The sequence below is a fragment of the Panthera onca genome, chromosome D2 (assembly GCF_046562875.1).
Source record: "Panthera onca isolate mPanOnc1 chromosome D2, mPanOnc1 haplotype 2, whole genome shotgun sequence".
Classification (NCBI taxonomy): domain Eukaryota; kingdom Metazoa; phylum Chordata; class Mammalia; order Carnivora; family Felidae; genus Panthera; species Panthera onca.
The window spans coordinates 74,757,035-74,859,687 of record NC_138349.1 but is presented as its reverse complement, the minus strand read 5'-3'; the positions used below and the strand labels follow the sequence as shown (position 1 = coordinate 74,859,687).

Below are 102,653 nucleotides of genomic sequence, written 5' to 3'. Positions count from 1 at the left end.
GAAATTCGGGCACAGGCTACCACCTGGATAAACCTTGAGGATCTTATACTGAAAGAAATAAGCCAGTCACAGAAGGACAAATACTGTACGATTTCACTGACGTTAGGTTCCGCGAGGAGTCAAATTCATAGAGACAGAAAGGAAAATGGAGGCTGCCAGGGGCTGGGGAGGGGACGGGGAGTTATTGTTTCATGGGTACAGAGTTTCCGTTTTGCAAGATGGAAAGAGTTCTGGCAGTAGTTGTTGCATAACAACAGAATATGCCAATGCCAGTGAAATACACCCTGAAAAAATGGTGAATTTCATGTTTCTGTCTTTTGCCACAATTAAAACAAAAAAAGGACACAGTCTTTGAATGTTAAATGCTGAATCAGGGAGCTGGTGAGTGATTTCTGCCGCAACTGTGCAGTCCTCAACACAAGCACACTTTTGAAACCTGCAAATCGCTTCATCCAACATTCCCCCCTTCCCCCAAAACCCCTACGGTGGCTTCCCACCTAGAGCTGAGTCTGAAATTCTCAGCTCATCTCACACACACACGCGTCCTTCATTTTTTTTGTCTTTTCTTCTGCTCTCTCCTGTCTCAGGGTGTCCACGTAGTTTCCCCCAGGGGGGAAGCGTCCACCAGGACTTATCTGACTAATTCCCTTCATTCTTTCCCTATCGGCTAACACACACCCTTTATCAGGGAAGCCAGTCCTACCACACAGACCAGTTGGGGCCTCTGGTTGTGGGCTCTCTGCATGCTCTTTGCCTGTCTTGCAGAGTATGTACTGTACCGGTTATTAACTATTCACAAAATCATTCAGACAAGAAGCATCAGGAGGACAGAGATGCTGACTGCCCCCAACACGGTACCTGGCATGTTGCAGGCACTCGGACATTGGCCAGAGGAACAAGCCTGAAGTCACATTGTCCCTTTGTGATGTGGACTCTTTCTGCCAGCCCCATCGTCAGGGCTATGACCCATGCTAAGACCCCAGGCAAAGTAAATTCACTTCACGTGTAGCCATCGGTCATCCCCTAATGCAAACAAGGTCAAAGTGGCAGCAATAACGAGTTCTGCCATCATTCTTAACCAAGGGGAATCAATATTCACAGAGAACTGTGGTCAGGTGCTCAACTCATGGTCCTGCTTATTCACACGGACGTTAATATTCTTCACGATGTCAGCTCTAGTTATAGAAGAAATCGCGCAAATACTAGCTTTGATACTAGGTTACCGATAGCTAGATTTTCAAATTGAATGCCAACAAGATGAAAAACTGTTTCTTTCACCTCCTGTATGGGCACCCCCAGCATCCCGCTCCTCTTTGCAAAAGGAATTGGATATTGGTGATGGGGTGGTACGTCCGATGACAACTTACTTTTGTTTTTCTCTCACTGTTTCTTTGTTCTTTTTAACACTTTTGCTTCCTCCTCTCCTTCCCCGCCCCCCCCCCCCCAAAGCTCCACCTGCTCCCAAAGTCTTCTTGCTCTGGGATCAGGCCTCCTAAAGTCAGGACATTCAGTCTTTTTCTGTTCTCACCACCTGCTGCTGGACAAGGGGTGGAATGCTGTGTGTGTGTGTGTAGGGTAGGGTGGTCTTCAATTGTTTACTTATTTTGATTTATTTAAAAAAATGTTTCATGTTTATTTTTGAGAGAGAGAGTGTGTGTGAGTAGGGTTGGGGCAGAAAGAGGGAGACATAGAATCCTAAGCAGGCTCCAGGCTCTGAACTGCACAGAGCCCAGCACGGGGCTCGAACCCACGAAACCGTGAAATCATGACCTGAGCCAAAACCGAGTCTGATGCTTAACTGACTGAGCCACCCAGGCACTCCCACGCACTGGCTTTTATAAACCATTTAGGTAGTATATGGTGGATGGATGCTAAATGAATTTATCTCAATTGGTTGGTTGATTGAGAGAAGTTAAATAGTTAAATAGCACCTGTTTCTTACAAACTCAGAAACACTGTAGTATTTATTAGCCAATGAGAGCAATGCTGAACTTAACAATTAAAACTGCCTATCATTAGAAACATAAGAGATTAGCAACTTAAAAGCACGATAGTCTGTAAAATGAACTTCTAACATTCAGCAAAAATTTTTTTTTTTTTTTTTTTTTTTTTTTTTTTTTTTTTTTTTTTTTTACTTAGCATTGCATTTAGTAAACAATGTTTTCAGAAGTAGTTAAGCATTTGGGAGCTTTTGTGTATGAGCCAGGGTTCTCCAGAGAAACAGAAGCCATAGGATATATGTATGATATATATACACGTATATATATATATATATATATATACACGTGTATATATATATATATATATACATATATATATATACAGAGAAAGAGATTTATTGTAAGTTCATTCACATGATTATGGAAGCCGGCCACTCCCAAGTTTACAGTGTAGTTCAGGAGGTGGGAGACCCAAGAGAGCCGGTAGTGCAGATGTATTCTGAAGGCCATCTGCTGCCATGTTTCCTCGTGCTCGGGGAGGCCGGTTTTTCTTGTTCTGTTCAGGCCGTCAACTCATTGGATGAGGCCCACCACAATCTGCTTTGCTTCAAAGTTCACCCACGTAATATTAATCTCAAGCAAAAGCACTCTCCGAATGGACACGTGAAATTAGCCATCATAAGTTGTTTGTGCACGCTGACAAAGAAACACCCAGGAGAGGACATATTTCCGTGAGGAAAAACACAGGGGCCACACTGCACGAGAACTAGAACCGAGCCTTGCAGAGGGGAGTGTCACCCATGGCACCCGCTTCGTGGGGTGGAAACCACGTCCGCCCTCACTACACAGGAAAAAGAGTGAGCCACACGATAGCTTTGTGTGAAATCTTGAAAACTGTCTCAAGAGCTCACCTTAAAAGCCTTGTCACCCCACCCCCCCCAAAGCGAGGAATCAGCAATATCGACTTAATGCCCTCTGGCTCTGAGCTCAGACACAAAAATGTAAATCCATACTTATCTATCAGGGGAGGAAAATTCCCAGTATTTCAGGAAAACCTACTTGGGGAGCAGCTATTATTGGCGAGAGTTTGATGGGCCTGGTACGTCCAAGTCTGGCTGGACAGTTGGTAATGGATTTCACCTCCTTCTCTGTCGCAAATGCCGCCATTAAAGGCTCCTCTAGCGCTCTCACACTGGCCGTGGGCAAGGACTCCCTCGGCTTCACATTCTCCCTGCAGTGACTCGCGGCCTTCCCTGGTGTCACAATTCATCATTCAACAGTAATCCTTGTGTGACTGTGCACTGCCATCCTCTCCCCGGGGGCGGAAACAGCAGAGGGAGAGACACTGACAGTCACAGCAAAGCTCGAGAATTCGGATTTTGCTTCAGAAACAGGATGGTTTGCTTCAGAAGCGGGATTAAGCCTGCTCTCTCTTGCTGCCAAACTCCTAGGGATCCGGGCCCAGGGATTAGAGCAGCCTCAGCGGGTCGTCCTGCCCTCACCAGAATGGAGAGGCACGGTGATGCAGAACCCCCTTCTGTCTGCAGAAAACCAGAAAAGGATAGGAAAGGACCTAGCAGTAGGAGCAAGGACAATTTTTTGTTTGTTTGTTTTAAAAGCTCTTAGATTGTGTTTGAGAGATGAACTGATCGAAAATTTCACAACCCCCACAGCATCGTTTCATTGCACTCTCAGGGGAGACAACACTGCGAATGGACGTGTCCCCCTGTGAGCATGGTCACACCTCCTTCCCTCCCCTTAGTTAGGCCAGTGACTCGCTGGGCTCTTCACGCTTTTCTTTCTAAGCATCTTCCGATGAGCAAGGCAGTCCCGGACAGAAGTGGGAGTATCTGTCTCTAATAGACTGATTGGCTGACTGTCGAAAGGATGGCTTGTCCCCAAATATTTAACTTTTCTTTTTCTCCCTTCCTCCCCCAATTTGCTGTGAATGTCTACCATGAGGGTGGAAAGTGCATGACAGAAGCCAACAGGTTTCACCCAGCTTGTGGAGCTCTCCAAAAAAAAAAAAAAAAAAAAAAAAAAAAAAATATATATATATATATATATATATATATATATATATATATATATGGATGCTTGTACCCCGTGCTCTGAGTTTCTGGTTTAATTGGTCCAGAGTGAGGCCAGGTGCTCTCTATGAGCAGAGCTGTTCCGGGGATGAAGGATCCCTGGTGATTCTAATCGGCACCCAGGTGAAAACCAACACGATTCTGGCTTCGACCAACACAAGCGAAGATCTTACGTACTAGAAAGGCAGAACTCGAAGGTACGTATTCATCGGAGGCCAATGACTGTCTCTCCCAAACTTCCCCTTGATCAGCTACTTGAGTACAAGTTGAGAAACAGAGACGGAAGGAATGGATGCCCAGCCGGGATGCATCGTGTTGCCTCCTTTTGTATTGGGCTACAAGTCGCAAGGCTTAGCAACGGTGAATGTGAGGTTCAAGGCAGGAATGATGGTGGCAACTGGTCAGAAAGAGGCCCCTCAGCCCGGAAAGAGGGAGATGTCAGAGCTAAGTGAGCCAATAATTCTAAATAATGTGAGGCTGGGCAGGAGTCCTGTATCCGATAGGAATACTTGATGATAAGTATGAAATATTCAACAAGAGACGCTCCAGCAAACAAGGGGCTTATTTTTCTCATATAACAGTAAGTCCCGAAATGGATACTTTCTAGCCCTGGCCGGGCAGCTCCAAGGAGGCCAGACTGTTCCCGTGGTTTCTTCCCTTTAATGCAGAGTTCTCTGATGGGCTTGTGATGGCTGCCGTTGGTCCAGGGAGGACTCTGTGTTCAGATAAGAAGGAGGAGAGGTGGGCTGGGGCAGTGTCGGTCTCATTCCTTCTATCAGAAAGCAAAAGCTTTCCCAGCCATATCCCTAACAGAGTTCAGCTCAAGTCTCTTTGTCAAAGACGGGACACACAGCCAGCCCCTGTGCCCTAACTCTCAGGAAAGGAGAGTAGGGGACACGGTTGTCCTGCTGGCTGCCTAAGGGTGAGCCATTGCCCTGGGAAGAGGGGGAGGGTGTGTAACATACTGCCACCTGGAACAAAATCAGGGTTCTGTGAGCAATGGAGGAGGGAGGTAAGATACTGGGTTAACAACTAATGGTGTCTGCCCCAGTCACCCTTAACATGAACCTACGCCTCGTACCGCTGCAGCAATTTTCTGCACGGAGATTCTCTCGGGGCATGGGAGACATCACAAGGCACAAGTCGCAGACGGAACCTCTCAGACAGCTCTCTCTCCTTCTTAGACCCTCAGAGGTAAACAGCCGAAGACTCCAGCTAAAATCTGGCTAGTAATTGCTATGCTTTCTTTCTCTACGTGACCTCCACTTTGCAACTGTGAACACAGAGGATGGAAAAGTGCACTACATTGACAACAGCACCGTCTCCTATCCCGGGAAGTGTCAGCTTCTAACCAGATCCGTCTTTTTTTTTTTTTTTAAGTTTATTTATTTTTGAGAAAGAGAGCGCTAGCGGGGGAGGGGCAGAGAGGGAGAAGGAGAGGGAGACCCAGAATCCGAAGCAGGCTCCAGGCTCTGAGCTGTCGGCGCAGAGCCCGACGCACTCACCAGCCGTGAGATCATGACCTGAGCCGAAGTCGGACGCTTAACCAACCGAGCCACCCAGGTGCCCCTAACCAGATCCGTTTTGGTGACATACCTGTGCATTCATTCCAGAGCCCGTGTGCATGCAACCAAGATTCAGGCATTTAAAAAGGACTTTTTCAGTGGGTTTTGAGCCCTGGATACCTATTTCTGGATGGATGTTCATCATGCACTATTTTCTATGGATATCTATTATCCACAGCATCATGAAAGATCCGGGTAAGTACCAGCAAGGTGCCTCAGCAGCAGCAAACGGAATTCACGCAAACAGTCCTATAAGACCCATCTGAGAAAATGTTTACCTGGATGGCTTTCCCTAACTTACCCTTCTTCTTCCCCATTCACTACTCTCCATTACCCTTGCTAAGAAGGAAGCAGTATTCATTTTAAGTTGGAAACATGAGAAGAGCTGGGATCAAAAGTCAGAGGCACTGCCCAACAATCGTATTTCTTTTATTTTATTTTTTTAACTTGAAGACAAGTATATCGAATTTTTTAAAAGTGTTTATTTAGTTTTGAAAGAGAGACAGAGCATGAACAGGGGAGGAGCAGACAGAGGGGGAGACACAGAATCCGAAGCAGGCTCCAGGCTCCGGGGTGTCAGCACAGAGCCCGACGCGGGGCTCGAACTCACAAACCGCGAGATCGCGACCCGGGCCGAAGTCGGACACCACACCGACTGAGCCACTCAGGTGCCCCGAAGACAAGTATATTAGATTTTGTTTATTTTTCCTTTACATTTTGCAGCCACTTTCTTTTCATTTATTTTTTAGTTTACATCCACGTTGGTTAGCATATAGTACAATAATGATTTCAGTAGATTCCAGTAATTCATCCCCTACCTATAATGCCCAGTGCTCATCCCAACCAGTGTCCTCCTTAATGCCCCTTGCCCACTTAGCCCACCCCTCCCCCCCCCCACAACCCCTCCGGTGACCCTCAGTTTGTTCTCTATATTTAAGAGTCTCTTATGTTTTGCTCCCCTCTCTGTTTTCATATTATTTTTGCTTCCCTTCCCTTATCAATCACATTTCCAAGTGCACTATTTCAGCCTCGAAGGGAATCCAGGATACCCATCTTTAGAGATCTCATGGGAAGATTTAGAATATACGGTGCAGGCAACGAATGCCCAAAAATTTGAATTATTTGCATGTTGCAACTTGCGTGGTGAGAGCCCACACACGGCGATCATTCAGCCGTGAGAGCCAGAGGTGGAGCAGAGGGGGTCACATCCTAGGGAGTAGCTCCTTAGGGGACCACTGCCAGATATTTGCACGCACCAGACGGGCAGGGTTTCTTTCTCAGAAGCATACACATTTGTTGTTGGAGGAAACAGCACGTGGCAGGCTTTGGGTGTAAGGGAAGCAAGAGAGAATGTTGAATACATGAATACTTGAGCTAAAGTAGCTAAACAGAAGGCAGGGGAGACCAACGCTCGTCTCTCCTGGCACCTGTTTTTGCCGTTAAAATAACCGCCATAAACTCTTACTCATTTGTGGGTGACGCAGGACAATTGCAAGGATCGGGGGCAGCAAACCTCTCTCCACACCACTCTATCACTGGCAGTTGCAAGGGTGAGGAGGGGTGGCTGGAGGGTCTGAGTCTCCTCTATCAAAGCAACACGTTTATTACATGTTGGTCCAGGCGACAAGGATTTCAGCTTTCAGATGCTCGTGTTTCAAGAGGAATTGTGTCACTGCAAATTTTCTGGCTGATGAATTTATCACACCTACCACTACAAAATACTGAATTCTTTTTTTTTTTTTTAATGTCTGTTAATTTTGAGACAGAGAGAAAGAGAGAGAGCGTGAGTGGAGGAGGGGCAGTGAGAGAGGGAGAGAGAGAAAGAATCCCAAGCAGGCTCCGTGCTGACAGCGCAGAGCCTGATGAGGGGCTCAGTCTCACGAACCGTGAGATCATGACCGGGGCCAAGGTCAAGAGTCCGCCGCTTAACCGACTGAGCCACCCGGGGGCCCGTGAATTCTTGTTTATCCAGTTTCAAACATTTACCGGAGAGCTACCATACTTCTGGTACTGTGTTTGCCGTGTAGGGTACAAAATGAATTGAAGCAAAATCCTAATTCTTAAGGGGCTCGTAAACTGTGGTGGAAACATACATATTCATCCATTCGTATGACAGTAAATTTACCCAGTGGCTACTCTCTGCTAGACACGGGGAGTGCAGAGATTATGAGGCAGTAAACCTCACATACTAATCGTAGACTTTTCTTTCTTGATGTTTTAGAGGTAACGTAGCAGCGGGCACGGGTTCGAGTCCCCTCTGCTGCTTTTTTGTTGCGTGACATTGGGCAAGTCACTTAACCTCGCCCATTCTTGGTTTACTTTTCTGTAAAGTGAGAAAAATAATAGCGCCTCATTTATGAGTTGTTTTGAGAGTTAAATGCAACAACACATACATAAAAATGTTACTATGTGTTCTTCATCGTAAGGATAATGGACAAATTATTATTACGAAATGGAAGATTTGGATAGTACAGAACTGGGCATTGGGAACAGCTTTCCGGAGATGCCTTGGAATTTGGGTCCTCGTGGAGGAGTTGGAGATGGCTAGTCAGTCAGTGAGCATTTCTGGAGCGCATTACAGCGAGAGATGCAAGGAGCCAGATTAATGTGATTAAAGACATAACTCCATTCCTCCTCCCCACCAATTGCTCATGGTGGGGAAGTGGGCAGAAAAGTGAGCCTGCGATGATATCACTGCATGACAAATGCTGTGGATGTGCCAGGGTGTTTTGGGAATTTGGAAGAGGGTCACCTACTTAGGTGGGGTGGGTGTTGTTGGTGGGAGTGAGGTATTAAGAAATGACTTTCTGGAGAGATGACATTTGAACTGTATCTCAAAAGGGCTATAGGCACCCGATGGTTTGATTTTAGGAAGATCATCATGGTAGCAACATGGAGTATGTACTGGAGTGGAGGGTGATGCGGGTAGGAGGTTGTCGCTGTTATCTTAGTAAGAAATGACATCAGTCAAAAACTCAGGTTATTAGTCGGGGACAGAGAGGCGGGGACACTAGAGATTTAGAAAGATCCACGGATAGATTTGAGCAGTGATCATACGTGGCAGTCAAGGAAAGGAGTGAGAAGTCTACAGGGTCCCAGGGTTTTTGACTTGGGCAGCTGACTGAAAATGGCCATTCCCCTAGATGGGAAATACCTGGTGAGAAGTAAGGATGCTGGGGAATGAGGATAATAGGCTGAAGTCTGAAAAAGTGGAAACTGAGACTGATGCCCTGGTGGTAAGCCAAAGGAGATGTCTGGTAGGCAGTGGATAGACAGGTTTGGAGCTCAGGAGAGAGATCTGGGTGGGAGATATAGATTTTCCTCCCCGCATTGTTAGCATGTAAATGGGAGCTCACTTTAGTTTTAGTGACGTTATTCAGGGAAAACTTATAAAGTGAGAAGAACAGAGGCCTGAAGATGTAACCCTGGAAACAGGCCAGGAAGAGAAAGAGGAGTCTTCCTCCAAAGAGGTGGAGACGAAACAGCTGGAAAAGTCGAGAAAAGCAAAGAGGAGGAAGAAGTTAGGTCATGAGAACCAGAGAAAAACAGTGTTTCAGGAAAAGGAAGTCCTCAACCGTGAAGTACCACAAGGACAGAAGAGGTGGCTTTTGTGGTGAGGAGACCCCTGCCCTCCTTGATGAGCCAGGGAAGCGGTGACTGGGGGAGATAATTCGGGCAGAGAGAATAAGTAGTACAAACATGTGGCAACAGAGGAGTTCCATGTGTCTGGAACCATGGGCAGAGTAGGGAAAATTAGGTTATGAGGCTGGTTGGCTTTCACTGGATGCCCAAGAAGCCACCAGTGTGCTCTAAAGTTGGGCGTTATTCTGTAGGTAATAGGGAATGAATACATAGGCCAACTTATGAGTGTATTTTTAATAAGTCATTTTTTTAAAGGTTGTTTTTAAAATTTATTTATTTTGAGAGAGAGAGAGAGAGAGCACGCTCAAGTGGGAAAGGGGCAGAGAGAAAAGAGAGAGACAGAATCCCAAGCAAGCTCCATGCTGTCACTGCTAAGCCAGAATGGGGGCTCGATCTCATGACCCACAAACTGTGAGATCATGACCTGAGCCGAAACCAAGAGTCTGTTGCTTAACCGACTGAGGCACCCAGGCGCCCCAGTAAGTCATTTTTAAAAACTGAGGTAGGGGTACCTGGGTGGCTCAGTCGGTTAAGCGACCGACTCTTGATCTCGGCTCAGGTCATGATCTCACGGTTTGTGAGTTCGAGCCCCTACACAGGGCTCTGACAGCACAGAGCCTGCTTGGAATTCTCTCTCATCCCCTCTCTCTCTCTCTGTCTCTCCCCTGCTCTCGCGTGTGCTCTCTCTCAAAATAACTAAATAAACTCTCAAAATAAATAAACTTAAAAAAAAAACCTGAGGTAAAACTTACATGCAGTGAAATGCATAGATCTTGGGGATTCAATTCAAGGAGCTTTGACAAGTGTGAAACCTGGTGTAACCAGCACCCTAATCAAGATAAAATACTTCCACCACCTTAGAAAGTTCCCTTGTGTCCTGTTTTAATCTCCACTCCCTACAGGTAACTACCATTCTCATTTCTACCCAAAAGATTACTTTTGTCTGTTCTTGAATTTCATATACCTGGAATCAGACTGTATGTAAACTTTATTCTCTGGCTTCTTTTGTTCAGCATGAGAGTTTTGAGATTTAGCCATGTTGTTGCACGGATTCGTAATTCATTCTGTATTGCTGAATAGCATTGTTATAGGAGTAGGTCACAGTTTGCTCATCTGTTCTTCCATCGATGGACATTTAGGTTGTAATAAACTTTTGGTAACGACTAAGGTTGGCAAAAACGTTCATGCACAAGCATTTTTGTTGGGGTATGTTTTCATTTACTTCAGGCAAATATCTAGGGGTGCAATGGCCGAGTCATCAAGGAGGTACATTTTAACTTCATTAGAAACAGCTTTCCAAAGTGATTGTCCCATTTACACGCCCACCAGTAATGTATGGGAGTTCCAATTGTTCCACGTCCTTGGCTCTTTTCCGCCTTTAAAATTTAGCCATCCTGATGGGTATGAAGTGGTATCTCTTTGATGGTCTAATTTGAATTTCTTTAGCAGCCAATATTGAAGACCTTTCCAGAGGTCTACATTTGCGGTTAAGTGTCTGCTCAAGAGTTTTGCTCATTTTTGTTTGCTAGGTATATGAAAAATGTAGATTGAGGGAAATTGATATTTACTGGCATGTGATATGTCGAAGGCAATTGATATTGCCACATTTGTCGAAGGCAATTGATACTGACACATTCTTAGTGGGTTTACAACAGAACCATGTATGCATTCTATTAACGGAAAACTGAATGAGTCTGAAATACAGAAAAAATCTTGCATATAGGATGTCCGGTAACTTCAAATTATGGAAAATCAGAAATGTAAAAATAACTCAAAATTATATACAAAAAACCTAACTTCAAATAACTTTCTACCTTATCAATTATGTTTAATACACGTCAAGCTCTTTGAAGATGGGCTTGTGTCCTCCCCCACTGACTGCCAGAGAGATCTTTATGGTTAGAAGGCAAAGAAAACCCATGTGATAGATCGTTTGCCTAGGATTAAGCCAGGAACCAAACCAGTAAGGTACATGCTAAGGTGCGGTTTTCTGTTTTTGCGGGTAGCTCTAGATGCACAGAAAATACACAGATGGGCAATTTTTGAGATCGCTCGTTGGAGCACAAGCACTATGTGGAAACATCTGCATGTTACATCAGCTTGGGCATTTCCCGCAAAGGCTGGCGTTGGCATCGTTTTCTGCCCTGTCCCTAACACATAGCTGTAGTACTTTTCAGGGCCTCTGAATCATTCTCAGTTTTCATTTTATGGCTTTTTGGTTTGGTTTGGTTTTTTGCAGGTGTCCGGAACCCATTTCAGACCCACTGCGCCAGTCTCTTTGTGAGCGGTGTCAACCTGCGCCTTTTTTGCAAACGAGCTTCTAGGAGACTGAAGTACACCGAGGTGTGCTTCTGGCCCACGGTCGCAGGCACGCCTGCTTGATTTAGGGCCCTGGGGCAGGCCCATCTCCAATTAGGAATTGATGGAGCTGATGCCCTGACGACAGTGACGTTTAAAGAGGGCTTTCTTTCACTACAAAATAGTAAGGGAGGGGCGAGAGGGATCGGGTTGCAGGCGGTGCTGCTGGGGGGAGCCCCAGAGCGCGCAGGGCCGGACCTGGGCGGGCTGAGAGCCCCCTCCGGGCAGGCGTGAGCCCGGGCCAGCCGCGCACGCGCACGCACTCGCGCACGCCGGCCCCTCATTTGGGCGCCGGGTGTCGGCGGCGCGCGCGGGGGCAAATGGAGTGGGTGCTCGCGGAAGCGTTGCTGTCGCAGAGCCGGGACCCCCGGGTCCTGCTCGGAGCGCTGTGCCGCGGGGAGGCGTCCGCGGAGCGCGTGGAGACGCTGTGCTTTCTGCTGCAGCGACTCGAAGACGAGGAGGCGCGCGGCGGCGGCGGCAGGGGCGCGGGCGCGCTCCCGGAGGCGGCGCGCGAGGTCGCCGCGGGGTACCTGGTGCCGCTGCTGCGGGGCCTGCGCGGGCGCCCCGCGGGCGGCTCGGACCCCGGCCCGCCGGCCCGCCACCGCCGGCGCGTGCTGAGGGCGGCGGGCGCCGCCTTGCGTTCGTGCGCCCGCCTCGCCGGGGGCTCGCAGCTGGCGGCCGCCCTGGCCGAGGAGGCGCTGCGCGACCTGCTCGCCGGGGGGCCCGCGCCCGGCGCCGAGGCGGCCGTGGAGGTGCTGGCGGCCGTCGGGCCCTGCCTGCGGCCCCGCGAGGACGGGCCGCTGCTGGAGCGGGTGGCGCAGGCGGCCCTCGCCCTGGCGCTGGCCGCCGACGGGGACGGGGGCGAGGCCGGGCCCGCGGAGGACGCGGCGGCGCTGGCGGCCGGGCGGCTGCTGCCGGCGCTGGGCCAGTGCGGCGGGGCGGCGCTGCGGGCCGTGTGGGACGGGCTGGGCGCGGCCGGGGCGCCCCCGGGGCCGGGCCGCGTCGGGCCGCGGCTGCTGGTGCTGAGCGTCCTGGCCGAGAGGCTGCTGCCGGAGCCCGGCGCCGACCGCGACCCGCGCACGCGCGAGGAGGGCCCGGACGCGCGGCGCTGCTGGCGCTTCTGGAGGACGGTGCAGGCGGGGCTGGCCCAGGCCCAGGACGCCCTGACGCGCAAGCGAGCGCGCTACCTGCTGCAGAGGGCGGTGGAGGTGTCGGCGGAGCTGGGGGCCCGCTGCGCCTGCGGCCCCCAGGAAGGAAACGGTACTTGCCTCTTTGCCCCCGGCCCCACCCCGCTTGGCTTTCCGCTGGGGGGAGGCCCCCCCCGCTTCGGAAACCCAGCTCTCCGCCCTCCGTGCCCGATGTGCCTTCCCTTGACCTTAAAGCCCGGACACCTTGGGAGGGAGCCTCACCTCGAGAGGATGTGCTCCAAGTGTGTCACCAATCACTGCAGCTGACAACAGTCAGCGTTTCTTAACCTTTCTGACCCAGAGCGGGGCGGAGCCCTGCGTCCGTGGAATAACTAGGAACAGGACTGAGCCCCTTCAGGATTTTACAGACCACGTTTGCGCGATCTCGTGGTAGGTCCATCCTAACAGCAAGGAAGGGTTCGCTGCCATCAGACTGAAAGAAAAATTATTTCCCTGCCCTGACCAGTGCATTGAGGTTTGAGTGTTAGAACTCTGAAGCCGAAATCGTCACACTCTTTGAAAGTTTCTCTTGGCGATTCTCTGTCCGGGAGTTACTGAAGTTGGTTAAATGTGTAGTCCTTAAGTCGACCTTTTGAGGGTATTTTTGCTGTTGATTTTAAGTAATTTTTTTTTTTTTTAAACCTTTTGAGCCTGGGCTTCCTACAAGAGTAGTTGAAATAACCAGGACTCCCTTCCATTTGGTACTTACTGTTAATTGGTTTGTTCACTGAAATGGGTGGACATGCCCTTCGGTCATCTTTTTGAGCTCTCCAAGACCGGAAATAGATTGATTCAACATTGTCTCAGTAGACAGAAAATTTCTACTTTGTCAGCTATAGCTGCCTATTACTGGTAAAGGATTTTTGTTCGGTTGAAGTTGCGAGTAGATTTTCCTGTTTGTCTAAAACATTAGATGGTAAATATTTTGACAGGCCACGAATTGGTGATCATCTGATTAGAGTTTTCACTGGAGCGGACTTTTTTTTAAAAAATATTTTATTTGTTTTTGAGAGAGAGCTCAAGGAGGGGCTGGGCAGAGAGAGAGAGAGGGAGACAGGAGCTGAAGCAGGATCCGAAGCAGGCTCTGCGCTGACAGCGAGCTCAATGTGGGGCTCAGAGTCACAAATGGTGAGATCGTAACCTGAGCTAAGTCAGATGCTCAACCAACTGAGCCACTCAGATGCCCCTGGAGAAGACTTTAAAAATACCAAAATTAAAGCCATTTATTTTAAAGAATCATTCTGCAGAGTTTTAAAGATAAGCAATAGTTTTTCTCTGCTCTCCCGCTTCTAGTTTCCATTTCAGAAAACAACGTCTTGTACCCTTTTAATGGATTATTTTGGTACTTACCTCTGTGTCTTCCAATGATCTGGGTAAAGCAGCATCCATTGTCATAGTTACCCTTTGGTTAAATGTGAATTCAACATTATAAAGGTATGACTGAAATTACTGTTCACAGGTGATCTATGTAGTAAGCTACGATTTTTTTTTCCTTCTTGCAAGTTTTTCCTGGAATTATGTCATTTAAAAATCTGGTTCTCTCTGTATCACTAATTCAGCCTCAGATTTTGAGCTAGTTGTCTCAGTTTTTCTTGTACAAAATTTTCCTGGTTTTTCTCTTAGATTTCTTTGACACTTTTTTTTTTTTGTTTTTTGTTTTTTTAATGTTTATTAATTTTTGAGAGAGACAGAGACAGCGTGAGCAGGGCAGGGGTAGAGAGTGAGAGAGGGAGACAGCAACCAAAGCAGGCTCCAGGCTCTGAGCCATCAGCACAGAGCCCGATACTAGGCTTGAAGCAACGAACTGCAAGACCACGCTTAACTGACTGAGCCCCCCAGGCGCCCCTTGGATTTCTTGATCATTTCTTGATCATTTCTGTTAGATGCCTGTAGAAGTTCAGCCTGGTGCCCAGCTTGCCATTCTTAGATCTGCCTTCACCTGAGTCCTGTCTTGGAACTCTTGTTTCCTGGGGTTCTTACCTTCCCCCTTTTTGATTTACTCACTTGTTTTGATGTACAGCATTTTCCAGAGATCGAAATTTTTTTTTAATTTTTTTAACATTTATTTTTGAGACAGAGAGAGACAGAGCATGAACGGGGGAGGGTCAGAGAGAGAGGGAGACACAGAATCTGAAACAGGCTCCAGGCTCTGAGCTGTCAGCACAGAGCCCGATGCGGGGCTTGAACTCACAAACCGTGAGATCATGACCTGAGCTGAAGTCGGACGCTTACCCGACTGAGCCACCCAGGGGCCCCCCGGAGATCGAAATTTTTAAGAGCATATCTGATGAATCCATCAAAGAATCCGTTGTGTCTGATATGTTTTTATTTCCATCATTCCTATCTGACACTTCCGTTCACTGGGAATCCCCATCTGTTCATACATGCTTGCTGCCTTCTCCACTAGGTCCTTTAACATCTTCAACTTACTCGTCCTAGTCATGTGTGTATGCATGGGCCATTTCTAAGTTTGGTTTGGGTTTTTGTTTTATTTCTTGGCGGTGGGGTCACTCTCTTCAGTAGAGACTGAAGTAAATATTTATGCATAGAGAAGGCCGCTCCTCTGTTAGGCCATTAGTGCTGGGGGTTGAGTCACACTAGTGTGTATTTGGATCTTGTTGTTGCTGTGGTTGTGGATTATTGCTGGCTTACGTTCAGTGGGAAGTCGGGAGTACCCAGGGGTTTGGTCAGTGTACTTGTTTTTCTGAGGCCCTTGATGCTAACACCACAGCTGGGGTCCTTCCCTCAGGGGTAGACCGCTGATGTTTGTCCCTCGGTGCAAGGCTGGAGGTGGAGGGTGAAGAGGGGTGGGACTTTTCATATCTTCTGCGCCAGCCTCTTCTCAGGCCCCATGTGCCTGAACCTCAGGGTTCCAGCTTTCTATGCCATCTCTGCCCCCACCCCCGTGGCCAATAACCTCTGTCTCCTACCCTTTTTAGTCTGTGTGCTGCCGAAACTAGCACACCTCTGCCTCCCACTTAGTGGAGGGTTTAGAGTTCCCTTACCCTGTCCTTGGGTGGCTTCGTTCTGCTTGTATCTGCTGTCTTGGCTGCTGGTTTCCTGCCCTCTCCCAGCAGCAGACCTGCTACCAGTCCCAGTGCAGGACTCTGGGCATGAGACGGTCTCCTCCTGTCGGTGCAGGTTTCTGTCCATCCTTCAGGGCGGCCAGCTTTTGCCTGGTATCAGGACTGCGGCAGGCATGGGGACGTGCGAGGCTTTCCCCCAGGGGCAGACAGGTGTGGCCTCTGGTGTGAGGGGGGGGTCCAGGGCGCAGACAGGCTTAAGCAGCTGACCACCGTCTTGTACCCTTGGAGGGCTAGGATGGGCTTCTCCAGTTAGTCTTGCTGCCCCTTCAAACCTGGGTGGGGCCCGCATGCTTGTGCTGCAAAGTCTCTTCTTGCCTTTCCCACAGTCTTTCTCAGAACAGCTGGAGGAGGCCTAAGGGAACTGAGCTGGTGAATGGTTGTGGATTCCCTTTGCGGTTCTCCAGGTGCTAGGCTGTTAAACTAGCCCACACCTGGCCTTGAGAAACTCCCCAAACGTTCGTTGTTTCTTTGCCTCTCTATTTTTCAAGTTCCTTTATTTATTTTGAGAGAGAGAGAGAGAGAGAGAGAGAGAGAATCCCAAGCAGGCTCCGTGATGTCAGCGCAGAGTGGACGTGGGGCTTGATCCCACGAGCAGCGAGATCATGACCTGACCCGAACTCAAGAGTTGGATCCTTAACTGACTGAGCCACTCAGGTGCCCCTCGTTGTTTTTTTTAAACTACTTTTTGGTGACCACCTCTTCCTGCACTTGGCCAGAGGTAGGTCAGTTTGCGTGTCCTGTCTGTTCTTGGAGAGACTTTCTGCTCTTTGGAGTTCAGATCACCGGGTTGCTCGACAGCCTTAGGTTTCAGGAGTTCAAGATTCTGTGTGTTGTCCAGCTTTTTCCCTTTGTCAGTATGGCAGGAATGTTCTGTGGCTTTCTATATCCTAAGTGAAAGCTAAGACCAAGCATGTCTAAATGCCTTTGTTTTCCCATCACATTTGGTTTATGGTTTGACCGGGGGTAGGATTCTAGCCTGGAAAACGTTTCCATTCAAAATTTTGAAGGCATTGATCTATTGTCTTCGAAGCTAGAGCTTTCGTTGTTGCTCTTGCGCAGTCTGAAACCATTCTGAATCATGTTTATTTATATGTGCTGGGTTTCTTCTCCGTGGAAGTAGGGACTGTGCCTCCATCATTCTGAAATTTCACAGTTTTGGCTTGGGTCAGTTTTCATCCCTGTGCTGGCCACTGGTGGACCTAGTCAATCTGGAAATCATGTTCTTCAGTTCTGCGAACTTCTCCTGAATTACTTTATTTCCTTCCTTCCTTCCTTCCTTCCTTTCTTATTTCTGTTCTCATGTTGGATATTGAAGCTCCTGGACTGGTTAGCAAAGCATCTTCTCTCCTGTTTCCTATGATTTTGTCTCTTTGTTCTATTTCTTGGGTGACTCTCTCAGCATGATGTCTGGTCCTTTCTCTGTGCTTCTTGTTTTTTGCTATCAAATTTTTATTCTCACGTGATCTTTCTTGTTCTTACAATGCGCTTACAATGTTCTTACAGTGGCAGGATTTTATTAATCGTATCCTTTTCTCACGGCAGCCTGAGGTTTATCTTGTTCCCCCTAGTTGTGTTTTCTCCAAATCTCCTCTGTTTGGTCTTGATCTTTAATGTGCACGTTCCCACAGACATCTGGTGATCCTTAGATACCTGTTTCTATTTAAGAATAAGGAGCCAAAAACCAAGTTTAAGTCTCTAAGCACATGAGCAGAGCCTGCATGAACTTCACTGCAAGGTGATCTCCCATGACAGGTCTTTCCTCTTGGGCTGGCCAGATTCCACGGAGACCTTCTAGTCTGCTGCTGCATAGTGAAGTCCTGGTCAGCACTCTGGGACCTGAGGGGCTCATGTGGTAGAAGGGGCAGGTAGAGGGGGATCTCAGCACCCGGGTCCTTCCATGGTCACTTAATTCCCGGCCTCATAGGGCACTCATTCCTGACCTCAGCAGAGTCCAATGCCTCTCCCTCCAGAGACCCACAGTTTTACCTTCTCCGGAGAATCACTTCCAGGCTTTTTCTGGCTCAGAGCACAGGAAGGGGCACCAAGCTCTGTTACTTAAACACACTGAACACATCCTCTTTTAGTTTATCCTCGGTTTTTGCTTCTACTTACAGAGTTAGCTTTTGCCGGCAATTCCTTAGGTCTGGGGAAATTTTTAAAGTAGAAATCAATTTTTTTCTTGGCTTTCCCCGTGGGTACTTAATAGTCAACTTTTCTTGAGTCTGCTTAGTTTTTCTCTAATTTTTCAAACTAAGCTTCACTGCTGTTGTCTGCTTCCCTGTTTTCTCCACACTTCTGGGCTTTTGCCTCTGAAAAATCTTTGGCTGCTACAGCGAGGTTCTCAGGGAGAGAAAGCAGGGTTTATGACTCTTACCCAGAACTCCAAAACAGTAATCTTATTTAAAAGCAAAGGAAAGAAAAAAAAACAAAAAACAAAAAACACAACTCCTTTTGAGATTCTTGTTAGCCCGAGCTTCCTCTCTGGGCTTTGATACAGTGGTACCCTGCATTATTAGAGGATACAGTGTCTGGTAACAGTGGCAGGATTTTAAAAATGACTGTCATTAAGAAACCTAAGAAATACGCAAAAGGAGGAACTAATTTTCCTTTTTAAACCACATCAGGCCCGAGTCTGTTTTGGTGGTCCGAGAAGAAAAAGGATGAACTTCTCAAGTTTTGGGAAAACTATATTTTAATTATGGAAACTCTAGAAGGAAATCAGGTGGGTGTTTTCATATTTTAACAAATCCTATGTAGATGCAGTTTTAATTTTTTTTTCCAAATGTTTTGTAAAAGTGCAGAAAAGACGAATTTGGATAAAGCATAATGGGATACAAGTGCCCTTTGTTCTCTGGCATAAATGCAACTTAAAACTGTTAACTCAGGAAATTAAAGCGTATTTTTAATCGACTTAAATTGTGACTCAGAGACTTTTAGCCTTGTTTATTCTTCCCTTGACATTTCCTTCTAAAGTGTTAGTTTTTACTTTCTCAGTGTTCTGAATAATCTCCAAAGAAATACACACTGAGGAAAATGTTACTTAAGGTGATTCTGAGATGAATTGTTGTTAAACAAATAATTGCCCTTTAATTTTGTAGGCCGGTCTCCCTTTCTTCCTTCCTTCCTTCCTTCCTTCCTTCCTTCCTTCCTTCCTTCCTTCTTTCTTGTTTTAGTTCTTATATCTGTGTGTACCTAGTCATGCAAGTGGAAACTTGAAAAGTCATTTTCAGTTAACTTTGAGTTAGTTTTTGTAGAATCATGGAATTTTTAAGGTGAGAGGAATCTCTCAGAGAGGGAGAGATTGTGCATGTGTGTGGGAGGGGCAGAGAGAGAGAGAGAGAGAGAAAATCCCAAGCTGGCTCCGGGCTATCGGCATGGAGCCCCAAGGGCCAATCTTGAACTGTGAGATCATGACCTGAGCCAAGATCAAGAGTTGGATACTTAACTGACTAAGCCACCCAGGCACCACTAAATTTCTAAATTCGGGGCATCTGGGTGGATCAGTTGTTTGAGCATCCAATTTCGGCTCAGGTCATGATCTCCTGGTTTGTGAGTTCGAGCCCCGCCTCAGGCTCGCTGCTCTTCATGTGGAGGCTGCTTTGATTCAGATCCTCTGTCTCCCCCTCTCTCTGCTCCTCTCACATTTGCTCGCACTTTCTCTCCCTCTCAAAAAAGAAATAACCGTTAAAAAAAAGCATTTCCAAATTCAAATCAACTTTTATGGTTTTCCTTAATCAGTATATACATAAGATCCCCATAATTTGTTTAGAAACTCTGATTTACCTACCGTAGTCTAAGTAGTTGAACACTGAACTCTGAACTGGCCCTACTTCTAAATGTATGGCCTTGAACAACTTGAGCGACTAGAGAGAATATTTTTTCCCTTTTTTGTAATCTGTTGGTATTACCAGCTCTGCCTGTTTCCCAGCACAGCTGAGGATTACATGACGTGGTTTATGATTCTCACTGTACAAATGTGACGGTCCCGTTACTCTCTCCTAGGCTGTGATCATTAGCCTTGCCGTACTCGGTCTCATACACCAGAATTCATATGATTTAACAACTGGAAGAATCTGGCACCTTCTGCATAGTTTTTCTACGGGGAAAAAAACCAGAAGGGCTACTGTTCTATAAACGGATGAAAAGCAGATTCATTTTCTTTTTTCAAGTTCACCTCGAAGTTTTCAAAGGTGAATTTTTATTTCATATGGTGTTGTGTTTTTGTTTTCAGATCCATGTTATAAAGCCAGTTTTACCAAAGCTCAACAGTCTGTTTGAATATGCGGTGTCCGAGGAAAATGGTAATGATTACTTTTATTTTGATTCTTGTGACATTTAGAGTTTCTTTTTTCCTCCTCGTTTGTATGCCTGCCTCTTACTCATTACAGAGAGTTGGGAAAAACTTTAAAAGTGTAAGGAGGATGATGTGAATCTGCTGCCACCAAGAGAACGGCTATTAACGTTCCAGACCCACGCCTCTGGATTGATTGATCATAACGTTTGTCTCACTTAGGCTTGTGTCCAGACGCGTTTACCTATATCCGTAAATAGTTTTTGAGAACATAATTTTAAATGACTGCAGAGTTTTCTGTGAGTCGGAGGTATGGTTAACTCTGTAAACTTTTGGTGACGGCACACTTCAACCCTCACAGAAGGAGGAGAATAGCGTGTAAGATGAACCCCCTCTCCCAGCTTCGGACAGTGATCAACACGTGGCCAACCGGTGCCTTGTATCCTCTCTCAACCTGTCCTGCTGCTTCCCCACCGGGGACTGCGAAGCCACCCCAAGACAGCGTATCATGTTGTCTATAATTATTTCAGCGTATAGGCTTAAAAGATAAGGGCTCTTCAGTAATGTTTTGATGTCGGTGTGGTCTACGTTTTTAATAATAGCTCCTTGGTGTTATCTATTTTAACTGCTCTCCATTCTTATTCTCCAGATCCGTTTCATTGTTTGTTGGTTACTTTTTGGGGGGGTTCAATTACTACTCTGTCACTTGGACTTCTTAGGAAGATTCCAAGACAGAATTTGGAAAACGGTTTTTTAAGCCCTTCCCTAGTACTGTATTTTGAGAGCCTTTTAGGAGACACAGAAGGAAGCGGAGCTTCCTGAAATTATTTTATGAAATGAAGTTTGAGTCAACAAAACCGCTAAATGCAGGCTGACAGTGGTTAGTATGCATATGAATGATAAACTGTTACATTATCGTGTTTACCCGTGAGAATTAACCTAGGTAAATGGGTTTTAGTGCCTTCTCTAGATAATTACAACTTTGATAGTTTGACCCCTTAGGAGTTGAGCTTTTATTCAGCCAAGCGCTGTAGTTGTTTTTGGATACACTGGGATTTTTCACGGAGCGAAAGAATCTGTAGTCACCTGGGGCTAGAATTTAATTGAATCCCGTTGTGATTTCACTTATGCATTTACTATTAAAATGATTCTCTTATTACCATGTTTTGCCCACAGCTCTTGGCAAGCCAAATCAAATAGCAGTGACAGATTTTGAAAAATTACCATTGCCAAAGCATTGAACAAGCGTCTTGGCGTAAATTACAAATAATGGACTAATTTATTTCTAGAATGCCAGGAGTTAAAAATGCTGAATAATTTTTTTCCTAGAAGCATTAAAGAATATTTCAAAAGAGTTTAAAAAAAAAATCTCTAAGGTACATATTTATTCCATTTTTTTGTGTGTTTTTGCCCTCACTCATTTATATATTTAACAGAAATTCCTTAGTGTCCAGTATATGCTAAGTGCTAGGAAAAAAGCGGTGAGACAGATGTACTATTTTTGATTTAACTTTTGTCTCTTTTCCGTGAAAAAAAAGTCTCATGATAAGTTCTGTAAAGGTACCAAACAAAGGACTGAAATGGAGTATATAGTGAGCGGGGCAGGGAAGGCCTACCTGAGAAAGGACGTCCAACTTCAGAGTTGAGGCGACACTGTGTACAGAAGCCCTGAGATGGGAACAGGAGAGAGCAGCAGAGAGAGAGAGAGAGAGAGAGAGAGAGAGAGAGAGAGTCCTAAGCAGGCTGCACACTCAGCGCAGAGCCCGACACGGGCCTCGATCTCACGAACCGAGAGATAATGACCTGAGCCAAAATCAAGAGTCGACTGAGTCACCCAGGTGCCCCGTTAAGATTTTATTCCACGTATGAGAAGCCACTCAAGGGTTTTAAGTGGAGGAGGGACAGTTTCAGGTTTCTGTGTGAAAAATGGGCTGAAGTAGGGTGACAGGGATTGTTTGAAATGGCCCCAAATCTAAAGTCCCAACCCTGTGCACCGTAGAGGTGGTAAAGTTGCCTGTGGTCTCTCTAAGTGAAACTATCTGATCACGGAACACTGAAGACTGAAGTCCTTTTGGTCACTCGGTGAGCACCCTTGGATATGATTTAAAAACTCATTGCTGTAGTGTCCTAATGAAGTTAACGTATCTGTGTGTAAACGTGTTTATTTATGAGTCTATAGTCTATGTGGCACGACATAATGTGAGAATCAGCTGTCAACAACATCAGGTGTTTATTTCCACAGGAAATTGGCTCTTTCACCCATCCTGGCATATGTGTATTTATAAAAGAATGTTTGAAAGCGAAAATAAAATCCTGACCAAAGAAGGTGTTCTCCATTTTTTGGAGCTATATGAGACAAAGGTTCTTCCGTTTTCGCCAGAATTTTCTGAGGTACTGACAGCTTCTCCCCACCACCCCGCCACCCCCCCCCCCGCCCCCGCTCCCTTTGTCAAGAGATGAGAGGAAAAGGCATTTGTTGCATCATAAGTGATCTTCAAAAAATCTGTATATTGGGGCTCTCACATAGCGAGTAACACTTTATAGATTTGCATAACGATGCTGCTTCCACAGTTCTGAATCCCTGAATTAGTGTTAGCTATTGTATTAAGCAGAGATCGCCTTTTGAGCTGTATTTATTAGCATCTATACGTCCATTGATCAGAAATCACACAAAGCGGAGACTGAGAATTATAGCCGTGATTTAAGTCTTACGGTGCCGGTGAGTCACGTGATCACTGGGTGCACAGTGATTTACCCCTTATTTAGAGACACCCTAGTAAACTTTCCTAATTGAGGACCTGCTGTCATGTTTTGAGATGTCTCATTTTCCACATTCTCCTGTCCTCCCTGCGCTTCCTAGACTCTTGCTTTTTTGGCCCTATGTCAGGTAATATTTTTGAAAATATAATTTTCCCCCCATTTTATTTTCCAGGCATAGGAGCCTACATTTTCTCTTGAGTATCTTTTTTGTTTTTTTCCTCTGTAACTGTGCTTATTTTCCATCGTGTATTTCTTCTTGGGGTTTGTTTCTTCCTTCCTGGCCCTATATGAACGCTCTTCCTAAGTTTTTATCAGGTGGGAAAATTCTGTATTTGTTGTGGCAATGGACTTAAGGGACCCTCCGAGGTTAGCATGGAATTAGCCTGCAGGGTAAGAGATCAGCTTTGCATAGACCAGCTCGTCTGCATCTGCTACTGGGATATGCAGTTAGGGCAAAGCTGACTTTTCAAAGTTGCAGCTGTAGCTTAACATTGATTACTTTTTTTCTTTTTTCTTTTTTTTTTAGTTTATTATTGGACCATTAATGGATGCACTTTCAGAGAGCTCTCTATACAGCAGGTAAACAGGCAGTATGTAACCTAGCAGCAATGTAGGAATATGTACTTGATGTATAAATTTAACGTGTTTGTGAAATAGGACCAGGCAGTTTAATGCATTTGGTACATCTTACGTGTTGCTGAAGAGACATGAAACGTTTTCTTGTTACAACGTCCCTCTGTGTTTGTGGTTCTTCTTGTTCTCTTTCTATTAGCGTATCAAGTGTTCCTTCTTTTTCTCTTATTTCTTACCTTGAACCCTTCCACTCTTGGGCTTCTGGAAAGTATAGGTCACAGAGTTTATTTACTTTCTTCCCCTTGCTCTGTTTTCTGCCCTTTTGCAAATTATAGTGACTTTGGCTAACCAGCAGCTCTGTCTGCTGGGCGGACTTACCCATCTGTGTCCTTTTCAGGGTCGGTCTGTCAGTCTGTCTGTCCATTTGCCTCTCCATCCACGTGAAAAGCCAGGAGTTCACAGCAGCACCTCCGATGCCAATCTGATACCACAGGGCTCACTAACCTTGCCGTTTCCAAATCGGACAGCGGCTGCCATTGTCCAGAATATATCACTTCCTGCCCCCTCTCCACTTTGAAAAGTCAGACAGCGAAAAGTTTGTCATTGTGCGATGGCCTCAGTTTTTCAGCATTATCTGTACTCTTGAATTATACCTTCAGAATTTCCCCTTGCTTTTGAACTTACGTTGTCTTTCCAACATCGATGAAGTAAATTTATACTTGCAGGTCTTCTGTTCGGTGTACCTCTAAACAGAAAAACACCCACTGCCAGTCTCTTTGAGATGTTTAAGTTAGTTTGTGCTGCTGTTAATATTTAATCCCATTTAATAAATATCAAAAGAACATAGCAATGCTTGATTTGCCAATTAGTTTTCAGATAACTCATTACTGTTGAATAGTTCTGTGAAGCAATTAGACAGCTGGAGAGCAGTAAAACCTACTTGGTGCCTCTAAAGGAGCCGGCAGACACATTTATTACGAAATGCCTTCAGTTTTTGCCCACCCTAATGTGTTCAATTAACAGATAATGTCCCTGACGGAAGCATATAGCAGAAAAAAACCACGACTTTAGTAGACGCGAATAGTTAAATGCTCTTGCAGAAGTAATTAATTACCCATATATGTTTTTCTGGGAATGTTATTTCTTTTATTTAATACTTAAAGATTTGAAATCATTGGATTATATGTTGGAAACAATGAAGTATAATTGAAAATGATCATTTTTAGACTTTTTAAAAACTGACGCTGTTTAGCAAGATTCATATATGCGTGTCAGGGAAATTATTGCAAAAAGGAAATTCGCGGCTACTTAGTATGTTACGTTATTAACCCATGTCCGTTTTCCTAGAAGACCCTGATGTTTCTGTAATCAGAAGGAGCTTCAAAATTTCACTGAAAAATAAAATGCAGGTTCAGAAAAAGATGTTTGTTGTTGAAAGACTTTTGAGCCATGGTTCATCTAGTTTCAGTATCCTTATTTGTAAATTTTAAATATTTGTTTCTTTCCCTCATTTGTCTATAGGTCCCCAGGCCAGCTGATAGGAAGTGGTTCTCCATTGGGACTGAAATTACAGAAGTTTTTAGTCACTTATATTTCTCTTCTTCCAGAAGAAATAAAGAGTATGTGTTGGCAAAGAGTTTTTTAATTTATTAGCTTTAAGGCTTAAAAAATTTTTTTAGTATATTGGTGATAAGCACTATCCTATGACTATTATAATCAATATTATCAAAGTAATTTCCTTGTTTCGGAATTTACCTATTTTGTCAGAATTATACAGGTGTTTATTGTAATTGAGTGCACACTTTTGCCTTTATATATAATACGTAATTACTAGCGTTGGCATGAGTAAAGTGGAAGTAATTAAAAAAATTTTTTTGTTTATATTTGAGAGAGCGAGAGAGCAAGCACGAGTGGGGGAGGGGCAGACAGAGGGGGAAACAATCCGAAGCAGGCTCCAGGCTGTCAGCACAGAACTCGACACAGGGCCCAAACCTATGAACCGTGAGATCATGACCTGAGCCAAAGTTGGACGCTTAACCAACTGAGCCACCCCAGGCGCCCCAACATAGAAGTAATTTTAGAATGGGTGCTGCAGTTGGCTGTCTTTTCTAGTTTTCTCTATTCGTTTTCTAAAAATCAGTAAAATTGTTTGAAGAAAGAGAAGCCTGGGTTTAGGAAAAAGTTGTAAACAGAATATCCATTGTGGCAAAACTGCCCATCTATAGATAGGAACTTAAAAGGTCACAGAAACATACAGTTGTTTTATGTAAGACCTTATATCTTAGAAATACCCGTTCACATTGGGGTTTTATTTTCCTTTCTGAGGAGTTAAGTTGATAAGCAAAGATCAAAACCAGTGTTCTTTTGTTTGCTGAGCAGAAAGACTTAACTCTACTTCCTGGGTCCTTTTCACTCGTGGCTTTGTGGCTTGTAAAGTGAACCTGGGTATGAAATATATGCACGTTTCCTTTTGTATTTCATCTGCAAGTATAGTGAAACAAATGACCAATGGTAATATCTACTTAAAAGTCAGGAGAAAAGGGAAAAGATGATCTGTATATCTCAACTTCAGATTTATGGAAAATTGATTAGTTTGATTGCTTTTGTAAAAAATCCGCTCCTGGAGAAGGTAGCTCTCAGACGCTCTGTTGTTTGCCCGAAGTCAGCCATACGGAGATTACTGTGCTGACCACATTGGCACATCCCAGATCAGCGCCGAGCGAGGGAGGGCGTGGGGGTCAGCGCCCCCGGGGTTTCAGTGCCTGCTGTCTGTGGCCATAGCCAGCATGCAGAGGATACCTGTAAGCATGTCGAATGAATGTGAAATGGAAGCGTGGCCATCGCCATCTTCTGTGCTGTGAGTGAGGTGTTAGGCAAAAGGGGGAACTTAATTAGTCCCACAAGAGGGCAGGTAAAGTGTTTGTTTACTCAGGTTTTACTTGGTAGTTTTTTAGTCAACAATTTCCAGTGAGTATCTTAAATGTATCTAGTTTTGTGCTAGATACTTTGGAAGAAACAAAGTGCATGATATTTTATAAATAAGTAGTATAAAGTATTATTTTATAAGTAAAACATGAAACACAAGTTCCTTTCAGCAGCTTCCAAGGATTTCTTCAGTCATTCTGTAGGGATGATCAGAGGAAACAGACATTTACGCTAATTGCATGACTTAAGGGTCCTTTAAGAAATCACATATTAGCAGAGAAGGCAGGACAGAGCACCTGATGTTTGTATCTCAAAATAGAAAAATAAATAGTGATTAGATCCATTATTTTTTTTTTTTGAAAGCTATGAAATGTCTTTTTTTTTTTTTTAATTTTTTTCTAATGTTTATTTATTTTTAAGAGACAGACTGTGAGCAGAGGAGGGGCAGAGAGAGAGGGAGACACAGAATCCAAACAGGCTCCAGACCCTGAGCTGTCAACACAGAGCCTGATGTGGGGCTTGAACCCACAAACTGGGATGATGACCTGAGCCGAAGTCAGATGCTTAACCGACTGAGCCACCCAGGCGCCCTGATTAGACCCATTCTTACCCTGTTTTTCTTTAATATCTCCAACAGAAGAATGGCTTTTAACAGTAAAAAGTTGATCTTTTACCATAAGCTTTTTTTTTTTTTTTTTTTTTTTTTTTACTATAGCTGCATGGTTATCAGAATCTTTACAATAGAGTAGAATACTTATAGGAATGCAATTTTAAATAACATTGATTTTTTTCCAACAGGTTTGTTGAGCTAAAATTCACATACCATAAAACCCTTTTAAAGTGTTCAATTCGTTTATTTTTTAGTACATTCACAAAGTTGTACAACCATTACTTCTAATTCCAGAATATTTTCATCACCCCCAGAAAGAAACTCTATGCCCATCATCAATCAGTTTCCACTAATCTCCTTTCAGTTCCTGTCAGCCACTAATCTCCTTTCTCTACAGGTTTGCCGATTCTAGACATTTCATATAAATGGAATCATACAGTATGTGGCCTTTTATTTTATGTCTGGTTTCTTTCATTTAGCATAATGTTTTTAGATTAATCCATGATAGGTCATCCAATAATGACCCATGTGTCAATATTTCATTCTTTTTTGTGCCTGAATAATACTGTACTGTATAGATATCTCACATTTTATTTATCCTTTTATCAGTTGGTAGACATCTGGATTGGTTCCACTTTTGTTTTTTAAGTTTACTTATTTATTTTTGAGAAGGCGAGTGAGCACAAGCAGGGCAGGGGCACAGAGAGAGGGAGAAAGAGAATCCCAGGCAGGCTCCACGCTGTCAGCACAGAGGCCCCACTCAGTATCGAACTCATGAACCCTGAGATCATGACCTGAGCCGAGATCGAGAGTCAGATGCTTAACGAACTAAGCCACCCGGGTGCCCTGGTTCCACTTTTGAATATTATGAATAACTCTCCTGTGCATATTCACATACACATTCTTGTATGAACGTATGCCTCCAGTTCTTTTGAGTATATGCCCAGGAGAGGAATTGTTGGCTCCTATGGTAATTCTCCGTCTAACTCATGGAAGAGCTACCCAGCTTTTCCATACTGGCTGCACCGTTGTGCACTCCCACCAGCAGCGTGGGAGGGTTCCAATTTCTCTGTGTCTGTGTCAGCACTTGTTACTGTTTATCCTTTTGATTGTAGCCCTCCTCGTGGGTGTGAAGTTCTGTCTCATGGTTTTTGATGTGCATTTTCATACCTAATGACTGCTGACGTTGAGAAGCTTTCCAGGTGCTTATTGGCAGCGGTGATGTTTTACAACTTTTTCTTTCAGGCAGTTTCCTATTAAAGTGTATTCAGAAGATGTCAAGTAGACATTGGTGTGCCATTCCCATTTTGTTTCTGTCAAAGGCTTTGGCAAATGTCCCACGATGTAAGGCCCTGGGTATCGAAGCTCTTCTTGCTCTCAGGTAATTTACTTTCTGCTCACGTACGTTTGTGTGTTCACATATGGTTATCTGCCATAACTTTCCGTCAGTAAATTTTGTTTTCCCCCCTGCTTTCATCTATCGTGAGTGGTTTTGGTTAATACTGACTGGCCTTGGGACTTCTGAGCCCTTAATTTTTATATTAAGTAGTAAAAAAAAAACCTGTGTATATGGTTGAGCTTGCTTTGTTTTTATGAATTACTGATGTAAGTTTGTGCCATGATACATGCTGTTGGATTTTGATGATTTTGAAACAAGGCCAGTAAGGTTCTCTTCAATTACATTGATAATGTAGGAAACTAGGACTAAAATATCAGACGGTAATATTGATTGTAAAGTATTTCAAAAACCGTAAACTTCTTATTTGAAAAGTGTCATTTATAGTCTTTGAAAGAGGCGTGTTTCATAGTAAATTGAGTTCTAGTAGAGACCTCATGGAAAATAATAGCCTTGAAGTTGCACTGACAGTGACTTTCTGCAGTGGGAATCATAGATACTAGAAATCAGCTCTTCAATATTTACGCGTTATCAGAATTGTCTTTGAGAACATGGAAACGCATTGTTTTTGTTTTTTGACGTCAGGGATGTTCTTCAGTGTACTATGATCACCCATCAGATTCTCTTGAGAGGGGCGGCTCAGTGCTACCTTCTTCAGACAGCCATGAATTTGGTAGACGTGGTAAGTTTGTCTTCTTTACTCATGATACTTCAATTTACAAGTCTTTCTCCATGAGCAGGTGTGCAGAAAAGTGTCAACATAGCAGGCCTGTGGTGCTGTCATTAGAAAGCCCTGCTCATAAGGTCAGCCCGGCCCTCGCTCGTGGCTGGGAACTTGGATTTCAGGAGGTTTCCCCCATCCTCACTGGTAAGAGCGATGTACTGTGCCTCAGGTGTTTACACACACAGTCGTCTATACTGAACACCTCCTCCTTCTCGGAGTCTGGGGTTTCGGTAGGTGCTCTGGAGAGATGGCTGTGTGATCAGCTCCCAGTAAAAACCCGGGGCCATAAGTCTCTTCCCTGGTAGACAACATTTCGCATGTTGTTACAGCTTGTTGCTGGAGTAATGGATTAAACCTGTTTCGGGTGATTTCACTGGGGGGAGAGGGGTTTCCTCTTCACATCTTCCTGTAAATCCACCTTCAAGGAATGTAGGGTATCTTTGTTTTTTACAGAGCCACACCACTACGATTGCTAAAAATAGGGGTTAGCAAACTTTTCCCGTGAAGGGCCAGAAAAAGTCCCATTTTTTAAGGTTCTGTATGTATCTGTTACAACTTAAAAGCAGCCATACACAGTTTATAAATAAAGGGACTCTGTACCACTAAAACTTTATTTACAAAACAGCTGCGAGTGGTTTTGCTGACTCCTGGCCTAGAGCAAGGTATCTTAATTCAAGATGTACAGTCTTAAGAGAATGAAAAGACTTAGGTGGTTTTCATAAGGCAGGGTGTCGTTTCATAAAGCAGGGCTTAGAAAAGGAAGCATCACTTTTCGACTTAAGTAATTTCTTATAGAATGTTTTTGTTTTGCTTTTAGACTGTGACCATCTTGTCTTTAAGGTAGTAGCCTTGACTGTAAGGAAAATAGATGTATAAAATAATCATTGACTTTATATAATGATGTAACGTTTGTAGTCAGTATCTTCATTTCTAAGGTTGAGTATTTTCTTTTTAAAAAGATAGCTTTCTTTTGATTTAGCTAGTAGTATTCTACTTTAAATAGTATGCTTTGCTTTTACAGTGATTTCATTTTATTTGATTAAAAATTTTTAAATGAGTGATTTTTTTTTTTTAACTGCCCTGACACCTTCTCCCTGACTCCCCCCTCCCCGCCATCTTATAGGAGAAGGTGTCACTCTCTGATATTTCAACTTTTCTCATGTGTCTGAGACAAGAGGAGTCCTTAGGACGAGGAACCTCATTGTGGACAGAGGTGAGATTGAAAATAATTTAATGATAAGGTCTTTGAAATGTTATAAAAATTTTGTTCTAATTCACTACTAGTTTCTTACGTAACATACAGTGATGGCTTTGTTATCTACCAATAGAGGTTTCCTTTTTCTTTTTTTTTTAATGTTTTTTTTTTGAGAGAGATAGAGTCCGAGTGGGGCAGGGTAGAGAGAGAGGGAGACACAGAATCTGAAGCAGGTTCCAGGCTCTGAGCTATCAGCCCAGAGCCTGACGCGGGGCTCGAACTCACGGACCGTGAGATCATGACCTGAGCGGAAGTCGGTTGCTTAATTGACTGAGCCACCCAGGCGCCCCTACCAACAGAGCTTTTAAAAGATTGTATATTTGCTTTGAATGGACCTAACAGTGCAGCTAGGATTCTTATGGGGAGACAGGAGAATGTTGGGGATAGAGACAGACTTACTTAGAAGAGAAGGTAGGGCTCGTGGGCAGATCTCGAGTCTGGATGAGATGTATTAGGAGTCACGATAACTCAAAAACAGGAACACAGACCTCCTCTTTTGGTTTTTGTTCTGTTCGTTAATGGCAGTTCCATCTACCCATTTGCCCAAGTCTCACGTTTTGGTAATTCCTGATTCTTCCTGACTTTATGCATCGAACCCACCATGAAATCCTCAATGCCTTTCCTTTTCTGCCACCCTTGCTCTTGTGGAGACCCTTAACTTGTACTGCCTCACCCGCGACAGCCTTGGCAGCCTCGGGGTGCCACTGTGGCCTCACGGTGCTCCTTTTGTCCGTGCGGTCTTCATTGGTCTGCTTCCTCCTCTTTGCTTTGTCTGAAACCATGGGACTCCATCCACACTACTCACGTCAGCTCATATGATGGGTCTAGCTGGTTGAATTCTAATCTTATACAGTTCTGCAGTTTTTTTTTTTTAATTTTTTTTTTTAACGTTTATTTATTTTTGAGACAGAGAGAGACAGAGCATGAACAGAGGAGGAGCAGAGAGAGAGGGAGACACAGAATCTGAAACAGGCTCCAGGCTCTGAGCTGTCAGCACAGAGCCTGACGCGGGGCTCGAACTCACGGACCGTGAGATCATGACCTGAGCCGAAGTCGGACGCTTAACCGACGAGCCACCCAGATGCCCCACAGTTCTGCAGTTTTTGAGGACAGGTAGCTTTTTAAAAAAAGAATTATATTTCTCCCAATTACTGAGATTACCGAGGGCAGGGATGTGATTAATTTATTTTAGAAAGCAAGTTTGTCTATGTATGCTCAGAAACAAGAGAAATCAACTTGAACCATGTTAAAATAATTTAGGTGTGAAATCACGAGGGCATAGAGTAGGGTAATGGAATGAAGAAGGAGGAGAAAATCGGGGCCTTTAAAAATTAGAATTTCATCGTATTTTCTTGATCACACTGCATCTAATTAGGTGGAATCTGAAAAATACAGAAGCATATAAAGAAAAAAAAAATAACCTGTAATGCCTGCAACCAAATTAAATCCATAATTTTTGCCTTAATTATTAATGTTTTCAGTATATGTATTCTCAGTCTTGCTTTCTCACCTCATATACATATAATAACATAGTAGGGGGGCCTGGGTGGTTCAGTCGGTTAAGCGTCCGACTTGATCTCAGTTCAGGTCTTGCTCCCAGTGTTGTGAGTTCAAGCCCTTGTGCTGGGTCCCATGCTGGGCATGGAGCCTACTTAAAAATAAAATAAGATAAAATAAAATAAGATAAAATAAATATTAATATGTGTGATTTTCTAAACAAAGTTACAATTATGCTGTTCCGAATTTTATTTTTCATCTTCACGTACATTTGAGCATTTTAATATGTTGCTAAATAATCTTCCACCATGTGATATTTAAAATTTCAGGTGATTAAATCTTTTAGAATTTATTTAATCAGTTCTTTTTGTTGGACTTCTGTGTCAGATCTTATCATTTCCTCTAGAAGTATGTGCTGCTAAAAGGTAAAGACTTTAAAAGGGGCTAAATAGGGGCACCTCGATGGCTCAGTCGGTTAAGCGTCCGACTTTGGCTCAGGTCATGATGTCGTGGTTCATGGGTTCGAGCCCCGTGTCAAGGCTCTGTGCTGACAGCTCAGAACCTGGATCCTGCTTTGGATTCTGTGTTTCCCTCTCTCTCTGTCCCTACTTGACTCACACCCTGTTTCTCTCTCTCTCTCTCTCTCTCTCAAAAAATGAATAAATCATTAAAAAAATTTTTTTTAAAAAGGGCTGAAATAGGCTCTTATCATACCTAAAAATGTTCATGATAATTTCTTGATTTCAAATATTCGGTGTTTAAATTTCTCCAGATGCCCAGTAAGTGTGTCTGTACTTTGCTTTTTGTTTGTTCAAATATTCAGCTTTGTTCAGATATTCAAATGAGGTCACTTCATGGCATTGATGTGTACAGTTTGTAAATTGTGGTGGATCCATCTGAAATTTACCTTGGGACACGGAATGAATGGTAAGGTTTCAGTGAGAAAATGCGTGTGAAAATGTTTCAGACTATGCTTGATCCACACTAAGTCTGACACACTCTACCATTTTTGTCCTTTCCCCTCTGACCGGCCGGATGCTTGTTTTATTTGTCAGCGAGGAGCCCCCCTTAGATTTCTTAATTAGTTCCACTTATTTTCTCCGTTCTCTGAGTCATTCCTATGTCTTCATCTTTTTCCTTCTTTTTAACTTTCTTTTGGTCTGTTTGCTTATCCCTTAATGTCTTGGTTTACTGAAGACTCTCGTGTGCACACTTTGCACACACTGGACTCCGTGCTAAGTTTTGGGAATTCGTGGTCAGCAAGATACACATGGCCGCTGTCCTCACAAAGCTTACAGGCTGGTGGTTTATCTGAACCCGAACTTTAATTCTTTCTGTTTAAAAATAGAAGCAAATATGTATATATGTACCTTAGCTTAGTTCTGGCTATAGTGCACATGGGGTAGTGTCCTCATTGCAGTAGCAATCTCTATTATGTTGAATCACGTAAAATCATTGATATTCAGTCAGTTTTAACCTGTGGAAATGGCATTTCCCTATAGCTCAACCTAAGTAATTTTTAAAATTCAAGGGCAGTATTAGGTTCACAGAGAAACTGAACAGAAGGTGCAGAGAGGTCCCTACACCTCCTCACCAGTCCCCTCCTCCTCCCTCTCTGTTATTAACATCTTGCGTTAATGGGATATATTTGTTATGATTGATGAGCCGGTATTGATACATGATTATTAACTAATGTCCATAGTTTACATTGGGGTTCATTCTTTGTTTTGTATATTTCATGGACTTTGGTAAGTGTGTAATGACACGAATACCATTACCGTTATCACACCGATGAGTCTCACTGCCCTAAAAATCCCCTGTGCTCCACCTACTCGTCCCTTTCTTCTCTCCCCCCAGCCCCAAACCCTGGGCAACCACTGATACTTTCTCTGCATCCATCGTTCTGCCTTTTCCGGAATGGCCTCTAACTGGAATCCTGTGCTGTGAAGCCTTTTCCGATTAGCGTCTTTCACTAAGAAATATGCATGTCTTTTCATGGCTTGATAGCTTGCATCTTCCTATCACTGAATAACATTCCGTTGTCTGATATACCACTGCTCATTCATTCATTCACCTCCCGAAAGACACCTTGGTTGTTTTTAAATTCTGGCAATTACGAATAAAGCTGCTCTAAACATTAACATACAGGTTTTTATATGGACATAACGTTTTAACTCATTTGAGTGCATACCAAAAGGCACAGTTGCTGTGGATTATGTTAAGAGAATGTTCAGTTTTTTAAGGAGAGCCCAAATTGTCTTCCGAAGTGGGTGTACCATTTTGCATTCCCACGAGCGGCGAGGGAGACTTCTGTTGCCCCACATCCTTATCAGCGTTTGGTGTTGTCAGTGGTTTGAACGTTAGCCATTCTGTGAGGCGTGTGGTGGTATCTTGTTTTTTAATTTGCAGTTCTCTAGTGATGTGATGCTGAACGTCTTTTCATATGCTGTTTGCTCTTTGTGTATCTTCTTTGATGAGGCGTTTGTTCAGATCTCTGCCTGTTTGTAAAAATCGGGTTATTTGTTTTCGTAACGGTAAGTTCTTTGTCTATTTTGGATACCAATCCTTTACCAGAAATGTGTCTCTTGCAAATAGTTTCCTCCCAGTCTGTGGCATCTTCTCGTTTCCTTGACAGTATCCAAATAAACGTTTGAGACTTGTATTTTAATGGGAAATCAAGGGAACCTGTCTCCCAGAGACTGCTAGGTAGATGCCATTTTAAATCATAATTCTGACATGAAAACTCTTTGAAGAAGACAACATTCTGAGTCTTGTGACATTTGATGGGAGGAAGAAGCAGATATGAATTTGAGTTTACTTGTCTGTCGGTTATTTTGTCATAGTAGGATGCCGCTTGTGGGAAATGCAAGATTTGGAAAACCTCACACGTTTTACAGCAGTAATTAAGAAACGTAGCCTGACCAGTGTGAGAGGAATATAAAGAAAAAGTATATTCTGTTGAGAGATCAGTATCCTCGCTGGCCTCCCTGTGAGAGGATTTTACAGTTCTCTGACTTGATAATAAAGACCTACACATTGGTGTTTCTGAACTGCTCATTCATTGGCACCTATGGGATGTTGGTTTTAGTCTTGACTGATTCATTCATTCATGAAGTTTGTCTTTGGTCAGGTGATGCATCACGGTCTCCTTGCATGTAATTTTGGATGACCTCAATAAGGAGAAAATTCTAAGAAAATTCTTATTTTTTAGAAAGACTTATTTCATAATGATTGACTTCGTATTTAAATTCGTATGTTGTGGGGCACCTGGTTGGTTCAGTCGGTTAAGTGTCCGACTTCGGCTCAGGTCACGATCTCACGGTCCGTGAGTTCGAGCCCCGCGTCGGGCTCTGTGCTGACAGCTCAGAGCCTGGAGCCCGTTTCAGATTCTGTGTCTCCCTCTCTCTCTGCCCCTCCCCTGTTCATGCTCTGTCTCTCTCTGTCTCAAAAATAAATAAACGTTAAAAAAAAAATTAAAAAAAAATTCGTATGTTGAATGTGTACAGTAAGAGATGTGCTGTAAAAGGAAAACCTAGAACATAATTAGATTTCAAAACAGAATTCACAATTATGCGTGATCAAAGTTGAATTCTGTGACTTGTAGTTTTGTACATCTTCCAAAAGATGTAATGGGAAAGGACTAGTATTTCTCTTTTTAATTCATACATTTCAAAAGGTACGTATGATAGAAAGTAGCCTTGTCAGGAAGGTGGGAACTTTAATTACAACTTAATACATTCTGCATTCTCTCAAACATATCTTTATTTTTGTATGTGAAGTTGGAATGAATTTTAAGGTTGTAATTTGTTTTACGTAATGTGTCACTTTTCACAGAGATGTTCTTTAGAAGACCCTATCAAAATGTGTACTATATATTAGGTACTTAAAAAAATTTTTTTTTAAGTTTGTTTTGGGAGAGAGAGAGTGTGGGCGTGCCTGTTGGCCTGTGAGCGTGGGAGGGGCAGAGAGAGAGAGAGAGAGAGAGAGAGAGAGAGAGAGAAAATGAGAATGAATCCCAATTGGCTCCATGGTGTCAGTGTAGAGCCCTATGCGAGGCTCAATCTTACAAGCCGTGAGATCATGCCCGAGCCAAGATCAAGAGTTGCACGCTTAATGCACCGAGCCGCCCAGGTGCCGCCGTTCTTTAAAAATTCTTGCCTGTTAATGAAGTTTACGCACTCTCTGAGGGAGGTTGAAACACCCACATGTGTATATACACAGATACCTATATATATATATACACATTTTTTTTTCTGTCTGCACTATTATCTGTAGAACTCCATCATGACTAAATATTTTATTACTTTGTTGTGTTCAGTTATTTAAATTCAGTTTATTGTGGAAGAAAGAAAATTGGCTTAGGGCAATTAGAAACCCTTTGTTCAGGTAGGTTTTTAAAATAAAATAATAACTATTTTTTCTTCCTAGCTCTGTGATTGGTTGCGTGTTAATGAAAACTGTTTTAGGAGAGCCTCAGATTGTAGTTGCGTTGGACTTCCTGAGACGTCCTCTCTAAATGCTTACGTGAAGAACCTAGTTCAAGAGTATATGAAGTCACCTGCTTTGGAAAGTAAGTCTGAAATCATTTATATGGATTGGTATCACCAAATTGTCTTCAAAGGACTTTTAACTAGTTTTTCAGATCAAGATACACGCTTAACGAAGAAATGCGTGATTTACTGGTATCCAACTCCTATTTTCAGCCAGATGTGAATAATGGAAAGTAAAAATACGTTTCCTACTTGTACTTTATCTGTTCTAGGACTTGAGGTTTTCAGACTATTTTTGTATGTTTTAAGAAACTAGTAGGTTGCCAAAGTAGGAATTGGACACAAATTTATTCTATAATTACTGAATCTTCACAGGCTCCATACCGCCTATGTGTTTTTAGAGCCTCTGTAAGTGGAAATATTTGTAGATAAATATGGGTAGCTTTTATGTGTTTGTTTTCAAGACATCACATGTAATATGAACTGATTTTGAAAAGTAGTTTTAGAGAAAAGTTATGTTTGAAAGGGTGGTTTTGTTAGTTTTTTTTCTTTTTACCAGATACTTAGCCGATATCAATTTTCCAACTTCTTTGGGGAAACGTGTAAGACTACATAAGGGAAGAACTATTAGCAGATTCATTAATTAGGATTCTTCTTACATTTCTAATGCTTCTTCATTAAAGTCGTTAGGGATAATTTGGGTAAATTACATCTTTGAATTGAACGTGTCTTAAATTTCCTAGCGTTGTCTCAGACTAAGTTGCGTTCATGTACTGATTTCTCTGATCATGGAATAGGTTTTAAACGATCAGATAATTATCCTTCCAAAATATGTGAGTTCATCTCTTCTTCCTTCGTAGAATATTTCTCTTTTGTATTTTATTCTACGTCTAATAATTCTGTGCGGTTACTTGGAGGATTCTTTTGTTAGGCCTACAAAAGTAAATACATTTTAGTTCCTACTGCAGGAAACACACGTTAAGCTCCCTGAAATATCTATAGAACTTGTTTTATAATTTAGAGTATATAACAGTGTCAGATCTGATTAGATACTCAAAATCGGATGAAACCATATTTTTAGAATTTCTTTAATATTTCTAGAACTTAAAATATACCATTTAATATATATAACATGCTATTTTAAGTTTTTTAAAAAATTAAAACTCGATTTCAAGCGCAAAGGAAGCATTTGTGTTTGTTTTAATATTTTTGTTTGTTTGATTTTTAATGCCCTTGGCTAAGTGCCTTTATGAAGTTTAATTGACAGCTACTGGGCAATTCTGAGACCAAATGAATAAATTCCAAAGCAAACGATATTTATCTTGAGTTTCTGAACGTAAGATACATATAATATTCACATTCATTTTTATATAAAGACTCATTGGCCAAAACACTATTTTCAGTCAGGTTCTACATCTAAAGTAGCTTTTTCTTTGGCTTTTGGTATACAGTTAGTACAGGTAGCTTTCATACTATTGATTCAGCAAGCACTTATCACGTGTTTTCTAAGTGCCAGGCATCCGAATTACAGAGATAAAAGCTGTATCCCTTGCCCTCAGAAGGAGCATCATCTAGCAAGGAAGTTGATAAGTAAGCAGATAATCCTAGCACAGTGCCTTGAAAGCCATAAGCACTGGGATGGGGAGCCTGTACGAGCAGTTGTCTGTTTAGAACAGGTAGACCAGCAGAGGTAGCGGGACGTCACCAGGTGGGTGACGTCTGACGTGTGAATAGAAATTAAGGTGAAAAGAGGGAAGGAGCATCCCACAAGGCTTGGATGAACTTGCGTCCGGGGAGCAGAAAGTAGGCAGGCAACTATCCATCTGTGTATTTGTATATCTGTGTATCTTTCATCTGTGTATTTATGACATGGAGCTCAAGAAAGAATGGGAAGAGGTAAGGATGGATATGAGGTACACACACACACACACACACACACACACGCACTGTTGTTCACACGATACCTAAGACAATAGGACAAAGCAACAACAAAAACTACACAGAACCAGCATCACCTACAAACAAACAAAAATGTTAAAGATCAGAAATTACAGAAAGTGCAACAGTTTGGAAATAGCACCAAAGGCTTGTCAGAACTTGGATGTGCTAAGATTAACCAGAATGTGAAATACATTTGAAGAAATTTATACTGAAATCAAGCGGTCCTCAGAAAGGATATTTGATAGGTGAAGATTTTGAGGTTAACGTGCCTACTTGAAATGTAACTAAGAAATGTAGAACTATGGAATAACCCCAAAGTAGTATATTGCAGTTGTACAACAAATGATAAAAACAGCTTTGAGTTATAATTGATGTATGTTAAACTGCTCATACGTAAGCTGTATGGTGTGATGGGTTTTGACCTATGTATATATGAAACCACCAGCATAGCAAGGTGTGACGAACATAACTGTCAGGCTCAAAAGTGTTTTCGCACCCCTTTATAATTCTTACCTCCTGCTTCTGCCTTTTTCTCCTCCAAGTACAGACGAGCCCTGATGTGCTCTCAAGACATTGGATTAATTTGCATTTTCTAGAATTGCACTCCGTTTTTAAAATGCACGGTGGCAAGGTTTGACTGGTGATTCAGGGCTAACTTGCATCAAGGTGATTAATAATAGCCAGCGATTCTTTTGTTTCCTTAAAACCACTGTTGCCTCCACTTTTCTAGCTCCAGGGAGAGAAAACAGAGCATAAATAGGAATTCTCTGCCAGTTGTTTGCAGAGTATGGTTTCCAGACCAGCCATGCCAACATCACCTGGAAACTGTTTCGAAATACAAATTCTCCAGCTCTATCCCAAACCTGTTGAATCCAACTCTGGGTAGGAGCTGACCCTCTGTATTAATAAAGTCTCCAGTTATTTTGAAGTTTGAGACCCACTGCACTGAAGCATGGATCTGCTTAGTATGGTGACAAAGTACTCAGGAAGCAACCTGCCGCAAAATTCCCTGCAAAGGTGTGCCTTCCTCTGGAGGAGTAAGGCGCCCAGTTATTACTGGCCTCGTACTGTGGCGTTCCTTGACAGCAGAAGGCATTAAATATCCACTAAACTTCTCATTTATAACCTTCCCTTTTGGTATCCAAGGTGAAAAATTGCTCAAGAATTCAGACAGGATCTGTGCTTCTAGAACTGTGCTCTTGGTATTTTGCCGGAGGAAGTGAGAACGGTCAGGGTAGCCACTTTGAGGACCCAGCATGTGCTGTTCATACCAAAACGTGTAGTATTTACATACAAAGGCTTCCTGCTCACATGCTGTGTAAGTGGAGAAGACGCTTAAGGGCCACTGTGATTTGGAAAGGTTTCCTTCTTAAATAGCACCCCCACCCCCTCCACCTCCTGTGAGGTCAAGGGTATCTGATTATATAAATGCTCTTCAAAATAGAGGGAACTTAAAAAAAAAAAAAGCATAGAGGGAACTGAAGAGCATATTGGCATTTGATTTCATTTTAGTCTGTATTTATAAATGAATTTTCAGTGTAAATGTGGGATGTAAAGCATTAATGAGAAAAAGTGTTGCAGAGAATAAGTTTGAATAACTCATCTTTACACTGATAAATGTGGCTTACTTAATTTTTCTAGATAGCACCAACATTGGGATTTTTTTTAATAAATATGACCATATTTTTTATTGACAGCAACTAAGTGCCATTTATAAGATTTTTTAAAATATCTAACAAAGTTTTTCCTTTTGTTGTATTTTTTAACTGAGTTCTCCTACATGCAAGCATGTTTTTACTGTTGTCCATCTTCTGTACTATTCCAATAAATTTGTATCAAAATAAATTATCCCCAAAATATATTAGAGTGTTTAAGAAAATGGTTTAAGTATTTAAACTCCTGGGCTGGAAAACTAGATCTCTTGCCAAAAATTTTCTTGGAAATTGAGGTGAAAAGTGTGACCTCACTATAGTAATATACCACGAATAAAGAAGAAATCTTCTCTTCATGCCTTATTTTAATTTAACTGGCTTTCAGAGATGGGAAATACTCATTTTATCTGTTAACCATGTTCTCTCTTCCAAAACTTATTCTAAAAACTTTTCATGTATTTTTATAATAAACCCAAAGAAAGTCTTATTTGTTAGCTTGATTTCATAGAAGGTGACCTAAACTTTTTTTTTTTTTTTTAAAGTGTAGTTGACACACAGTGTTAGGTTAGTTTCAGCATAGACCTAAGTTTTCTGAGAGGATAAGCAGTTAGTTATTCCAGGGTCCCACAGCTAACGAGCACAGTACTCGGGTTCAGACGCACGTCTGAAGCTCCAGAGCCTTTGTGTCCATACCTATTCCATCCTCCTCCTGGTTACATTTTAGGGAATTTTCTTCTCTCAACTGAAATACTAGAATTGTCTCTTAACCCATCCACTTGAATCTCCTCTTGCTTCCCCTACAGTCTGTCTCCCACATTGTGCCTGGAGAAATCTGTTCAAACTACTAATTTGGATCTACAGATGTTTCCTCCCTTTGTTTTATATGCCTTCACTTTAACCTCCAGTGGCTTCCCTTGCCTTTAGGGTCAAGACAGGAATTCTTTGCATGGCCAGCTCAGTCTTCTGGTCTCTTCCCTGGCTGTTTCTGCAACCTCATCTTTGGCACTCCTCGCACTTGTGAGTCCCTGCTGCATGGGTGCCCCTCTATCTCCTGGAGCACGGCTTGCTTCAGAGGACGCTTGATGTGCTCTTCCTAACTTGGGAAGGCCTTGCATCCCTTCAACTACTGTACTCTTTCCCAGCCTTTGTGCTCAGCCTACTCGTTCTTCAGGGGACTTTCTCTTTACTGCCCAGAGAGAGGAGGGCATAGCCTCCTAGTGTGCACTTCCCTCGTGACATTTTATACCAGTCACTACAGTTGTCATTTTACATTTCATTGTTCTTTGACGAATGTTTTTCTCCTCTAAGGCAACGTAGATTCCGTTAGCACAGGAGCCATTGTGTCTTCAGCACCTAGGTCAGCTCCTTTATCTGTGTGCTGCAGAAGGCATTGGTTTTGTTTTATTTATTTTTTAATGTTTATTTTTGAGAGAGAGAGAGAGAGAGAGCGTGAGCAGGAGAGGGGCAGAGAGAGAGAGAGGGAGACACAGAATTTGAAGCAGGCTCCAGGCTCTAAGCTGTCAGCACAGAGCCCGATGCAGGGCTCGAACACACGAACTGTGAGATCATGACCTGAGCTGAAGTGGGATGCTTAGCTCACTGAGCCACTCAGGTGCCCCTGTTTGTTTGTATTTAAACACGTATAATGATGAGCTATACTGTAAGGTGTTGTCCTGCATTTCATCTCAGCTCTTATAATCTGATATTGATAAGACATAATCATTTGGCTGTTTTGTTTTGAAACCTCATCTTTGAAGGATTTTGTTAACACTTTGCAAACCTTGACTATTATTATTCAAGCAGGAGAAAACTGCTTTATGCCTGACTGGTTTGAAGCCAAGCTTGTTGCAATGATGGTCTTGTTGGCTGTAGATGTGGAAGGAATGAAGTCTCAATACAGGTAAGTGTTTCCAAGCTAAAAAAAAAAAAAAAAGGCTAATCAAATTTATGGTACCTGTTCAGACTTTTCCATGATTATTTGTATGGAGTTGATCACAGGGTATTAAAAGAAGAAACTAGAGCATTGTCAGTACACTAAAGAAATGCCTAAAATTAACAATAAATTAATATGAATAGGGCCTTATTAGGCTTTTAGGTTAGTAAGTTCAGCTGTTCGAGAAGGTCAGAAACACTATATACAGTAATCACTGGTTTTATATAAGAATATTAGAACAGATTTTAAGATTCTCGCATATGATTGGGTAAAGAAATTTACTGGGTTGGTCAAACCCAACACATTTGTAAAACGTGTACTTTTTATTAATGTAATAAAGATAAAGCAGTCTCATTTATATTTTGAAAATGTGTGCAGATCGGTTCTCACCAGATTATGATTGTTGCAGAAAGCAACTTCCAGTTGCTAGTGTGTTTGCATGATATGCAGTTAATTCGATTCACATCAAATCTCTTTTCTAGACAAAGCTTTAGTACTAAAGTTGGTTATGATGTTTTTTTTTTTATAAATCCTTAATTCTTTGTATTTTTTGTTAACATCTCATTTCCTTGGCTAGCATATGTTTGTTTTGTTTTGTTTTTAAATTATTGTAGCAGGGTCTCAGCATGTTAATTTCCGAATGAATTGGATGTAGGATTCCCTTTATACTTGTGCTTAAAGTTGAGTGTGGAACGTTCTTCCCTGTGCTTTCTTTGTGAGTGCAATGCTGTACTCCCTGAGAAAGCACAGACTGGAGAGGTCAGCGAAGAGGCCGGAGGGAGAGGTCAGTCCTAACAGGTGCTACGTGTCTGCATCATCTATAAGACTAATTCTGTCTAACTGAATCCATTAGTTATATAACCAGTTCCACAAGTTATAGATGGAAACGAATTTCTTCATGGTTTTGAAATGCTTGATTTGGGCATGTCTTTTAATATCTAGTGAAAAGCGGAGAACACAGAATGTATTAAGGATATTCTTAGATCCTCTTCTGGAATCCCTTATGAAGTTGGGCACAAATGCCTACATGCCCTTGCTGAAAACTGACAGATGCCTGCAGTTGCTGGTGAAGTTATTGCACACTTGCATGTTGAAAGGTTCCAGTACCCAAGATGGTGAGGACAAATAGTTTCTGTTGGTGTCTTGCTTGGTATATTGTTGGTGTTTGGAATGAGAGGACATTCCTGCCTTTTTGAAATAAGAGGATTACTTTATGCATTCAGCAGATATCGACTATTTCCCGGTGGTACTGGGGATCCAGCAGTGAAGGTACAAGCCCCCTGCCCTCATGGAGCTGAAACATAGCCTTTACATATGTGCCAGTTACTGTTGATTTTACAACCTGATCTTCTTTGCTTGTCTTTTTTTTTTTTCCCATTTATGCTCAGTCATTGATTTCCAGACCATGAAAATGATCCCTATTTCATATATGTTACAGCAAGATCCCTTTCTCATGGCCACTATGATAGATGTTGCAGAAATTAAGCTAAAGCGTGAGAATGGTAGTTATTTTATAAAGAGTTGTTTTCAAATACATTGGTCTTGACAGTACCTTTTTTTTTTTTTTAATCTTTATTTTTCAGAGAGAGAGAGAGAGAGCACGAGCAGGGACAGGGGGCAGAGAGAGAGGGAGACACAGAATCTGAAGCAGGCTCCAGGCTCTGAGCTGTCAGCACAGAGCCAAATGCAGGGCTTGAACCCATGAACCATGAAATCATGACCTGAGCCGAAGTCAGATGCTGAACTGACTGAGCCACCCAGGTGCCCCTCTAAGTACCTTTTTTTTTTTTAAATTTTTTTTTTTTAACATTTATTTTTGAGACAGAGACAGAGCATGAATGGGGGAGGCTCAGAGAGAGGGAGACACAGAATCCGAAGAGGCTCCAGGCTCTGAGCTGTCAGCACAGAGCTCGACGCGGGGCTCGAACTCACGGATGGCGAGATCATGACCTGAGCCGAAGTCGGCCGCTTAACCGACTGAGGCACGCAGGCGCCCCTCTAAGTACCTTTTAAGTAGAAAATAATTCATACAGAAAGTGTGGTGGTAATGGAAACGTTGAGTTCGTCTCTCCTTAAACAAAGATATATGCAGAACAGTAGCTGGAAACCACAGACACTAGAGACAAGAATATTCATGGATGAGCCTTGATTCCCAATCCGTTCTCACCATTTAGAAATTTTAGAAATTTGCTGTGTGAAAATCCTAGAGAAGCGCTGCTGTGAGGCTAAGCCTGAGGAAAACACTAATGGGATTATATTTTAACGTGTGCCTGTGAACTTTTAAAGCCAGTTTCCAAATTCTGATATTTTTGATACTGGCAGGAGAATCAGGTGCTGGACGCATGTAATGGTAACTTTTTATAAGCTTTTCAACTCGCTAAGGCCATAAATTTGGGTTCCTTTGACATGTGTTGACTGTTTGTACTAAGGTCAGTGCTTTCAAGTGCAGGACTGGGTCATAGGCACCATTTGGAAAACTGTGGTATTTGACACACACACGAGTGTGTGATGTTATATGTAAGTTACGATGCCCGATAATCAAACACCTGTGAACTTACTACCCAAGCTAAGAACGATGTTACCTGTTACCCCCCAGTCCCCTCTGTTTGCCTCCTAATTTTGACTTTTGTCTTTATCACTTCCGTGCACTTTAAAAAATGGGTTTATTTCATCTGTAGATATTCCTCAACAACGTACTGTCCAGTTTTCCTGCTTTTGAGCTTTACAGAAATGTCACTTCACCGTAGGAAGTCTTCTGTAACTTTGGCCACTTCACGTGTTTCTAAGCTTCCTCCACATCCTTTGTTAGACTTCGTCACTTTCCCCGTTGTGTAATCTTTCGTATGATGGCACCACTATTTATGCGCTTTCCTAGTGCTGGACGTTGGAGTGTAGCTATGACTGTCACATGTGTGCTGCCACCAACAGGTGTCTGCATGTCTTGTGGGCCTGTGTGTGTCTCTCTCCAGCGTTGTGTACTGGTTCCTAGGGTACGTGCACATTCAGCTTTATAAGGTCGTGAAAAGTGTCTTTCTTTCCAGCTTCGCGTCCCTAAATGTGTACACGCTTTATATTCTTTCCCGCAGAATGTCAGTGTTCCTGTTGTACCTCAGGCATATCTCTCTTTACGTCACCAAGGAAGAGCCAGGGAAATACTGTCTGATTTTGATAGCCGTTGGCTTCCATTTGACTGGTAAACCATATCAAGCTTCGTTAACTGTAACTAGACCTTAATCCTGAAAGATTTCTTTTATGAAGGAAGAGGAAAATAGAAAAGAGTTATTTCCATTTTATAAATGAGGAACCAGTCTGGGAATTAATTACCAGTACCAGGGGCAGTGAAGAAATAAGGGTAAAGTCAGAAATACCCAGGTAGACTTACTGTGAGCTGCTGGGATTGAGGCTTGGCAGTATGCTCTTTGGGGCAACTTTGACTGAATTGTGTTTTAAATCATTTATTTAAAGTTTGTTTATTTGTTTTGGAGAGAGGGAGAGCGAGCGCAAGTGGGGGAAGGGCAGAGAGAGAGGGAGAGAGAATCCCAAGCAGGCTCCTCAATGTCAGTGTAGAGCCCAATGCGGGGCTCAATCTCATGACCCTGGGATCCTGACCTGAGCTGAAATCAAGGAATTGGACACCCAACTGACTGAGCACTGAGGTGCCCTGTGTTTAAAATTTTTTAAATTTGGGGCCCGTGGGTGGCTCAGTCAGTTAAGCATCAAGTGGAAGCAAGTGGGAGAGGGGCAGAGAGAGAAGGAGACAGAATCCCACGCAGGCTCCACGCTATCAGCACGGAGCCCGACGTGGGGCTCCAACTCAAAAACTGTGAGATCATGACCTGAGCCAAAATCCAAGAGTTGGACGCTCAACTAGCTGAGCCACCCAGGCGCCCCTGTTGATTTTTTTTTTTTCCAATTTCCTTCCTGTTTTTTGTTTGCTTCTGTCTGCTTGCTTTTAGTTTATTTTGCCTATTTAAAAAAAAATTAAGGTGGAAGTTTAGGTTGTAGATTTTAGGTCTTTTTGAAAATGACCTCTCATGCTATGATTTTTTTTTTTTTTTAAGTTTTGCTTTAACTGCATCCCAAAACTTTTGGTGTGTTGTATTTCAGTGCAAAGTATTTTCTAACTTTTCTTGAGACTCTCTCTTTTACTCATGAATCACTTAGAAATGTGTTTGGAGGTTTTCTTATCATCTTTCTGTTATTTTTATTCTATTCTAGGCAGCGAGCATACTTTGTACGCTTTTCAGTTTTTACAACTTCATTAAGGTTTGTTTTATGATCTAGGGTGTGGTCTGTCTTAGCTACTGTTCCACGTGTACCTGGAAAAAATGTGTATTCTGCCGTTGGTGGGTGGAGTGTCCTATAAATGTCAGATCCAAGACTTATGTGGTGCATCTCAATTTTATATACTTGATGTGTCTGTTTCCTCTGTTACTGAGAGGGGAGTGCTGGAGTCCTCAGGTCTGAGTTTGAGTTTGCCTCTTTTCCTTTCTAGTTCTGTTGGTTTGGCGTCCTGTATTTTGCAGTTCTGTTGTTAGGTGCCTATGTGTTCATGTTGAGAAGAGTGTGTTTTCTTGGTGAGTTGACTCTTTCCTCAATATGTAATACCCCTTTTTATCCCTGGTTATTTCCTCTACTCTGAAGTCTAGTTTGCCTGGTAGTGATATAACCACTCCTACTTCCTTCGGATTAGAATTTGCATAGTATTATTCCCTGGCTTTTTTACTTTTATTCTATTCACATCCTTAGATTTGAAGTGAATTTCTTACAGACAGCATATGTCATGATTTTTTGGCCATTCTGACACTGTCTTTTAGTTGGTGTAGACTATTCGCATTTAATGTAATTACATATATGTTTGGGTTTAGGTCTGTCATTTTATTTTTTGTGTTCTGTTTATTCCCGTTTTTCATTTCCGTCTTTCCCTCTTTTGGCTTGTTTTGGGCAGTTTGAACATTACTTCGTATTCCATTTTAATTTACCCATTGTGTTTTTTACTAAACATCTAAAGCTTTGTGTGTGTGTTTGTGTGTGATTGCTATAGGGATTACAGTGTGCATACCTAACAGTCTGTTTAGAATTAATGTTTTACTGCTTGAAATGAATGTAGAAACTTGACCACCTTATGGACTCCCTTTGCCCCTTTCTCCCCCATGTATTATAGTTGTCTTCTATCTGCATTTACTGAAAACTGCCAGACAATGTTAGAATTTTTGCTTTTAACCATCAAAGAGATTTTAAAGATTTCATGAGTGTAGCCTATTGTATTTACCTAGATGTTTGTGGTTTCTTTTGCTTTTTTTTCATCCCTGATGCCCCGTGTTTTCCTGGGGCATCATATACTTTGTGTTTGAAAAACAGCTTTTAGCATTTCTTTTGGAACAGGTTTGCTGCCAGTGAATTCTTAGTTTTTTTTTCATCTGAGAGTGTCTTTATTTCACCTTTTGAGGAATATTTTACTGGATATAAAATTCTGGTTTCACGGGTCTTTTAGCAATTTAAAAATACTGCATTTGCTTCTGGCTGCCATTAGAATTCTCTGGTAATTCCAAGTGTTCTTTGCGTAGGTAATAACACTGTTTCTCTCTGCTTTCAAGGTTGTTTCTTTGTCTTTAGTTTTTCAGCAGTTTGGTTATACTCTATCATATTGCATATGATTTATTTTATTTTGTTGGTCTGTTTTCAAGTTCACAAACTCTTTTTTCTTGCATCTCCTTTCTGTTATTGTTCCCATCCAGTGAGTTTTTAAAATTACAGTAATTGTACTTTTCAACTACAAAATTCCTATTTGGTTTTTGGGTATATCTTACATTTCTTTGCTGAGACTTTCTATTTTCCCATAAGTTTCCAGAGGGTGTATTGATTGATTGTTGAAGCATTTTATCATTAGCTGCTTGGGAGTCTTTGTCAGATTATTCTAGAGTCTGCATCATCTTGTTGGCTTTTGTAGATTGTCTTTTCCCTCGTGGGGTAGGAACTTCCTGATGCTTCATGTGCCCTCTTGTTTTGGATCGTATCCTAGAGATGTTGAATATCGTGTTAGGAGACTCTGGGTCTTGTTTACATCCTGTGGAGAACGTTGATATTCTTGTGTCGATGACAGTCAGCTTCAGGTTCAGCCCCAATTCCCGATGTCCCATCTTCTGTGCACGTTCGTTCTGCTGTCACTTTTGTTTTCCGATCCTTTGTGGTGTGGTCTTGACCTTGACATGTGATCCTCCCAGTGGCCAGTCTGGGACGTGGGCAGCTGTCTCTCTGTTAGTTGAGTTCCGAAAGTCTTTGGGATGCTGCTTAGTAGCCGGTCCATGCAGGGCAGCTCGGGGGGAGCCCAGCAGTTCACAGACCACTTTCTGGGGCTATTTACCTGAGTACCTCTCTCTCAGGAATCTCCTAAGGACTCATTGTCTGCTCCTCTGGGGTTCCCCCCTTTTCATTCTCTGATGAGAAAGTTAGGGCCCATCAGGCTGCCTGCTTTCTTGACTGCTCCTGCACGTGGTTCCAGTCTGCAGGAAGACCCAGGTCACTGTGTGTGGTGTTACTGCTTTCTGAATCCTCCCACTACTTTCTACCTTGTAGAGTCTCCACATAGCTGCTCAGTTATTCAGTCTGGGTTTTATAGTGAGAGAGGCTGGTGTGTCCCTGTTCCATCTTATCCAGAACTAAAACTCCTAAATGAGTTTTAAGGTGAATTAAAGATTTCCCCATAATACTAATGACTGTTGTTTTATTGGAATTCAGTTTTGGTTAGTGATTCACTCACGTGCTTAACATAGATGTACTTTTACTAGAAAATCTGGCATTTTTCTTGTACCGAGGAACTTAACATCTGTCATTCAGCTGCACACTTTTTTTCCTGTACAGATGAGGTGTCTACTCTTCTTCAGAACTTTGTCATGTCTACTGCAGAGAGCATTTCTGAATTTATTCTCCGACGGCTTACCATGAATGAACTGAGCAGTGTAAGTATTCCTAGGAGTCACTTTTCATTCCTTTCGTCAATATTTGAGTGATTACTTACTGGCAGGCACTGTATTAAATTGAGAAAACTAATGTGATAGTTTCTGGAGAAGACACCTTAGGAAGCAGAAAAAAACACAAGCTTCGGAGTCTCCTCCTTACTTTCATTCCATCTGAGTCATAACCAAGTCCTTGGGAAAGTTATGTAGCTTTTCTGAGCCTTAGTTTCCTCATCTGCAAGATGGAGATAATACATCTACTTCCCAGGGGCTAGGGAGTTTTGCATGGTGTAACATATCTGGAATATTTAGCATATTCGATGTGTATTTGGTTCGTAGGATCCAGAGATTCTGATTTGGGATGTTTGGGGTGGGACCAGGTAATAGTCCATGTATGTTTCCAAAGCTCTGCAAGTGATTCTGAAACACAGAGTAGAAAGCAGTCAGTTCTGAGGTAAGCGTCCTCCTTACCTGCTCTGTCTCTATTCTCCACAGACTGTTCCTTCTAGGACAGCTGAGAAAAATAACACCCGAAACTAATATAACACTGTATGTTAACTATGCTGGAATTAAAAAAAAGGAAAGAAAGTAATTTCCCTTTTTCTTCAAGAATATTTTGAAAATGCCAATTCATGTAGGAATGCTTATTCTTCATTTTTTTTTTTTTTGGTTGAAATCTCTAGGGATGAATGTTAAGGGTTTAGAATCAATAGATTGTGAACAAAGCGTGAAAATATGCTTATTTCACCTTTTCTTTAGAATACTCACTTAAGTACATTTGAAAGCCTCATGGGCAAGTGTGAAAATACAAAAAAGACAAGTTTTATGCTGCAAGACCTGAATTGTTACGACAGGAAGGCAAAGATATATGGAGAAAAAGCCCGTTGGAGTCGGGGGCGGGGGGGGTGTTTAGCTTTCTTCTTATTAAGCAGTTGCTCATAGTGGCATTGCTACGCATATGTTCCGAAGAGGGCGGTTCATAAAGAAGTAACTCTTTGGGTTTGTTTTGCGTCAATGTCACTTTATTACCACCAGTATTACATTATCTTTCTATTAGGGAAATTTTCAGACATACACAAAAGAAGTATAATGAGCCTCCATGTACCCCTTACAGAACATAACTGTTTTGGTTTGTTTGGAATTTAAAGCTAAAAATAGCTTTAAAAGGGGGAAGGACTAGGGGCACCCGGGTGGCTCAGTTGGTTAAGCATCAGACTCTTGATTTCCACTCAGGTCACGATCTTGTGGTTTCATGAGTTCAAGCCCTAAGTCGGGCTCTGGGCTGTCAGCACAAAGCCCACTTGGGATTCTCTCTCTCTCTCGCTCTCGCGGTCTCTCTTGCTCTCTCTGCCCCTCCCCCACTTGCATTGTCTCTGTCTCTCAGAATAAACAAACTTTTAAAAGAAAAAGGGGGAAGGATTAATGTGATTTTATTTAACAACCGGCTTTCAGGGAAAAAAAAGACAGGTTCGTAGTATCACATCAGTTTCCATGGCTGATTTCGAGTTGCCTACGTGAGGCCGTGGAATCGGAGCGAGGGAGGACCCTCGCTCGGCTGCAGGCTGCTCCGGCGCACTGCCCCCCCTCAGGCACACTGCACCCCCCCCCGGGGAACGCTGCATCCCCCCAACGTGGGACCAGCAGCTGCCACACCTGAACCCATCTCCCACCTTCCCGGGTTCCTGTAGAGCACAGCGGTCTGCACTGTTCCATCCGTTCAAGAACCTTACGGTTGTCCATCCCCTCTCTCCCTCCCTCCCTCTCGCTCTCTCCCCTCCCTCCCTCCTCTCTCTGTCTGTCTCTCTGTCTCTGTCTCTCTCTCTCTCTCTCGTATTTTCAGCCTCTCCTTGTCTCTTGGATTTTTTTTTCATGAGCACTGAAACAACTTAAGAGCCCCTCATCTTAAAGACCCTCTCAATTCCACGGTCCCTTCAGTTTTCCTCTCTTCGTCAGCTTGTTTATAAACACGCCCTGCCACTCTGTTCTCTGATTTCTGCCTCTTCTGTCACACGGAAATAGCTGTCTCTAAAGTTGTCATAAACCAAATGGGTGCTTTTCAAGTCCTAGTTTCCTTGACTCCTCAGCCCCGCTGGACACATCAACCACTCCCCCCTGGAAACACCAGGCGTCCTCAGCGTCTGTGACACCTTCCTGTCCTGGTTGTGGCCCCATCGCTCTGCCGTCTCCCCCACTTCTGTTTGAACGTCCGTTCTCTACTACGTAGACTTGAACGTCAGCACTTTTAGCGTTTTTTGTTTTGTTCTGTTTTGTTTTGAGAGAGAGCGAGCGAGAGAGAGCACGAGTGGGGGAGGGGCAGAGAGAGACACACACACACACACACACACACACACACACAGAATCCGAAGCAGGCTCCAGGCTCTGAGCTGTCAGCACAGAGCCCGACACAGGGCTTGAACCTGTGAACCATGAGATCATGACCTGAGCTGAAGTTGGACGCTCAACCCACTGAGCCACCCCGGCACCCCGAACGTCGGCGCTTTTGTAAGGGTGGCCCGGGCCCTTATTTTCTCAGTCTCCTCTGTTGAGGGAGGCCCTCTAGGCTGCACCCCCAGCTTTGGTGGTGCCAGGGACCCTACCTCTCTGTCTTCACCGCCAGCTGCTTTCCCCAGCCTACCGCCCCGTCAGCCTAGAGCTCTTTGATGGCCCAGTTGCATCTGTCACACTTAAGCCATTCAGAACTGAAGCCCTCACCGTTCCCTTCTCAGTGAATGTACCACCATCCAGCCAGTTTCTAAGAATCCTCCCTGGCACTCTGTCCCTCAGTCTCACCCCAGTGTCCGGTCTCCACCAGCTCCTGCAGCTGTTCCTTCCTGTCTGCCCCGGGGGCCCGGCCCTTGGAGTGCCTCACATGTGGTGGTTGCTCAGTAAAAACTGATTAAATGGATGAGTTCTGTGCTTCCTGGTGTGGTGGAAGGCCTCCGAGGATATCATCCGTAAAGAGCACGGTAGTAATCATCAGGCCCGCCATTCGGGGCTCCTCCACTTAGCATACTTTCAGTTGTTTCAGAACCCCCGTGACGGGTGGACGTTACCCTCCACATTTTGTGGATGAGGGATCAGGCCTGCGGAGGTTAGAGCACGGGGCCGGTGGGTGGTAGAGCTGGACTGAAGCACGTGTCTACGAGTCTCAGATACAAGGCGTTCAGTTCCACCTCTCCTACACACCAGCCCTGAGATGCTGGGTGAGCCGTGTGTCCTCTCTGAAACTCAGTCATCGTCTTAGGGAGGTGGGACCGCAGCCTTCCTAGTAAGAACAGAGTGTCGCAATCTGCCTGAAACAAAGGCAGTTTCCTTGTTCTAGTTGTCATTATTTATGACGTGTTGGCCCTGGGACGCAAGAGTTGGTAGGACACAGTCTCTGCCTTCCAGGGTCTCGTGATCGGAGTGCCAGCAAGAGGAGTAAATGGTGACGTGTGCTGCAGTTGCGTTAAGTGCAGTCGCTGTGTCAGCACAGGGAAGGAAGTCTTCAGCTCTGCTCGGGGAGATTATGGAGGGCCTCTTGGAGGAGATGGCTTGTTTTCTCTTATTAGTATCTTGTTTTACTGCATTTAAATAAGGTAATTTATTTTCTGTCTGAACTCTCACAGGTTGATGAAAACCACGAGCCCTGCATGTTAACGTGTTTTGTTGTCTGTCTTAGGTTTCCGATCTGGACCGTTGCCATTTATACCTGACGGTATTAACTGAGCTTATAAATCTCCATTCGAAGGTTGGGTGGAAACGAGGCAACCCCATTTGGAGAGTTATTTCTCCTTTGAAAAATGCATCCATTCGGCATCTTCAAGAGATGGACCATGGACAGGTAATCCTTGATTCAGGGTGTATAGTTCGGTTGAATGAGGCGTATGTAGAATACGTATTTGATTATCATACAATATTCTGACATGAAAAGTGTCTGCTGAAATTTAACTTTAACGTAGTATCCTTTGTTCATAATATTTGATGAAGACTGGGACTCCTGTCCTAATATTAGGTATATAACAAAGGCGTGGTGACTTCAGTCTTAAGACCATTTAGAGGGGCGCCTGGGTGGCTCAGTCGGTTAAGCGTCCGACTTCGGCTCAGGTCACGATCTCGCGGTCCGCGGGTTCGAGCCCCACGTCGGGCTCTGGGCTGATGGCTCAGAGCCTGGAGCCTGCTTCCGATTCTGTGTTTCCCTCTCTCTCTGCCCCTCCACCATTCATGCTGTGTCTCTCTCTGTCTGAAAAATAAATAAACGTTAAAAAAAAAAAAATTAAAAAAAAAAGACCATTTAGATACAGATTGTGGATTTGCACTGAGTCTCTGCCTCCATACCAACCAGTAAGGGACACGTTAATGTGTCTCAATGTATACAATATATGGTATGTGACATATACATAATATCTGATATATGACATATAACGTGTACTAACACATCCAGCATCCCCCATCCTTGCCTCTCGACCCCATTGTCTGCCCTGGTCTTACACTGTTCCCCCTCTACTCCTCCCCCAACCAGTACCATTTTGCTGTAGTCACGCTAGGCCACCTCGTAGAGCTTCACGGACGACAAGCACATGCCACATCCTTCCCCATCTAGGCTTTCTGTCCGCTCCTTCCACTGACAATGCTTGTCAGTAATCTGCTCGGTCCTTATAGGGCCCAACTTGGGTCAGTGACTCATTTATTTACCTATTCTTTATGCCTCCATTGTAGTATTTGTCTTTCTTGTTTTGGGAATAACTTATGTGTATGTGTATTTTCCTCTAGATTTTAGTACCTATAAGTTTTTCTTAAACATGGCATAAAACTGATTCAATTTCTTCACTGGTTATGGGTCTGTTCAAGCTTTCTATTTCTTCCTGTTTGAGTTTTGGAAGTGTGTGGGTGTTTAGGAATTTGTCCATTTCTTCCAGGTGGTCTAGTTTGTTGGCATATAATTTTTCATAGTATCCCCTGATAATTGCTTGTATTTCTGAGGGATTGGTTATAATAATCCCATTTTCATTCATGATTTTATCTATTTGGGTCATCTCCCTTTTCTTTTTGAGAAGCCTGGCTAGAGGCTTATCAATTTTGTTTATTTTTACAAAAAACCAACTCTTGGTTTCATTGATCTGCTCTACAGTTTTTTAGATTCTATATTGTTTATTTCTGCTCTGATCTTTATTATTTCTCTTCTTCTGCTGGGTTTGGGGTGTCTTTGCTGTCCTGTTTCTGTTTCCTTTAGGTGTGCTGTTAGATTTTGTATTTAGGATTTTTCTTGTATCTTGAGATAGGCCTGGATTGCAATGTAGTTTCCTCTCAGGACTGCCTTCGCTGCATCCCAAAGCATTTGGATTGTTGTATTTTCATTTTCATTTGTTTCCATATATTTTTTAATTTCTTCTCTAATTGCCTGGTTGACCCATTCATTCTTTAGTAGGGTGTTCTTTAACCTCCATGCTTTTGGAGGTTTTCCAGACTTTTTCTTGTGGTTGATTTCAAGCTTCATTGCATTGTGGTCTGAAAGTATGGATGGTATGATCTCAATTCTTGTATACTTATGAAGGGCTGTTTTGTGACCCAGTATGTGATCTATCTTGGAGAAGGTTCCATGTGCACTCGAGAAGAAAGTATATTCTGTTGCTTTGTGATGCAGAGTTCTGAATATATCTATCAAGTGCATCTGATCCAGTGTATCATTCAGGGCCCTTGTTTCTTTATTGATCCTGTGTCTAGATGATCTATCCAATGTTGTAAGCGGTGTATTAAAGTCCCCTGCAATTACCGTATTCTTATCAGTCCAGGACCAGATGGCTTCCCAGGGGAATTCTACCAGACATTTAAAGCAGAGATAATACCTATCCTTCTCAAGCTATTCCAAAAAATAGAAAGGGAAGGAAAACTTCCAGACTTATTCTATGAAGCCAGCATTACTTTGATTCCTAAACCAGAGACCCAGTAAAAAAAGAGAATATCCCTGGCCAATATCCCTGATGAATACCTCAATAAGATACTAGCAAATCGAATTCAAAAGCGTATAAAAAGAATCATTCACCATGATCAAGTGGGATTCATTCTTGGGCTGCAGGGCTGGTTCAACATTTGCAAATCAATCAGTGTGATACATCACATTAATAAAAGAAAAGATAAGAACCATATGATCCTGTCAATCGATGCAGAAAAAGCATTTGACAAAATTCAGCATCCTTTCTTAATGAAAACCCTCAAGAAAGTCGGGATAGAAGGAACATACTTAAACATCATAAGTAGGCATTATGAAAAGCCCACAGCTAATATCATCCTCAATGGGGAAAAACTGAGAGCTTGCTCCCTGAGATCAGGAACACGACAGGGATGTCCACTCTCACCGCTGTTGTTTAACACAGTGTTGAAGGTTCTAGCATCAGCAATCAGACAACAAAAGGAAATCAAAGGCATCAAAATTGGCAAAGATGAAGTTAAGCTTTCACTTTTTGCAGATGACATGATATTATACATGGAAAATCCGATAGACTCCACCAAAAGTCTGCCAGAACTGATACATGAATTCAGCAAAGTCACAGGATACAAAATCACTGTACAGAAATCAGTTGCATTCTTATACACTAATAATGAAGCAACAGAAAGACAAATAAAGAAACTGATCCCATTCACAATTGCACCAAGAATCATAAAATACCTAGGAATAAAGCTGACCAAAGATGTAAAAGATCTGTATGCTGAAAACTATAGAAAGCTTATGAGGGAAATTGAAGAAGATATAAAGAAACGGAAAAACATTCCGTGCTCATGGGTTGGAAGAATAAATATTGTTAAAATGTCAATACTACCCAAAGCTATCTACACATTCAGTGCAATCCCAATCAAAATTGCACCAGCATTCTTCTCGAAGCTAGAACAAGCAATCCTAAAATTCATATGGAACCACAAAAGCCCCCGAATAGCCAAAGTAATTTTAAAGAAGAAGACCAAAGCAGGAGGCATCACAATCCCAGACTTTAGCCTCTACTACAAAGCTGTAACCATCAAGACAGCATGATATTGGCACAAAAACAGACACATAGACTGATGGAATAGAATAGAAACCCCAGAACTAGACCCACAAATGTATGGCCAACTCATCTTTGACAAAGCAGGAAAGAATATCCAATGGAAAAAAGACAATCTCTTTAACAAATGGTGCTGGGAGAACTGGACAGCAATATGCAGAAGGATGAAACTAGACCACTTTCTTACATCATTCACAAAAATAAATTCAAAATGGATAAAGGATCTAAATGTGAGACAGGAAACCATCAAAACCCTAGAGGACAAAGCAGGAAAAAACCTCTCTGACCTCAGCCGCAGCAATTTCTTACTTGGCACATCCCCGAAGGCAAGGGAATTAAAAGCCAAAATGAACTATTGGGACCTCATGAAGATAAAAAGCTTCTGCACAGCAAACAATCAACAAAACTAAAAGGCAACCAACAGAATGGGAAAAGATATTTGCAAATGACATATTGGACAAAGGGCTAGTATCCAAAATCTATAAAGAGCTCACCAAACTCCACACCTGAAAAACAAATAATCCAGTGAAGAAATGGGCAGAAAACATGAATAGACACTTCTCTAAAGAAGACATCCAGATGGCCAACAGGCACATTAAAAGATGCTCGATGTCACTCCTCATCAGGGAAATACAAATCAAAACCACGCTCAGATATCCCCTCACGCCAGTCAGAGTGGCTAAAATGAACAAAACAGGAGACTAAGATGCTGGAGAGGATGTAGAGAAACGGGAACCCTCTTGCACTGTTGGTGGGAATGCAAACTGGTACAGCCGCTTTGGAAAAGTGTGGAGGGTCCTCAAAAAATTAAAAATAGACCTACCCTATGACCCAGCAGTAGCACTGCTAGGAATTTACCCAAGGGATACAGGAGTACTGATGCATAGGGGCACTTGTACCCCAATGTTTATAGCAGCACTCTCAACAATAGCCAAATTATGGAAAGAGCCTAAATGTCCATCAACTGATGAATGGATAAAGAAATTGTGGTTTATATACACAATGGAGTACTACGTGGCAATGAGAAAGAATGAAATATGGCCTTTTGTAGCAACGTGGATGGAACTGGAGAGTGTGATGCTAAGTGAAATAAGTCATACAGAGAAGGACAGATTCCATATGTTTTCATTCCTATGTGGATCCTGAGAAACTTAACAGAAGACCATGGGGGAGGGGAAGAAAAAAAAAATGGTTAGAGAGGGAGGGAGCCAAAACATAAGAGACTCCTAAAAACTGAGAACAAACTGAGGGTTTATGGGAGGTGGGAGGGAGGGGTGGATGGGTGATGGGTTTGAGGGCACCTGTTGGGATGAGCACTGAGTGTTGTATGGAAACCAATTTGACAATAAATTTCATTAAAAAAAAAAAAAGCCAACATGGCATAAAAAGGCGTAGTGGTTATGAGCACAGGCTTTGGGGTTAGACTTCCTAGATGTGGATCCTGTGTTTAACCTTGCTAGCTGTGTGACCTTGAGGAAGTTACTTAACGTCTCTGTGCCTCATTTACCACCACTGCAAAATGAGGGTTACAGAGTTGATCATGAGAGTTAAAGTGAGCTCATACATGCTAAGACTTTTGAACAGCGTCTGGCACACAGAAAGTCCAGGCTGCTAATTAAAACAGAGAATGTACATGATTGCTTTAATAATGTAGTTTTTAAAGTTGTTTTTAAGAACTGTCCCAAAAGAAAATGATAAGGAAGCCTGATTAGTACTTCCACATCTTGTCCGGTATGTATTAATGCATTCGCGCCGTGAGAGGACTTTGTGAGCTTTGAATGTAGACCAAAATCATGAACCCTATCACAGTGATTCTTAAAAGGTGGCTTGTTTTAGTAATTCACTGAACTATGTTAAGGTTAACAGGGACCATACTGACTAAAAGTAACACTGAATTTTACTTCTTGTGGTGACAGTGTCGCTACGCACAATTTATCCGTAGAGATAGTGGATTTATTTTACGGGGGGTTGGGGGGGGGAGGAACGGAATGAGTAGCAGAGAGGTCCTCTCGGGCTGGTAGTATTGGGGAGCCCTCTTTCAGACTCTCGATGCAGCTGTTTTCCGTGTGTTGGGTTCTGGCCTGCACTCCTGGCTTCTGTGGTGGTGGTAGTAATGGGTTTCCCGTCTCAGTGCGACGCCAGGCCGTGTTGGTTTCCTTCCTTTGCGCTCCTGCCCGTAGAGCATCAAGCACTACCCGTGAAATCCTCCCATCTGTTTAACCGTCACAACACTGAAGGGTAGATTCTATTATTGTCCCCATTTTACAGGTGAGAAAGCTAAGGTGTGCCGTGTCCACAGGCAGGCCGGTATTGAGTTCAGAGCCGGGATTCAGACCTCTTCCCCGTGGTTCATGAGTAGCTCCTGGTCGCTGTGCCGTGTCCCCTCTCCCGAGGCAGCTAACAGCTGAGCGGAGGAATTATTTGCATGTACGCCTGGAGCCTTGTTTCCCTTCACACACTCCAGCCAGACAGTGAAAGCGAGACTCCCCCGTAGAAATGTGTCCGAATGCGTACGTGGGTAGGAAAAAGATGGAGAAGTGCTGCTTCACGTATACTCGCGGGCTCTGTGTGCGGCTCATCCGTCACGGGACTGCTTCCAGGGACCCACCCCCCAAATCGAAGCGATCCAGTTGTCTTCCTAGTCGGAACTGTTGAATTTTTATTGCCCCCTTACATTTGTTCACCGCCCATCCGTACGGAAGTGGCGAAGCGAACGAACCTGACGGGCGGTGTCGGGTTCCCCCTTGTTCTCACTGATGGGCGGTCGCCGGGAGGGGGACGGGAGGGTGTGAGGCGTCCGTAGGCTGGGCTCTCGGGTCCTGCCTGGGTGGGACTGGCCTACGTGAAATAAGATTGTTCCGTTTCCCCCTCAGGAGCCCACGCTGGGCACGCAGGTCCGGAGGGTCATTAGCATGGCTGCCTTGGCCACGGTGTGTGAGGCCACCGACCGGACGCCGGAAGTGCAGCTCGGCTCTCTGGAGGCTGGGCCCACGGAGAGGTTCCTCTCCGCTCTCCCGCTCAATCACATGCTGCAGAAGCCCCACGCAGAGGAGGAGAGCAGGTAGGCGTGTGCACCCTGGAGGACAGCTGCTACACGAAGGGCGTCTTTCTGCTCCCGTTTACAGTTTCAGTTTTGTTTTTAGTCATTGAGATAATGAGCGATGGCCCAACCTTATTTATCGGGGATGGGGATTTGGAGATGAGCTGAGGATAGTGCACTACATGCAGGAGAGGCCGACACAGACTGGCGGAGGCCTGGGGCAGTGACTTGATCTTTTGTTTCAGTCTTTGCGAAGAATCCTCGTCTTCCCAAGGATGGGGGAAAATAGTTGCACAATATCTCCATGATCAGTGGGTCTGCCTCTCTTTCTTGCTGAAGAAATATCACACCCTGATACCAACCTCAGAGGGTGAAGTTCTGGAACCCATCCTACCTGCCGTCCAAATGCCAGTAAGGACCCTGCAGGCCGCTCTCGAAGCCCTCACGGTCCTGCCTTCGGATCAGGTCCTGCCTGTGTTCCACTGCATGAAAATTTTGGTTCCCAAGGTGAGAGAAAGTGAGACCTGAAGTGAAGAATAACTACAGAACAGAGATTAGTTTCTGAAATTAAGACATAATTACGTATTTCTTTTTTTTCTTTTCTTTTTTTTTTTTCCTACCAGCTTTTGACCTCCTCTGAATCACTCTGTGTGGAGTCCTTTGACATGGCTTGGAAAATTATATCTGCTTTAAGCAACACTCAGCTGATATTCTGGTCTAATTTAAAAGCTTTTGTTCAATTTGTTTTTGATACCAAAGTTCTTACCACTGCTGCAAAAATCAAGGGCCAGGCATACTTCAAAATAAAAGAGGTAACTTTTTTTACATTGGGGTAAAAATGCATAATGTAAAATGTACCTTCTTACATTTTTCGAGTTCAGTAGAGTTAAGTATGGTCATGTTGGAACAGGTCTCCAGAACTTTTTGAACTTGAACTGGAACTCTGTACTCATTAAACAGCTCCCCTTCTCTCCCTCCCCCGGCAACCACCGTTCTACTTTGTTTCTATGAATTTGACTACTTTAGGTTAAAAGGAGGTAACTTTTTGTTTTTTTAATTTGTGTGACCTGTAGCACGTGAGGAAGAAGAGAGTTCTGTTTGTAATTACGTATTAGATTTGCTGTTATGTATTCATTCAGTCAGTATGTATTTTGAACCTTCTTCAGTGTCATGAGTAAGAACAGAACCTGTTAAATGGAAGAGATGTGCAAAAGGGTAGCCTGTGAACCACACGTGCCACAGAAACTTACTTTGATTCATATAATGCTTAAAAAGTTTTTTTAATTAGTTGCCAACTTTTAAGAATTAGGCAATTTGCATGAAAGTCTGTTTCCCTTCTCTTGGAATGCTGGAGAATTGGATGACCTGGCCACTCCTAGGAGCTGCCCGTCCAGATAGGGCACGCCCCTTACATTTCTCCACAACCAGTCCTTGACCATCCTGGAGACCAATGGCAGACGGCAGGTGCCCTCTGTCACCACATTTATGCTGTTGCTTTTCTTGTATAAAGGAACAAGTCTCTGAATATAACCGTAATCAAAAGGTCTTCCTGGTTCCTGAAGGCATTGGCGATTCCAACCACTGATACACGGTAGGGGACGTATCGTGGTGGAAGGACGTCATGTCTAGGAACTCGTGTAGACCTTGTTATCCAGGGGGGAAATGGAAAATGAAGTCCTTTTATGACGCTGCTGTCCCTGCACTGCCTCTCTGTCCTTGCCTGTCCCACAGCACACACCTAGAGACCAGGGTCTTTGCTGCCTCAGAGAAGGGAGGGAGGCGGTGACAAAATGCAAAGGAAACTGAAAATATAAAGGGTGAGAGATTTTTCTCCCTTCCATTCTATTACTTTGGGCAGTTTTTTCTTTTGGAGAGTCTGGGGAGAATATCACTATCAGTGAAATTGCATTTAGTTTTATTACCGAGGAATGAAAAATAAGCATTCTGTGATTATCAATCATCTTGCAAAACTTTTAACGATAAAGAATTTTTAACTTTTTATCCTCTGTGGTTAGGTTGAAACTGTCCTTGGAAGCCATCAAACAAGTTGTTTTAGCAACACTTTTTTTTTTTAACCTAAATGGGTCAAAGAATAAAATGACCATTGTATTTCATTCCAGATTATGTACAAGATAATTGAAATGTCTGCTATAAAAACTGGAGTCTTCAATACACTGATAAGTTATTGCTGCAAATCTTGGATAGTTTCTGCTTCAAATGTGTCCCAAGTGTCTTTATCAACTGCTAAAAATTACAGCGAACTTGTCCTTGAGGCCTGTATATTTGGAACTGTGTTTAGGCGTGATCAAAGGTAAAAGACACCATTTTCAACCTGTCTTCATTTCTATTAAGTACCTACTTGAGTAGGATTATGTCTTTATCTTGAGGATTTCAAATTTTTATTTTATTTATTTTTTAAGTTTATTTTCAGAGAGTGAGAGAGGGGGAGGGGCAGAGAGAGAGAGAGAGAGAGAGAGAATATCTCAAGCAGGCTCCACACTGTCAACATGGAGCCTGATGTGGGGCTCGAACTCATGAACCGTGAGCTCATGACCTGAGCTAAAATCAAGAGTCAGACGCTCAACTGACAGAGCCACCCAGGTGCCCCTACTTTGAGGCTTTCAATTAGACAGATACAAAGTATTAGTTAACTTTAAATTTGGGGTTTTAATATTTTCCTGTCTAAAACCTGTTCTTTGTCAAATATTTTTTATGGGAAGACTTATTCAGGATGTGCAGACCTACATAGAAAATCTTGGCCATGATTGTGCAGCCAACACTGTTATAGAAAAGTAAGTATGGTGGATTTTCCATGTCTTGATATAAATGGAATATTCAAAATTTAACATCAGATGAGAGACATCTTGTGTTTGTTACATTTAATAAGTGTTTCGCAGTGATATCTATAAGATAGTGAAAGAGCCTTCAAAAGCATGTTAGAAATTACATTCCCTAGCTAATATATTTTCTCTAGATGTAAAACTTTTTACTAAAATTTGATAAGCTCAAAAAATGTTTTGAAGATGAAGAAAAAGTGAGAAGAAATTATAACAAATGACATTGGAAGACATCTTTTTACAATGTTATCACGTTCTTTTTTTTTTTAAATTTTTTTTTTTAATGTTTATTTTTGAGAGAGACAGAGCATGAGTGGGGGTGGGACAAACAGAAGGAGACACAGAATCTGAAGCAGGCTCCAGGCTCTGAGTTGCCAGCACAGAGCCCGACGCGGGGCTTGAACCCACGAACCATGAGATCATGACCTGAGCCGAAGTCGGATGCTTAAGTGACTGAACCACCCACGTGCCCCAATATCACATTCTTGACGGGAATAAATGAGAATTTTCTTGGAGAAAAACACATTTTACCGCAAAATCCAGTATAAATAAGAAAGTGACTACGGGGATCACAAAACCCCAATCTCTTTTCTTTTTTAGGTGGAGGGGTGGTCATCAACATACACATAGTATTCTCTTAGTTTTGGTCACAACTTACCATTTAACAAGTCAACATACTACACATGAAAATAAAATTACTTCTGGAATAGGCCCTAAAGTTTTGATTTCTAGGGTAAGACTGTTCTTATCTAACCTCTGAATTAATTTTTTTAGAGCTTGTCAAGTAGCCTTTTAAAAATTTTTTTTTCATATATTTTTCAAAAATGTGTGTTTAGATGTTCATAAAAAATGCACAAATGATAATTGCATATAGGTATCACAGTGTTAATTATTCCAAAAGTTATAGCTGTTTTTTAAGTCACTTGCCACTCTTCTACTTAATACATTTTTCATTGTTAATTGTTTAACTGATTTTTTGTTTTCTTGGCTGGTTGAAAGTAGCAATAAAAGTGAAATTTTTTATTTGATGCTTTCAAAATACTTTGGTCTCTACTAGACGAATGTTTTGTTGTTAAAGTGACATTTGCCGACGTTATAACAGCTCTAATGAGCTTTGGAAACATGTATTGACAATGTCACTTAACTGATCTTCCCACATGTGGATACTGAACATACAGGTTGCTCAGAGCGTGCACTGCTCCCGAGTCTGCCCAGCACTCGGAGAACGTGCATACACTGTGTGCACAGTAAAGACAAGTGATCGGGTGTTTGATGTGCGTTCATGGCCCCCAGCAAACAGGTGTCCGTGGTCGTCTTTAAGGAACCATTTCATGAGCTGTGATCTGTTCTGTCCACAGAGATCTGACTGACCCAGGATGGGTGGTGTGTGCACTGTTTTACCAGAAGTCTGGGTGAATTTGTGCTCATTCGGACCTTCAGTACAGGCTCTCTTTTTGATATATCCATTTGTCATCTTGCATTATCCTAAACTACAAAAAAGCATTGTCATCAAGTACGGAGCTCCTTAATTTTAGAAATCTTTGGAAGGTTTTGATATTTTGAAATGAATACGTGACCTATTTTTCTGTTTTGAAAATGTATTAACATAGTTTGTCATTTTACGTTTTTTTAGTACTAAGAGAGAAGACCATTATGTGAGAATTTGTGCTGTCAAATTCCTGTGTTTATTAGATGGCTCAAATATGTCTCATAAGTTGTTTGTGGAAGATCTTGCAATCAAGCTATTAGATAAAGTAAATATGCCTTATTTTATACTTTAAATCTTTGTTCTTGATAGCTAACTATGTCAACACGGTAGTATTCTGAATATTTTTTATCAAGAAAAAAACACGTTTTTAGTTAAACATTAGCGATTGTCCAATTGTTTGGTTTTAGAGAAGAAGATTTTCCCTGTACTGTCTACACTTTGCTCAGTGTATTTCCTAGTACCAGTCAAAAGCGGTTATGTTTAGAGTCATATATCCATACATTGCTTTATATAAGAAATGGAATAAAAAGGTAAAAAATTTAGGAAGTGGCGTGATTTGAAGAACTGATTTTTTTTTGTTGTTTGCCAAATCATTTATAAATCTAGGAAGAAGATAAAAGGAGTAAAGTTAAATCTAATGCTCTCTTCTGAATTTGAGGCTGAGATAGATGGAGTCCCGGTCTGCTTTGTCACCTCTGGGCCAAGCTGGGTTATAACTGATGGCCATAGCACCCACTTAAGCCACTTGTACTGAAATAACAGTGTTCATCACGCATTTATGTTCCGCACATAGCAGATCAGCGTCAGGTACAATCTAGGAAGTGGGGATTTTTTAATGTAAAAATTCCCTTCTTTGCACTGTTGGAGTCGGTGGGCATGTCTCTGAGGAAATAGTGTTTTACTGGTTTCCTGAAGGATGAGTAGACTTTAGAGTTGCAGGATACTCCGTCAGATAGAACACACAGATGTATCATAGTGAACACTGATACGTGATATGAGATATAAGAGTGTTTCAAAGAAAAGCAGAATAAGGACAAGGGACAGCTATTTGGAGGGTCAGAGAGGGCCTCTCTGATAGGTGACATTGGACGGAACTCTGGGTGCATTGTCAGTGAGGCTGGAGGACTCCGGGAGAGGCTGGTGTCCCCAGGCCACGCGAGGGAAGTGCTGGCTGGAGGCGTGGAGGGACATGAGGATGCCCGTCATCCGTGGGATTCGGCAAGAAGGCCGTCGTTGGCCACCTCTCCAAAGACCTTTGACTGGGATGGTGAGAATAAGAAGCCTCGATGGAAGGGCTGAGAAGAAAATGGTTGTGGAGCCAGTGGAGATGAGCAGAGGCACTCTTGAGTTCGCTCTGATGAGAGGGGGTAACGGGATGGTGTCTGGAGGAGGGCGTGGGTCAGAGGTTGTTTGTATGTTGAAGGAAATGATCGGGGTGGGGGGGCGGGCGGATGATAGTAGTGGAGAGGCCAGGGTGGTCACACAGGTGAAGTCCTCGAGTAGCCACTTCGCATCCACCAGGCTGGCTCTTAGAAGGTTCACGTTGGTGGACCTTGAAGTCGTTGTCCTAGGTGAAAAGAAGCCCATCATAAAGGGCCACATACCGTGCGATTCCATTTATATGTAGTGTCCAGGATGGGGAAAACTGTAGGGACAGAATAGATGAGTGGCTGCAGGGTCAGGGTGAGAGATCGGGAAGTGAATGCTAATGGGCACAGGACTTCTCTTCAGAGTGATGAGAATGTTCTGGAATAAACAGTGGTGATGGTTGCACAGCTTTGTGAATACACACAAACCCACTGAATTGGACACTTTAAAATGGTGATTTTTATGGCACACGAACTATATTTTTAAAAAAATCCTTGAATAGTCTAGTCTGTTGGCCCTAATGTCCAACAGAAGGATTAGCTTTATTTAAGAGCTGGAAAAGTAAAGACAAAAAAGTTATGTTAGACACTTGCTCAGGCCCAGGAGTTGTTTTTCGAAGGTGAAGAAAACTGAGCAGAGCAAATAATACATGAAAAAGGTAATTTGAAAATAAAAAATGAAAGAATAATCCTAGAGACAGTGGAAAAGGATCGTACTCAGACCGGGGTGGGCTGGGTAGCTGTAGCTCGGAGGGACACCGCGTCCTCCGAGCTGGGGAACAGAGCAGGGGGGCGGCGCTGAGTCTGTGTGAAAGGAGGGAACGCCTGACGCGCTTGTGTTCTGAGCCAGGAGGCAGGGTCGTTTCTAGAGGGAAGACGCAGAAACACGGCGTTTGAAAACCGAGGTGGAGGTTGAAGTTGTAGCGAAGATCTCGGTTAGAATTAATACACGGTCGTGGTTAAAGTGCCGGAGCCACAGAGGGTGGAATTCCACACCGCCGTGTCACTGCTTAGACAACCGTGTCTAACGTGTCATTGTAGGTGACACGCACGTGTGTGGACACGCACATAGTTTCGAGTGCATGGACGGATAGAGTGAACCGGAGCAAGAGGACGTGGTGGCCGCCTGGGCAGATCTTCAAGGGCCGCCTGGCGCCACGGAAGACCTGCTTTGGAAAGAGGCGCCGTGAGTGCGTCGGGCCCCCGCTGCCTGGCTCCAGGCTCACGGCGGCCTGGCCACCCCGTGGGCAAGCGGCTACTGAGCGCCTGGCCTTTGCAGCCCACTCTTTCTTCTTCTAGTTCTTTAGGCTTTACTGAGGCCTGTGTGGGTAGCTCTCTGCTTACCTTTTACTGGGAACTTGCAAAGATTTTGTCAAAGTAGCTTCCAAAGTGATCAGTTCCTGGCCCAGTTATCAGCGATGGACAGTCTTGTCGGGTCTGACATTCCCCCCAGCACACATCATTTTGAAGCCAATCCCAGACGTGAGTTTCATTTCTAAATATTTCAGTATGTATCTCAAAAAGATGAGAATTCTTTTTTTAGCCACACCCACAATACCATTTTCACACCTGAATTCATAATTCCTTAGTATTATCAAATAATCCAGTCAGTGTTTAAATCTACCTGATTGCTTTACATTTTTGTCAGTTTGGTTGAAACATGACCCCAAATAAGGTCCGTTCCTTCGGTTGGTTGAGATGTCTCTAATGTCCTTTCATCTACAGATACCCCTCCTCATTCTTTTTAAACTTGAATGTATTTTTGGCAGAAAGCGGATTGTTTTCATTGTAGAGACTTCCACAAACTGGATTTTGCTGTTTGAATTTCTGTGGTGCCATTTACGATGTTTTTCTGACCGCTTCATACAAGATGGTATTGAGATCTAGAGCCTTGATCAGATTTAGGTTTGATTTTCCTTTTGGGGGTAGAGGTGGAGCAGAGTGTACATGCATCAGGAAGCTTAGAGTATTTGGCTGTCTCTTCTTTTGGGATGTTAGTCATTGATGAATTGTCTCATTCCATTAATTCTTTCAAAATGGTGATACTCTAAATTTTTTTTTTTTAACGTTTATTTATTTTTGAGACAGGGAGAGACAGCTCATGAACGGGGGAGGGTCAGAGAGAGGGAGACACAGAATCTGAAACAGGCTCCAGGCTCTGAGCTGTCAGCACAGAGCCCGACGCGGGGCTTGAACTCACGGACCAGGAGATCATGACCTGAGCCGAAGTCGGCCGCTTAACCGGCTGAGCCACCCAGACGCCCCAAAATGGTGATACTCTAATTATTTTATTCCTTTTTCATTTATTGGCTGAAGTTCCTGTGTACCCAAATATGAAGTATTTAGATACCCTGAGGTATGTTTCCTATAGGAAAGGCAGGATAAACGCTTGCTTTTTTCCTGTTACTTACCAGTTTTCAAAATAATGAATTAAATTAGCTTCCTAGTGTATTCTAGTTTCTTCTAATGGTGATCAGTGATGTTTTTTGTTTTGTTTTGTTTTTTATTTTATTTTATTTTTTTAACTTAAACATATTGATATGTTTCAGTCCCTTATCCCAATTTCGGTCAGGTGAACGAGAAAATCTGAGAATATAACTTAGTGTTGGGTATATGACATTTGAGTTGCGTTGGGGCCTCCATGTGAAATTACCCAGTAACAGACAGGAGTATGATATTTAGGAAAGAGATGGAAGCCATCCTACCTGGTGATAGCTGAAACTTTGAAGACAAGAACGTCTAGGAGGAGGCTAAAAATGGGAATTTAGAAAACACTGACATTTGAAGTATGTTGATAGGAAAAAGAACCAGAGAAAGATCATGAAAAAGAGGTCTGAGAAAGGAGAACAGAAGCAGAATTAGATGGTGCTGGCCTGGTGCTGCTAGTGTTCTTGACTGATCTCATTTAAAACTCTTGTCTACAGGGGGCGTCTGGGTGGGTCAGTTGGTTAAACGTTGACTTCAGCTCAGGTCAGGATCTCAAGGTTCGTGAGTTTAAGCCCTGCATCGTGCTCACTGCTGTCAGCTCAGAGCCCGCTTCAGGTCCTCTGTGCCTCCTCTCTCCGTACCCCTCCCCCTCCTGCTTTGTCTCTCTCTCTCTCTCTCTCTCTCAAAAATAAACATTAGAAAAAAGAAAAACCTCATCTGTAGAAAATTTGGCATAGAAACCTCTATGAATTTGTCCATGATTATAACCTTTAATCTCAGAGCACGAGTTCAAACTCAGAGCCTCTTCTTTTCCACCACAAGCTGTGTCTAGGGGCTGTTACCAGTGGCATCCACCGTAGCTGAGAGCAGGTCGGGCGCCGAGGAGAGAAGCTGGGAGGCATTTCTGAGATTTCGGAAGCCCACTGGGTAGGGCCGGTCTGCAGTAGAGTGAAGGGGTAGCGGACATGCACAAAACGCAAGAATTGTACTTTTAAAAAACTGATTTGATGAATCTCGGAAGGAAACCCAAAGACCTTTCTTCCTCGCATACGAGAAGATGAAGGCTGGAGACAGAAAGTTGAGTGAGGAAGGTTGAAGGAGGATTGTTGAAGTGGGAAAGATCACATGGTCAGAGTAAAAAAACCGGACCGGGTTCAAGGCTTTGGGAAAGTAGGAAAGATTTTAACTTGTTTTTGTGGAAATAGGAATGGGACGAGACTTGAGAAAAGCAAAATGATGGTCGAACACAGTAATTCTTTCTTAATTGGGTGTAGTTGGCATGATGTTAGATTAGCGTCAGGTGTACAACTTAGTGATTGGATAGGTTTCTACGTTATGCTGTGTTCACCACAAGTGTAGCTGTGACCTGTCCTGCTCCATCACTCTTACCATGTCATTGGCTATTCTTATGGTCTGCTTCTTATTCCCACAACTTACTCATGCCATAACTGGAAGCCTGTATTCCCTCTCCCCTTCACCCGTTTCACCAAGCCCCCCACCCCCGTTCCCTCTGGGAGCCATCAGTTCTCTGGATTTGGAGTTCTCATTCTGCTGTTTGTTTGTTTGTTTTGGTTTGGTTTTTTTCGATTCCATTTATGAGTGGAATCATTCTGAAAGTGTGTTCTCTGGACTGGCAGCTTTAATCACCAGGGAACATGTTAGAAATGCAGATTCCAGGGCTCCATCCGCCTTCTGCTGAATCAGAAGCTCTGGGGGTGGGCCAGCAGTCTGTTCAAAGGAGCCCTCAAGGTGATCCTGAAACTCTGTAGACTTGGAGACCACCGGTCTGGTGGCGGTCAGGGCCCAGAATACATGCTTTCGATGAAGTCGGTTGGAGCAGATGATTTTTCTTTTCTTCAGCAGTGCCTGGCAACTTGAAAGTAGGATCAGATTACATAAGACCACTGGGTTGTTTCAAAAGTAGGGAATTTGCAAATGGGTTTGAGGGTGTAGTGAAAGAAATTGAATGTGCTCTTGAAGATAGCGTAGAGATTGTTCTTGGGCCCAGGGTGGGTCAGGAGGCGCAAGAAGCTAGAGAGATTGACGGGCTGGCAGAGAAAAGAAAAATGTTTCCGAATAAAAGAGTTCATTGAGTGGAACAAGTGAAAGGACAGGAAATTTTGAGCCGAAGAGGGAATGTTAGCACTTCCAAGTGAGGACGGTGACTCCAGTGAGGCCCCGGTGGCAAGTGTACTGGGCCAGTGATGCTCCAGCGTGCTGTGTGATCGCCCTAGTGATGGTTCCATTCTTAGCTGCATCCGGGCTGAGTAGGACGTGAAACCTGAATCACGTCTTTCAGAAGAAAACGTCCCCAAAGAAATCATGGCAAGAGAGGAGGCTGTGAGATCTTAACCGTCGTCAGGAGGCATTAAACTCTACGTTAACTTAGCTATTGTCATGAAATTATATACATATTGACATGCATAGGATGGGATCAGTGAAGAAAGATCACAGAATTTATCAAGTAGATGAGGATTGTCTCATTCGATGACTGGGTTTGGAGATAGCAGATGACCTACTTTTTCATTGCTAGGACATTTGAAAATGTTATCACACTTTTTTAAAAAATTTTTTAATGTTTATTCTTGAGAGAGACAGAGTGTGAGCAGGAAAGGGGCAGAGAGAGAGGGGGCTCTGAGCCGTCAGCACAGAGCCCTACACGGGGCTCGAACTGTGAGATTATGACCTGAGCTGAAGTCGGACGCTTAACCGACTGAGCCACCCAGGTGCCCCATGAAAATGTTAGCACGCTCTTTATTGCAATCATAACTCAGCAGCTAAGCACTAGTAGTTATAGAACAAAAGTCAGCCTGGCAGTTGGCTGAATTTAGACAGCACGGACCATCACAAGCAAGAAATGGAAGAGTCCCCCTGCTGCCATTCTCTGGTGTCTGCTGAAGGCGTGGACCGCACTGCCCTCCCTTGATGGTGTTCACATCAAATTGCAGATACCATTACCGCAAACTTCCACAGGACACCGAGGCAGCAGCTGAGAAGCGCGTATATTGGTACATCGTAAAACATGTCAACTGTCTCCATCTCTCCTCACCCCCGTGACCCCATATCTCCACATTAAAGTGGCCACAAAGGCACAGACAGATATTTCCAAATACTTTTTGTGCCAACTGCAGTTTTATGATCTCTTTTCTAACTTGAAAAGCAGATAAATTAACAAAAGCAACTAAATTCATGGTGTTGAAGGGAAATCAAGTGTTCATAAGAAAGCGTCTTTACTTACCTTCCTTTCTGCCTTTGGGGAGGGGTCATGAGCGCCTCTGCACTGTTGACACCTTTTAAATTTGAAGTTGTCATTGGTTTTGTTCTCACTGATCACAAATTCCGTGGGTAATGTGATCCTTGTCCTCTCCCCACCCCAGGATGAGTTGGTGTCCAAGTCCAGAACCCGATACTATGTGAATTCTCAACAGCACAGAGTGAAGAACCGAATATGGCAGGCGCTACTGGTGATTTTCCCCAGGTTTGATCAGGTATAATTTGTATTCCATCGGTACCTTTAAGCATGATATTTTGATACGGAACAAAAAATAGTAAAAACTGTCATGTGCTGTTTTAATACTGAGAAAGTAATCTTAAAATTTATTCTTCAGTTCTTAAAATTGAAGTTATTCATTTGTTTTGTTGTTTTGTTTTTGTTTCTGTTTTTGTTTAGTGGAAAGAATCCTAAGGCAATTAGGCATCGTAGAAATAAATTGGAAACTAGTTTACATGGCACTACTTAATGTTTTTTCTTCTTTTTTTCTTACCTAATGTAAATAACATCGTAACTGTTTAATGTCTGGTGTGCCATTTGATTAGAAAATATAGGTCCGCTCACTTCTCGTTTCCCACAGCTAAGTTACTTTGGAGTGCTGTTGTTTTGGATGAGATAGTCATTTCCCATGGCTGATTTTCCCCCCTTAATTTCATGAATTCTGTGATCATATAAACCAGCTAAGGCAAGGCCAAGATCTTAATCTATTACAACAGTCTTTGTCCAGTTACTTTTCTCTTCCCTGAGGAAGAGTGAATGGAATCTGATTTCTCTGATCATCTTTGCTTAGGATTCCTGTTAAGAAAATAGGTCATTATTGGAAAGTTAGGTATATCTCACACAATTTTAAAAAGCATTTTTGAATGCAAAAAGTTTTCCTCTGATCTCAGAGTTTACTGTTCTTCCCTCCTAAGGTCTTTTTTTTTTTTTTTTTTTTAATGTTTATTTATTTTTGAGTGAGTGAGAGAGAGAATGCAAGCAGGGGAGGGGCAGAGAGAGAGGGAGACACAGAATCTGAAGCAGGTTCCAGGCTCTGAGCTGTCAACACAGAGCCCGATAATGGGGCTCAAACCCATGGACCGCGAGATCATGACCTGAGCCGAAGTTGGATGCTTAACCCACTGAGCCACCAGACACCCCGTCTTCCCTCCTGAAGTCTTTTAAATGTTTCAGAGAGTTTTAAAAACATAGCAAACTCCTTTTTAATACAACTTATGAAGCCTTCTATCTGTGAGAGATAAACACTTAAGTAACTATAAGTACAGAAGTATGTCCAAGTAAATTGTTTGGATAAATGTAAGAGGAAATGGCTAAAAGTGTCCTTTCTGGGGAGGAATCTTAGCAGATGTGTGGGGGCTGCTGATTTTCATCATAGGCCTCTTCATGTTATCTGATTTTTAAAATACCGTACGTATTATAGTTAAACACTAAAATGCATTTAAAAAGAAACACTAGAAATGTTTGACTAGGTTAACTGAGAATGTTTTTTTTGTCTTGGCACAGAAGGGCCCCGAGGATGAGGGGAGTGTTGGGGAGAGGTGGGGGGCACGACCGAGCAGGTGGGCTTGTCAGGAAGAACTTCAGCATGTCTGTGAGGGAGCAGCCACTGCTGAGAATTTTAAATTCTTGTACCTTGTGGTTGCACTTAACTTTCACACCCATCGTGCAAGGCAGGCCACGCGTGTGCCCCTGTTGCCTAGCAGGGCCCTGGAGTTCAGGGAGGCGGGTGACCTGCCTGCACGATAACGCGGCGGCTGAATGATGGGGGTGGAATTTCACAGCTGGCTCTACCCGACTCCAAGCCGGATTTTACGGAGCTGTCTCAGGGCCCACAAATGAGCTTGTCTGCTCCTCTTCTGCCAATTAGAAATGTTTTGAAGATAGATTCTTCTTTAAAATAAAGAAGTATACATCATAAATGTGTTTATATGTTACAGAAGTATGTATGTGTACATATTTTTACCTGCTACTTAGGTATGGTCCCTTACCCAAATGGAAGTATAATTTTGAAAAGAAGGCTGGGGCGAGCGAGGATGATGTGGGAGCTCAAGGTCTTGGCCAGAAGAACTGGGGAGGCTGTAAGGGCAGGTGATGTGCAGTCCAAAGGGAGAAAGGAGCCCCGGACCTGCTTCTCCTGGGTCTCGTTTGCCTCCTGCGGACTCTGGCATCAGTCCTTCCTGTTCCAAGTTTTAAGCCCATGACATCTTGATGGATGCTGGTTTGAATCTGAATTCTGCCACCTGCCAGGTTTTGAAAAAATATTTAACTTTTCTGAATCTTTTCTTTTCCCTATGAAAATACAGAGCAATAACCTTCCTCATAGACTTTATGTCCAAGCAAATTATAAAGTACCCAGGAAAGTACCTTATCATTATGATTCAGTAAACAGTTTTTAGGTTTGCTGTTTAGAGAGTTGTAGATCTGATAATTACTTAAAATTTTAAGCTGTTTCAGGGTTCCAGTCGGTAAAGCATGCAGCCCTTTTTATTTTTATTTTTTATTTATTTTTTTAAGTTTATTTATTCATTTTGAGTGAGAACATGCATGCAGAGGCAGGGGAGGGTCAGAGAGAAGAAGAGACAGAATCCCAAGCAGGCTCTGTGACATCACCACAGAGCCCAACGTGGGGCTCAAACTCACACCCACCTCCCTGAACTCCAGTGCCCCGCTGGGCAACAGGGGAATACACGTGGCCTGCCTTGCACGATGGGTGTGAAAGTTAAGTGCAACCACAAGGTACAAGAATTTAAAATTCTCAGCAGTGGCTGCTCCCTCACAGACATGCTGGAGTTCTTCCTGACAAGCCCACCTGCTCTGTCGTGCCCCCCACCTCTCCCCGACACTCCCCTCGTCCTCGGGGCCCTTCTGTGCCAAGACAAAATATTCTCAGTTAACCTAGTCAAACATTTCTCGTGTTTCTTTTTAAATGCATTTTAGTGTTGAGCTGTAATATGTACAGTATTTTAAACAGGCTCAGACTCCTGTTCCTGTGAGATCCTGACCTGAGCCGAGATCAAGAGTCGGATGTTCAACCGACTGAGCCATCCAGGTGCCCCAACATGCGACTCCTTTTAAATGTTTAGTTATTCATTTTTGAGAGAGAGAAAGAAAGCACAAGCTGTGGAGGGGCAGAGAGAGAGGGACACAGAATCCAAAGTAGGCTGCAGGCTCTGAGCTGTCAGCACAAAGCCTGACGTGGGGCTTGAACTCACGAACTATGAGATGGCCTGAGCCGAAGTCAGACGCTTAACTGACTGAGCCACCCAGGCTCCCCAAGCATGCAACTCTTGATCTCAGGGTTGTGAGTTCAAGCCCCCACATTGGGTGTAGAGCTTAATTTAAAAAACAAAAACAAAAAAAAACCTTGAAGTTATTTTTTTTAATGGTGACTATTTAAGTTCGAATTAATAGCCTTTTTCTTTTTAAATTTTTTTTATTTATTTATTTATTTTTGAAGGAGAGAGAGAGAGAGCTTGAGCTGGGGAGGGGCAGAGATAGGGGGAGACGCAGAATCTGAAGCAGGCCCTGGGCTCTGAGCTGTCAGCACAGAGCCTGATGCAGGGCTTGAACTCACGAGCTATGAGCTCATGACCTGAGCCAAAGTCAGACGCTTAACTGACTGAGCCACCCAGGTGCCCTGATAGCCATTTTGGAAGTTGCTACAAGACTGTATCTTAATTGTTCCCGCCTTGGTCATGCCGTGGTGGCAATCATATTGCAGTTCATGAGTGTATCAAATCAACATGATGTACACTTTAAACTTGAGTGTTATGTATCAATTATATCTCAGTAAAATAAAACAGTTAATCACCATAACATAACCATTTAATTTATGAACTTTATTTTTCTCAGAATTTCTTGAATAGAATTATTGACAAGATTTTCCATGCTGGTTTCATCAATAATCAAGCATCCATAAAATATTTTATAGAATGGATTATCATATTGATTCTTCATAAATTTCCTCAGTTTCTTTCGAAGTTCTGGGATTGTTTTTCTTATGTAAGTAAAAGGGATTTTTTCATAATTTTTGAAATTCAAATATTTTGGCTATGCTGGGAGATTTGTTTCATTTTAATAGTTGTGTTTTTGCCTGTCAGTTGTCCTGTGCCTGATGTATTGACTTCCTGTGTTCTGTTTTGCAAAATCTGAATTAAATGAAGAGACAGAGATCCCTGGCATTCCTCCTGAGTTATCAGTCTTCTGTTCCCACAAAGTAAAGATGGAAAAGGCTTATGTTACTGGGAAGTCAAGAGAAATGGGTGCCTTCTCTATCCTTATTCACCAAGCAATGTCTGTGTTTGTTTTTAGAAATAAGAACAGTGAGGGGTGCCTGGGTGGCTCAGTCAGTTGAGCGTCTGACTTCGGCTCAGGTCACGATCTCACAGTTCCTGAGTTCGAGGCCCATGTTGGGCTCTGTGCTGACAGCTTGGAGCCTGGAGCCTGTTTTGGACTCTGTGTCTCCCTCTCTGTCTCTGCCCCTCCCCCACTCATGCTCTGTCTCTCTCTTTCTCTCTCTCAAAAATAAACAAACATAAAAAAAAATAAGAACATAGAGGAATTAAATGCAGTCTTTACATTTTAAAAGAGTTTTTTAGTAGGGAAATTCCACACAAGCCAAGTGGAGAGAGTGGGAGGGAGCCCCCTCACCAGCTGAGAACAAATATCCGCTGATTTCCATTCTTACTTCACCTCTACCCTCATCCCCCACCCCCACCCCATTCCTCTCGGCCTGACATTTCTTGTATCTTGCAAATCATTTTTAAGGCACGGATAAGTGATAGGGTTTACAATTGCAGTCTCCTGGCAAATAATGAACTCTTTCTAAACATCAGTTCTAAATACTTGCCCTGAATGGTTTTCGTTGGTTCCCCAAAGCAACTTCCTTTTCTTAATACAAATGACCTTGCTTTCTGCTTTGTGTGAAAATGGAGATACCTTCCTTCCTCAACGTATCTTTCTGTCTCTTCCTTTCTGTTTCTTTTTTTTTGGGAGGCGGGGGGAGAGACCACATTCATATAACTTTTATTACAGTCCAGTTATAACTGTTCTATTTTATTTATTTATTTATTTATTTAATATGAAATTTATTGTCAAATTGGTTTCCATACAACACCCAGTGCTCATCCCAACAGGTGCCCTCCTCAGTGCCCATCACCCACCCTCCCCTCCCTTCCACCCCCCATCAACCCTCAGTTTGTTCTCAGTTCTTAAGAGTCTCTTATGTTTTGGCTCCCTCTCTCTCTAACCTTTTTTTTTTTTCCTTCCCCTCCCCCATGGTCTTCTGTTAAGTTTCTCAGGATCCGCTTAGAGTGAAAACATATGGTATCTGTCTTTCTCTGTATGACTTATTTCACTTAGCATAACACTCTCCAGTTCCATCCATGTTGCTACAAAAGGCCATATTTCATTCCTTCTCATTGCCACGTAGTATTCCATTGTGTATATAAACCACAACTTCTTTATCCATTCATCAGTTGACAGACATTTAGGCTCTTTCCATAATTTGGCCACTGTTGAAAATGCTGCTATAAACATTGGGGTACAAGTGCCCCTATGCATCAGCACTCCTGGATCCCTTGGGTAAGTTCTTAGCAGTGCTATTTCTGGGTCATAGGGTAGATCTATTTTTAATTTTTACAGTGTGGAGGTTCCTCAAAAAATTAAAAATAGGTCTACCCTATGACTCTTCCTTTCTGTTTCAGGGGAAGAAATTGTTGTCTTTGTCACATCTGTCCCCATCCTTATTTGTATTTTAGGGGGACTTCATTCTTCATTCTTCTTCTGTTGACTTTTCTTCTGTCCAGCCATTGTCTTAGTGCCATCTTTCCCTTACTGCAGCCACCCCTCATTTTGTTGTGATTTGCTTTGTTACGTTGCACAGACACCGCGATCCAGACAAACGCAAGGTTTGTGGTAACCCTGCATCCAGCACGTCTCCTGGTGCCATTTTTCCAACAGCACTTAGTCACAGTGGGGCTCTGTGTTTGCATTTTGGTAATCCTCACCATATTTTAGACTTTTTCATTATCACATTTATTATGGTGATCTATGGTGATTTTTGGCTTTTGCCGAAAGCCCAGGTGATGGTTAGCATTTTTCAGCAGTGAAATTTTTTTTTTTAATTTTTTTTTAACGTTTATTTATTTTTGAGACAGAGAGAGACAGTGCATGAATGGGGGAGGGGCAGAGAGAGAGGGAGACACAGAACTGGAAGCAGGCTCTAGGCTCTGAGCTGTCAGCCCAGAGCTTGACGCGGGGCTCAAACTCATGGACCGCGAGATCGTGACCTGAGTTGAAGTCAGACGCTTAACCAACTGAGCCACCCAGGCGCCCCAGCAGTGAAGTATTTTTTAATTAAAGTATGCACATTGCATTTTTAGGCATAATGGCTACCAAACACTTCATAGTCTACTATAGTCTGGTGTAGATGGAGTCTAGTAAATGTCACCTTTATATGCACTGGGGAACCAAAAAAGTTGCTTGACCCCTGTTATTGTGATACTTGCTTTGTTGGGATGGTCCAGAACCAAGCCTGAAGCCTGTGGTGTTTCCCAGGCATGCCTGAATTACACTTTCGGATGTGTGAACTTTGCCCTCCTCTCTTCCTTTACGTAAATGACTGTGGTCAACGACGTTTTCAGAAATCCTATACTGAGGATTTCATTCGCAGCTCCAGACCGCCTTTTTCTCTGTCTCCGTCTTCCTTACGTTTCGTGCTGGCACCTGCTTTCTCTACAGCTGACGTCCGCTGCAGTGAACCATGTGGCCCCTTCCCTGTCAGGTTGATGGACGGCTTCCCTGTTTCTTTGATGTGTTCCCTTTCCTTCCCTCAACCCTCACACTTGGTTTTATCTTAAGAATCCTACACTCGTGGTGAGCAAAGCATAATGTATAAACACGTGGAGTCACTAGGAACTTTAATCCCTGAAACTAATGTAATGTGATGTGTCAGCTGTACTCAAATACAAACATTTGTTAATAAAGAAGAGAAGAGATCTATACAAGAACGCCCCATCCACATTGTTTGGAATAAACTGAAATCTCTCAGTATGAGAACAAGAAGAATCCTTATTCAGCCCCTGGTGCTTCTCTTTCTGCACCCTGCTCTCTAAACCCATGTGTGTGGCTCCCTGCCCCTCCAGCGACCGGCCAGGCTTTCTCACAGGGTCACTTCCGATCCACGTGTAAACCTGGCCTGATGATAGCACCTTTCCCTGATATCGATCTCCTTTCTCTCGTTCTTTTCTCCCAGTCTCCTCGCTTGAAACCCACGTGTCCCTAAAGCCAGGGGCTCCTTCATCCTGCTCCTTCAGCCTGAAAGATCTGTCGGGCTTTTCTTTTCTTTCTTTTTTTTTTTTTTGTTTCTTTTTCTTACAATTTACTTAGGAAGACACTGAAGTTCAGAGAGATTGACTTGTCACACCAGTAAGAAATGACATAGCTTTAGGGGTGCCTGGGTGGCTTGGTCAGTTAAGCGTCCGACTTCGGCTCAGGTCATGATCTCACGGTCCGTGAGTTTGAGCCCTGCGTCGGGCTCTGTGCTGACAGCTCAGAGCCTGGAGCCTGCTTCAGATTCTGTGTCTCCCTCTCTCTCTGTCCCTCCCCTGTTCACGCTTTGTCTCTGTCTGTCTCAAAAATAAATAAATGTTAAAAAAAAATTTTAAAAAAAGAAACGACATAGCTTTAATTCAAACTCCATTTAATTTCCGAAGCTGCGTTCTTTTTCGCTGTTGTGAGATTCCCCGTCTGGCTCCGCCTTCCCCTTTTCGTGTACGTGGAACTAAGAAAAACACTCCATCATTTTCCCTTGAATTGCTTCCCCTGTCTGCTGCTTTATTAATGTCGTCTACTTTGTCTGCTCTCCGGTGGGGAGGCTCTGCCTCAGGAAGTCTCAGGAAAGGCAGGTTGGCTCTGGTGTCCTTCTGAGACATCCTGTCTCTCCTGTAGCCCCAGCAATGCCAGCAGTTCTGTGACGTTTTTCCACTTAGTTCAGTCTCTCTCTTCATAAAGAGCTTTCAGACCTTGTATCTTGTCTTCAGGTCTCTTTCTCTGGATATCAGTCAGGGGTATTCCTTGTAAGCAAATAAAACAACTTTTGATTGAATCAGGAAGGGACTTTGGGCACCTGGGTGGTTCAGTTGGTTAAGCATCTGACTCTTGATTTTGGTTGAGGTCATCATCTTACGGTTCATGAGATTGAGCCCTGCATTGGGATCTGTGCTGGGCTTGGAGCCTACTTGGGATTCTCTCTCTCCCTCTCTCCATGCCCCACCCCCACTGTCTTGTGCATGCACGTGCTCGCTCGCTCTCAAAAAAGAAGCGGGGGGGTGGGGACTTAAGCAGAGGAGGAGCAGGGAGTCAGGAGGTATGCAGAATGCCCAGAAAGCTGGAAAATAAGAATAAAGGAGGTTGAACGGCCCACAGCTGCACCATAGCCATGCCATGGAGCTGGTCCATTGGCGGACGTTGGTTTACCCCACCGGAGGTGACGTGCCATCTAACCTGTTGTACGCCTATTGCCTCTATGGGCTTTGCCCCTATGGGTTAAGAGTTCTCGATTCAGAGTGCAGGGTGGATGCTTCTGGATCCAAGTCTCAGGTACCTTCTCTTTAGCTGCCAAGAGGCTGGGAAGAGGAATGTATGAGGCATTTTTCGCTTCCCACAAGACCTATAAGGTGGGAGAATTTCCTAAACTCGGAAGGGGATTCAGGATAGATACCCAAATTCAGATAGATAGAAGGCAAATATCCACTACACCCTTTTCTTCCTTTATTGGAAGCCAAGGACCTCAACTTTTATTTTTTAGAGAAAACAGAAGTCTTCACACAGGGATACCTTTACCTTCTCCACAGCGGTACACATTTGCCTGTGTCCGTATCCATCTGAGACTTCTTCCCTCCTTGTATCATAAAGGACCTGAATCTTTGTTGAAGATCATTCTTCTGCTTTTTCTCTGGCTCCTCTTCCCCTGCCTTCTCAGGAACCTTCTGTTTTCAGTCTGTCTTCTGTACTCAGTCTCTCCTTCTTAACCAAATGGTTTCCATTGCTTTCCATGTTCTCACGTCTCCTCCATTGTTTATGGATGTCTGCACTGCACCACCCGCCCCTCCCCTGTGGTCCCCCTGTCTCACTCCTGTGTTGTAGTCAGACCTCCTGCAGGGGGCATCCGTATTCCATAGCTGGGTTTCCCACTTCCTCCCGCTGACCCTGCAGTCCAGTGCTGTCGCTTTGTAGAGGACACTGTCCAGAGTCTGTCGTCACCCTGCTCTTTCTTCTTTTGGCCCCATCCACGCTCTCGATGACTTCCTTGGTTTTGGTTCATTGACACGCTCTCCAGGTTCCTCTCGTCCCTCTGTTTCCTCTTTCCTGTGTCCTTTCCAGCCTTTCCCTTCCCATGCAACCATTAAATGTCTGTGCTTCTCAAGGCTGGGCCTTTTTTTTTTTTTTTTTTTTTTTAACCCCCCTTCATTTTTCCTTGTTTTCTAGTTTCAGGTGTATCTAAGGCACAGTTTCACTTATCTGATGTAATGGCTAATTTGTATTGATTCCAGACACCTTCCCCTAAGTGCTAAATCAGGGGTTGGCAAACTACAGCCAAGTTCGGCCTCATGGTTTTACTGGAACACAGCCTTGCCCATTTATTTACATACTGTCTGTGGCCACATTTGTGCCAAATGACAGAGTTCAGCGGTTGTAACAGTCTGTGCGGCCCACAAAACCACGTTTTTAGGACCACTGTTTGGTCCTTTACAGAAGAAGTCAGCCCACCCTGCTCCAGACATTCTCCTTGAATGTTTGTAGATCATCTGGAACTTGGATATCTGACACCATGTGCCTCAAATTTTCCCCACACTTGATCTTCCAACTATGTGAACAGCACTACCCTCCATAGAGTTGCACAGAACAGAAACCTTGATCCGTGACCAGCTCCTATGGCCCTTCCGTCCCAAGGGTTTCTCCTTTGCTTCCCTTCTGTCTCTAGCATTCTGTCTCGGTCCAGGCCGCCGTGACCCAGTGCAGTCCTTCTTTCGCTGGGCCACCTGCGTCCATTCTTGCCTCCGTTTGAATCCATTCTCCATGCTGAAGCCAGAGCAGGCTTTTCAGAATGAAAATTTGGTCAGGTTACCCACTTGCTTCAAACATTGCTCTTGGAATAAAGACCAAGAGTCTTCAGAATGGCCTGCGGGTCTCAGGTGCTCTTACACTTCTACTGACAGTCTCCCGTTTTCTGTTGCTAGAACAGTCCAGAACACATGAGGGTAGGCAACAGTGTTTTATTTTTCACGATTCTGGGTCACATGGGCCTGGCTGGGCACTTCTGCTCCATGTGGTGCCTGCTGGGGCTAGAACTTCTAACGGGCTTCTTCTGACCGGCGAGGTGGCTGGACCTCTTTCTGTGGTGGCTCGGGGCTCCCGGAATGAGCAACCCAGGAGGACGTGTCGTGGCGTGCATGTGCTTCCCCAGCTTCTGCTTGCATCCTGCTCGCTGATGACGCACAGGCCAAAGCAGATGGTGCGACCGAACCTCAGACGGTGGGCGGGGCCTGCATTAGGGCATGGGCACAGGGGAGCCGGGGTCACTGGCAGCTACAGATGGGACCGAGTGTCGCTCTGACCTTTTCTGTCACATGTCCTTTGGCTCTCAGGCTATTTGCATGAGCTGTGCCCTCTACCTGAACTGCCCTTTCTCGTCTTCATCTACAGAACTGTTTCTCTTCCTTTAGATCTCCACCTACATGTCCTTGGTGTCATTTCTTAAAGGAAGAGTGGTTTGGAGATCCCCTGATTAGAGGTCTTTGTAGCACATAAATAGTGCTTGTTATAATGGGGATTTTACTTTATTGGGTGATTTTGTCCTTCTTCCCCACTAGACGAGGGTCCCTGAAGGCAGGAACCTTATCTAATTTTGCTTCCCCTGATTTCTGGCATTATCCCTGGCACACGGAAGACCAGTAACTGCCAGGTGCATAAAGAGGTTAATCATCTTGTTTGCCTTTGGAGCAATTTCTGGACTGTAGGGTCTGTAGTCTCTTTCCTTTCCAGTCTGTCTGGGGTTCATCAGCTTATTATTACTGGAATGTTGTGTTCTTCCAAATCCCTGTTATTGGGAAGGTTTCTGAACCCCAGTTGAACACTCTTACGTAGCTTTTTGTCCTGGCTCTAAAGTCATCTGCAAGGTCCTGTCTTACTTTTGAGCCTGTTGCTACCATCCACCCCTCTCCCCCCATCTCTCTGCCTCACCACCTCTGCCTCCCCATCACCTCAGACTTAGTGCATCATGTTTACTTCTCACAAGTTCTTTTTCCTTCCTGCCCTCCCCGTGCTGCCCACGTCTCTTCTGAGGTGAGTGTGTCCTTGGCCATACCGCTTACTTCACAGTTAAATTCCTTTGTAACCTTGTGGTGTCTGCTGAGTGTTGTGTTGGCATTCGGCTCTAGGAAGCTATTTCCTTTCATCCTAGATCCCCACCCAGGCCCGGCCACCTCACATCCCGCCTCTGTTCTGGGCCCCACAACGCCACGGTGAGCCTTGAATGACTATTTTATTTATCTGACTTTTTTCCAGGGTGAAGAAAATCTTAAAACAAGCATTTGTACATTTTTATCAGTTTTGTCACATTTGGACATCATTACGCAAAATGTTCCAGAAAAGGTGAGTTTAAATGTGCCTGTAAGAGGAGTTTGAGCAGTCTATCAAAATAGAATTGTATAGATTTGGACTAATTTTTAAAAATATTTTTAATGTTTATTTATTTTTGAGAGAGAGCAAGCGAGCAGGGGAGGGGTAGAGAGAGGGGGACAGAGGATCCAAAGGTGGCTCTGTGCTGAGAGCAGTGAGCCCAGTGCAGGGCTCGAACTCACGAACCGTGAGATCATGACCTGAGCCCAAACCGGACGCTAAACTGACTGAGCCACCCAGGCACCCCGTACTATTTTTTTTTAACGTAAGTATTTCTTGTGATTTTTGCTACTTCTCTCCCCTTGTACTACTCCGTTAGCGTGCACATGTACGACACAGATACGCAGGCAGGTGTTACCCACCTGCACACATACACACCGAGGGATGCCTGAGCCTGTATTAAATCTGCAGACAAGTAATGGGCAATTTCTAGTGATAGGCCATCAATTTTATGCCGGTATTTACATACTATTATTTAGGTAGGAATTCTCTTACTGCATCTTTAACTGTTCCTTGACTGACATAGTTATCGAGCATGTGCTCATGCAGAGGAGCTTGCATGAAGGCTGTTGAGCTGTGGTCATCATCGTTGGGAGCGTGAGGCCAGTCTTTCGTCTTTCTCAGGCTTTGAGCCGTCTCCGTAGCGCTGTACCCCACAGACCAGTAGAGATCGTCGCTAATTCTGGTTAATCAATTTGGCAAAGCCAGTAAGAATTCAGGAAAACCTGCCAGTAAGATTTAGAGCAAGATTCTGCATTAATGAACCCACAGGAAAGAGCACACTGAGATGTGAACTCGAGGAGAAAACTGAGTATGTCGAAGAAGGAGTATTGTTTGGTGTTAAAAGTGGAAGAAAAGTACAGGGGGAAAAGGGTTTCCTAGAATTTCTCAGAGTGTTCTTGTGTTCTTGTCTTTACACTGCTTACACAGTGGTAGCAATCAAATTCAGTTGTTAACCTGTTTCATCAGTTCTAAGACTGACATCCTTTTCCCCCACCACATTTTAACTCCTCAGATCATGATGATCTTAAAATTGCTCGTGTCTTACAATGTCTGTCAGCCAGATGGCAGTGTGTGAGTTACAGTTACGTAAAAACTCGTGTTAACACCTTCTGGAGAGATCAGGCAAGCTCAAGCATCGAATAACATCACATGTTATCTTTCTATTTTAAATATGTGCAGGAAAGAGATGTGCTTGCAATCTACCACGAGAGGTAAGACAGACAAGGGACTGTCCTGTGGCAGGGTGGCTGGAATAGCTCAAGAATCGTTCAGGCAAGTTCTGAAAACGAATTCATCTTAGAAGATCTCCTGCTAGGTCTGTTATAAATAACAGGCTATTTTTCCACCCAGCCCTGTTTGCACCAGGTGTATATTACATATTTTAGGTTTATTTTTTACTTTTAAGCATCCAAAAGAAGGAATGCTGATTAGCAGACTAGAATAATCATTTCGGGCGCCTGGGTGGCTCAGTTGGTTGACCGTTCAACTTTTGATTTTTGGCCCGGGTCACGATCCCAGGGTCATGGGATCAAGCTCCATGTCGGGCTCTGTGCTGGGTGTGGAGCCTGCTTGGATTCTTTCTCTCCCTCTGCCCCTCTCCCCTGCTTGTGCTCTCTCTCTATTAAAAAAAAAAAAATCTAAATTGAAACATCTAAGTAAAGACCAGACTAGTTTACTTTTGTTAGTCTGTTTCCACACCCCTCACAGTGTCTGTTGTAAAGTCCATTTTTAATTGGCAGATGTGTTTTTGTTTAAAGACCTCTTGGAAACAGTCTCAAAACTTCCCATTTTCTGCAAGGTATGGAAACATGTGCACTTAACCTTATGGGTCTGTGCTAAGTAGTCCGAGAAGATTCGGAACTACCATCAAACAGGACAGAGGTCAGAACCTTAAATGTTCTATGGAAATTAAAAGCAGAGGGGGGAAAAATAAAAAAACCCTTTCTCCAATACACACATCGTTGTGTCGTCCTGTCTTCTTGTGCGGTGTGTCCAAACCTCGTCAGCTAATACGAGGTGGTGTTGCTGGTGTTCCAGTGTGAACGGTGTGTAGCTCAGTCTTGGCCAAGGCAAATGGTCACAGGCAATACCAGTGTATTTTGAGCAGTGTTCATAAAAGCATTCCTTTCCCTGTTGAGAATTCTAGTGGATTTTTGTTTCGCACTCACGAGTAATCTGTACCTCACTCCCAGATCTTGGTTTCTAGGGTCATTCTCTCACACAAGGAACCAGGGCTTCTTGGAGAAACCGCTGATTCTAGAACTGGGGCAGACAATACACAAGGCAAATCTGGAGCATCTTGTAGTACCAGAAAAGAAGTGCTTGCCACACACACTGACACGGGGTGGGTCTGCAGAGGGGCACAGGCACTCCCAGTTGCTAACACTGAGATCAGCAACACAGTAGAGTCATACTGGATTACAACCAAAACATAAACTAAATACCTATGAGTTCATACTGATACAAATAAATGACTGACTAAATAAACAAATGGGAAAGACAGATGTGTAGAGTCCAGATAACTTACATGGACACTGACCGCAAGGAGGGGGCGCATAACCCGCCCAGCCCTTAAGCGCGGGCTGCCCTGGTGATGCCCTTCCGAAGACTAGAGCGTGGAAGGGAAAGTGACCTTGCAGTGGGGGCACCCACGACAGCGGTCCATCGTACGACAGTCTGTGCCCTTGATAGGATGGGATGAAAATGGCCTCTGTGGTTTTCCTCCCAAAACACCATGACCCTGGTCTCATCATGAGGTTTTAAGAACATCCCCCAAAGCCCAGCCGAGCAACATTCCACAAAATCCCTGCCCACTGCTCCTCAGAACTGACAAGATCGTCAAAAACCAGCAAAGTTTGGGAAGCTGTCACAGCCCAGAGGAGGGAGGAGGGTAAGGGGACACGACCACTAGATGTACCATGGTGTCTGGGGTGCAGTCGGGATCAGGACAGGCACATCAGTGAAGACTAAGGGAATCTGAACAAAGCCTGGAGTGAGGATTAAGGTTATAGAGGAGCCGTAAGAAACTGGGAAGGGAAGGCAGGCGTTTGGACTCGATCCCTTTGGGTTTCTTATTAGGTAAAGTGGACACAGTACTATCTACTTGGCGGGATGTTTGTGAGGATTAAATAACACAGAAGGTACTTCCTCTCCTGTCACAGTTGTCCTTAGTCCTTCCTGATACCTGTCAGAGTTTGGGATCAAGGCTTCCGTTTTTCTCATTCATTCATTCATTCATTCAGAATATGTTTTAGTGCTTCTTGTAACGAAGCACAACACTAGACCGTGGAGGTTTGGGGAGGCAAGACGCAGATCTGTGCAGACCAGCGCGGCGTGCACGAGACTGCGGGGTGCGGGCGAGACCTCCCAAGTCTCGTAGCTGAGCGCAGAGGTCTGCACGGCAGGGAGGGGAACAGGCTAGTGCAGGGGAGCCTGGTGCAGTCGGGGTCCGGAAGACACTGGCTGGGGTGGAGGTGGAGGTGGGGCTGCAGGGGGGGCAGGGCCCAGCACGGAAGGGCCCTTGTCAGGCAGGTGGAGGAGGTGAGCCCAGTGCTTGAGTGAATGGGCCCTGTGATTGGATCTTGGCTCCACCTCCTATGTGGTGTGTGAACTCGGTCAAGTAACTCAACGGTGGTGTAGACGTACAGTAAATACTCCGTATGGGAGGAATTTGGACTTTATCCAGAGGGCACTGGGGAGATGCTGCTGAACTTCCAGCAGAAACGTGACATGAGCAGACTTGGTGTTGTGAGTGTGGTGTGTAGGATTGGTTCGGTCACGGGGGTAAAACCGGAAACCTCTGGGAAGCTACCTTCATGCTTCGAGCGGTGCTGGGATGTGGCATGGAGGTCGCGGGTGGATAGACGTGACGGGTACGTGCTAGCGAGAAACGCCAGAGTTTGGAGGATGGCTTTGGTGGAGGGAAGCAGGGAAGTGACCTGGGCTGGCAGGGGTGGTGGTGACTTTCACTGGAACAGGGCAGTAGTAGGAGAGTAGGCCAGGATGGGGGGAGGGTGGCGATGAGTGGATGGGATTATGAGTGTGTCACCCACAGGGTGTCCCATAGGCATGGCAGGCAGCAGCCGCGTGTAGGTCTCTGAATAGGAACTACAGCTCAGAAGCTGTCACTGGCTTTGGGACCACAGCTGCGAGACCAGGAGGGGCGGTGTGTCGGATAGATGGGTGCTGTTGCCAGTGTATCTCAGAGGGTGTTGAGGGGCTGCAGGTGAACCGGGGTGCCCTAGTGTCCCTGCTGAAGATACGGGGAGCCGTGGGCCGGGGTTCACCACATTCTGTGTCTGGTGAGCCCTGGGCTGTAGCGCCTGAAACACAAAAACCTCTATTTTGAAACCGTCCTGTAGCCAGGGCTCCAGGTAACCCCCAGCTTAGTGGTGCAGCAGAGAGCGGAGCGCCCATTTCTTCAGTGCCTCAGTGATTCCGTGGTGAAGACCCATTTCTGCCAAACTGGCCGCCAGAAGCTCACCTCGGACAGATTAAAATGCAACTACATATTTTTTAATGTGTGTTTTTGAGAGAACGCAAGTTGGGGAAGGGCACCGAGAGGGAGACAGAGGATCTGAAGCGGGCTCTGCAGCGACAGCACAGAGCCCGATGTGGGGCTCGACCTCACGAACCAGGAGATCATGAGCTGAGCCGAAGTGGGACACTGAACCACCCAGGTGCCCCCGAATTCAAATAGTTTTCAAAACCCTGTGCCAGTTGTATAAAAAATGGGTGTGGGGAGAGGAGCGTGGGAAGGAGGCGGGTGGTTACAAAAGGACAACAGGAGGGATCCTTGCACATCGGAACCGTTGAGTATCGTGACCGTGATGGTGGATGTGAACCCACACGTGTGATAAAATGGTGTGGGACTGAACACAGACACACCACACACACAAACGAATTCCAGTAAAACTGAGGAGATCCAGGTTACATTCATGGGTGATGTCAGTGACGGCATCCTGGTTGTGACACCGTACTTTGATTTGCCACATGTTACCAGGAGGGGGAGCTGGGCAAAGCGTACGGGGCACAGAGGGTCTCTCTATCATTTCTTATGACTGCACGTGCATCTACAGTGATCTCAGGAACGTGTCGGTTAAAAGAAGAAAAGGAGCTGTGACTCACAAGCTTGGGAACCGTGAATGGACTGAAGCCATGGAAACAAATGCAGACTGTGTGTGTGTGTAGCCTGAGAAAATGAGGAAGCCGAGCACAGAGCCCAGAGGTGCACCAGCATTTACGGGACAGGAGAGGAAGAGATTGAGAAGAAACAGGAAGAGGACGAGGGGGGCAGCCTTAAGAATGGGGTGTTCTAAGGGTCATCGGAAGAGGTCTTCTCAAGGAGAGAAAGGTCAAGAGAGTGGGGTGCCCTGGAAAGGTCAGGAAAGATAAGGGCTTTATCCATAGTGTTCAGCGGCAAGGAGGTTGTGACTCAGATGAATTCCATGAGTACAGGAGGCAAAGAGGTGCGGTGGCCAGGAGAGAGACTGCAGACAGGTGCTTTGGGTCAGCGGTAGGAATACCTGATTTTCAGATTTTAGAAAAGAGAACAGTTACAGGTTCTCTGTGACAAGGTGTGGGCCGTGGCTCTGGGTAGAAAAAGCCGTGGCTTTTTCTTTGACGTTGGAGAAGTGACGGTCCAGAAGTCACGCTGAGGATTGGAACAGGCGCAGACTTTCTCATGACTTAGGGAGGTGGGAGAGAAAGGTTAGTGAGGGGCTGGAGGCCATGCCTGGGAGGAGGGCTTGGAAGCTGCAGGGGAAGGGATGAGAGGGGAGGGGAGAAAACTCTGAGGGAGCTGGGAGAAGCCAGACCTTGGAGTAGGGGTGTATAGTGCAGGCAGCTGGCCGCAGGCCCCGTCAGAGGGGTACTTTGGAGCAATTCTTCCTCCCCTCCCCCCTCCAGTGTTTGTCCTGTGCCTTCTATGTGTCCTGGTGGGTTGTTCCAGGCCCTGGGGATTCTGCAGTGAACAGAACCATCTCTACCATCATTCTGGTGCGGGGAGAGATGACAAATAGACATGATACTGTCAGGTGGTGACACAGGCTTTGAAGAAAAAAGCAGAACAAGGGGCTGAAGATTGGGTGTCTGGGGCAGGACGGCTATTTCAGGAGGTGGGTTCAGGGGAGACCTGCCCAAGGAGGTGATCCTGAACGTGTACCCAAAAGCAGTGAGTGAGCAAGCCACACGAGGGTCTGGGACACTTTCCAGGACAAGGGAACAAACAGCAGGTGCGGGCCGTAGGTGAGTGGTCTCGTCCTCCCTGGGAGGTCACAGCAATTGGCATGGAATAAGGGAGGTGGCGTGGAGGCAGTAGGACCCCACATAGGTTGTGGGAGAAGTCAGGAGTTCGGTGTTGGACGTGTCGTGTCTGGGATGCCGGGCCTTGTGCTGATGCTGTTCTGGTACACGTCATCTTCACATGAGTTGTCTGACGTGGAGCTCGTGGATAGTAAGACCCACGTTTGAAGCTGCGCGTGTTACAAACACCAGCAGTTACAAACACCGGGGTTACGTAACACCAGCAGTAGTGTTCATGGTTAGGCGCTCACGCATGTATGCTTTGTAAAATTGTAAAGGACTGTAATATATTAGTAATTAATAATCAACATTCTCTTTCCCCTCTTTTAATTTTTAAATTCACTCCTCATGGTGTTTTGGTTGTCTTGGATAACCTGCCTTGGTTTTCAACTTGTAAAATACAACTAAATACCCAATCATGTATCATTTGGAAGTTGCCTCTTTCCTTTGGCGCCCAGATACTTCTCTTCATCTTCCTCCTGGCCAAGTAAATATATTTTCTCTACACCGCATGTCCTGGTTTTCTCGGCTGCACATGTGGTGTGCCCCTCAGCTCCCTTGCTCCTCTTCTTAAAACTCGTTCTTCCTTGGGGCGCCTGGGTGGCTCAGTCGGTTAAGCATCCAACTCTTGATCTCAGCTCAGGTCTTGATCTCAGGGTCGTGAGTTCAAGCGCCATGTTGGGGAACCTACATGATGCCTTTTTGCTGGACGCCATCTGACTAGTTCCCGCACTTTGCTCTACGTAAACATGGTCTTTGTTGGTTGCTCATCACACAGAGAGGGTCGTTTACGTATTACGGTTTCGTGTGTGTGTACTTTCACATATCCCAACAGTGTCCATGTGATGCTGGCAGTACAGTGACCTTTGATAGCTGTTGACCATATTCTGAATAAAGGAATGAAATAAGAGGATCATATATATCTGTATTTTGTCCTTCTCTGAGGAGCTTTGGGAAATTGAAGTGAGCTGTTAACCATGCCCGCGTATAGGTAAAAGTCTTCTGTGAGCACAGTTGTTTCAGTAGAAACCTCAGGACTCTTGGCTAGGTGCAGCTTTGCAAACATTTACAGATGACCCACATGGTAGAAGCAGCGAGGTAGCTCCTGATATTTTATAAAAAGTTTCAGTCCATCTGGTTTCCACGTTAATCTACGTCGCTTCTGTGGCCTTTCGATATCTGTGGAACTGTGTGGTTTTGGAAATCAGGGACTGGCATTGCATGAAGTCTGCAGGCTGTGAAGATAGAACAGTCTGTGAATTCACAGGAAAAGACTACAGGGAAGTTTAAACTGCTTTGTTACATTTCTCCCCACCTTTTAATTTTCCTGCCACCACTCAGTGCCACATGAGTCCAACAGTACCATTGGGGAAACAGTCATTCACATCAAAGACGAGGAGGAAAAGAACATTGTGTGAGATGCCTTGCTCCAGAAGCACTTTGGCGTGCACCGGAAGTGGGGCTCTTAGAGAACATTCTGACTTTTCCAGCCCAGGGAAAGGTTATACGTGATGGGGGCTGTCGTTCACACATTGTGGGAAAGCAAGGGTTGGCGTGGAGGTGCTGTCCATGGTACCGCAGGTGCTGGAGTGTGGGGAGGATGTATTGTGGGAAAGTAAGGGTTGGCGTGGAGGTGCTGTCCATGGTACCGCAGGTGCTGGAGTGCGGGGAGGATGTACCGCAGCCGCGTTGTAAGCGGAACCTGGAGCTGTGAGGAAATTCTCCCTCGAGGAGACCCGAACCCCAGCATTCTGGGTGTGTCTGAGGAGCCCCGCTAATGCAGAACCGGCAAAATCAGATCATCTTCTGTCTGCTTTGTGGTTCTACAGTCAAGGGCCCGGGTTTACATTTGAAGAATCTTTGCCCTTTCTTTTCAGAAACCAATTCTGAAGCAAGCCTTTATCATCGTCCTGCAGTGGTGCTTCAGTCACAATTTTAGTATCCGCCTGTACGCGTTAGTGGCCCTTAAGAAAATCTGGAGCATGTGTAAGACATGGCACGTTGAAGAATTTGACGCTTTGACTTCTGTTATTGAGTCCAGTCTTAGTCAAGTGGAAAACATGCCTGGAGCAGGGTAAGCAGACCCCCTCCCCTTCACTTTACTTCCAGTAGAGCAGAGGGGACGAGGAGGTGCCTCTGTCCCGTTAGCCTGTCATCACTCCGTGTGTGGATATCGGAGCTCGGATAAGGTGAGGCGTGGGCAGAGCACTATGGGATGCCTCGTTTCGTCACACTTCTCATTGTGGTCAGCTCCATCTCAACCTTTTTTGTCGTTGTTGTTTTCTTATCCTTGATCCTTTATTTTACAGTAATGTTTTACATACCTTTAGATATTCCTTTTCAGTAGAGCTGAATGTCCCCATCCTCTGTTGTCAAAGAAGCGCTGGGAAGCAGAATGATCTGGCTTTAAAGACGTGCTCCCAACTGCCCAGGTGTACTAATTAAAGATGGAAGCTTTTCTCTTTTCCTTTTTTTAAGCGAGTGTCTCTATTTCCCAAACAAAATCCTGAACAGAGGCTCAGTATCGAACAGATAAAATGCCACTGGCACAGGATGGGGGAGGGGGGCCACCCAGCTCAGTATTCTATACAGGCCGCTTCTCCCACACCCAGCCCTGTTCAATTCAGCTCACAAAGGCAGGCTCGAGTATCCTGTCTCCTGGTATCTGAACTTGTTTCCCCGGCTCTAAGAGAGTGTTGTTGTTTTATTGTTTCCTCATTATCATTGAGTATCATTGATTATTACTATCCAAGAACGCCAGGATTTTTATAACTCCCAGAGACCCAGGCAATATCAGTCAATACATAAAAAGTTTCTTTCAGAAGCTCAAAAATAGTCACAAATTCTTATAAACAGACAGATAAAGGTTTGAGGCAGCATGTTAAGCACATGAAATAGTGTTTGGAAAACCAGTAACATATGGGGGGGGGGTCTTTGTTTGACCATCAAGCTAACAGATGGTGTAAATAAGACTGAGTCCTTACGAAGCTTTGTGTGGGGCCAGGACTGAGGTACTCCTGCGGCCGCAAAGTACCCGATAGCCCTTCTGCCTGCTTTTACTTCCCATACATTGGTTGAAAAGAGGCATTTAGGTGATTGAGTGGGTGAGGGAGCTTTTGGCGTCTCAGGAGGAAGACACTCAATTCAGCAAATACAAATACTACTAAAATGTAATTGCGTGAGACACAACAGGGAAAAACCAGAAGAGAGAATTAGGTTGGGGACACAGGGAAGGTTCACAGGTGAGGGACAAAAGTGCAAAGGAAGGCGCCGGTCACCTCTGACACATTGTACACAGTTCGTTGTATAGAAATTCTGGTCACGACAAAGACTGATCATTAAAATTAGTAGCTGACCAAGCAGTGCTTAGAGTTCCTACCTTTCCAGGTATGTTGTGGCAGCTGGAATCCCTCCTCTTTCTCGGGCAGTCCTGCAGGTCTCTTTTCCCCTCGGTGGGTGGGTGGGAGCACACCACCTTCCCCTAGCGGGAGGAAGTTTGAGGGAAATGAATACATTTTACGTGCGGATAGGCATTTGTCCATTTACGGTTTTCTCTATGATGAAACCAGGGCTTTATCATTTGCTCTTGGGATGTTTGGGTTGGTGGTTGATCTTGGTCAGAGTTCCTGGGCAGCTGTGTTTTGATTTCTAAAAACAGTTGGGTCGGCTTCTTTCTTAAGCAGTAAAACACTCTTCTACAAAGTAACTTAATTCTTTTTAAAATCCTCGTACCAGGTAGGAGATTTAACCAATAAGAATAAGGAACCCTGGGCATCGGACCATCTCTGCTCTTCTGATACATGGCAGAATCGGTTCTGTGACCAATGCAGGCTGAGTTGTGGGGCATCAGTAGCAGGACAGGTGGACACAGTTCTCATCTCCGTGTGGCTCCCAGTCAGGTGGATGGGACATCAAGTAAACACTCATACAAATAATAAATTAAATCATGGCAGGTACCCCAGTGGAAAAGGAAGGATCGTGATGAGAAAATGCGGCCTCTCCAGGCTGGGTGGGTGAGGGGAGGCCTTTCTAAGTCACATGATGTTTCCATTATGGAGGAATGGAGGACAGTGATGTCTGGGCGGCCCCGAAGCTGGTGTGCTGGTGTGCATGGTGCACTCAGAGCCCTGAACAGGGCTGGTCTACCCAAGAGCAGTGCATGCAGGAAGCGAGGGGCAGAGGCCAGGCCGGTTGGGCTTCTGTTGAGTGAATTATTTAAACTCAGGAATGACATCACTGGGTTTGCTTTTGCATTTTTTAAAGTGTGAAGAACAGATCAGGGGACTGCAGGAGAGAATGGGAGGAGAGGCACCTGGGTGGCTCCGTCGGTTAAGTGTCTGACTCTTGATTCGGGCCCAGGTCAAGATCCCAGGGCCGTGGGATTGAGCCCCATGTCGGGCTCTGCGCTGACAGTGCGGAGCCTGCTTGGGATTCTCTCTCTCCCTCTCTTTGCGCCTTTCCTGCTCATGTTCTCTCTCTCTCTCTCTCTCTCTCCCACAATAAATAAACTAGAAGAAAAAAAAAAGAAGAATGGGAGGAAGTCATGTGTTAGGTTACTGGGGGGTAGAGAAATGGACAGGTTTGAGGTAAGTTAAATGAGAGCCTAAAAGCACCCGCTGGATTTAGGGGGAGCCATTTCAGTAGCCTTATTGGTGGGGCAGAAACCAAATTAAAGTGGATTAGGAGTGGTTAGGACAATATATTATGTTAAATCCGGTGATGGGCTCATTGCTGCCTATTAGCTTAGTTTCTTCACTGGCATATTTAAAATACATCATGTCTTTAAAAGACAATGAAGAAGGTAAAAACACAGCCATGTTGAGGGGATAATTCTCTCCCAAAACTCTTCTGTGAACTGTCATAGAACAGCTGTAGAGGATGTGGTGTCAAGGAGGGCTTGTATTTTATCTTTGGTAACATCAGTTTTTTTTATTAAAAAAAAATTTAATGTTTATTTATTTTTGAGAGAGACAGAGAGTGCAAGCAGGGGAGGGGCAGAGAGAGAGGGAGACACAGAATCGGAAGCAAGCAGGCTCTGGCTCTAAGCTGTCAGCACAGAGCCAGATGACGGGCTCGAACTCACCAGCTGTGAGATCATGACCCGAGCCGAAATTGGACGCTTAACCGACCCACCCAGGTGCCCCACTTAGTTGTTTTTAAATAAGGATTTGTGGTTAGGAAGCTGAACAGTGCAGAAAGGTGTCAGATAAAGGCAAGACCGTCTCCTTCCCCCCCGTCCCGGCCCCCTGCCCCCCAAAGGAATCCCCTTGTGCATGGGTGTCCCCTTATGTGGTGGGCCTCAGGCTAGCTCTCCAGCCCCACCTGATGGCGCTTCAGTACGGTTCTTTTTTTAAGATAAGACACGGAGCCCTTTGACCAGGCTAGAGGAGCCGGGAGGGGACAGTTCAGGGGCCCGGGTCTAGGAGACTCCTGGGGTGGGGAGCCAAGCTGGCAGGTGGGAGGAGGTGCGGGATGTGAGAACTCTCTCCTCTCCCCGCAGTGCCCGGAGGCTCGGCTGTCAGAGCAGGTGGCGGGGTGAGGGTCTGAGGGGTAAGGAAGGCACACCGGCCAGGCCAGCGTGGGAGCCTCGAACCTACTTGGCTTATGGGCTGTTGATCACGAATTCACACTGCAACCTGCCACCAGCTGGGTTATGAGTTCTATCCCTACCCCTTTGCCTTTGAAAATGTGGCAGATGTGTTAAGACTTTAAAACCTTCCCTATTCTGTCTGTGTGGTTTAGGAGCTCCGGTGGTTTGGCATGCGTTGTGAATCTTCGCGGTAGAAAAAGCGCTTACTGCCAGGTGGGGACTTGGGGACTGTCCTCTTTAAGGACAGGTTTCTCACACGGTTCCCTTTTAGAGCTCTTTTGTCCCGAGCACGTAAGTGCTACATGTCACAGGCTGCTCCTGTGAGGGCTCCCCGTCACTGCCAACGGACAGCCATTTCCGCATCCCATCAGCGTTGATGGAGCGCAGGCCTCTGCACCATCTATGGGAGTGATCCCTGTATTTTTAAGCGCGGAGACCTGGCTTCGGGTCCTGTTGAGTCATTGTTGTGGGCCTGTGAAACAGTCATTTCTTTGACTTTCATTTCAAAATGTCAAATTCAGTGTCAGTTTGTGTGACGTACGTTGATCTGGGAGGTAGGCAGGGGGTGTATAAATCTTAGGATAAAATTCCCAAGATTTTCCTCGCATTCTAACCTCTGCACTCCCTAGGATTATCTGATTGATTCCCCCTCCCCGCCCCCCACCAGAGTTCTCTCACTTGTCTGGACCTCACACCGTATCTTTACTCCTTAGGAATGCCAAGAAGAACTGGCAACGCATCCAAGAGCATTTCTTTTTTGAAACATTTCACCCGCTTAAGGATTATTGTCTGGAGGTGAGTGGAGAGTGTCGTTTGTAAATTCCCTACCGGGTCTTTAATCCTGGCGCTCCCTTTCTGCCACAGTTCTTGGAGGGTGAGGTGAATTTTTCCCCCTTACAGCATCACCCTCATGGCGTAAAGTCCTAAGTTTAACTTTGCCACTTTGTGTAGATGACTCTCGCTCGCATTTCGCTCATAGGCAGTGAACATTGGCGAGTCACCGTCACTTTCTATTTCTCAGGCTTGTAAACACTGGAAGGGGGAATATTTAACTCTAAACAGAAATCTGTTCTGACATTAAAAGGAGATGGGTGAGAACGTTTGTGCAGGTGAGATTTTGCTGTGATGAAGCTGTTTGTGAAAGCAAAAAGATCTGTCCCTTTGCCACTCGCATTTTCCCGATGCTGGGTGACTAGCACACACACACCCCTGCATTCGTTGTATCCAAAGGTGTTCACTTAATTTTAAGAATCATAAAACACGTTTATTACAATTAGCATGTGAGTGAACTTAATATACAGATTATTAAAATGTGTGTAATACAATCGTGTCACTTTCTCCAGTGTTCTGCCTTTGAATTTAAAACAGGTGACCTAGGGTTTTTCCACAGTAACTTGAGCTGCTGTGCATATGCAGTTGGGGGGATCGGTTACTAATAAGCTGGCCTTTAAAAGAATATTAATCTTTATATTGTGAGATATTCGCTCCAGAATATTAATGTGCGCTTCTGTTGCTTCGTCGCAAAAAATGTAGGATTTTTCAATTATGTTAACATGCTCTGTTCTGTGTTCTTTAGTGCCCAGAATGCTTTGTTTGACATCTTTCTGAAGGACTCTTACTAGCTCTCTAGTGTTAAGTCAGCACTCTCTATTCAGTTCTGCAGCAGGAGTAAGTCCCTCTTCCCTCTTTCCTTCCTCCCTGTCCGACTCCTCACCGCCTCCTTTCTGTGTATTCTGTACCCCGTGAACGATAGGAGCTGTACTTGTACGTGTAAATAACACAGCGGCTCACAAATTCCGCCTCTTTCTGCATTTGGACTGTACTTGGTTTCTACTCCGTGGACACCGTGGGGCGGTCCTCACGCCAGTTTAAATTCGTACAAGTAGGGCCAGCATGAAGGCTTCGCGTTGTTAGGTGTTCGTCATTTCATTTTTACATTGCCTGTTACTCGTGCTTCTGTTTTGTGTGTGCCTTTTCTCCTTTGATGATTCTCTGGTTCTGTTTCTTTTCGTAGGTAAAGAAAGGAAAGGGGGATAGTTTATGTAATGACTAAATAATTACCATGTTCAGTGGTGTCATAACGTGCAGTTTATAGACACCTCGATGTGCCATTTGAACCTGATTTTATCCTCATTTTACAAATGAGGAAGTTGAAGCCAAGAAAGCCTAAGTGGTTTGCCTAACGTCACAGCCAATCTACGGCCAATGCAAAGTTTAGATTCCAAATTTGTCTCGTGGTAACAAGAGTAAAGATTTGGCATCAAGAGAGCTTGACTTTGACCGCTTATGGAGGTGTTCGGTTATCAATAAATAGCACTTATCTAAATGTTGCCACCATGAGTATTGCTCAATCCTACCGAACCCTTTTTGCTTTTATCAAGCACAGAGTGGTTTATTACACAGAAGTACCAGGGTGGAAGATGTGCCTGCCCTCAAGGCTTTCCTAAATGAATCCCCTGATTCTTTAGAGTAGATGAGAAATATGTCGAGAGTGTTGCTACAAGAGAAAACGTACATGAAAGTACATAATAGGATCGTTGTGGTAGTTTGGGAGAATACATCAGTAAGAGTAAGTAAAAGTTGTATTGTAGACATGTTACCATGTATTCCTTTGTTATTTTTGAAGGAAAAAAATTTGAGATTTTACCATTCTCTTTTCAGACCATATTTTACATCCTTCCACGCCTCTCAGGCCTTGTTGAAGATGAATGGATTGCCATTGGTAAATTTACCAGATTCACGGACATTCCTTTAGACTCAGGATTTCAGTGGTATCTTTCTCCAACTCAGCTTTGTGAACGGAAACCAGGTGACTGGGCTCAGCAGGACATAGGTAAAAAAAAATTTTATTTTTCCCTCCCCTTGTTGACTTGGTTCAGCTTACTCAGTTCAGTTACTGAGAACACATAGTTGATAAGACCACTTTTCACTGAAGTGAACTCTGCCTGATGGCTTAGAGAAAAGACTGAAAAAACGTGGTATAACTAACTAGCAATTTTAATTTGTTAGCTTTGCTCTAAAAAGCCAAGAGAGCCTGATTGCGTTATTATATCAAGCTAGTAGCTTTTCTTTTTTTTTGAAATATTATTACTGTTTATCACTCTCCCATTATATATATTCCTGTAAAAGTATAGATTTTAGAAAGGGCCAAATTATGAAATCTCACTTCTTGGCCCATTTAGGAGTAAAGCAGAGCCCTTGATTCTAGTCCCTTGTGGGGACTGGTTGGACCTCACCCGTTTGTTCGGCCTTCTTTCTCCTGTCTTCCCAACTTTCTGTTACACTTACTGCTTCCCTGGGCCTTTTTCTCATTTCCTTCATTGCTCATCTCCTCCTCTTCCTCCCATCCAAGGACCAATGCCACCTCTTCTTAAACCACAGCTGATCTGAGTGACTGGAGCCACGGTCCACAGTCCCCACACTTGTCACAGTGCCGCTGCTTGCTCTGGCCCTCCCTGACCCACGACCACTGAAGCTTCTTTCAGAAAATCAGAAGTGGTCTTTTCGCCTCCTCCACAAAGTCTAAGGACTGCCCTTTATGGGGCATGTATTTGCTAGCGTCTTGCTATGATTTTCCTCCTCAGTCTGACTCTTTGAGCCCCTTCAGGAGCTCCCCTCTTTGTCCCTTAGATCTGTACTTCTCTAAAATGCTAATGTTTTCAAGAATCCCTTGGATAGCCTGTTAAAGTACAGATACTGGGGGGCCACCCTTAGATTTTAAGTCACTATGTCTGGAGAATTTTTTTATCTAGATGGTTCGTGAATACATTTTTCGACCTACCACCTTAAGTTTATTCCTTCAACAGAGATTTAGCGATTGCCTCCTGTGTGCTAGACATAGACCAAGTCCCTGCCCTCGAGGAGCTTACGTTCCTATGAAAACAGTACCATGAGAGCAGAGCAGATAGAGATAGTGACAGAGGATCAAGGAGACGTTTCTCAGGAGTTGACAATGAGCAGAGACCCATGTGAAGGGAGAGCATGTCGAGCAGAGATCTGGAGGAAGGGCTTTCCCAAAGCAGGACATCAGTCAGGGAGATTTGGGGGCAAAAGATGGCAACAAAAGCTAGTTCATCCGTGTAGTGGGGACGGCCCCGCCAGGGCAGGGTGAATAGAGACAGAGGAGAGACAAGGACGACGTATGTGGGCAGCTGTTTTGAGCTGGGCCACAGAGCGGAGCTGAGAAATCAGGTGTTGTTTGGTTGGAAAAAGGCTGAGGAGGTCTGTGTCTGTTTTGTTTGGTGTGTGGTAAGGAGAAGGGTATCACAGTGCGGTATTTGTGGCAGGACTAGGTGTTCGTATCCCCTGAATGTTTTCATGGGTCTGGTCTCCTTATTCTGCACGTTCTCCCTGAACATTTTTATTAATTTCCACAATGCAGAACCACTGCCAGTTAGCAGAACTTCTAATCTGTATCTCTCTGTGGCCTCTTTCCTGAGCCTGCTGGACATTTACACCCAGATACACCATAAACTCTTTAAACTCAGCATACACAAATTGGATTTCCCCCTTTGCCCAATCTTGCCTCCTCTATAAACGCTTTCTATTACGGGTGTCACTGGATCATCACAGAGGTCATTCTTTTCCCTCGTGCCAGCCACATTGATCTGTTACTGAATCGTGGTAATTCTGCCTCCCAGATCTGGCTGCTTCTGCTCTTGCCTTAATTTAGACTGTCTCTGTCTTTGCCTGGATTGGTACAAAGGCTCCAGCTGATCTTCCACCTCACTTTTATGAGGGGTTTTTCCTAAAACACAAAACCAGTACTGTTCTCCCCCTTCTTAACAGCCTCTAATGGCTCCCACCTGTAAATTCTTTATCATTGTCTACATGCTTTTCATGCTCTTCGCATGGTCTGAGCCACCTCGTTCCATCCTGGCAGGCTGTGAGCTTATACCAAAGTCCTGCCACTGCCCGTCATCTTCGTTCCACGTCCTGTGCCCATGCACACGCCGTCCCCACAGTCAGTGCTGCCCTTCCCCCTCTCTGTTTGCAAACTCTTATTTCCCTTGAGTCTTCCTGGGTCTCTGCGCCTCCCTCCCTCCCCCAGCAGACATTACCTACCCTCACTGTCGTACCGTGTTCTAGTATTTGTGTGTCTCTTCCATCCCCGTGAGCTAAGTGCTCCTTGATGGTTCAGTGAACACTTTTGAGTGGAGCAGTTGAGGAAGAGCCTGGAAGGATAGTCTCAGTCCTGCACTACAGCTCACAACACTGCATGAGAGAGGTCAACAACATTCTGTGTACTCGGTGCATCGCTTCGGAGAATATCCTTTGTTTTAGAAAAGTTCGCCCAAGTACTTGTCCAATAATTTAAGATAAAGACTATTTGTTTTCAGGAATACACTATTTCTACAGAAAATTCCATACTAATACTCTGTTGTTTTTAAGATACACCATTATTTTATGGACCTCTAAGAAAAAATGTGAAAATCTTACCAAACTATGAGACCCTGTGGATACTAATATGCTTCCTAAGTTTGCATATGCTAAAACGTAAACAACAGTGCATCTTAAATTTTCATGAAATGTAGTATTGGTTGTTAGAGTTGAATTGGAACATTTAAAATTACTATTGAAAATGGCAGTTGTGTCCCAATCCAAGTAAAGTTCTTTAGTTAATGAATCTCATCCTAAACTATCATTTTAAACTCTTAAAAAGAAAGTGTGTATTTAAATAAATAGATTTTTAGATACGGGATTATTTTCTTTTTCCCTCCCAGGTTCTAACTCAGGTGAAGCAGATGACCAGTCAGAGTGGACTGATGTTCAGAAGAAGATTATCCCGTGGAAAAATAACGTTCCAGATTTAGATCTGGAGCTCGTGTTTCAGGATCGTGTTGCCAAACTTGGAAAGTCGATTAGCAGACTGATTGTAGTGGCCTCACTCATCGATAAGCCAACTAATTTAGGAGGTAAAATTAGTTTTCCAGGGGGGTTGCTTAAAATCTCTGGATCCTGAAAACCTACAGTCAGTCCCATGCCACTTTGCCTGTCTTTTCCACATTTAACCGTCCTTGGGAGCTTTGGAGGGATATGTGGGCCACAGTGAGCGCGGCACCGTGCGAAACAGTAATGCAGCCCGTTCTGCAGGACTGTGCCGCACCTGTGAGGTGTTCGGGGCCTCGGCGCTCACAGTAGGCAGCCTGCAGTGCACCCGAGACAAGCAGTTTCAGTGCCTGAGTGTTTCGGCCGAGCAGTGGCTTCCTTTAGTGGAGGTGGGTAGAAAGTAACTTATTATTAAAATGTTTCTTCACTAAAATCTTTCATAGCCCTCTATCTTCAGGGGTCCATCCTTTTGGAGTATTTTACAGTTGTCCGGCCTTCAACAGCTTAAAATAAACTTAATATACAGCCCCCTCTGTTCTCCTAGTCCAAATTATCTTTCACATTGTGGTATTTTTAGAGATCCTCAATAACATAGAATTCTTTTCAGTAACATATGTCCTGTGAGTTGCAACTCACTCTTAGGAATACTTTTATAAATATATATGATGCTGGGGAGAATTCTTTTTTATGGCGTATAATTCCTTTTCCTTGTAAAAAGACTTAAGAGTTTCAAAAAAACTTTTATGAAATTGATTTTACTCCAGACAAGGCTATAAATGAATAATTTACTACTCTTCTGTTTTAAAACTCACTTTAAGGTAAGACCACCTCAGCTAATCGATTTTCTGCAACAGAAGAAAGCGGAAGGTTACACCGTCATCGGTGTGGAACAAACCGCCAGAAGTGTAGACCTAACCCAGTACAGCTTTCCTGAGCGGTCTCTGCTCCTGTTGGGGTAAGAAGATGCGTTGCAGTCAGTCTGGAAAATGCTTCGGAAATCTTAGGATTCACCGAGACTCCTGATGTTATACCCACATCAGGACTTCTCACGTGTCCTGCTTATGGAAAGACCCCTGGTTTTTGTTTTCTGTCACCTGTTTGGGATGGTCAGGTGAACAGAGATCAACCCTAAAATGTCCGTGTTGTTGCCCGGGGCCACAGACTTCGTTTTGTTAATCTGGCTCTGTGCTGACGTTCATGACCGCTAAGAAAAAATTAGTGTCTTACACAAAAACTAACCTTTCTTCTCTCATTTTTCTTCATCAGAAACGAGCGTGAAGGAATTCCAGCAAACCTGATCCAGCAGCTGGATGTTTGCGTGGAAATCCCTCAGCAGGGTATTATCCGCTCACTCAACGTCCACGTGAGTGGGGCGCTGCTGATCTGGGAGTATACCAGACAGCAGCTGCTCAAGCATGGGGACACCGAGTCATGAAGCTCGTGCCTTATCGGGGATGGATTACTGGTGCTCTTGAAACGTTTTCTAAAAACTACGTGTGCTAATGTAATAGCGTCTGAAATTTACTGGGATAATTTGTATTCCTTTTCTTGCAACTTAATGCCAAAACTTCTTCATGTGCCTTAAATACATTACTATATATCGTCCCCTTTAATAAATATTTTTAGCTAAATTGCATTGTTTTTAATAAAATATTTTAAGCAATTGGGAAATAAAACAACGTGTCTTAAGATTTATTTCTTTCCTAGGGGCTAGCATTGTCGGAAATGTGGACAGTGATGGGACTAAGGCAGAATGACAGCGGCTCTTATCTGTGAAAACCACCCCCGAACGTCCTCGGGAAGCACAGTGGGGTGGAGGCCAAGGTCCTGCACGGGAGAGGAGTCCTGAGCCTCTGTTTGCTGCTTTTTTGTCGCCTTATTCCCAGGGAGGGAACCTGCTCGGCAGGATGTTGAGCCAGCTCCCCTCCTGAATGCGTAATACTCAGATAACAGGCCATTATCATTCACAGGAAGTTCTGGGAAATTTTTCATATACTACTTCTGGTCACAGAGTTCACAGTATTCTGGGGTGCCTGGGTGGCTCAGTTGGTTAAGCATGTGACTCTTGATTTCGGCTCAGGTCGTGATCTCACAGTTCTTGAGTTTGAGGCCCCGCATTGGGCTCTGCACTGGCAGCACGGAGCCTGCTTAGGATTCTCTCTCTCTGCCCCGCCCTCCTTCCTCTCTCTCTGCCCCTCCCCACTCTCTCCACCCAAAGACCGTGAATTTTTCTTGCACATCATCACCAAGAGTGAGAATGGAGCCCAAGAAGGCTGATTTTCTCTCTCTCTTGTTCTGATCTCTCTCTTGTTTGATACTGCAATTACCTCAGTATTTAATGGTGACTATTTATCACCATCCAGCAATGAACTTCAGTCATGTCTGGGTCCTTTTTAATAATATCTAAATTTCAGAATCTGTTACCAGTATATATGTTTCCTTCTGTGGGTTTATTAAAATAATTTTTGTTTTGCAGAAAAGTTACAAAGAAAGTACACAGTTTCCATATGCCCTTCACCCAGATGCCTGTAGTAGAATCTTCTCCAACTGTGGACATTTATCCAAACTAGGAAATTAACTTTGATAACGGTGCCGTTCACTAACTGCAGACTACAAATCTGACCTATATTCAGATTTGTTACTTGCCCACTGACGTCTCTTTTCTGTCCCAGGAGCCACTCCAGGACGCTACATCGCTTTAGGGTTTCAAGTCTCCTTAGTGTCTTGTGATCTGTGATGGGGTCTCCATCTTTCCTTGTCTTTCCTGACCTTGACACTTTTGAGGAGTACTGGTCAGGTATTTTGTAAATGTCTCATAATTTGGGTTTGTCTAGCGTCTTCTCATGGACTGAGGCGTCTGGGGTTTCAGGAAGGACACCGCAGGGATGACGTGCCCTCGTCCTCACATCGCAGCACGACCGTCACCTT

General features: G+C 44.0%; 1 protein-coding gene across 2 annotated transcripts; it reads left to right on the top strand.

The window, feature by feature from the left end:
- The first annotated feature begins 11,862 nt into the window (after positions 1-11,862).
- On the top strand, positions 11,863-102,139 carry TARBP1 (tRNA guanosine 2 -O-methyltransferase TARBP1). 2 transcript variants are annotated; one of them, XM_060642845.3, is made up of 30 exons: positions 11,863-12,855; positions 18,493-18,590; positions 20,100-20,169; positions 22,402-22,550; positions 23,446-23,498; positions 25,014-25,111; positions 28,273-28,408; positions 29,009-29,105; positions 30,271-30,360; positions 36,328-36,469; positions 41,786-41,882; positions 42,858-43,030; positions 48,777-48,874; positions 52,533-52,694; positions 58,761-58,948; positions 59,173-59,434; positions 59,551-59,739; positions 61,048-61,238; positions 61,648-61,719; positions 63,398-63,518; positions 70,425-70,535; positions 74,171-74,320; positions 81,887-81,973; positions 90,184-90,380; positions 94,610-94,691; positions 96,558-96,729; positions 99,620-99,811; positions 99,990-100,114; positions 100,544-100,680; positions 100,992-102,139. In XM_060642845.3, exons 1-30 carry the CDS (start codon positions 11,916-11,918, stop codon positions 101,158-101,160), a joined length of 4,848 nt encoding a protein of 1,615 aa, XP_060498828.3. In that variant the 5' UTR covers positions 11,863-11,915; the 3' UTR covers positions 101,161-102,139. The 2 variants fall into 2 exon arrangements, with proteins under 2 accessions (XP_060498828.3, XP_060498831.3); XM_060642848.3 differs by having other exon boundaries at positions 11,864-12,855; positions 41,783-41,882; positions 100,992-102,137.
- Positions 102,140-102,653: the final 514 nt, after the last annotated feature.

Excerpts from the sequence above, each read along its gene's own strand:
- TARBP1 (XM_060642848.3), top strand. The coding sequence starts at position 11,916 with ATGGAGTGGGTGCTCGCGGAAGCGTTGCTGTCGCAGAGCCGGGACCCC. Across the intron at positions 20,170-22,401 it reads TGCGGTGTCCGAGGAAAATG|GAAATTGGCTCTTTCACCCA; the intron begins GTAATGATTACT and ends TTATTTCCACAG. Across the intron at positions 61,239-61,647 it reads GTGTTTAGGCGTGATCAAAG|ACTTATTCAGGATGTGCAGA; the intron begins GTAAAAGACACC and ends TTTTATGGGAAG.